At 36.4% G+C, this 121896-nt stretch overlaps 3 protein-coding genes across 3 annotated transcripts; all 3 read right to left on the minus strand.

Annotated features, from left to right (window-relative positions):
- Positions 1–29468: 29468 nt before the first annotated feature.
- Positions 29469–38091, minus strand: si:dkey-1j5.4 (insulin-like growth factor-binding protein complex acid labile subunit). The gene is made up of 4 exons (XM_058756199.1): positions 36750–38091; positions 34358–34545; positions 31336–32034; positions 29469–30248 (listed from the first exon to the last, which is right to left on the minus strand). Exons 2-4 carry the CDS (start codon positions 34539–34541, stop codon positions 30058–30060), a joined length of 1074 nt encoding a protein of 357 aa, XP_058612182.1. The 5' UTR covers positions 34542–34545; positions 36750–38091; the 3' UTR covers positions 29469–30057.
- A 3446-nt stretch (positions 38092–41537) lies between these two features.
- On the minus strand, positions 41538–51652 carry lbr (lamin B receptor). Its single transcript, XM_058756641.1, has 14 exons — positions 50912–51652; positions 48268–48442; positions 47774–47959; positions 47197–47283; positions 46373–46559; positions 45912–46108; positions 44615–44669; positions 44263–44457; positions 43877–43980; positions 43551–43676; positions 43291–43459; positions 43123–43203; positions 42892–43014; positions 41538–42792 (listed from the first exon to the last, which is right to left on the minus strand). The coding sequence occupies exons 2-14, from the start codon at positions 48430–48432 to the stop codon at positions 42632–42634; spliced, it is 1836 nt and encodes a 611-aa protein (XP_058612624.1). The 5' UTR covers positions 48433–48442; positions 50912–51652; the 3' UTR covers positions 41538–42631.
- Positions 51653–52359: 707 nt separating this feature from the next.
- enah (ENAH actin regulator) lies at positions 52360–120097 on the minus strand. The gene is given in 15 exon segments (XM_058756473.1): positions 52360–54815; positions 55597–55654; positions 56401–56485; positions 58951–59017; positions 59423–59474; positions 59619–59667; positions 59835–59971; positions 60507–60838; positions 62374–62874; positions 62877–63104; positions 67049–67419; positions 80518–80590; positions 97819–97996; positions 105765–105930; positions 119753–120097. Coding segments are annotated over 15 exon segments (2424 nt in total). The 5' UTR covers positions 119842–120097; the 3' UTR covers positions 52360–54777.
- Between the last annotated feature and the right edge of the window lie 1799 nt (positions 120098–121896).

Below are 121896 nucleotides of genomic sequence, written 5' to 3' on the forward strand. Positions count from 1 at the left end.
CACAAGGAGTGAACTGAAGCTGGAGTCAGTGCATCAAGAGTCACCACACTCAGACGTCTTCAGGAAAAGGGCTACCAAGCCACTTCTGAAGCAGAGACAACGACAGAAGCATCTTACCTGGGCTGTGGAGAAAAAGAACTGGACTGTTCCTCAGTGGTCCAAAGTCCTCTTTTCAGATGAAAGTAAATTTTGCATTTCATTTGGAAATCAAGGTCCCAGAGTCTGGAGGAAGAGTGGAGAGGCACAGAATCCATGTTGCTTGAAGTCCGGTGTGAAGTTTCCACAGTCAGTGATGATTTGGGCTGCCATGTCATCTGCTGGTGTTGGTCCACTGTGTTTTCTGAAGTCCACAGTCAACACAGCCATCTACCAGGAAATTTTAGAGCTTGCTGACAAGCTTTATGGAGATGCTGATTTCATTTTCCAGCAGGACTTGGCACCTGCCCACACTGCCAAAGGTACCAAAAGCTGGTTCAATGACCATGGTGTTGGTGTGCTTACTGGCCAGCAAACTCGCCTGACCTGAACCCCATAGAGAATCTATGGGGTATTGTCAAGAGGAAGATGAGAGACACCAGACCCAACAATGCAGATGACCTGAAGGTCGCTATCAAAGCAACCTGGGCTTCCATACCACCTCAACAGTGTCACAAACTGATCACCTCCATGCCACGCCGAATTGAGGCAGTAATTAAAGCAAAAGGAACCCCTATCAAGTATTGAGTACATATACAGTAAATGAACATACTTTCCAGAAGGCCAACAATTCACTAAAAATGTTTTTTTATTGGTCTTATGAAGTATTTTAATTTGTTGAGATAGTGTATTGGTTGGTTTTTGTTAAATATGAGCCAAAATCAATACAATTAAAAGAACCAAAGACTTAAACTACTTCAGTCTGTGTGCATTTAATTTATTTAATACACGAGTTTCACAATTTGAGTTAAATTACTGAAATAAATGAACTTTTCCATGACATTCTAATTTATTGAGATGCACCTGTAAATTAAAGATATATTTCAATATCTTTAATTTATTCATTTCTAATTTCAGTTTTAGAAAAACAAGTTTAAGTTTTTCATCTAATATTTATATTTTATTTTAGCATTATTTTAATTAAGGAAAGTGACAATAACAACACTGTATTAAACCAAATTCCAAACCAAGTGGATTCTTGGATTAGATTTTTAACCCAATACCTGTTTTTTAATCTTCATTTCTTCTTCGATTTTAACCAAATCACCAATTAATCTGCCTTTTAAACTCAGTATCTAATATTTTCCCTCCATTTCATCCAAGCACCAGGCTGAGCATCTGCCGTTCAATCCTGTATTGAAGCTTAGACGCTTTTTCAAATACTCTAATGATGGTCCCCTACTGCTCTGTCCCCACCGCCAAACAAAAAGCACTCATTCCCTAGAACAGTACAATAATACTTTGTGGATCCCTGGTATGTATATATGGCTTTTAAAAACTTGCACCATGTCAGTGACAGTAGTCAACCTCATTACCAGATAAACACACACACATATACACACAAGGGGGTGGTATCATGCCGGGGAAATGACCTTATTACTGCCTTAAAGCCTTAACCCAGGCTGCTTCTAAATATTCATGTACTCGCCAGGGAATAGGGCAACAGTTCCCAACATGACATGCTGATGAATGTAGGCACACTGAAAGGGCCATGGACAACATACTGTATGTCTGAGGCACAAAAATTTCACTTTACTGTATAAATAATATGCTATTGATGCATTTTGAGCTGCATGTCTAATGGGCCAGAGTGTAATATTGCCTTGGGAAAGAATTAATGTGCTTGCCAACTGACACAATCCTCTGGTCAGGGTGAGAATTAGATTACTGAGGATCTCAAACTAATCTTGTCTTCAAACAATGCAGTATATTCAAAACTTTTGTCAGAGGCATTATGTCAGTAATGACTTTGGCTAAGGAAGAAATGACCTTTTTATGTATTTATTTGCCAATATTATTCATCACATTGAATAGGCTTTAGTTAAAGCATCATGCAGTCAAGCTCAAGTATAATAATTCCAGTAAAGCTCATTGTTACCATACATTTTTGCTGTAGGTTTTGCATTAAATGACATTGCTGATCTTAACTGTCACTTTAAGAGCTATGAGCTCTTGCTAGGTTATCGTATATTCCTGCCGCTTTTATGTTAGCATTCACTAAACATGAAATAAAATCATAATGAGCTGTCTCTCTGGGCCTCATTTCAAAAATGCAACATGTACCATTTGTTGTTTGCACATTATTTATTCAATACCGCGAAACATAATTGTGAAAGAAAGCAAAAGAAAATGCTCTGTTTCAAAACCTAGATGTTGCCATAAAAAGTGGTCTAAACAGGAGACTCAACTCACAGTTTAGTTCAGTGTTAGCACATTGTTAATCTAACAGTATGATTCTTGAATGAGTATAAAAGCAATACTTTTTAATGCACTCTAAGACTGCTTTCTCCATGGAGGATACATGTGATTTATCCAAAATGAGGCAGCATAATTACTGAATAATTTGTCTACCTTTAGAACTTCTTTGTGTTAAGAACATGCGTATGATGCAAATTAACGTCTCAGAACATGAGCAGAATGTAGGTGACAATGAGAAAGCAATTTTCATATAGTGAATCCTCACATACTGTGCTCAAGATGCTTTCAGCAACTAACCATTTTAATTAGTGCTGGATGTGGCATCTGCAGTCTCATACTGATCTCCTCAGGCTGTGCATGAAGATCAATCTGAGCACTCCTCATGTCTGTTGCTCCTAGCCATGCAACAGCAAATAAGACCCTACTCTATTCTAGCATTATTCATCAAAGTAGAATATCATAAAGATGCCTCTCTCAATAAAACACATATACAAAAATTTTAAGATCTGCAGCTTTAGCTTTTGCATGTAAATCATAGTGCATGCTGTTCTCATTATTTTAAAGATTTATTGAGAAATTTAGCTTTTTGCTTGTTTCTCACAATCAACCTTTATCTTCAAATACAACTTTTCACGTTTATATTTTTCATAAAACATATTTACTGTTATCATGTAAAGAAAGAATAAAAATCATGGTTGCAAACCAGCATTACAATACTGGGATTGGATAGCTTATCAATGGTAAAACCCAATTCTGGAGCTAGCTTGTTTCACATAATTCTACGCGTATTAGAACTCAACAAGCCACAAAGCTTGCTGGGAAACTGGCAACATATCACAGTCTTAAATTTAAAGGTTCCAAAAAGGGTTTTTCACAGTGATTCAATGGAAGAACCATTTTGGATTCCCCAAAGAACCTTTCAGTGAACAGTTCTTAAAAGAACATTATTTTTCTTATACAGTGAAAAACATTTTTCCACAATAAAGAATCTTTTGTGCAATGGAAAGATTCCATGGATGGTAAGGTTCTACATGGAACCATAGATTCCAATAAAGAACCTTTCAGAACGTTTAGAGTGTACAGTACAAAGTAAGGCCTGAAGCTCTGTACCCTCAGGAGGTCAAACTAAATAATCTACAAGCCATTTTATTTTCTATTCAGTTTATATGAGGTTTGCAAATTTTTGCAACCCTGCAAACAACTTTATATGTCTAAAACCCAGATTTGTGTGATTTTGTTGCTCTTGCATCTTACTGTCTATATTATGTCATTATTGTATGATTATTGGATACAGTCAATACAGTCAAGATCTCTGAATTAGTAGATGCCCAAATGTGCCTTTTTTCACAAAATGTGAGTGCACTGATTCTCTAATACTTCAGTAACCGGATGTTTCTACAGTGGACTAGTGCTTTTTTTGGCTCCTCTATTGCAGTGGATTTTCGCAAACAATACACGATATGTCTGTGTGTAGGTTTTACCGCAGATTTAAAGCCAGCTTATTGAGGGAACAGTATAAATAGATGGCCTTCTTGTTGCAGGACTTAAATGAGCAACCTCTAATCCAATTTTGTCATTAATAACACAAGCTTTTATTATTTCCACATATTAATTATACTTAGTGCTGTGCTTTAGGCAATTATCACTGGTATTTGGAAATGATCATTTTCTTTGCTTCTTTTGTTTATCGTCGATGTCTTGCATCCCAATACGCACAAACACTAGTGCCCGTCAGGAAGGGAGCTGCAAATAGTTTTCCCTCAAGCATGACACATCCATCTGACATCCAATTTTGAGTGTATAAAAAGTGTTTGATTTTTGGATCATATGCATTGTTTGATGTTTATACCATCCCCCCACCATACACCCTTCAGAGCCTGCCCCAATTTCCAGACTAGCTTTAAATAAGACAAATGCAGTGACATTGCGGTGTCTGCTGATTGAGAGGGATGGGCCAATAAATATGTATCATGTTCTGAGGGTATGTCATGCGCTTATGTGTTTGGACAAAGGGATACAATTTGATGTGAGCAGTCAAGTGTATTGAATCCACAGGATATATTTTTGTTGTAATGACTGGGCCTAGTGAAGCAGAAAGCCAATGTTCTCCCAGGGCAGATAACAGAGCATTCAAATAACCCAGAGCACATGTATAGGTGCATCATGAGGCAAGACTTTGAGAAACATCTATTTAAAGGAATACAACTGTAATGATGGTATTTGAGGATAAGCTATCTGCTTACAATTTGTCATATAAAAAAAAAAAAAAACTGAGACAAGGTTAAAAAGATTTTGGCATTTAGATTAGTAGTTGTAGCTGTAGTGGTAACACTTTATTTTAGGGTCTCTTAACTAGTTGCTTATTAGCATGCATATTACTAGAATATTAGCCATGTATTAGTACTAATTAAGCACATATTAAGGCCTTATTCTACATGACCTTATTCTTCATCCCTAATCCTACCCAATACCTAAACTTAACAACTACCTTACTTACTATTAATATGCAGAAAATTAGGAATTTATTGAGGTAAAAGTCGTAGTTAATAGTGAATATGTGTTCCCTATTCTAAAGTGTTACCGTTGTAGTTGTAGTAATAGTAGTATTTGCAAAATAAATTTGTTTAGAAATTTTAATAACAATGTTATTGTTGTTTCTTTTGCTAATAATAATGATAATAATAATAATGATAATAACAACAACAACAAAATATATTAATAGGAATTAAAATTTCTAAACACGTTTGTTTTATTTTACAAATAATAATAAGTATTATTAGTATTGCCATTAATAATAATAATATTAATAAATAATAATAATAGTAGCAACAACAACGCTTTTACACATTTATTTAATTATTATTATTATTAAATAATCTCATTTATATAAATATTGTTATAATTATTTATTTATTAAATAATTTAATAGATAATAATTGTTATAAAAATATGGTAATTGTTAAAATAGGAATAAGAATAATTGATTTAAAAAAGCATCCATTGTATTTATTCCATTTTTCATTTGGCATGATTCAGATTTGTTGTGTGATTCCTTCACTGTGCCAGATGGAATAGTCCAGTCAGATCATCTTAGTTATTTGACCCACAGCAAAATCAACCTGATCACATCTACGAATTGGTTGGTGGACAGGAAGCGGGTGGAATGACTCTAGCTGTTTCCCCGATGGATCAGAAACCGTCATCTATTGATTCATCCCTCTGTTCTCAGGTCTGATTGATCACTGGCGAAATGTTCAAGTGAGCTTTCTCTGCACTCCCATTCACATTGACTGTGTAGGAGGTTTGCTGTTGTTTAATAGGGATCTCATGGGAAAGGAGGATAACATTGGACAAGGGCTTATGTGATTCCAGTTCTACTTACTGTCCATCCAGTCAGCAAAACGTCTATTGAACTTCTGAGGAATAAATAAAGTGTTTTCTGTGATGTGCTTGCCTCTCACGCAATGACACGAGCTTTATTCCTTTAAGGACACAACTGAGAAAACTGAAAGAGTAAATTCGGAAGGACAAAATCAGTCCAAAATGCATTCATGTACATTAAAAAAAAAAAAATGAAAATAATATACAATATGGGTACTTTTCACGTAATGTTATTACATTACCTTATTTATCACAATCTGTTGTTGAAAAAAAACCCTGCAAGTTATTGCAGAGAAACACTTTATAACAAACAATAAAAAAAGATCGGATGTGAGAATTTTTATCAAACATTTACATCACAAAATTCAGTTTTTTCAGATTCATGTAGCTAATGGTAATGAACTTTGTTAAAAGATTATGAAGTGCCAAATTAGACAAATTTATGCATTTGCTTAAATGTTATGATATATTTACTTAATGATACTTAAAAAAAAAAAAAAGTATTTTGACAAATTTTGCTACATCATCATGTCCCCGTATCTAGACAATATAAAAATAAAAACATATCAAACACCTTTTAACTTTTCTTTTTATACCAAATGATGTGGCCCCATCAAAATTTAGATTCAGTAAAATACTAAACAAGATTACCTTATTAAGCAAGGATGCATTAAACTGATCAAAAGTAAAGATTTTTATCATGTTGATTTCTATTTCAAATAAATGCTGTGCTTTTGAATTTCAACAAAGAATCCTGAAAATTTTGTTTCTACAAAAATATTAAGCAGCACAACTGTTCAACAATAATAAGAAAAAATCAGCATATTAGAGTGATTTTAAAACATTAACAGAAAAACTAATAATATTTCATAATATTACTGTTTTTACTGTATTTTGATCAAATAAATGGAGCTTTGGTAAAGATAAAGGTTTTTTTGTTTTGAGTAGTGAGACTAGAAAAAAAATGAAATTTTCTTTAAGCGGGGCATTAAATCCCATTGTATCCTACTGCGATTTCCACCACACTTCAAATGTAGCATAGCATTTGGACGGACAGTAAGTATATTATTATTCACCCCATGTCTATATCTAGCTTATCTAAAACCTCTCTGTCTCATCTGGTTACTCTAATAGTCCTCCACAGCATTTCACAATGCACTTCACAACACTCAGCCTCTCTTTTCCCAGTCAACTACACCTACTCTTTGAAAATTCTGCGATACAGATCCCAGTTAAATGAAAAGTTTGATCACAGCCATCATGTCATTATCCGTGGAATCGAGAGTGGCATAAGGCCGGGTACGGCAGCTTTAAAGTCAGACGGCAAGCCACTCTGCATACAATTTCCTCCACGAGTCCCCAGAGGCGGAGCAGTGGTAATGGAGAGCAGGAGCAGACTGTCATTATCTCCCACTGTGACGCTCCATCTCATTGTGGAGCAACAGCACATTAGTAGACTGACTAACTACGTGTGGAATAGGGGCAGTGTGGAGCTTGGTCGAGGATAAAGGACAAACATATGCTGCGGGCATCATTTCGGTGGTGCTAATCAGCTTTTAATGGAGTCACAAAGCATTAAGACTCCCTATATCGTTTTACAAAGAGTCAAGTTGTTATTCATTGCTTTGTATTGTTCGCTCCTGGAATGGCTGTATGTAGTGCTAATAAATCTTGTATAAATATAAGGTTGGCTGTAACGAAATGTTTAACTCGCTACCTAACTCGTAAACTATTAAACAAAGGGCAATTGAATTACAGCACGTAAACAAATGCATTCATGTTATGCAACAGAACGCATGCTGCATGTTAAATAGTTTTAACTCTTTCATAATTTGACACTTTTTTGGAAGGAATAGTTCACTCAAATGAAAGTTTCCTTACATTTACTCACCCTCAGGCCATCCAAGATGTAGATGAGTTTGTTTCTTCATCAGAACAAATTTGGAGACATGTAGCATTGCATTATTTGCTCACTGATGGATCCACTGCAGTGAATGGGTGCCGTCAGAATAAGAGTCCAAACAGCTGATAAAAACATCACAATAATCCACAAGTAATCCACACATCCCCTGTCCATCGTTTAACATCTTGTGAAGCAGAAAGTTGTGTGATTGAATTAATCAAATTCATCAAGACGTTTTTAACTTGAAATCATTGCTTCCAACTAAAACACAAGTCATATGAGACTTCTCCCGCTTGCATTGTGATCTGTAAACCCTCCTTCGAGTTATAAATCCCTCCATGGAATATTTAATTCCCATTTGGTGGCCTTCATTGTCCAAAATTGTGCAAAAACATGGTGGGACAAGGTTTTCACACTGTAGCTGTCATTGTAAGACAGTGAGCAACTCCCTTTGTTTGTCCGAGGGAGCAACAGTAACTAAGGGGGGTGGGGCTTACCGATAGGTCAATTGATTAATTGATACAATTAAATTAATGCACATTTAATCAGTTTAATATGGAGAGGCACTGAAATGTAGACCTTCGTTTATGTGTTTTTGACCTACACTGTACACGACGCGAGAACAGTGCGCTGTTTAGGTTGTACGTTAGCATGGACTCACTAACTTTAACGTTAGCTAGTTTTAGCCAGAGATACCTTGCTAAAGCACAAGATAACATTAACGTTCTGCTTGAGCAGATGAAAATTGTAAATTAATGTGTATGTCAACCAGAAAATGAACGTTTTTGTCTTCATTTGTATTGGGGTGAATACTTAGGGACATTTTGCTCTGTTTTGTTTGGATTCAGGAAATGTAATAAAATAAATTATATCGCCCATCCTCTCAGGATACCTGGAATCCTTGTTACAAGTACCCCAGGGACATAGTTTTTCCATTTTTGAAGCATAAACCCCATAAAACCGATGCGAGCTTCGGATCTTCCAATGTTTCTCTATGGCCCTGAAACCTAAAGATGTCCGAGTACCGCTCCCCGTGCAACTGATACTCGACTGCCATTGGCTAATCTGCGTTCGAGGGGAGGGGCTTACCGATAGGTCAATTGTGTTTGTCAGTGCAGTGCTGCTTTGTGTACAGCCATTACCGGGGAAACAGCTATTTTAAACGCTCCAAAAGTGGCACCTAGTGGCAAAGAATGAATTTGCATTTTCATTCAGACCAACGCGAAAATCAACTTTTCCCGGGTCTATGAGCGCAACATGTGGGCTTGCAATATGCTAATGTTTCATGTTGACATCAACATGAAAGACTTGGGATTCCCTTTAAAAACGACTCAATGATTCAGAGTCGACTCTTTCTTTTGAGAGACAATGACTTTATACACGGTGCACTTTCAGATTTAAAACTTTGCAGGATGTTTTCATTCACTTACAGCTGTGTTACACACTGCATGAATGGTAATTTTCAAAAATCCATAATAGGGGCACTGTGTTTAATCCTTTCAAAATATATCAATCTGATAGAAGTAGCATGAGGTTATGTTTTGTTGCAGCTGCTGTTTAGTATGTACTCTCTATGTCAAGCATCAGTGGGTGTTAGATTAGACTTGCGGCTGTGTTCATGTGCATGTCCTGTAGGCAGGACTGACTTATGGTCAACAGCAGGACAGGATCTGCGATGGTGACAGCTAAGGTTAATAAACAAGGCACAGATCTTTGCTCCAGGGTAGTGAACGAATAAAAACCCTTGACCTTTGCATGGCCAGCAATCAAAAGAAATACATAAATGCTGCCTGATATCTAAAGAACGGGTCTTCAACCTTGATACAGAGATGAAGAAAGGACTCCCTGCCATATATTGTATAAAATTGAGTGTTTCCTTCAAAACACAACGGTGTCATAGCCCACATTTCATTGCTTTGCTTTAGAAAATCAGAAATAGAAGAAGTAGGCTTTTTCTGTGTAATTGTTGTACCTGGCGGAGCAAAGAGCTGCTGGCCTTTTATCCGCTAGTTCTTTTAGAAGTGAAGCCCCAGCTAGGAAAAATCTGCAGGGGGTGTCCATATGCTTTATTATGCTCTGTAATGGCTGAAACCCCACCTGTTTCCTCGATACACGCTCTGTTGGGAGCTCTCTTTTCAAAAACTTCAGTTCCAACTTACTGCTTTGCAACAGCAAGTATTAATTGAAAGGATGATGTAATGCTTTGAAACACACACACACAAAAAAAAACAGATTGTTTGAAGATTAAACTAGGTCACAAAACTTTTACAGAATGTCTTGTTTTTAAGAATTAGGCCTAAATGTTTTGCGGCACTTTTTCCCTAGAATTCTAAATTACTGTATGCCTGTTAACTTGTAGAGGAGACTGGGGCTAGTTGTCACTTTTTTTTCTTTTCTTTTTTTTAACCAGGATTCTCATGGTAAGTTTGAAAGTCAATATAACCAGTATTATTTTTGCAACATTTAAAAAAAAAAAATTTTCATTGTCGGCGGCAATAAACTTGTGATATGTCGCAGAGCGAGTAGACATATGGTGCAATTGCGCTTCAGGTGTCCCGAGTTCGAATCCCGCCTCATGGACTTCCTGTCATATCTCAACTGTCCTATCAAGAAAAAAAACAGAATGCAAAAGCCCATTTTCATTTTAGTTAAAGTTTTAGTAATTTGTTAGTGTGTCTGTCATTTTCTATGTCTACACAAAATGAGAAATGTTTCTTTGGCAACGACCTGAAATAAAATAAATAAATTTGAGGGTCTTTTTATATTTAATTTTATTTAAAGTAGCAAATATATATATATAAAACACTGGATTTTACTACAACAATTTTATATATTACATTTTTTTGGCAAAATTTTACAACACAATATTTTATAAAACAATATTTTTACAAACATTTAAAAAAAGGGTCTGAACTGTGTTTAAAACAAATCTAGAAAACCACTGTTAAAGAAAACAATAATTTATAAGATTGGATTTCCACTAAAAAATAACTGGTGCTGAGATATAATGCATGTGACAACAAGCCCAACTAGTCACATTTCATTCTAAGAGAGACAAATATGATCAAAGACAGTTATTCATTTAATGCACCTCTGCTCTGGCTAGTGAAAAGTGAAATCTTGAAGCTGAGGTTTGACGAAGAATTTTATTAATCAAAATATAAATGATTCAAGAATAATCAATGTGAATATAGCCATTTATGTAGCAAATTATTCTACTATTATAGTCATGTGTAAGTTGCCTGCGTGTATAGAAATCTGTATGAGAAGTGCAGACATTGGGTGAAGCTGCTTGTCATGTTTTTCCTTTAGGCAAAACATATGATGGGCCCTTACTGTCACGGAATATAAAATGAAGGCCTCCTGACTGCATCGTGATCTCAACAAATATGTATACAATGTATTGAACACGCCTAGAGAAAACTGTATAAAAGAGGTTTTAGAAAGAGATTCTGTAGAATTCACTGCAGTGTCTTCTCGGCTTCATTGTCTAAAATAAAGCCTATCTTCTGGCATCAAAAGCCCAAGACTTCAAGAGTGATTCTTCATAGAAAAAGCAGAAACCACCACAAATCGGCGCCCAACGTGGGGCTGGAAAGGAGCAACAGGGTGGACGACCACTATGGGTGGACTTTGACGAGCAGCACAAACAGTGCAGCGTACTGCTTTTTTACTGTGTTGAGGAAGTGAATCAGTGAAAGAGCGAGTAGAACTGACAGGTCACTCAGGAAGAGTGTAGTGTAGTCTGTTTTAATGTCTGTGTCTGTGTGAATGACTATGGTTGTATGAGAAAATAAATAAATTCCGTATCAGGTGGGCAGGAGCTGCGCACCCCTCCTGGACCGTCACTTAAGTGTGACCTGGCAGAGGCAGACTCAGCTCGTGCCGCACCTGAGAGGGATGAATGAATGCATGAGCCCTATAAATAAGGGGACAAAGGATGAGTGTATGAGCCCTGTGAATGAAGGGACTAGAAGGAGTGAATGTGTTTAAAAAATTGTTTCAATAAATACTGGATCAAGATATTGGATTTTTCGTACACATTTGACTGCATATATTGTGTTACTTAGGGAGAGAATATTTAGTAAGTTTAGGAGTCTAATGTAGTTCAGATAGTAGAGTATAATTTGGGTATATGGACTAATTTAAATAATTGTATTAATAAAAATATAATTTTTATTGCTGACAAAATAACTTTTAACAATAAAAAAGAAGGAAAAATCAATCCGAATTATTTTTAGCATTTTTTGGATACTGAGTGTTCATAAAATAAAATAAATTTTAGAATATAAATTTACACTAGTACAGGAATTGTACACATGCATATAGTATAATAAATATTAGGCTTAAAAGTGCATGTTACAGAAGAAAATAGGATAAATTGATAAAATAATTACATTAAATTGGGGAGAATATATTATTTGGACAATAATAATAATAATAATAATAATAAATAAATTGTAAGTTAAATTGTGGTTTAAAAAATATATATATACATGTATATTCAGCTTTAAAAATAGGATTGTCATATTATGGGAAAAATTATGGCAGCCACTCCGGTGTAAATGTTAGGATTAAAATATCCATTATGTAAAGAACTGATAGACAAGCTCTCAAACAAATGGCAGCAGAGAATTAAAAATATGATGACAAAATGGCCAAAGGAAGGGACATTTGATGTAGCACTGTGTGAGGAAATGGAAACTCTGAAAAAAAATCATAAAACTAAAGGCAACATTAAAAAGAGAGAAAACAGAGAAGCAAAAAGAGAAAAAGAGAAAGAAGTGCTAGCCTTGTTCAAAAAGGAAGGAGAAGACTCATTGAAAAGTATAAAACAGGCAAGAAAAATATTAAAAGAGGCAGACAAAGAGACAAAGAAAAAAAGAAGAGTTGTTTTCTAAACCACCCCCATATCTGCCCCCAGAAGGACAGTTCCCAATACTTAAGGGTACTGAAGAAGTGTCTGGACAAAAGCAAATGGAAGGACAAATAGAGTTGGAAGAAAAACAAAAAGAACCAGAAGTAAGACCAAAGGGGCGACAAAATAAAAAGAGTGAGGCATATTTACCTTTAGATTGTTATAAACAGGCACGCATAGCATTAGAAATGATGAAAGCAAATTATGAAGGAAAAACAGGAAATGAGGAGAGAAGATCAGAGATTGAAGCACAAGCAGAGGCTATGGAAGCAGAAATAGGAAGGAAAATTAAAGAAACAGAAAAATTAATTGAAGATGCCAATAAAATGGTGAAAGATTGAAGTAAACTATTAGAAAGTAGAGAGGAAGTGAGTGAAGGGGAGGAGTCATCATTTGATAAAGGAACATGGGAACAAGGAAGAGAAAAAGGAAGACTTAGACTACGGGCTGCACAACTCCCAGTTTTGATTAAGGGGGCACAGGGACAGTATGTCCTCTGGGCCACACAGGACCTTGAGGGGCTGGTCACTCGCCTCCCAGACATCCATGAGGGGGCTGGGGAGTGGATTAAGGTGTTCGAAGAAGAAACTATGGGCAAACTTTTAGCTGTGGGTGACATTAAAGCACTGCTGGCAAAAACTATAGGAGGAGCAAAGATGGAGGAAATTCTTCAAGCATCCAATCTGGAAAGAGCTGTGGACTCTCACTACATGGATGAAACTGTGTTCAATGCATTCCGTCCAGCAGTGTGGCAGGTAATGCGTGCTGAGTACCTGATCAGACTAGACCCAAAGTCATTAAAGGGAGAACAGCTGGGGGAAACAGAAAATCCAACCACATATGTCCAGAAACAGCTGAAAAGATGGAAAAAAGAAACGGAAGGAAATCCAGAAGGAGACCCATTAATGGCAATATTGTTTAGAAATGCTGTGATTGATGCCATGCCACAAGCTGTAAAGAGCAGGCTGGAGGACATGGTCGGCTTAAACTCTAAAACACACAAAGATTTCTGTGACCATGTGTCTCATGCAGTGGAGCAATACAGAAAAAATGAACAGAAGCTAAAGAGCCAAGAGAAAGAGCTACAAAGAAAATTAACTCAATTACAACTTGAAGAGCTGACAAAAAAGAACAAGAAAAAGATTCAAGCTCCAATAAAGAAAGAAGAATTAGAACAAATGACATTGATGTCCCCAGTAAATGCTCCTCCATCAGTTATTCAGCCAAGCCCACCTGCAGCAGTCCCTCCAAATGCACAGCAGATCCCTGTACCCATCATTAATGTCTATACTCAACAACCAGGGCCAATGGGATGGAAAAGAAAACCAGTACGAAGAGGACAGAGCGGAAGAGGCAAGCCTTATACTGGTTCTCCAGGAGTGTGCTGGGGATGTGGACAACTCAGACATAACAAAATTGACTGTCCCACCAGTCCATGGCAACAGCCACCTCGGGGTGGAAGGGGGGAGAGTTGGCAGCAGCCCACCAGAGGTCCATTACAAGGCCCAGTAAACCCTTGGGGAGGTCCAAATCAAGGATATTAGGGGTGCCCAGAGAATCCTACATGGGAGAGTCAGCCTTCAATTTTAACAACTAAAGCTGCTCAAGAACCTATTTTGCAAATTGAAATAGAGGGAAAGACCACACCAGTGATGGTAGACACAGGAGCTGTTTATACTTGTGTAAATTCAAATTATGCCTCACATCTCCCCTTGTCTGGAAAATTTGCAAAGACAATAGGATTCTCGGGACAAATGCAGCTAATTCCAATGACAGCTCCAGTGTGTCTACAAACAAAAAATAAAAGTGTAACAATGACTCCTGTTAATTTGTTAGGGAGAGATGCATTATGTAAATTGGGGCTACAAATTTGGTGTTCTCCTGAAGGAGTATATATAGACACAATAGGAATAGAAACTAAGATTATGGTTGTAGAGCCAAAAGCAGATGTTTACTGGATAGGACAGATAGAACCAGATGTGAGACAGACAATTAATAAATGGGGAAAGTTTATTGAGGCACAGATTCCAGAAGCACAGTTACCAAAATCAGAATTTCATTGTACAGTGATATATGATCCCTAAAGAGAAAAGAAATGGCAGGAAGAAACTAAAGGACAAAAAAATGAAATAATTTCACAGCACATTATAATAGGTAAACAGGGAACAGCTCTGGGTATACCTAAATGTGAATTTGTGAAAAAATGGTTCAATGTAACAGATTCTGTGCCACGTGTCTTTATATGTAGGAAAAAATTGGGAAGCAAAAGATCTAGGACCAATGATGAAAAAGGCAGAACAAAGCAAATGGGAACCAACAGAACATCCGTTGATTTTTCATTCAGCTGAAAATAATTACATCAAAATTTTATGTGCAACAAGTTTGATGGGAATTCCTCAGGAAGTAGTTATCAGTCAAAAGAAACTGACGCATATGACTACAACATCCGAATTGATAGACACTACTGACACTGAACTATTGAAGGAAGTAGAGCGTCAGGTACCAACTGAACTATGGTCTCAACATGACTCAGATGTAGGAATGATAAAATCAGCAAACTCAGTGAGAGTACAACTTAAGCCAGATGCACGTCTGCCCAGAAAATCACAATACCCTTTACGTCCTGACGCTGAAGCAGGTATAAAAAACACAATTGAAGGTTTACTGCAGGCAGGAGTATTAATAGTAACAACTAGTTATTGTAACACTCCAATTATGCCTGTGATCAAAGCAGACAAAAACAGATGGCGTCTTGTGCATGACTTACGAACAATCAATGATATAGTAGAGGATTTGCCAGCTAAGGTACCAAACCCGCACACGCTACTGACGAATGTCCCTCCTGATGCCAAATACTTTACAGTAATTGATCTTTGTTCGGCCTACTTCAGTGTTCCACTAGCAGAGGAGAGTAGATATTTATTTGCATTTACATATGCAGGTAAACAGTATACCTACACCAGCCTCAAGGGTTTAGCACAAAATTAGCACAAGGAGGTCATAAAGTATCCAAAACCAAAATACAGTATTGCCAGCCTCAAGTTGAATACTTAGGACAATTGATTGCATTTGGCACACGAGCTATAGCTCCAGCTCATTTGGAAGGCATAAGTAAAACACCATTGCCTCAAACAGTAGGACAAATGATGACTTTTCTAGGGATGACTGGCTTTAGTGCCGACTGGATAGAAAACTATGTAGTAAAAACAGTTCCACTGAGAGAAATCATGAAACAAGCAGGACTGCAACATTTAAGTAATCCATTAAAATGTAACACAGATGCATTACTAGCATTTGAGACTTTAAAAAAAGAACTACAACAGGCCCCTGCCTTGGGAAATCCTGAATACTCTAAACAATTTCATCTGTATGTCGCAAATAGGGCTGATGGTTATGCATCAGCTGTATTGATGCGAGAAACTTGAAGTGGTAGGAAAAAACAGCCTATTGCTTACTACAGTACAAAATTGGACAATGTAGCTCAGGGTTACCCACCATGTTACCAACAAGGCCTTGCAACAATATATTATGCATATGAGAAAGCATCCACAATAACCATGGGGTACCCAGTAACTATTTATACTCATCACAAAATTGTAAAGTTAATAGAACAAGGGAAATTTGTTCTGACTCAAGCCCGAATTCTAGCTTATTCATTACTACTTACATATCCAGATGTTACTATTAAGCGATGTCATACAGTTAATCCAGATGAATTCATTCCTTTGGCCTTTGAAGAAAAACCCCATGATTGTGTGACTGATTCATTGACATTTACTAGATTACGGCCAGATCTTGAGTCTACACCAATCCCTGAGGCAGAAGTCACTTACTTCATAGATGGTTCTAGCTTTAGAGATCATGTAGGAAATCATACAGGATATTCAGTAGTGAAGAAGGACAACAAAGAATTTGTGCCTGTGATATCACAACATTGTGTACAGCCTTGCTCTGCTCAATTAGCAGAATTAAAAACTCTCACAGCTGCATGTCAATTGGCAAAAGGACAGACAGCCAATATTTTCACTGATTCAGCATATGCTCATGGTGAATGCCGTTTATTTGGAGCAGTATGGAAACAAAGAGGATTAAAAAAAAGTGACGGAACACCCATACAACATGCTGAACAAATAGGTCAATTAATTTCTGCTATGATGCTACGAAAAAGACTAGCGATAATCAGGTGTCAGGCTCATAAAAAAGGAAATGATTTTGTCATTAAGGGGAACAATGCAGCAGATTTAGAAGCTAAAAAAGCCTCAGGGTGTCAGGTAGCAGTATTAGCACCTGTAGTACTTATAGAAACTCAACCCCAATTGGACGATATTATTCTAATTCACCCTATGTCTGCACTTCTCATACAGATTTCTAAACACGCAGGCAACTTACACATGATTATAATAGTAGAATAAGTTGCTACATAAATGGCTATATTCACATTGATTATACTTGAATCATTTATATTTTGATTAATAAAACTCTTCGTCATTCCCCCCTTTGAGACTTACTAAGTCTCATCTTTACTCATCTTCACCCAGAGTGCAGTTTCATAATTCAGTCTCATCAGTTATCGCTACCTAGTGACTAAATTAAGTCACACAGTTTTATTACCAATGACCAGATTATGCAACAGCACTTTGGCGGAGCAACAGGACTAAACCTGTATTGTAATGACCAAATTGAAAAACTTAAGGATTGAACTTAAAACTAACGCTGGGACAGATAATAAAATGTGGGATTGGTTTGATCTAAAGTTAGGAGCATGGGGAGCATGGTTAATTAAATTAGGAATGTTTTTAGGAGTTGCAGTAGTAATAGGAGGATTACTGTTTTGCTGTGTATTTCCTATACTGAGGTCACTAGTTGTCAAAGCCACAGCTAAGCAAATGGAAATACTAAGATGTCAAGATGATGAGAAATTGAATTTGAAGAGTAACCAAAATGTACATTATCAGGACTGGCCTTATGCACCCAACTGGAAGTCACAAACACTAACAAATGATGAAGACTCTAGTACCTCAACTGAGGACGAAGAAGAAGTATAAGTGCTAGCCTAACCTCTGTCCAAGGGTGGCCCTCTATGATGCGCAAAGTGTCTGGGCTGAAGATCAACTATGCTATTTTTTGTGATGTTACATTTTTTATGTTTTGATGTTTACTTCTATTGTATTCTACATAACTGTGACAACCACAGGCAAGCGCTGAACCAATTGCACGCTCATGCTTATAACATTGTTTTATCTTAAATAAGGGGTTACGGAGATGGGATCTTTTACTCCTTCCTAGTCAAGTGTGGGGGAAGAGGTTTAGTCCTGTTGCTCCGCCAAAGTGCTGTTGCATAATCTGGTCATTGGTGATAAAACTGTGCGACTTAATTGATGAGACTGAATTATGAAACTGCACTCTGGGTAAAGATGAGTAAAGGTGAGACTTAGTAAGTCTCAAAGGGGGGAATGACGAAGAGTTTTATTAATCAAAATATAAATGATTCAAGTATAATAAACGTGAATATAGCCATTTATGTAGCAACTTATTCTACTATTATAATCTACTATTATAAACTATTGCCTGCATGTATAGAAATCTGTATGAGAAGTGCAGACATTGGGTGAAGCTGCTTGTCATGTTTTTCCTTTAGGCAAAACATATGATGGGAACATAAAATTAAGGCCTCCTGACTGCTTCGTGATCTCATAACAAATATGTATACAATGTATTGAACACGCCTTGAGAAAACACTGTATAAAAGAGGTTTTAGAAAGAGATTCTGGAGAATTCACTGCAGTGTCTTCTCGGCTTCATTGTCTCTGAGAAATAAAGCCTATCTTCTGGCATCAAAACCCCAAGACTTCAAAAGTGATTCCTCATAGAAAAAGCAGAAGGTTGAAGCTGTTATTCCTATGGTCTTTTAAAACCAGAGCACTGGTCTTAATTTAAAAAGATCACATGATGTTGTTACTTCCCTAAAACAAAATGCAGAACAATTCAAGTGCGAATTTATTCAGTTATATTTCTTCCATCATATCACATTCATTTGATTTTATGATAGCCTTATCAATAGCCTTACCTTTATTTTATGAGAGTCTTACAAATAAGGTGACTCCTGTTATACATTTTTCAACTCACATGACTTGTGTTTTTAAAGGTTTGACATTTGGTTTGTGTATGGATAAAATAACATGCAGAACTGCCAGTGGATGTGATGGCAAGGGTTAATGTTAAGCCTCATGTGTATAATAAAGTGTATCTGAAGGAGCATGAAAACTCTGTGAAGCAGAGCAAAATAAACTCAAGGCTCTCTCATGCGTATAGTGCGTCACACATGACTAAAAACAGCACACAATTAAAGTTCTGGGTAATTCACATCGATCCATGAATCATGGAAGTGCTGTCATATCAACAGCTACAGATAATACAACGCAAGTAGTGCAATGAAGAATGAATAGCATTCATTCTTAATCATAAATCATTATTTATTATTATTGAAGTGCATATACTTGATTTATTTCAACGTGGGAGGGATAATGAAACATTTCGTTGAAAATATCAAATGTCACAATGTTACTTTCTTTCTAAATAAACCATTTGGGAAACCTGTCTATTTGGTTTTGGTGAGACTAACGATGCAGAAATGACACACTTCACCTTTAAAGATCATTATGTTCTTGGTGAGAATACAATGAGGATGTTTCTTACAGGAAAGTAAAACAACTGACAGAACGAGTATAGAAAGATAATCCCTTCAATGTCCTGCGTTTTGATGATAAAAGAATTTTCACTCAATCCCTCCAGGAAGCGTTTAATCCCAAAGAAAACTCCCTGGCCAAAAAAAGCGGAGTGCATGGCATGCATGATCTCAAGCACCTGGAATCACAGCAGCCTGCTGATGTGGGAAGATTTAGAAATGCCTGCTCAGGCTTCCATTAAAAATAAAGCTCAAATCTTTCAAACACAGATACAGATTTTAACAGAATTTATTTTAACCCAAATTTTCCTTTTTCTTTTGTTGGTGGCTCAGATAAATATTTGATCAACTTAGCATGACAAAAAAAAAAAAAAACTGTGCTCAGTATCCTACTATAGTGGGATCATTTGGAGTCCATTGTGGTGGTGGTACGTTTATGTTTCACAATCCCTAATTTGCAATTAAAATCTTTAACACAAATAAAGATACCTTAATGCTGGAGTGACTATGACAAAAGACAGATGAACAAAGCATGCAATTTTTCTATCTGAAAAAATATTACAGACTTTTGTTCAACACTGTTACTTACCAAATAAATAACTACATGGACATAAAATAATAATTTAAGTTTATTTTATCATTTTGCCTGTATAATATCATCCACAACAATGAGCTTAGCCCTATAAAGCCTACTATTTCATATTTGATACTCAAATTTAAAGACTCCAAAATATCAATGTTTTGGAAACTTGTTGTACACTATCTACTTCATGCCTTCTGTCATCTGGTTGAAAGTATACACTTTTTTTTAGCAAGTAAAAGGCCTTTTAGAATAATTCTAAAAACATCCCCATTCAGGTCATGGTATAAAAATCTAATTATTTTTATAAAGTAAATGTAAGAATACATTCATCATTGTATTGCATTGCATTACAATAAAAAACTCCCAAAATAGAAAACTTAAAACTAATGTTTTAAATATCATCTTACTGAGACATATTATTAGGAGATATAGAGTGGCATGATATTTAAATGCATTTTATGTAAGCAGTCTGCTGTACTGTTATAAAATATCATTGATTCACATTAGAGATTCTCCTATATCATATGTGCCATAAAAGTCTTTATGTAATGATACTCAAGAAAAAAACACATATGAAAACCTTTTTCTATATATATATTTTATCTAAAGGATCAATAAATTTTTTTTTTTTTTAAAAGAGTTTGACTATTATTTCATGTAAGTCTTTGCAGCGCTAGAAAGGACGAACACTGCAACAACATTACAATAATATTATATAAGACAGACTACTGAAGTCCTCTTAAGTCATTTTCAATCAATCATTTCAAACTGAGGTGCAAGATGGCAATATACTTTGATTAATCAGCATTTCATGCAATTAATTTGATCAATATTTGAATAGACTGACTGCCCTAGTTTGAACTTCTGTGGTAATAAAAGTAAAGCCTTTAACAAACATGGGTTAAAGAACCCCTTCAAATCAGCCCCGTATTGCACACGCTGAGCCATGCAGGCCATTTAACTGATAGTGCAGATTCTGTCAAAAGGGACTTATGATAGGATTAGGATACTGCACACCGTTTTTAGTTATCACCAGTATGGTCCCAGTGTGACTTTACCTCCTCACTAATTAGCTTCCAGTGAGTTATGATAATAGGTAGCTAATTAACCAACTTAATGAAGCTCTTCCTAGACCTTGGTGAGTTTATAGCGCTTGCACAGATGCAACACTTCCCTTTTCAACTGCAGCGGAACATTTAAGCAGCCTGATAACCACTGGGATTTTACAGAGATCCACTTCAAAGAGTTGATGACCTTTCTCAGATGATCCGTACAGCGTTAGTGTCTCTGCGATGCTGTTTAGTACAGAAGTTGCACATGCAACAATGATCTGAGCAGTTCAGTCCAATGTATTAGTAATTTTAATATACTTTTCTGAATGTGTAATGTTTACCTGAATTTTAATTGAAATTATTTTTAGTTCCAGCAAAACATACAAAGTTATTGTATGTGGCATTCATTAGTTATGTATATATGAGGTCAGAGGGTCTAATCTTAATTTATTCAAGAAGTCTATTTTTTGCTATAACACTACTGTCTGCATATTGTATAATGGGATAATTTATTTTTATAATAAAAGAGGTCAAGTTAGTTCATCTTGCTGAGGGAATTAAGAGAATGTAAATGGGGTTATTTCAGCTTCCTTAAAATTAATTAAAATCTAACACACTTCATTAGTTTGGTTTTGGATTAGTTTAAAACTAGATTATTATATTATATTATATTATATTATATTATATTATATTATATTATATTATATTATATTATATATTATATTATATTATATTATATTATATTATATTATATTATATTATATTATATTATATTATATTATATTATATTATATTATATTATATTATATTAATTATATTATATTAATTATATTATATTAATTATATTATATTATATTATATTATATTATATTATATTATATTATATTATATTATATTATATTATATTATATTATTTGTAATATAAGTAAACTACAAAATAAAAAAAATAAAAAACAATATATTAAAAATAGAATATATTTAATTTATAATAAACGTATCATTTTATTTATTTATTTTTTTTTTTAAGTCCATCTGTATGTACTGCTAATTATGATATATCAGCCACGGCATATAGAGAGACAACAACAGTCATTAATATTCATTGCTGGTGTTCAATAACAGATCCTGAGAAATGTTCTTCAGTAATGTTACTCTATAAGCACTCCGCTACCTTTGCCCGACTAACTACTGTAGTGGAGATTGTTACATTTGGGAAAGTGCACCATTACCCTGTAATGAGAGGAGCTGTCATAAAAAATTACATCTAAATTTTATTACAACCTACAATGCGCTCTCTGCCTCTTGTCAGAGCATGCTTTAAACTCCCATGAATCGGAATAATGCACGCCCACTTTTATGATTCATATCATTCATCTTACAGAGGAGCCGTCTCGAAAGATACAGGCAGTTATGGAACTAATTCAGGACTCGAAGGATGAGGGAATTTTCTGGGACTGAACTCTAGTAGAAAGGGTGAGGAAGAGAAGAGGTGTTGAAGGATTAATTAGGCTTTGGTGCACTTGGTGAGAATGAGGCTCTGTGGCCCAGTTGGAGAGTAATGATATGTGCTCGTGCTGGTCAAGGATTACAGACTGTGTCTCTGATGCAATCTCATCCACCCCGTCCACAGTGACTTATCAATGCCCCAACAACACCAAAACACTTCCACTAAGTTCCTGTGCACTGCCTCCTCCAAAGAATTTGGGACTGTGAACTGCGTATTTTCACCAGCTCTGAGTTTTTTTTTCTTTCACAGTGAGGGGCTGTTTTGATAAAGACTGCCAGTTCAACTATTTGTGCACACAATTCAGTCTTACTGACATACCGAGGGGATTTGAGTCTGCGTTTCCTTGTAAATAAAATCTGAAGTCTACAATCTGGACACGCAGCAGGAGGCAGTGTGACTGAGACTTTGAAAGGTCTTTCTGACACTGTGAAAATGTGCAAATCAGATTCTCAAACTCTGTCATACTTTCAGAAGTCGCACTGAGCTTTAGCTCACAACTAAGTTACAATGTGAAAGCAATATTACACAGGAAAGACTGTTTTTGTGCTGAATATTCTTTGACTGTAGACATAAGGCCTGAAATAAAACAGTTTAATAAAAAAAGACAGATTTTCATGAAATAATATGCTAAGTAGTTGAATTAAATATAGATTTGACAAGAGATCTTAAAGGAATAGATCACCCAAAAATGAAAAGTTGCTGAAAATGTATTCTGGTCAACCAAGTACCATCATCACTTGCTCACCAATGGATCCTCTGCAGTGAATGGGTGCCGTCAGAATGAGAGTCCAAAGAGTTGATAAAAACATCACCGTAATCCACAAGTAATCCACACGACTCCAGTCCATCAATGTTTTGTGAAGCAAAAAGCAGTGTGTTTGTTAGAAAGAAATTCATCTTTAAACCAGTTTAACTTTAAACCATCATCTCTGGCCAAAATAAAAGTCCATAATCCTTAATAATGCTTACTCCATTGAAACAGCCCATCCCCTTAGTTCAAAATTTTTGTTCAGAACCGTTTTGGACTGTTTTCACTTGTAAACGCTGCTTGATGTGTGCATATTTCACCCGTGATTCAGATGAGATGACTTTTTCATTGGAAAAATAAATTTTAAGGATAGAGGACTCCAGTGGTTCAGAGCTAAAACATTGTAATGATATATTTGTTAACAAACACTCAGCTTTTCACTTTACAAGATGTTGACTGATGGACTGGAGGCATGTGGATTACTTGTGGATTGTTGGGATGCTTTTATCAGATGTTTGAACTCTTATTCTGACGGCACCCATTCATTGCAGAGGATCCATTGGTGAGCATGTGATGTAATGCTACATTTCACCAAATCTGTTCTGATGAACAAACAAATTCATCTACTTCTTAGATGTACTAAAGGTTAAATTTTCAGCAAATGTTCATTTTTGGGCAACTGCTATTGAAAAGTATGTTTGAATGCCGGAGGGTGAGAGAGTACAAGAGCATATTCTGTTGAAACAACAAAAAATCCTCAATTAATCGCATTATGCTGGAGAGAGTGCAAATCCCAAAGTGTCCAATGGAGCAGAATAACCAGCACAGCTGTCATAAAGTATGCTGACAAGTGTCATTGGGGAATAGACAGTTTGCAAAAAGTATGCAGGAGCTATAGTGTTATGTAATACTCAGCAACTCCCCCCCCCCCCACCATCATATTGTCAAAACCAACAATCAGCATAAAAAATATATATATATATATATATATATATATATATATATGAAGCAAGACGGCAGAAAAATTACATGATAAAATACTGTCAGACTTGTGTTTTGAAGTAATATCATTTACATATAATTTATAGTAAAACAAAAAGCAAAAGGCCATTCTAATAACTCCCTGTATGACACATCACATAAAGGCCTAATTATATTGATTTAAATTGATTTGTTTCTTGTATATTATGTATTATTTATTACTAAAATAATACATAATCAATAAAACCATTCTTATGTTATATTTACATAATATCTTATTCTGAAACCAAAATCCTAATTATCCATTTGTTATATGCACCTTCGTGCTGCCACACAGAGTTTAAATCTATGCACTGTGTATATGTACAAGGAGACTTTGGCTTATGTGGTGTGTGGGGTTTATTGATGTTGCCTCAGTCGATGGAGAGCGTTTGAGAATGGGTCTCTGTAATCCTCATATACAATTCAAAAAGAGCATATTTAAACCTGCACAACCCCCCTACAGCAGCTGCCTCCACGGTCGAGGGAGAGAGATAGAGAAGAGCTGGAGGTAGAAAGTAGATGACGGAGGAAAGACAGGATGACAATTAATATAAGGAGACATTTTCCAATCAGTTTATGCCCCTGTGTGAAATTAAATTTCTGTTTGTGTGCACGCTTTCATTGCCTGTGACTGACAGCCCTGAAAGCACCTGTGAGGGGAACGAGTTTTGAAGGAGTGAGGGGGTGCACACAAATCTTCTTACGCTTGAAATGTAAACACACCTGCCACCTTGCATATAACAGCAGTGCAACATTAGCAACCATATCTCTGTTTCACCAGATACACTTCATCTCACAGTTTTTATAGAACAGAAGACTGCTTTTTGTATAATTGCATGCAGCACCCAGCAACAAATTAATTTCTTAATCAGTATTTTTGTCTTATCTTCAGTGAAAATATCTAAACATCCTTAAAACAAAATCAATTTAGTTGCGTAAGATATTATGATTTGTTTCCAGAGATTTTTTTTTTTTTTTTGACCCCTCCTTTGCAAGGAGACTTTCTCTTTCCTAACTCTGATAATAAGGCCCTAACACAGGCAGTCGCATGAAACAGAGCAGGAAGACTCCTTAGAGAAAGCCAGATGGGTCTCATCTGAGCGGAGAAGATACAAGTCAGGCTTTCAGACAGACATGGGAGTAAACTTTCACTGTCATAGTGAATTCATAAGACTAACCTGAGCAGAGAACAGTTGTCAAAAGTAAATACTAAATGTGTAAACACTAATATTTGAACGAAAATATTAATTTGCCAAAAAAGACTATATAGCTGGTGACAGATTCGTTTAGGTGCAGAGCTGTTGTGTTCTTATAACAAGCTGTGCTGTTTGTTATGACATCCAAAGGGACATCCGATTGCCACAGACAGTCCCAAAAGAGTATCTGAAATATTTATTACGAGTCTCAATGTTGCATCTCCAACAAACACGACAATCTCTGACAATCTCTCTGCTAAGACTTCCCCAATAGAATAAATCCACACTCATTTAAGCACACAGAAAATGTTTAATTTAACTACACTTTTATGGGTTCATCTGAAATGTCCCTCACAGTTTGTAACAAACTGTAAAGACCAATGAGCAGCATATTAATAAACATATCATTTAAGTCATTTGGTACACAGAATCTTTAGGACAACCAGTCAATCTAATGCTAATTCAGGCTAAACCAAGAGCCAAAAAAAAATGTTCAGACCACCTGACAACCACACAGTTTCTAGTTTCAGCAAGACTTGGATAAAATTAACATAACACCTCTATCATATAACATATGCCAAGCTTCGAAGTTGAAAACAGATAAGAAAGTTCTGCTAAAGCCGTCAGGGCCTGTTAGAGAGCCAGTATTTTATGTAACAGCAGTCTAAGGCTTAAGTCAATGAGTCATGATGCAAGTCAAGTGCCTCCATTTAATATAGTCGCTCTTAACCCTGAACTGCTCCTTCAAAGAGACATCAGCCATCAGAATGTCAAACGGAGGAATATCTGGCAACACTGGTCTGTATGACAACATGAGCACCACTGCATTCATTTAGAGACATTACTATGAAACCCAACTATTGATTTTGATCAAATATGACAGTTTTGTCTTGAAATGTTACTTTTTTTATTAAAAGGGTTCATTTTTAGTCTAAGTGCCTGAACAATTTATTCCACTATGTGAACATGCTTAAACTTCACATTTAAACTTGAGCTACAGAGTGACTTACAATACAGCAAAAAGAAAAGTCTGTTGCCTCTAGTCAGTGGGAGTTTTTTTTTTTTTTTTTTTTACACAAGGCATATCATTAGTATATTTTTCTGCAAGCAGTCGATCCAGAGGAATGCTGCTGTTGTATTTTACTGTGCTGTAATCATCACAACCCATGAAAGACTTCCCTGCACCTACACAAATCCCTTAATGTTTTTTCCTCAATGAACAGTGTTCATGATGAATGCAAAAGTTGTTTCCCAAGATGCTTATTTTAAACTTTATAATCAAAAAACATGACTTTTGAGAATTGCATTAACATAAACACTATGCTTTAAAATAATGTCTCATTTGATGAGCATTTATTCACTACATTGCTTAGTCTTAAAATGATAGGCCTAGTTCACCCAAAATAAAATAAAAACTCACCCTCATGTCATTTCAAATCTACATGATATTCTCTCTATTATGGAACAAAAATAGATATTTTGAAGAATGTTGGTAGGTGCCCATTGACTTCTTGAAAATATCTTCTTACAGAGCAAAGTTAGTTAGCAACCTACAACATGAGGGTGAGAAAATGATGACAGATTTATTTTTTTTTGGTGAAATATTTATTTAAAAGATTCAAGCTTGATGAGATAAGGAAAAACGAACACATGCTTCCTCCTTAGTTTTGTAGGATGTACTGCTCTCCATGTGGCCTGAAAATAGTCGACTGGTGTGGGTGAAAATTATGACTATCTGCAAAACAGCAGCTCTATCATTAACCTGTCAAAGTCATTGTGGTCAGAGTTCTGTGAAGCATCGCCATTCAAATGCAGAAACTATCACGCTGTCATTATACTGTGCTCCCAACTTTTGGAGGTCGTTCGTGATATGATATCAGATGTGAGGATTTTCTAGGCCCTGCAGGGAAGTTCATCAGATTTCAGCTGGTGGATGGGTCTATCACGAAACTCTTCTGGGCTGGTGCACCGAAGCCTTTGCAGAGGAGAGTGATTAGTCCTCGTCTGGGCTACGTAATGTACCAGAGAGTTGATGCTACAGTCACATTTCCATGGGTTGTCGTGCAGAAACACCTCTTTTAAACCTGAATCAATCAGAGATGTGATTAACATGTTACACTTAACAGATAAGAATAAAGAATTATTTATATTTATGTTAAAACAACACTCCATACTAAATTTGAAATAATGTTAATCATGTTGCTGTATTTACAATACAAATTTCATTAGTGAGCTATTTTATTGCTATAGTTTGTCTGGAAGCAGATATTATATTTCTATATATTCTACATCATTTTACATCAGTTTTATACTTTTCAATGTCAAGGCAAGTATAGATTTTTACCACGATGAAACACAGACGGAAAGAAAATGAAATCTTTTTTTTTTTTTTGGAAATTATCAATTAAGAGAATACGCCTTTACTAATGGCTGTAGATGTAGACAAAGTGACAGGACTCAATTAGATACTCTATTGGCAGTTAGAGCTCCTGCTGAACCTACCGGGAGGAAAACTATCTCTGCATATGGTTTCATTAATCATTAAGTCATTATGTTTAACTGTTAGATAGACATCACTCTTAAAGACATCTAACAACCCGAGTGGAGTTTGGCAAACAGCAGTTAATGGACTAAGATCCTGACGAAAAAGATTCTCTGGTCTGATGAAATAAACGTTAAACGGCAAGCAGTGTGACTAAAATGGCTCAACTCCTGGCTAATACCATACCTACAGTGAAACATGGTGATAGCAGCTTCATGCTGTGGGGATGTTTCACTTAGAAAATAAGCCTCAAGATTACAGATCACAGTCCATTTTGGCAACTTAAACAGAAAAAGCAGCAAGTGTAGCGTTTCATTCTTAAAAGGCTGTACTTTTGAAATAGCATGCTTCTAATTAAGAGCTGAAATTAGTTTCTTAATCATATTCAAATATTAAAAAGGTTAAACACCAAAGAACACTGCTGTCCATTCATTCGGGTTTAGTAAAGCATGAACAGCCCCGCGTTTTGAGCATATATACATTTTGGTAGTATATTAGGAAAGGATAGATCCATCTTTTCTTTTAAGGGTTAAAAAATCCTATAACATCCATGGAATATGATGAATTTGGATGGTTTGTAAATCTTATATTACTATCATCTCGATGTATAATCTCAGTGCATTGCCACAATGCAGAGTCAATTTACAAACGACATCAATAGTACAAAACTCTGCACTAAAACAGCAAGCACAAACAATTTATCTCCTTCATCCATGGAATTCCTACTAATGTAGTGAAGGGGGGCGGGGGGGATCTCTAGCTGATTAATGTAAGCTGCTGTAAAGCTGTTTATTTGGTGCCAGAATTGTGCCAATTTGTCATTGTAAATCTACTAATGAGAGTGAGGCGGTCGGAGGACGCTGAGTCGGTAACAGCTGGTTGAGGAGGTGATGCAGTGAGGGGTAAGGCATCCGCAGGAGCTCCCTGATATAAGCCACGGTCGCCATGGCAACGCTGGGGGAAATTAGGTGTTAAAGGAGTATCTTGTTATGCACAAAAGCACAATGCACCAGTAATTTGGTTTTACTTTGAAAGTTACAGTAGATATCCACAATCATCTGAGTGTGAAAACATTGCATGCTTGATTGTTTTTATAGTATGTCATGATATATCAGACACAATATTATACTATAAAAAACATTGTAGCTTGTATGTGTGTGTGTGTGTGTGTGTGTATATATAAAATGTGTGACAGTGTGCGATTTAAATATTCAATTTAATATTTAATGTTTTTTAACTTTTAAATTTACTATGAATGCATGCTGTCCCACCAGTTAGATTTACTGTAATATCAGTTAACCGTAAAATACCAAAGCATAAGTTTTAGCAGCCTGCTTTAATAACACCTTCTTCCCAGCATCTGTATGTGGGACTGCAGCTTCAGCGCCCTGGGTGGAATTTAGAGACAGAATGATGATTTCAAAGGAAGCTTATTCAGCTGTAACAATCCGATGAGGAATTCGGTCTCAGGTGCTGGTGGAAGTTTGCAGTCGGTCTCTGAGCAGAGGGGATTTTCTAACCTCTTTTTATTTCCTTTAAGCTTCACTGCATCTAACAAAAAAATCATTAGCAGTTGCGAAATGTGTTGATTGTGTATATACTGTATACATCAAATAGATAAATGATTTTAAGAATGGGTTTAATGACATTATAACTGCTGTATGATATAGTATTTTTTTATTTACTCACCTACTAACATTATATTTTGACAGCATATTCTACGTAGATGCTGAAGGACCATAAAAAACACTTTGGATAAATAATACATAATATATTAGGATATTTTAACAGGATATTTTGTAATATTAAGTTGTGAAAACATATTATTATTATTAATACATAAGAAAATAGGCATTTCATTTGTATAAAGAAAAACGAACGCATGCTTCCTCCTTAGTTTTGTAGGATGTACTGCTCTCCATGTGGCCTGAAAATAGTCGACTGGTGTGGGTGAAAATTATGACTATCTACAAAACAGCAGCTCTATCATTAACCTGTCAAAGTCATTGTGGTCAGAGTTCTGTGAAGCATCGCCATTCAAATGCAGAAACTATCACGCTGTTATTATACTGTGCTCCCAACTTTTGGAGGTCGTTCGTGATATGATATCAGATGTGAGGATTTTCTAGGCCCTACAGGGAAGTTCATCAGATTTCAGCTGGTGGATGGGTCTATCACGAAACTCTTCTGGGCTGGTGCACCGAAGCCTTTGCAGAGGAGAGTGATTAGTCCTCGTCTGGGCTACGTAATGTACCAGAGAGTTGATGCTACAGTCACATTTCCATGGGTTGTCGTGCAGAAACACCTCTTTTAAACCTGAATCAATCAGAGATGTGATTAACATGTTACACTTAACAGATAAGAATAAAGAATTATTTATATTTATGTTTTCTACCACAAAATAGTGTTACATCCTCTTTTCTGCTAGCAATTATGCTAATTAGATCATCTAGATTTTTCCATTTATTTTTAGCTTTGATATATTTAGAGTTGCATTTTTAAGATAAAATGATAAAAATGTTCCATTACATTGCACTCCATCTAGCTCAAAATGACTGAAAATGTTTACTACGGAAGGCCAAAAATCAAACTTGATTTTTCCATTTATTTTTAGCTTTGATATATTTAGAGTTGCATTTTTAAGATAAAATTTTATAAATGTTCAACTACAGCTCAAAATTACTATGGAAGGCCAGAAATGAAACATGTTTGAGGGTCATGGGCCAAAAGTAAATGTCACTTTATATCCAGCTATATTATTATTATTTTTTAAATCAACTTTACATTTCAATTTCAAAAATGTTAAAATAAAAATGGTAACTAAAAAAGAAGATATTCATGTATGTGTTTTTCTTCTTTTTCCTATTTGTTTTTGTGATACAACAGTGAGGGCCAAATCTCTGGTCTAGCTGAACGCATAAGCATGTCTTATGTAAACAGCCCCTAAGAAATGAGTCTGATCGGGGTCGGAGGAATCTGAAACTAGCCTAACAATTTGTGGTTGTCTTAAGCCGGGCGCACTGATTTTTAATAGTTCTTTACGATTGTTGCTTGTCAAACTGTACGAACATGATGATCATGTCACACTGTGGGATCTCAGTTGTCATTAATGTCAGACTGTACGACAGTCAAGACGCGTTAAAAACACTGTCAGAATTTCGTTGCAAGTAAAATCTGATCGCAACGGCCATTAATAGGCTGTCAGTGTACATGTCAAACCAACGGTCAAAGACTACAGAATTTAACCTAGGATTATAAGAATCTTTCAGAATTTTCAAAATTTTTCTCAGACGAACAAATCATGGCCAAAATCGCACAGCGTGAGCTGGGCTTTAGAGCTGATAGCCAACTAGTCATTAATGCAACCCACACTCTAGTCATTTTTAAAAGTCCTACTTCTTACCTTGCATGTTGGCTAACATGTTTCCGTCAATGGCATGAAGCCGATTCCCACTTAAGCCCACGTGAGTAAGTTTAGGTGTGTGGCGGAACACGTCAGCTGGCAAACTCTCAATTTCATTCTTTCTCACATAGAGCTCCTGTAGATTGGAAAGACCTTCTAGCGTGGCCGCGTTAAGTGTGGAGAGAAAATTGTTGTCTAGCACCAGCATCTCAAGACCAATCAGGGGCGCAAAGGTCCCAGCTTGGATACTCTTCAGCTTGTTGTTGTCCAAATTAAGAAAAAGCAGCTCGTCAAGTCCGACAAAGGCTTTGGGTGAGATGCTTTGGATGTGGTTCAAGGCTAGATCCAGGACTTTGAGGGCAATCAGAGGCTTGAATGTATTTGGTGGGAGAGCAGTGAGGGTGTTCAGGGGCAGATCCAGCTCTGAGAGGTTCCTCATGCCAATGAACATGTTAGGTTTCAGACTAGCTATCTGATTCTGGCCCAGCATGAGAAAGCGTAGGTTTAGGAGATCTTTGAAGCCCTTCACTGGGAGTTTGGACATTCGGTTTCCTTGCAGATTCAGAAGCATCAGTCGCTGGGCACCAGCAAATGCTTGAGGGTGTATTGATTTGATTGAGTTTCGCTCTAAGTTTATGCTCTCGATTTTAGGCACGGAGCTCAGGATGTTGGCTGGGAGGTCCTGCAATACATTTTCACCTTGAAAATAAACAAAAGGAAGGGAAAGAGGTGGGCTTAATAAGTGGTGCTGAAGTAAACATCACTATGCTCATAGTTCACCCCAAAAAAACCCTGAAAATTCTGTCATTAATTACTCACCCTCATGTCGTTCCAAACCCGTAATCTTGAGAACGCAATTTTTGATGAAATCCGAGAGCTTTCTGATCCTGCATAGACAGGAATGCAACTGAAATGTTCCCAGGCCCAGAAATGTAGTAAGGACATCGATAAAACAGTCCATGTGACATCAGTGGTTCAACCGCAATTTTGCAAAGAAAACAAAAATAACAACTTTATTTAACAATTATTCTCCCCCGAGTTACCATCTTCTGCCATTTTGGAGAGTACCCAACACATGTTCTCCTTCAGCAGCACCATGCGCATGCGTTGTTTACATCCAGAGGAAAGCACATGCATGCGTCGTGATACTCTAAATAATGGCGGAATATGGTTATTAGTTAATGGTTATTTTTATTTTCTTTGCGCACAAAAAGTATTCTCGTAAAATTGAAGTTGAGCCACTGATGTCACATGGACTGTTTTACTGATGTCCTTACTACATCTCTGGGTCTGGGAACATTTCAGTTGTGTTGCTGTCTATGCAGGGTAAGAAAGCTCTCCGATTTCATCAAAAATATCTGTGTTCCAAAGATGAACGAAGGTCTTATGTGTTTGGAACGACATGAGGGTGAGTAATTAATGACAGAATTTTCATTTTGGGGTGAACTATCCCTTTAAGGTAAGGAATTTAAACATACAATAGTTTTGAGTTCCGGGAGTAAAAATCACATTCATTTTATCCATGGAGGAATTGGTTTTTAATTAATAACTTAAAGGAGAAACCTGAGGGAAAAATACTTCTGGAACAAATGGAGCTGAAAAAGTGGACAGGCACCATTGCACTCTATACAGTCTCAAATTCTGCAGCTAATTTACATAGATTTTGAATGATGAACCAGAGCTTTAGTTAGAGACCAGAATATCATAGAGACATAAGGGTATGTTGAGGCAGTTTTGAGGCAAGCACCTAGCAGCCACCCAAAATACCCTAGCAAGTCCCTAGCAACCACACAAATCACCCTAGTAACGCTCTAATATCCATTTCAAATATCTTAGCAATGGCCTTACAACCGTTCATAACATCCTAGTATTATTGTGGTAACTATCATCTACATCTTCTTCAGAAGATTAAAATATTCAATTAAAAGAATAGCACTCTTTTAATTTGTCCATGCTTCATTATAATAGTACACAAATTACTACACAAGTTTTAACTAAAGCGAGAGGTTTGGGTATGAGCACTGGGTCAGGAATAATAACTAATGGACTAACAGTGTAACCATAGTAACCGTCAAATTACCATAATTACAGTAATAATTCTAACTAATGTAAAACATTAATATATGAATACTGAATTTCCTTTAAGTGCACGTTGCTTCAGTGTACTTTCAAATTTGTCATTGTTATTTTCTGATCACAATATAAGATGTTTGTCTGTTGTTTCCTGTCTTTATGACCCGAAAAGTAAAAAAAAAAACAATATACACTGAACAGTCCGGCTAACCACAGTAGGCTGGTGCAGGTTTAAGCTTTTTTTTATATAAATTTTTTATATCATGTTCTTAAATAATAATAATATATATACATTATGTTTTTTAAATGTACACTACTGTTTAAAGTTTTGAAGTTGGGAAAATACTTTCAATGTTTTTGGAAAACACTTGGGGTCTCTTATTCACGCCAAGACCGCATTTATTTATAAAACAATAATGTTGTGAAATATGAATACATTTTAATAAAAAAATTGTTTTCTATTTAATATATTTCAAAATCTAATTTATTTTTGTGACATCAAAGCTGAATATTCAGCAGCCATTGCTACTAACTTTAGTGTCACACGATCCTTCAGAAATCATTATAATATGCTCATTTAGTGCTCAAGAAACATTTCTTATTATTATCAATGTTGGAAATTGTTGTGCTGGTTAATATGTTTGTGGAAACTGTGATACATTTCATTTCAAGATTCTTTGATAAATAGAAAGATCAAAAATTAAACATTTACTGTCACTTTTGATCAATGTAATGCAGCCTTGATAAATAAAAGTATTAATTTCTTTCAAAAGAAAAAAAAAGGTACATTTTTGTTCGAGTATGCAGTGTAATATGGCTACATGAAGATCCATGATGTATGAAATGTTTAATTTATTATATATTTTCTTGTTCCTTTATATTTTGTCATAGGGTTACCACTATCACTAAGAACATTTCCTCAAAAAACAAGACTGCAGTCTCTGCTCACCCATTTTAAGGATCCAAGTGTCCAGAGGGAGTTTGGGTGGGATGCTCTCAAGTCCCTTCTTCTGACAATTGACTTCAGTCTTTTCCATACTGGATTTCTGGCTGCATTTACAAGCATCGGGGCAGTTTTCAATGGCCTCCGCAACCCACATCCACAGCACGGCTAACCCTGCAACCAGCTTCATATCCCTGAAAACACACAGAGCCAGTGATTTAATTATGCCATAATCCTACTGAAAAGAGCATTAGGAGTATTACTGCAAAAAGAAACCCGCATATCGCCTCAAAACGAACATAATGTTTGTATTAGATGCAAATTACTCATGCAGACTTACCTTGTGACCAGATGCTTAATAGGACTTCAGCGTCTAAATACAAAGCTGCTGTTTCACGCAAAGCTAGCAGTCTGTCTGTGCTCGGACTGAAATGAGCCGAAATGTTTGCCCCTCTAGTAAAAAAGTGCAAGGTCTGTAAAAACTCCCAGCACAGCAAGTTGGTGAGAAAAATGACATGCACAGATCATGACAGGTTCCCTGCCAAATGAACTCCCGTGTCCCTAGAGAGAAATGTGCGGGCATGTGTTTTTGCGTGGGTGTGTGAATTCACAGGGCACATTATGCACGGCTTTGATTGTTTAACTTGGCACAGGTACGGTCTGGTTGATAGCAGATTGATGTCACTGTTATATCAGTCAGCACACATGATAATAGGGCGGGTGGGTGAGGACTAGTGATCGGTGGAGGCTCCACAACCGCTCTGCCCTCTGAGAGCCTGCTGAGCTGATAAGGACAAGGACCTCATACATCTTCCCCCTTGGGCTTTTCTTGGCATTGTCCGCCAGGATTAACAGTAAGAGCGAGTCACAGTTTCTCAGTTTCTCGCTAGCATCATCAGTGTCACTCTCATTTTACGCTTTGAAAGAGGAGGGCTGGCTGCAGGAAACGCACAGACCTCTAGAGATGTTATTATGGCTGCGTCTTTAAGTTTGACGTGTCTGTTCACCGAGATGATTTTATTGCGCGATAAAGACGAAATCTCTTTCAAGGCCCGCCAACAGCAACACAATATGCAAGCCATCTGGAGCAGCATAATTATAATTTCTCCATGCTCAAAGCTGAGAAAAAGCGATGCACCGCCTCTCGCCACCCAAAAAGAGGAGCAGTCAGAGCTGATAAAAACCGTCTGTGTGATTCTGATTAATAGCAATGTGTTAATGCTGCATCTGTTCTTTAACCATTATTAATTTCTGTATCAAGTAAACAAACAAAAACAGCTAGATAAATCAAAGTTTGAAGTGCATTTCATGCTTGCTTTCAGTGGGTTTGTGAAACAGTTATACATGCACACTACTTTCAACATCAGTGAACTCCCTCCCACCACCAATCAGATGGATGTGTTGCTATAAAATTAAACTGCATCTTGCATGCATTTCTCAGAGCACTACAGCTTCGCTCTTATGCTCTGTCAGCGATGCCAAAGAGTACCAAAGCTGGATAAATTCCTATAATTTCCAGTGCTGTAATAAATTTCAAATGGACTCTGTCAACAGCGGCATGCTGCAGTCAAGAACACAAAGATTGAAGACAAAACCACATATTACTAGAGGTCACATACTCTCAGATTTATGTCCACCTTCAATGCTTGGGTTCTATTAAAAATGCCCATCTTGCTCTGTTTGAGAGGAAACAATGGGTAACCTTTTATATCAGTCCCTGGCGAGTTATGATAAATGCACTTGGCTTGGAGTGTGTAGCCTCTCCATATGCAAATATGAAACACAATTGAGCAAATATTTGACTCGATTTCACATGAAACATCATTTGACTTCAATCGAATGGGTTTTCATACAGTCACCGAAATTATGTCTTTAAAACAATTGTTCAAATTTGCTAAACTCTTGCGAAATTGTCACGGGAAAGAAGAAAAGCCTAGTTTAAAAGTTAGAAGCACTTCACACAGATCCAGGCTAACAGATGTTGTCTCTAATAAAGCACAATTTAGCATGACACTAAAACCAATTAGCTTTCTAATGCACACATTCATGGGTACTTCATTTGTTGCGCACTGGCCAAGGAATGAAATGGTTTCATGCATCAGTCACTTTGTCATTTCCCTTGATGAGGGAAGTGATACTCCGACACCAGATCCTTCACCCCAGGAGCCCAAAATAAACATCCTTATGCCAGCTGACCTATCACAGAGCAAGCCCTACATCAATTGTGCATCACATTGCTGACATCTAGTGCTAGACTGTAGCTAATGCATAAGAATCAACACTGATGAGCCTATAAGCGCCTGTTCCTATACTCATCCATCACGCATCCGCGAGACTACAGTATGGGGACAGACCCTAAATAAAGGAATACAAGTGTGACAAATTAATGTTTACTCACCCTTTTCCTCCGTGGAACACAAAGGGAGGATTTCTGAAGAATGTGTGCTTCTGTCATTCATAGTGACCACGGATGTCAAGCTTCAAAAAACGATACAAAAAAAAAAAAAAAAGATTGCTGTAGCCTACTAGCAACCGACTGGCAACAATGGATTATGTGGCCTAACTAGAGCTGGGAATCGATTCTAAAAAGAATCGATTCCGAGGCGTTGGGAATCGAGAGTCGATTCCAAAGGTTGGAATCGATCCCATCAAGAGGAATCGACTCCTCATTCAGAGCTTTTTTCAGTTCAACAAATAAGTTTATCTATGGGTGCCTCTCAAATGGAAGGCTGCATCCTACACACATTTAAATTCACGAAAATACTGAAAGAAAACTGAAAGAAAACGAGTCGGTACTGAGATCAGAATTTGAGGATGCAGCCTTCCGTTTGAGAAGCACCATCTCCCTCATGCTTATATATAAAATATCTATTTCATTTTTATATTTACCCTTCGCCTCATGCTCGCTAAAAGTGATTAAGTCTGATTCGTTTCCACGAAAAGTTTCTTTCGGATAGTTTTAATGAACCAGTTAAAAAAATAATAATTATTATTCAGGGGCTATTTTACGGTGGAACTGGCTTATGTCCACAATTTACAGCGCTGCACGACAGAATAGATCATGACGTGATTGAGGATCTTATTTCCATCTAAAATACTATTTATTTCTATCAGCCAATGATTATTCTAAAAGAAAACGTCTCGAGCAGATCAGTGGCCGAGCATCTGATTGACAGATAAACCACGAGCTCTATCAGTGTTATTGTTAATGTTCTGGTTATTATGTTTCAATGTACAGTTTGTTAATTTTATACAAAGCATAGAGTCAAAGTAAACTTCATCATTCAGCTGAACTATGCACATTTATTTTAGACACTTCATGTCTTGTTCAATTCATGCGATAACATGGCCTTGCTGAGCAGTGAGCTATGACTAATTTCACGGGCAAAAGCAGACAAAATTACAATTTAAAAATCAATCATATAGCTATAGAAATGTATTGTCATTTTTTACAAATAAAGCTTCATATTATGAGAAGGATACTTTTTACGACCTTTATATCCTGCAGTCATGGCGAGATTATAAGGTTCCTTCGATCTAAAAAAAAAAAAAAACAAGAATAGAAAAAGAATCGAAAACAACAGAGGACTCGATTCCAAAAATTTCGGAATCTTACAGCCCTAGGCCTAACTAAACTTCGACATTTCCCGCCCAAATTTACTGTTTCAATATGAGGCTATGTCAGAAATTAAAGAAAAGTGCGCGTAATCCGAATATTCTTAAACTTGGGTCGCGGGAACATAAATGGTTAAACATGGGAAATATAAAAAAAAAAAAAAAATACAAGCGCTGACATTCATTTAACACGTTCGCTGAACTTGAATTTACATATTTCTCGCATGACATTGTTGTCATGCTCTGCTCTTGCTGCACACAAAAACGCACCTGTATAGACACAAAACATGTATAGTCTGATTCACGAACAAATGACTCTTGTGAATCGGCTAATTAAAATGAATCGTTTAAAAATCACCAAATTTGAATCAGTCTTACGAATCATCCACTGAATGAACTAACCAATCTGTCAGAGTGGCTACTGAATCAACAAGTGATTCACTTAAGTAACGTCCTTTTAACAGCCACCAAGTCTGTCAATGAAATTAGTATGCCCCAAATGTAGAAATATGGAAAAGAATGTACAAAGGAATGACATTTTTTTCTTCATTAAAATGTTTTTGATTGGTCGCAAAGTAGTTGGAAAAGTTTGGGAACCCCTGCTCTAATTAACCAATTGCATGCCATCTTTGAAATGTTCAGTCAATAAATAACTAACACTGCAATATTACTAGATGACAACAACACTATACATTGCCAAGTGTAGTATATCACTCATGGTTTGCCTAACTACAACGTGCCATCAATGAATAGTTATCATGGGGCTTTCTAATGCTGAATGTCCACCTTCATTCATTCTTAAGAAAAGATTGGCTTTGTTGGGCTCTAGTCTATACCTGCAAAGCCATCAGTTGTTCAAAAGCACTTATTTCCTGCTCAGTCTGTGTGCTTTGTTGATATGACAACCTTCAGAGCTGAGAAACAGCTGCTGTACTGAACAGACTGCGTAAAACGCTTTAAAAATATATGTTTTATTCCTAGATTGAAACACTGTTCATGTTAACAGCTATTTAGTCAGTATACACACACACATCTGTATATTAAAAATCCACAGATTCAACATAATTACTTGCATAGATGAGAAAGTACTGATTCTTTCTCAAGATGACACTATACACATCTCCCTGATGGGTCACTAAGTTTTTACCATTCTGTTAGCAAATATGTTAGCTCTTATTTGAATTACAAGCCATATTAGCATACCATCATAACAATTCAGTCCCTAGAGAAATTAAATTGTAACATAAAGAATCCATTTAAGGGAGATAATTGAAAGCATGTTAATAATAGTATTAAGTACTGAAAATGTGGGGTCAATATGTAAATGAGTTGTTTATGTTAGTATCTACATAAAAGTTTGGCATAAGAATGAAGGTTTGCTTCTCAGATGTACAGGTGCTGGTCATATAATTAGAATATCATCAAAAAGTTTATTTATTTCACTAATTCCATTCAAAAAGTGAAACTTGTATATTATATTATATTATATTCATTCATTACACACAGACTGATATATTTCAAATGTTTATTTCTTTTAATTTTGATGATTAGAGCTTACAGCTCATGAAAGTCATAAATCAGTATCTCAAAATATTAGAATATTACTTAAGACCAATACAAAGAAAGGATTTTTAGAAATCTTGGCCAACTGAAAAGTATGAAAATGAAAAGTATGAGCATGTACAGCACTCAATACTTAGTTGGGGCTCCTTTTGCCTGAATTACTGCAGCAATGCGGCGTGGCATGGAGTCGATCAGTCTGTGGCACTGCTCAGGTGTTATGAGAGCCCAGGTTGCTCTGATAGTGGCCTTCAGGTCATCTGCATTGTTGGGTCTGGTGTCTCTCATCTTCCTCTTGACAATAAACCACAGATTCTCTATGGGGCTCAGGTCAGGCGAGTTTGCTGGCCAATCAAGCACAGTAACACTATGGTCATTGAACCAGCTTTTGGTACCTTTGGCAGTGTGGGCAGGTGCCAAGTCCTGCTGGAAAATGAAATCAGCATCTCCATAAAGCTTGTCAACAGAAGGAAGCATGAAGTGCTCTAAAATTTCCTGGTAGATGGCTGCGTTGACTGTGGACTTCAGAAAACACAGTGGACCAACACCAGCAGATGACATGGCAGCCCAAATCATCACAGACTGTGGAAACTTCACACTGGACTTCAAGCAACATGGATTCTGTGCCTCTCCACTCTTCCTCCAGACTCTGGGACCTTGATTTCCAAATGAAATGTAAAATTTACTTTCATCTGAAAAGAGGACTTTGGACCACTGAGCAACAGTCCAGTTTTTTTTCTCCACAGCCCAGTTAAGATGCTTCTGACGTTGTCTCTGGTTCAGAAGTGGAAGGAAGGAAGGAAGGAATGAAGCATTTATATAGCGCTTTTATTGTGTATTGCTATACACCCAAAGCGCTTTACAATCATGTGGGGGCTCTCCTCAACCACCACCAGTGTGCAGCATCCACTTGGATGATGCGACGGCAGCCACAGGACAACGGCGCCAGTGCGCTCACTACACACCAGCTACAGGTGGATAGGAGAGAGCGATAGAGCCAATCAAGTGGATGGGGATTCCAAGAAGTGGCTTGGTAGCCCTTTTCCTGAAGACGTCTGAGCGTGGTGACTCTTGATGCACTGACTCCAGCTTCAGTTCTCTCCTTGTGAAGCTCTCCCAAGTGTTTGAATCGGCTTTGCTTGACTGTATTCTCAAGCTTGCGGTCATCCCTGTTGCTTGTGCACCTTTTCCTACCCAAATTCTTCCTTCCAGTCAACTTTGCATTTAATATGCTTTGATACAGCACTCTGTAAACAGCCACACCTTTCAGTAATGACCTTCTGTGACTTACCCTCTTTGTGGAGGGTGTCAATGTTCGTCTACTGGATCATTGCCAAGTCAGCAGTCTTCCCCATTATTGTGGTTTCAAAGAACAAGAGATACCCAGAATTTATACTGTAGGGATGGTCATTTATTCAAACTCAAATGTAAATATTCTAATATTTTGAGATACTGATTTTTGACTTTCATGAGCTGTAAGCTCTAATCATCAAAATTAAAAGAAATAAACATTTGAAATATATCAGTCTGTGTGTAATGAATGAATATAATATACAAGTTTCACTTTTTGAATGGAATTAGTGAAATAAATCAGCTTTTTGATGATATTCTAATTATATGACCAGCACCTGTACAGGTCTATTAGGAGACTTGTGACTTAGACTCCTGTGTTACTAACTTTGTTTACCTGTTATATAATATTACATCCACTACATCCAGGCAGAATATGAATTTTTAAATCTTTACAAATAGGGAAGAGAAATGGAACATTTAATATATTTTGCGACAACATTAATCAGTTAGTAATCACCTGATCATAATAAGTGGAATTATTGACAGGGGAAAAAAAGGATAATGTAAATTGGATTTTTTTTAAAAAGAGGATGGCATCTACAGTAGGAATTTAGGCTCAACAGTCAAAATGAATGAACTATTAAATATCTTCAAAAACGTAACGTATAAAGGTATGCATTCTGAAAATTTCATTTTGTGGCAACACATGTGGCAGACGGTTTGTCTAGAGTGGTTTAATTAATAATGCATATTTAAAAATGGCGTTTGTACAGAAATTGCTTGCCAGATAACAAAATTTAACAAAACTGAACACTCTAAAATTTAACCAGATAAATAACATTGTACAATGCTTTTCACTGCGATAAAGTAAAAGCTCATCTTAGCTATAAACACTTATTTCAAACTTTCATTAGGACAAATGTTATGCCCACAAGTGGTATACTTGCATAAAAGATAAGTTAAGAAAAGCTTTACATTACATATTCACAGTTTAGCATTGACATTTTAAATTAAAACCTTAATGAAAATGTAAAGAAGTGACGCTACCTTGTACAAGATTGAAGTTCATAGCTCAAAGTTATTGTTCACAGCACACAATTATGATTTTGCAAAAGATACTGAGACACTTCACATAAGTGCCTGAAATCCACAGTTTCCAAAAACTGACTAAAAACAAAACTCATTTTTACATTGTTTTCAACTGGAAAAATCTGAGGTAGCAAAGCCAAATTTTGTGAACTTTGGATAAAAGAAAGTTGTTTAACATAGTGCATAATGCCTAAAATACAAACCAAACCTAACATTTTTTCTATTAAATATGTACAGAAATTAAGAAAATATAGTTTTGTTGTTTTTCCACAAATTGCCGGTCCTGAGAAAGAACATTACATCTTTTCTTACTATACATATTGAAAACAAATCCCATCATACACAATATACAAAAGCATTACACAAACTGTCATTACAAAAGCCAACGGTAAATAGCCAAGCAGATACTTTAAATGTGTATATGTGTACATAAAATGAGATTTAAAGTTACGGATTATGCAAAACAATCTTGTGAGTAAAAAACATCTGTACAACAATATACATCTTTAAGAGATCGAAAATGGGGCAATGTCCACAATCCATAAACGTTTTGTGACAAAGCAGAAAATTTGGTTTTAATGTGATGCTCAATTACAAAAAAGTCAAAGATTTAAAAAAGATGCCAAGCTGCTAACAATTCATTCCCATGTCTGATTTTCAATGTCATCCTGAGGAAAGTTTTATTTGCCCCGAGTGTCCATAACAGATTGAGTCTGTGAGTCCTCAGTATATTCCTGGGAAAATGCGGTACGGGACAGCTTTGCAGTACTCATCCCATGCAGAGCCGTACTTTCTCCTGCACTGGCGCTCGTCCCGTGCGTTACGGTGCACCAGCAGAGTGATCAAGTAGATCAGGTAAAAGTACGGGATCAAATGGTTGAATCCTACAGGAAAGATCAGGAAAAAAGAGCAGGACTGAGTCAAGCCAGACTAAATTGACAGCTTCACTTCATCAGAAAGGTGAACTGAAGTCAAACGCTTACCGCACGGCAGAGACCAGGCCAACCCCATGACGATGTCACCCAGGTAATTAGGATGACGGACCCACCCCCAGAGACCAGACACAATAAGACTCTTTCCAGTTGCAGTAGGAATGGTTTTCAGATCTGATAAGATAAGATAAAAAAAAAAAAAAAAAAAAAAACACTGTTTAAACCAAACTATTTTAACATTTTATGTTTGTTCTTTTGGTTAATCTGTTTTAAAACACTTACGAGATAATGCCGGGTCAGAAGGGTTTTTCCTGAAGGCGAACTTCTGAGAATTGGCTTTCCGGAAAATATAGTATCCAACTCCTGTTAGAGAAGTTAAAACTTATATCAGCATCTTTCTAGTGTAGCGAATGAAGAATTGATTAAAAAACACAAACAGCAAAAACTGACCATTCATAGTGATGAGAGTAATGATCCAGAATACGGAGAGTTCATTGGGATGGCTGACTAGATAGTAGGCTTGACAGGTGAATGTGAAGGGAACAAAAGCCAGATCTCCAAATGTCAACATAAATCCGAAGCCATCGTACACTATATCCATCATGGTCAGAAGTTTCTCCTGAAATACAAAGTGATTTGATTACAATCAGTTCATGGTTTCCAGACCGCATTAAGAAATAATTGTTTGATTTGTAAAACACTTGTTGTACCTCGTGCCAAAAGCCATCAACGACCCACAGGAGCTGGAAGATGTTGACCAGGAGCATCGCTGGAGAGGGATTCTCTAGATTCTGGTTCTTCATTTCAGCTTGCAACATCGCAAAGTTAATCAATACCTGTGGAAACAAGCAATGATTAAGTTTCTTCAATTGGTAAAAAAGAATACAATATAGCACACTATATTAAACAGTTAACATGTTTGAAGAAGTGAAATTTGAGTGTTACTGATTTCATCCTGCAAATGGCAACATTCTGACCACAGGAGGGAGTGATTACAACATCAGTCTAACCAAACTAAAACAATAAAAATACTCACCCAACCCATCAGGCCTGGGCGCATTTCACAGAAGAACTTGATATCAAAGTTCTTGATGCGGGGATTTAACTCTCTGCCCATGAAGAAGTCGTAGATAAAGTAGCCTAGAGGAATAAATGAACAAGAATAATCTTTTAAATATATTAACTATACTTAACATAAATGGAATTTCTCCCTTGCAATCTCTATAAATCGGTCTTAGCGGAACGCTTATTTAGTAAACAACTGTGACTGGTCTAACTAGCACTGAGAACATTTGTTTGGATGATCATTTAAACCTAAATAATGGTGATTAGAAACTTTAAAAGGCATTGAAGTGAAAATACCCAGAGCTAAAATAGGAGAAGACAAGTCAATGCAGCCTGATTTTAAACTAAACATCTTACCAGAGTTGCCTCCAGGAGCGAGCTCATCTTTAGACGCCCAGCGGGAGCGGATGAAAAGGTAGATGCTGAGAAGAGTGACGATGAGCAGGGCTGAGGTGTAGAACTGCAGGAAGTGAGCATGGATGTAGCTGAGATCCACCTCCTGATGCAAGGCAACACCTACTGCCACAGCCGTGAGGAGAAGTGCATAGAAACCTGATGCAGAACACATCTGAGATCACTCACAACTATCTGAGCGGTAAAGTTTGAAAAACCAAATGTAAATATGCCTCATTTTAAGTTTGTTAAATGGTAGTCTTTTAGAGTGACATTAGACATGATAATATAAAATGTATCAACAATGAAGACTAACCATTAATCCTGTATTTCAAAGTTTTCCCATTCTTGAGAGGCATTCCTTCAGTGAGCTGTAGGGTGGAGAGATGGAGAGAGATGAATGATTTACATGTGACTGATTTATTAACTAAAACTAATCATTTTGGTAACTCAAATAAACTAAAAATACAATTTTAGATGAAAAAGTTTACTTAGAAAGGTAGAAATTAATTAAACACAAAGTATTAACTAAATTAATATTAAGTACTAATTATATTATACTTACTATACTATGGCATTATTATTATTATTATACTCATTAAGTACTAAAGTTACTAAAACTGAAATAAAAGATAAATTAAAGCTAAACAGATATCAAAACCTAAAATGGCAAAAACACAGAACAAAAGTGAAAAATGAAGTAAAAATATGACAACAAAAACTAATTCAAAATATTAATAAATACTATAATGTATATAATTTACTAACATAACACCAGTGGGTCAAACAGTATAGTTCTGGAATGTTTGATAAAAACAAGTTTAACATATTAATTTTTGCATTTTGCAGCATAGGATTTTCATAATATTTTAACTAAAATCTTACATTATGATATATTACAGTGATTCTCAAATATTTGGAATATTACATAACCATTTAGTAACGTCTGTTGTTCTAGTGACCCTAATACTTTCTAAATAAAAGGGACACAATCCAAAGTAATATTCATGAACAAATAAGTCTGGCAAAGAGCCGTTTCATGTTATGCAACACGAGTTAAAAACAAACAGCAGTAATACATTAAAATATGACTGGATAAGCCACATATAAAACTGTTGTAATAGTTATAAGTCTATAATAATGCATCAAGTATACAAACTACATAGTTATAGTGTGATTAGACTGGATGAGAGTGGATGTAAAGCATCAAACTAAATCATTCTGCTTGGGGTCACATATTTTGCAGTAGATAAAATCTAAAATAAACCAGCTCTATCATAAACAAGTCCACAAACATACTCAATATTAAATGATCGCTTGGCAATCAGCTCCTTTATATTTCTGAAAAACCCAGAATCATCTTCAAATAATCTGTTTAAACTCATGGAAAAGCACTGCAATTTTCAGATTCTATCTTAATTACCCTTAAGAGGCTGGAAAATGAAACCAGATGTTTTCCAGCGAGGCTCTCTATCTGCATGACACCAATAGTGACTAATCTAATGTAGCCTGCTTTACTACAGCTAACAGGCAAAGCAGAAACGAGAGCCATGGAGTTATGTGGTCATGTGCCTAATCCTAGGTCACGGGGAGTCATGTGAATGTGACAGTACCTTTCCGACAGGGAGCAGTGAGAGAACGGCCTGGAAGAGAAGCCAGAGCAGGACGATGCCAAAGACCTGAGAGTCCCAGAGAGACTGAAGGGCAGGGAGCTCAAGAGGAAAGCTCTGGAGACTGGCATCCTTCTGTCCACAGAGAATGAGCAATGCCAACACTGCCACCGGCAACAGAAACATCAGGAAGAACACACCTGAAAGACAAGAGGGAATGGAAGCATTTAATTATCATAGCCTATGATTTATTTTAAATATCCTGGGGAAAAAAAGCTATTTACATTTAAATGCACAATATTCTGATAATAATTAATTATTAATATTTCCCCGCTTGCTTTGCTGTAGACTTAAAAGTCACCATATTCTAGCTTTTTGTTTGTCAATATGCTCATTTTGCATCAGGTTTGTGCTGTGGATGTCTACACAGTCCAAAACCACATTAAATTGCTGAGAAGACTCACCAACTCTTCCTCCGAACTCCAGATCAGTCATCTTGATGGCACTGGCAGCAGGTGGTTTCGTTTGCGATAATGTCTCCGTCTCTGTCTTTTGCTCCAACTCTACTGTCTTGCCATCCCCCTGGTCCTTCCTGCGCCGTAGATTGTAGCGCCCACCTGCCTGGTTCTCTGATTCCATCTCGGTCTTCACCTGTTAGAACATTACAATGAGAGAGCATACGAAATATGAATACTTTATTCATAAAAATAAGATATTTTTTAAAGACATCAATACTTTCATTCAACACTGATGCATAAAATTTGACAGTAAAGACTATTTCAAACAAAATCACAACTGTTTTCAACATTCAAAACAATAAGAAATGTTTCTTGAACAACAAGTTACTTTAAATTTTAATGATATTTTACTGCATTTTTGTGGTGAGCATAAAAGACTTCTTTCAAAAACATTGAGCAAAAAAGTTACAGTAACAATCAATCTCACCATCAGTCCAAGTCAAGAAAAGAAACATTAGGATTACACAGTCATACTAGTGTAAAGCTAAAGCCGTCTGATCATGCTTTGTAAAGCCCATTCAATTGTCTCAGGAGCAAAAACATGCTGAAAAATGTGAGGGTATGATTAAACAGAGCCCACAGTCAGCTTTAGCTTTGTGTGCACAACTAAATGGGCTCCTGTCAAACATGAGAGGCACAACATGCATGCATCATGACATTCCAGCCTTAACTACAGCAGTTTCTAACATCTGACAGGAAACATGAAGGAGGTTCTATTGTTGCTAGTGATCAGGACATTAATGAAATGTGAATCCATGATGTATTCATACCTCGGTGATTGTGGAATCTGCATTAGCTGTATTGTTTTCCTCTTTCTTCTCATGTTTGCTGTTGCTATTGTTCTCGTGTGTCACTGGCTGAAACAGATGGCAGTCAAGGACACGTAAAGTAAACCCATGAGGAGAGACAAATGAGTTAACAGCATTAAAATGCTTGAGTTAACTGCTTTAAATTAGATTAAACTCCTTTATTTGTAAACAACAAATAAGAATTCCATCGCAGGAATAAAATGTATTTCAAAATATATTAAAACAGAAAAAAAAAGTTTCATTTAAAAGTTGTTTTAAATTGTAGTAATATTTCATAATTTTACAGTTTTACTGTATTTCTAATCATATAAATGCAGCCTTGGTGAGCATGAGTCTTCTTTTAAAAAGTTCTAAAAATCTTACCAAAATTCTTGGCAAATCTTAATATGAAAGGACTAATGTTTTTTTGATCCTATATTAATGGCCTTGACATCCTGAACATGGTAAATATCAGACAGAGCATGAAAGGGAGGAGGAGAGAAGGAAAGAAAGAAAGAGAGTTTGTGTTTGTTTTGTCCTAGCAAACAAGTCTTCTTACCACAGGGGTCAGTCGGATCTCCAGTACTTCTTTGAGTTTTTCCTTGCGCACATCTGTGGTGCGAGAGGAAGATCGGCGGGACGTCCTAGCTGGAGAACGGGAACGACTGCGACGCGGGCGTCCCGGTGAGCGAGAGCGGGATCTGGACCGAGAGCGTGCAACGCCCTGCTTAAATATTGTCAGGCTCTGCAATGAAGAAAACAACATCCACAGCGCAAGTTAATCTAATGTTTCCTTATTGTACCATAATGTCAGTTAATTAAACTGGATTTAAAACCTAGAAATTAAGCTTTAGGATTTTAAAACATTTGAAGAAATACTATGACATAAACTAATAAAAAAATATTCTGCACAGTTTCTAGGTCACTAATCAATCAAATAAGTAAATTTGTGTCACTGATCATGAAAACAACTCATTTGTAGACAGTCAGACGCTCATTTGCTTCCAGTGAAACACAAGATGCTCTTTGAATCATTCTCAAATTCATTCATACCGTGATGTCAGATTCCTTCAGCTCCAGTTCAGTACCATCTTTGTAGATGACAGTGTAGAGCCGAGTCTTGCTGTCATAACTCAGCACCTTGACCTCATAATAAAGGTTACTGCCAGGCCAGCGGCCCATTACAGTATCTCCAATCTGAAACCTTGTAGTCGGCATCCTCGTTTACCTACAAAACGATTAACACAAGATAATGGATCTCTGAATCCCAACCAATTCAAAATGTTTTTTCCCCACTAGAAGTACAATGACATAATTCAAATATAGCCAGTTTTATTGCCTTTCCTGTTTAACTATCCACTAAACAAACTAACAGTGCAACAGCAGCAACTCTGTTACTGATAGTATCTAGGCACGCAGCCTCTAAAGATGAAGTCAAGTGTGTAATCTCTGTGCCAATAGCATCACCAAACTGATTTTACAACTGGTTCGAACCCTCAGACAGGTTTTACAAAAACCAAAAATTTTACACACAGTTCACCTTTATAAACTTAATGCACAAGAGCATTTGCATGTCCCTTCAAAACAAACCAGTAATCTATCTTTACATCTTTACTAAGATCTCAAACAAGTTCAATGGTAAAACCATAAGGGAAACACCAGAGTGGCTGCACATGGCCTGATGACAATGAAGTGATGATGTCAGCTGCCGTCTCAGAAGTGCTGATGGGTCTGAATTACGCACCCTCACTGTACGCTCTGCACCAGCACTATTGTTGAGCTCTCAATGGCCTTTATGAGGGCCTTTATGTACTATCACACAGATATCAACAACTTCTGACCAATGAGATGACTTTTACTATCCACATTACAGACCAAAAATAAAAAATAAAAAATTTTTGTTTATAAATTCACACTTAACTACTTAACTGGTTCTCATTTTTGGATCTACACCATCTGGTGCATCTTGACAGAATATTGCCCTAAAATAACATGATTACACTATGTGATTGAAAGTAAAAAATAATAAATAAAATGATTAAAATACATTTTTGAATAATTACTCACATTATTTACAGACATTCATTCTCAAAATAACAAATAAAATAGAATTTAAGCGGAATAACCCAAAAACAAGACACTAAATAAATCATAAAAATATGCTTGCAACCATTTAGACTGCAAGTTTTACTATAAATATAATGATTAAATATTATAATAATATATTCAAAATGCAGAATATGTTTTTTTAATTGTTGCAGTCTAACAATTACTGGGTTATAGTGTCAAAAAAAAAAAAAAAAGTTTAATAATACTTACAAAGAAATTCTGTTGTAAAGACCAAACACCAGTTTCGGCACTTGAAACAAGCTAAAAGTTCTGCTCACACATCTAGAAGCACTTTATAAGCAGACACTCTCCATTACAGGAAACACCCAAGCATTCATATTGAAACCATATGTAAAGTACTGATCATAAAAACATAAGCCATCTACCCTAAAACCATCTAATCCAATGAAACACATTCCAGACATTCCTGAACCAGATCACAGACACACACCCAACACTGAGATGAAGTCCAGCACTGCAGAAATCCCATGTGCTTCCAGAGAGTTGAAGTAATAACTACAGAGCAAAAGATTTAAACTGAGTGAATGTGAGTGGGCGGAGTCTGCTGCTTTTGTTATCCAAATGAGGGGGAAGCACGATGACACGCGCGCTTTACTATCACTACCAACATCGATTCAAAATAAAACTTACTACAGCAAATCTGACTTTAACTTACTTTTTAAATCAACAGTAACGTTACTGCCAACAATGACCAAATTTGGGATTTTTCCATTTTACATTATGAAACCAACGAAGTAGAATGCATTACCTATGGCGGAGTGAATATAAATTCTGGATTATTTATTAGAAATATTGTAAATGAAATAGTTCTTGTCTCATTGTTCTTTCATGTGATGCAAAGGCACCCAGAGCAGATTCACGTGCTGCTCCTTTAACACAGCAAAAGAATGACAGAGGAATGGAGGGAAAACGTCATGTATTCAAACCATTGTCAGTCCGCATGCGAGAGAGGCTCATAAACAGCAACATTAAACTAGTCTTAATAAACAACGGACACAATAAATCAACGGTTACAATGAACGAACAGTGTATTACACACAAACGTACTGCCAAAACACAGTCAAATTACCATTAACGTTAAACGTGACTATTTTGCGCAAGAGTGGAAAGAGTCACTTGCACTTTCGTGCTCATACAGAATAATAAAACTGAAAGGTCCGATATAAATGATCATTTTTACTACTCCAAAATGAAAAAACGAATGAAGAAGTCGTGAGGAAAAACAGTCGAGCTGTGTTAGAAGAGAATAAATGCGCGCCGTGCCCAAGTTTCCTGTGCAACGAACCAACCGGCTGGAAATCGGGTTATTAAGTCAAATACCAAACCAGCGACAAATAGTGGTACTATTTACATAAATAAAAAGTTTAAAATAGTATATTACATGCAGAGAGAGCTAGTGTCCGTTAATAGCAATGCATTATGTTTAGCTAAGTTACTTCAAAAAAGCAGAGCTGTGGGCGGACAGCTCTGGTCTAGTTCTGTACCGTTAGCTACGCAGTCAACAATATACACATTCCCATACAAAAACAAAAAAAACATGCAAAGTGAATTGATTAAGATTTCTTACCTTCAGTCGATCTTAATATCCTAAAAATCTCTAAATCTTATCCACGGAACTTCATAAAATAAAGAATATTGTTTTAAAACACTGTCCCCCGCTCTGAATTCGTTCCTCCCTCTGTGACCGCTCAACCTACCAGCGTCCTTGAGGGCGGGAAGCTCTCTGATTGGCTGGGATGGCACGTTTTAAAATTTTTGAATTTTCTGATTGGACGTCGGTGGGGTTTACGTGAGCGTTGATTGGAGGCGAGGCATTTGAGCTCGAGGGGATCGGGTTTTACAAAATGGAGTCCTGTCCTGGCGAGACAGTTGATGATGAGTGAGAGATATGATGTACAGCCGTCGTCAGACGTTGTACTTGTAAACGCGAAAAGTTTATTAAAAAATGCTTATTATAGTTGGTTAGTAATGGATCGAGGCATAGATAGAAATGGTCAATAATATTTAATAAACCGGAAAAGACGCTAATAACTTGAGATTTGTTTTTTAGAAGTGTGCATAATCCTTTTAAAATACATAAACTAATCACTAAAAACCGATTACGGTTCACAAATATACTTTTTCTGACTTGAAATGTTTAAAGGTATTTCTACATAAAACAGACGAACATTTTTATTTTAAAATACTTAATGTAAATACAGCAAACAGTTCCTCTGAATGAAAATTGACGCCACATGAAATTATGATATGTATAGAGCAAATCTACATTTAGTGAACATTTTAATCTTGTGAACCCCATTGTAGAGAAAGCACAGTGTTAAGAGTTAAAACAGATTTCTGCGGTATAATTACCATAAATTGTGTGGATTAGATTATTTTTATTACAATTAGATTTGTTGTTTAGAAATCCTATTTTTAAATATTAGTTATATAATTACCAAACTTTTACAATACAAAAAAGGTCAACATTTGTAGTCTTATTGACCAATCAAACTTTTTCATCACAAACCAGCTTTTCTTTGGTTACACTGAAGAGTAGGCGCACAGCAGATGTAGTCATACTCAGTTTCCTTTTTTGCAAAGTTGCATTGCTGCATTTGACCTCAGCTGAACGGTAGCAATGCTTAATCCCGGAGGTGTCATGAACTGTGCACCTCGATGCTTGAACTGCTCATACTGTAGTAGATTGTTGAAGAGCAGTATAGTGTTCAGCAGCTGTGTGTATAATGCTCTTATTTAGTTTCAGTCCTGCCTCCTTCCTGTTTGCCACAGCTGAACCGTACAGCAGCAAACTGAAAAGTAGCAGCATTTGCTACTGAGGAGGAATGATGTCATGTTGAACAAGGTGTAAATTAGTACATTCCAAAGTTACAAAGTGGACAATTTATACTACATTTGATTCAGGTTTTAGCAGATAATCTAAATGCATTAATATGTGAACTGTCAAATGATCTGTTTCACAAGTCATTTCCACATTTAAATTCAGAAATAAATGCAAACAGCAATGTATTGCAATTTTTATTTAATTTGCTCAAACAAAACAATGTTAGCATGTAAGAAACGTCTAATTAACATGAAAACAGTATGGTACAACATGAACGATAAAATAGAAAGATAAGGAAACTGAAAATTGCATTACAAGGACATTCAGTTGAATCTAACCAGCAAAGTCTGCTCATAATCGAGTCTCCATGTGCTGACAACTCCATCAACCTTTTGCTAATATTGTTCAACTGATTTCCACAAGGACAAAGATCAGTTTCTCAGATCCCACCAGCATACATGGTCTTAACCATAACACAAACCACACTGTAATGCAACAGAAAAATGACACTGAGAGAAGAATGTGAATGCATGTTTGATTTTAAACAAAGATCGTAAAAGTGTCCTTTGCAACTCACTGAAGCAAAATGCAAAACAAATGAATAAAGTTATGGCAGGCCCTAAATTAATACTCTCTATATATACGCTTTAAAATTTTTGACATATCAAATGCAACTTCCGAACAAGGCACAAACCATGAAGATCACAAACAGGTTTATCCAGGAATGAATCAACCCCGATCAAAACATTTCACCTGCTTAACCTAAAGACCAATTTGTTGTCAAAACAAAGGTGGATCAGGAGATTGTGACGTTCTAGAGATTACGGTTTAGCTTTGGTGATAGTGCCGATCACAAAGTGACAGGCGTCTTGTCAGCAATAGAATCATTTGAACTTCTACGGGTTTTTAAAGTGCAATCAATGCTGTAAACACTCTATACAAACTTTCTGATTCCTTGAGAGATTATTTCGAGTGATGGTTTTGAAGTGAAAAGAAATGACAAGTGAGCATGGTGGGGGGTGTAATTGGATAACCGAGGAAAAATCCGATCGGAGAGAACGTCACAAATTCATGTTCTCAGTTATCTCCTCAAAATTCGCACAGCCTATAATCACACTTCATATGGTCTTAAAAAGCATACTTCCCAATAAAGTTCCCTAACGAAAGCATGTTGGAAGATAAAGCCCCTCTGAAAAACACAGCCGAGTGCCATCCAGTGCGCAGAAAGAGGTTTAACCATAAATGACTGAAAAAGAAAAAAATTAGATACTCCAGAATCGTTTAGTTGGTAAGTAGCCATACATGATCTTTCGCATCCCAAAATAAAGTAAAATGAGTAAGATGTCAAACCCCTGCAAATTTATTATGGCTATAAAGAGGTGTCCGTTGCGAACTGCATTTTGAGAATGCATATGGACAACGTCATTCATCCACAGTTTGAGGGCAGAGTGGACGATTAAAGAAAAAAGTGGAGAGAGAGAGAGACCAAAAAAAAAAAAAAAAACAATTGCAACAATGCTACACTTATTGCTTATGAACTGAAAACTAAAGTATTTTTCGTGGCAACCATTTTTCCCGTACCAATCGTAAGAAGACATGCACTGAAATCGAAAGAAATACGAAAAGAGCCTACGGTGAATAAAAAGTTCATAGTATTTCTGGTTAGCACTATCTACAGATACGGTCTGAGCTGACGTTGACGTCAACCTTAACTTCGATTGGCTGAGAGGATTTTGGTAGAGAGCTACAATGATGTACAGTAGAAAGGCATTGTCCTTCGTGATCTTTCCGAACACTTAGCGAACACACAAGACGAAGGTATACAGATAACAGTGGCTCATTAGAGACAGCCTGTCGAGCATTCACGTTTGAAAAGAGAAGAATAATGAAAACCGACCAAAAGAGCAAGTAAGCTACCTGATGTGGTCATGGCGTACATTAGAACAGGTTGACTGAATGACTTGCAGGTATAATGTTTATTTTGTCATCATTTTAATGTACATATTCTGGTTAAAATAGTAGGAAGACAAGCTTTAGAGTCCTGCAGCAAGAGACCATACTCATTTGGTTGGCCAGATTTCAAGGTTTTGCTCTATACAAGGCCAACTTCGTTAACGTTACTTCACCACCACCTTTTAAATTCATAAACAAAGCCTGCCCTTTGCTAAACGATGTGCCGTAGAATGAATGTCATCTGCTTGATTTACAATTTCACTCTTCGATGGTTAATACAGTATGTAATTCAGTAATAGTTTGTCTTTTTCCATCATTTTCTTTCCACAGTAAGTGTCATCCATTGCATACTGACAGTCACTTCCTTAAGACTGCGTCCTGACCCCCTTCAAGACGGGGCTTTTGGTGTATGGCGTCGCTTTGAGGCATCTGGTTATCCTCTCGCCGTTACGCCTCCCGTGCCCCCACGCTCAAAACTTGTATCTGTCCCGGCATCGTACTCAACATATCCTCCGAATTATCATGGTTATTGTGATCACCACTGGTTAAAACTGTAATTTTCCATTTTCATTGCTTTTGAGAAAGTGTCTTAAACTGAAGCTGACCTCTGAAGTGACAGATTGTGGTTAAAAAAAATACAGGTGCATCTCATTCTCCTATGCAGAGTTTGACTTGCCCAACTCCTCCCTGATTGCTGAAAATACAAAAACGACAAAGGAATTAGAGACAGTCCAGGTCCGACTGCTAGTTTAGTTCTATTTTACATTAACAGTCAAAGGTTTAGACACCTACTCAGCCATTATTATGATTTAAAATATGTTAGAGTCATAGTGAAGTCATTAAAACTATAAATGAACACAAAAGGTGATATGGGAATCATGCAAAAACGAATAAATCTTATTTTAAATGGTCAAAGATTAGCCACCCTTTATGCTGGACATGTATTTGTAATTAAAAGTTTGCAAAGACTATTTTATTTGTAAAAAAAACAAACTAATAATCGAAAACATGTACAGTATAAATTAAAAGTACAGTTTTTAAATAATAATTATTATTATACATTATTATTATTATTATTAGCTACACCTTGTAGGCTACTTTTCACCATCCATTACATCTCAATTATTTTTACTTTTACAAAAAATTTGTAAAAACTTTTTTTTTTTTGAATGAATGAATAAATAAATATCATTGCCAACATAATCACATTGGAAATTAGGGAAATAAGTTATTTTTCAAATATATTATTAATTATAAAATAATATCATTATAGTATTATTAATTAATAAATAATAATAATATTAAATATTATCATACATCAATAGTTTAGAAAAAAAGTTTAAGATCATAAGAAACTAATTCAGTCAAATGTATCCAAACTCTTGACTGTTAGTGTCAAGTATTTTCATATTTCTAATGTATTAAAAAGCTAAATGTGCATCATATATAGTGGCAATACAACACAATAATGTTACCATCAATAAGTTCTTCTTTCAGCTTCGATAGTTCCTTCCTCATCTCCTCTAGAATGTCCTAAAAAGCAAAGCAACACATTTGTAATTAGAATAGAATATTATTTCTAATACTCTACAAATCAAAAGGAATCAAGCAACTTATAAGTGCATGTCACTGAACTGTTTTCTTGTCAGTAAGATTGCAAATTCGATGATAATATATACACTAGAGAAGAAAAATGAGCAACCATGATACTGTGGCAAGTAGAAAAAACCTATACTATGAGTTTTTAATATAAGCTGTTATATCAAATGCACTTAAATGACAAGAGGACTAGATGAGTAGGTGTATGTTACAACATCAATACTCAGTCACTTTAAATTACAGCTGCTGTAAGTAATTCTTCACTAAAACATTCTCTGGGCAAAGCTAGATTGAAGCAGACAGAGCTGATCGCCTTGAGTAACAGTAACTGTGTCCTCTGATAAGTAAGACTCCCTCATATGCCTTTCATATCTAACATGCTCATTCATACAGATGGGAGGTATTGCCTTTGTAGAGAGGAGTATAATTGTACACACCCACAAAAGCACAACTGTGCAGTCAACCAGTATTTCTCCCTTGTTTTTTAGGAAGTGCTGTAATACCAAACACATTTTTCAAATGTGGAAAAAGAAAGAACCCCCAAAAAAACCAAGAAATTGTACCACTAGCTTTGGCAAGACTTTGCTAACATATTGAGGAAGTGTACAGCCCCTTTTATCAAACCCTTAAGGGCTAAAAGGTTAAATGAGTTTCAGTTCTTCTCAAATTTTGAGAAGTACCTGTTTCAATCTGTCGTAGTCAAGAGCTTCTGTTGGCACCCCATTGGCACTTATGGATCCGGTAGGAGTTGGTGTAGACCTTGGTCTAAGGAGAAAAGAAATGGTGTGAAGCAAAGCAACTTTAGTCACAGAAGTCGTCAGTGTGCAGTCAAGATGCAAGGCAGAAGTTTAGTGACACACTTTAACAGTCATTTCAAATCTACACTGTTCAATCACAATTGTGATTCAAAGAATAAACACAGCATTGACATGGGATAAATTCAAGACGCCAGGAAAATGCAAGGTATTTCAGATCTCAGGTATTTGAAACCGTTGTACTGCAAAGGAAATACACACATCCAGATATATATGCATAACTGGGTGACATGAAAATGAGCACCATGGGAATTGTATTTCCTTGAGAGGAAAACCAACACATTTGGCCCAAAACCAACACATTTGTAAAGTCAGCCTCAAATAGGAAACATTTCAAAGCACAGCAAACCAAAAAAAAAACACAGCTTGAGACACCATCCACACTTCAAAACACACAATGCAGCTGCCGTATCATTCTCATGCTTGTCTGTAGGATACTATTGCCAACACAATAATCACCATAGGGTGGAACATGGGAAGTGAGGGAAATGACGCTTTATCTATCCCATCGGGAAAGAAATTAATGCTGAACAGTGGGTTGCCTTGTGCAGAAAGGAAGTAGAAGTTAAGCGGATAAGAACATTATGACACAGCTTACAGAGAGAAACAAATTACAGAGCAAGAGTTGTGTGTGAGATACAAGTCATTGTATCAAAGCTTTCTGCATTCAGAGTGAGAGGATAACTTCCTTTCTTGGCAGGATAAACTAAATTAAATGCACATTTGTAGGGGAGGGGGGAAGCGTGTTATCTTTGGAGCCAGGTGGAGGAATTGGCAAGAGTGGACAAATGCTCCAGCTTTCTGATACTGCATGACCTCTGACGACATCTAGTACTGCAGAATTGATCAGGACGCTCTAACAATTGTTTAATCCTTCATTCCATTTCTCAATAAGAAGAAAATTTCAAATGTGCTTCTCTGTAACTATGGGCACTTTATGTAATGGGGTGATTGACTTATTAAAATAAACAGATTTACTTGTTTTCACATGAAGGTTATATTTAAACTGACCTGGAAATGCATTTCCATGCTTTTTTATTGCTTAGTTTATTACTTTTCAAATGCCTTATATGTATATATTGTTTTACTTTCATCCAAGACCAAGACTTTCATTTTTTAATTATGAAAATCCATCATGTATTATTACATTAAGAACTGTGTTAATCTATACAAGTGAAATGATTATAAACATTTGTAACATTTATTATTTTTATAATTTACATATATTTAACATTAACATTCAAAAGTTTGGGTTGGCACATTTTTTTTTTTTTTTAAATGTTTAAAAAAAAAATCCTATGCTCATCAAGGCTGCATTTATTTGATCAAAAATACACTAAAAATAGATTTTATTTTTTTATATAATTTAACATGTAATTTATAGTTATATATATAGAATTTTCACCAGTCTTCAGTGTCACATAGAACTTCAGAAATCATTCAAACACATATTCTTATTATTATCAATGCTGAAAACAATTGTTGTTTAATTTCGTTGTGGAAACTAACCATGTAAAAGTCTTACATACTGTCACTTAATCATTTTAAAGGCATCCTTGCAACCCAAACTTTTGAACCGTATTGTACACAAATTACCACTGTCTCTCAGATTATATTATATTAATCTTTATTATAACAAGCAGCAACAATTGTGAAAAACAAAGCATTTTATTCATGCCATTTCATGGTGATTATATTGTTGGCAACAGCAGAATATTTAGAAGAAGAAAAAAAGAAGAAGAACCGTAGACAATCACTGCAGCAACCCTCATCCTATTTAGAGAGCACTCTCAGCAAACAAGGTCTAGACAGAGTTCTCAAACTAGCCTCTTATACCTGTTTAAGGAATCATAGTACTTGTCAGTACCCATCTGATTTCTCCATGGTGCATCCCGTCTGTGAGAGTAGAGAGACTAACCAGGTCAGAGGTCAACAGCGTGGATCTTAACTATAGTAATCTTCTAAATGCACTGATTCCAGGTAAAAGGATAAATATTTCTATTTCAGTGTAGCCCTGCTGAAATGTGCTTCGACTATTTGTATAACTGTATATGCAAATGCCTGAAAGAAGGGCATATACTAAGCAAAAAGAATAAGCAAGTCCTTCAAAAAATGCTGAACGGCTCTGGTACACACTGATCTGATGAGAAGCAACAGCACTGTGCTTTAGTGATGTCAAGCATGGGACCCGACTGCCTGCATTCTGACATGCGATTGTGAGGGGCCCCCGGCCGCAAGCATGTGATGCAAAGTAGTCGAAGCAACAATAATTCAAATTAGCTTTGAGAAAACGGGACCTGCTGAAGACTTAGATCCCAAAAGCAGGACATTTTCTTCAAAAGGCATAATGAAGTGGTGGAGGTATAATGCACACACTGATTCAGCTCATCAAAACAATGACAAGCAAATGATTACCTTCCAATGACTGGTGATTTGCTACCATTCATGGTGTTTGTCCTCTCCCAAGGCTTTCTGGGCATATCTGTGAAAAAAAAGCAACAAATGTTCATTTTTATTTGTCTTATTTCACATAAAAGCTATGGTATTGCTTTGAAGCCCAGACTGAACACTAAACAACAAAATGAAATGTTTTAAAAAAAATCATACATGGAATTTATTTAATAAAAATAAGTATTACATGAACTCCACAGGCTCAAAAACACGCTAATTTATTGAAATTACACTGATTGTACAGGAAAAGAGGAGTTGTCAAATGTTGCATTAGTATTAGCCACATAAGTGAACAACAAAAAAAAAGGTATGGGAAACATTTTCACCTCCATTTTTAAATGTTACCCCATTCATTTGACTAACCTAATGATACTTATGGAGCATTATTATGTGGCTAGCTGCATTTTATCATTTGTTTTTAGCACTCCCCACTTACCTGGTGTGCTACAGGCTGACACTTTTGGAGTTATGGTAGCCTCAATGTCATCCTGATAGAAAAATAAAAAGATAATCAATCTGAAAATCAGTCACATAAAGGGTATGATCATATCAATAAGTTACATTAAGTGTAGTCTATATGTACCGATTTAATCAAAGACTGCATACAGATGAAAGAAACACTATTAACTCACAGCTTTCTGCTCAGGCTCTGGTGATGATCCCTTCTCAGCAATTCTTCTCCTGTATCAAAACAATGGTACTTTCTTAAATTTCATTACATTACTGGATATGATACAACATTCTGATAATCTCAAAAACAGAAATTTTCATTAGTAAATTAGGTTTAGGCCCTGCTTCTAACACTGCAACCATTCTGGCATTACAGACAGATAAAGCACACAGTTCACCTCCTGGCCAGCAGGGCGCTCATCTCCTCCATCAGACCTCCTCCTCCAGGTAAAGGACCATTTCCACGGGATGCCTCGGGCTTGGCACCACCTGAACTCACCGCTGATGCTGCGGCTGGAGCCAGGGGCTCATCGCTCTACAATAACACATAGGATTTGGTATTGAACATGTTTAGCATTTTGTAATATTTAGAAAAAAGAAAACATGTTGTTTCAGCTTTAGTGTGCAGTGCACAGTAAAATATGAACTATTCCTTTAAGAAACAATATTTGCCCTCTGGAATTTATTGACAGGGACTTTTTCGGTCAATTTTTTTAAGGCAATTTTTATAATTATTATATTATTAAATGTATCTGTACTGGCTTTCATCCAATACATAAAATGAAACCAATCACCTCAAGCAATTAGACTACTAGGTTGTTACCAATGCAGCATATTGCAACATGAGCAGCATGAGCAGATCTAAATTACATGCCATACATTAGTTTTGACATTTCATATTAATCGTGACAACCATAATAGATATAGTTTAATTATGCAGGGCCATTTTTGCCCCCTTATTTTGAGTTTGGAGGGGCATTTTTGCTGTTAATTTCCAACCCTTGTGTATGTTAAGATGCTTCAGGTGAAATTCAATGCAAATGAGAGCTATACAGTCCTTCAACTCTTACCCTTGGCACTTTCTTTAGCTTGGCTCCAGCAAGGGCAGCTGCGAGCCCAGACAGGCCCTTGTTCTCCTCTGTGGTGGGCGAGGGGGTGAACAGACCCGAGGGCAAAGGTGGGGCCGGGGGTGGAGGTGGTGCTGGCGGTGGAGCCTGGCCTGAGGGTGGAGGCGGTGGGCCGGGGGGAGGAGGAGGACCTGTTGGGGTAAGCATGGGGGGCAGAGGTGGTGGGGAGGAGGAGGGGACCAGGGGTGGCGGAGGTCCAGCAGTGGTGGGTGTCACAGTGGAGCTGGGAGGGAGAGGTGGTGGGGGTGGAGGGGTCGGTATCCCCTGTACTGAATCTGCAGTGATGAATAAAAAAAGATCATGAAAGTTATAGCTTCTTTATCACTTGCTGTGCTGAGCAGTTAAACTGTGATGTGTTCTGCATCCAGGACTCTTTTGCATTATGAAATTGATCATCACACTCAGAATGAGCTAAATGGATGTCGATATAATATAATATAATATAATATAATATATACACTAGAGTTCAAAAGTTTGTGGTTTTTATTTTGGTCTTTACTCTCATCTGTGTCAACTTTAATGCATGCTTGCTGAACAAAAAAATACAATCTTACTGACCCCAAACTTTTGAACAGTAGTGTAATGTAAATCCATCACTAATATTACTACTACTACTACTACTAATAATAATAATATTTAAAATAAATAACAACAAAGAACAATGACATACAAAGCTCATTCGTAATAGTGAACAAAGACAGATGACATTAAAACATGAAATGAACATACTGAACACTTGTCAAAAGCTGATGATCATTTATACCAACTTCCACAAGGAAGAAACTGATTTATCATAATAAGAAACAAATGTGTACATCAAGTTAACAAAATGCAGAGATGTAATTGTTTCATACCATTTAATCATTAAAATGTACCTTAAAGCTGATATTGCACCACTTTGTATTATGAGGTAAAAATCTTCATAATTACGTCTTATTTCATAAGAACGTATCAGCTTGACTATATTTAACATTTAGCTTTTTTTGGATATAAACAGCTGAAGTTTTTCCAAGTCTATATCAAGTTAATCATATTAGTGTGTAGAATTTAGCTCAGCGTCAAGCTGCATCACGCATATGAAGTGTAAAGCCTAAAACCTCTTCTATAAATAATTCAGAGGAAAAGTTGATCTTATTTCTTCATTGCTGTTGCCCTGACCTCATATGAAAAGCTCTGCTTACTGTATGCAGTATGCAACATAAAACCTAGTCAAGGACAAAAATGTAATCAAATTCATCTTCATTTTGCTTCTGTCTAAATTGAGGACAGATAAACTAATCTATCTTTTTAAAATAAGGATGTTTCATGAAACAAATGTGTGAATGTGAAGAATAACCAAAAAGGATGTCGGGCAGCCAGTTATAGATCATGTAAAGCTCACTGTTCAATGACAGTTCACTTGTACATGTTAACATCTAGAATTTCTTTACCATAAACCAAGAATCAGAATGAGATGGTTGTGATAAACTGCAGAAAAACACTGATGAGAACTAAAGCAATGATATAGCAGCTTGGCAATCAGTGAGACTCAAATCAAAGTTTCACGAGAGAGAGTGGAGATGTGTTTTCATGCCATGCCATTTCACACAGTTACAGGCCACACAAACTAGCATCCATCAAACCGGTGAACCAGTACAACCCAACAGACAGGACAAAACAGCAGAACATTCCTAAGGACTTTCATATTGAGCCAAAAAGCAATCGCCAATTGCAGCCAAAAAAAAGGCAACCCAGCTCAACATGGCAGGCCCCCTCCTTGAACCCCAAGTAGCGGGTTAGTGGAGGCTGAGCGACACAGAAGAGGCCTTACCCGGCTGGCTGGGGAAGTCAGCAGGCTGAGTGGGCGGCTCTGGAGCAGAGGAGCAGGAGTCTCCCAACCCAGAGTTTACAGAGTGCTCAGCAGAGGCAGGGAAGGCTGTGGAAGGAGAAGGGAGAACAGCAGGCTGGGGTGAGGGACAAGACACAAGGGGAGAGATGGGCAAGGTGGGCGAGGGGGAATACAGGGGTGGCGGTGGGGGTGGCGTCGGGGGCGAAGAGAACGGCTGACCTGAGACGGGTGACGACGTGTGGAAGTGAAGCGAGGTGGGCGGCCCGTTGGGCGCCGAGATGGGCGAGGGGGGTTTCTGGGAGAGCGGACTAGGGGCCGGGATCGCAATCATTGGGCGAGGACCCGTGGCCTTGCCCGGAGGGCTGCTGATCATGACCGGAGGTGAGGGCGGTAGGGGAGTGAAGTTGTTAGCAGTCCAGACTACGGATTTGGAGGCCGGAGCTGGAGGAGGAGCTGGGGCAGGGGGCGGCGGTGTGGGCGGGCGGGTTGTCTGCGAGGTACGGTGGCGTAATGAGGCAAGACTGGGTGGAAGGCGGAGCCAAGCGATGTGGCGAATCGGGAGGCAGAGTGGCGCAGGGGCGGGGTCGGAGGAGTGGCTGTGGAGGGCAATGGCGTTGGAGGTGGGTAGCTGGGTGTGGAAGGAGACACTGGTGTGGAGGAGGTGGTCTTGTTGTATTCGGGAGGTGGAGGAGTATAGAGGGTGCTTTCAAATGCTGCACACAACCGGAGGACAGGACGGGACGGGACGGGACGGGAGGAAGGAAGCGGCAACCGTGCAAAGGGAAAGAACACAAGACAAAGAGAGAAAGGGGGAAGGAGACAGAAGAGAGAAAGGGGGCAAATGAAGCAAGAAAACCAGCAGAGACCTACAAGTCCATCATATGTACTTATTTCTGTCTATGAACAGGGAACACACTGGAATTAGTACAATCGGTTAGCTGTTGACAACATCATGAACCGGAAAAGATGGATAAATTTCAACACATGTGGGAAGAATGTTACACAAACATCTAGTTTAGCATGTAGTACTTTCAGTAGAGCGCACCGAAGGGTTACTGTAAATCCTGGATGTACATGAGGTTAGTGTCTTAGCATCATCACGCACCTGCTACAGGCTAGTCATCCACTCTCGGCATGCCAAGAAAATGCTAATGAAAACCTGCACTTTTTTGCACTTTCTACAGTCAAATATCACATTAAGATATGAATCGGACATCGAATTTAATCCAGTAATCATACATTTCAGCTGAAACATCATTGGTGAGTCATCAGATGTCTACAAACTTGCACAAAAAGTACTGTATGTGCAATGTGGTTGGTAAGATTTTTTTTTAAATGTTTCTGAAATAAGTCTCTTATGCTGCATTTATTTAATAAAAAATACAGTAAAAACAATAGTCAGAAATATAATAACATTTTAAAATAACAATTTTCTATTTTAAATGCATTTTAAAACAACTTCAAACTCCAATCTAGGCTTTCTCAAGCCAACATAAAGCTAGTCTATAAACTTTACTAAAAGTAATTTATTCCCGTGATGATAAAGCTGAATTTTCAGTAATCATTACTTCAGTCTTCAGTGTCACATGATCTTTCAGAAATTATTCTAATATGCTGATTTGGTGCTCAAGAAACATTTCTATCCCTGGATTCTCTGATGAATAAAAGTTCAAAAGAACAGCATTTATTTGAATAAGTTTTTTGTTTTTGTGACATTTGCGACATTTACCGTTACATATATATATATATAAAATGTAAACATCATATAATATAATATATAATATAATGTAAACAATGTAAACGTCATATAATATATAATATAATATAATATATAATATAATGTAAACAACTTTTCAACAGTAGTGTACATAAAACAATTATAGAACTATACAGATTTTATTGAAGGCCAGGCTTAAAGTGACAGGGGCCTTGTCTCAAGGCAATACATTTTGCAACCTATTTAAGGGTGTTTATATATGAAATGCATGTAAATTCATGTTTTGGTTTATGGTGAGACTGCACTGTAAGAGTCACTGCCTGCCATATGTTGGCCAAATCTTTCTGCTCTAGTGATTCTCATAAGCAGCCTGCAGACACAGCTGCCCTCCTGCTGCGTGAAGCCCACCACGCCCCCCTGAGCACACTTCAAAATACACGTCAACACACAAGCAAACACAAATTATCATGCCCTACATTCAGGTCATCTTCTTATTAACACTTTCTTATTATTCACGCTGGCTTCATGACTTAAGTACCACTGATTTCTGTTTATTCCTTGTTTTAAATTATAATGTAACCTATCTGTACCTTGCTTCTTCCATTTCATTTTCCTCCTCTTCCTTTCCACACTATTAGCTTTGGCAAGCAGACCACATGACCCGTGATGTAGCGCAGTATGTTCACCAAAGTGACTTAATGAAATTCTTCCACTCCTAAAGCACAGGCGGTCACATGGCAAGACCTATCGGCTGTGCTCCAGAGAGACTAATCCAAATTTATTAGATCAACTTGTGATCCCCATATAATGTTTTAAATACTAATGAGTTTATTTATTTAGCATGAACATTATTGGATATATTACTCTGAAGTGAAAAAGTGAATGGTTAGCTGATAGTTGTGGCTATAAATATCCATTTACACCAAAACCAAGTGTCTGTATTTCTACTAGTGCTCCAACTAATGATACAGATTTTGTTATACTTATTTGCCAAAACCTCAGGGTATTTTTTTTCTTAGCAAAAAGCAGAATTCTCCAAGACATGACTCAGAAAAGTCACTGAGCCAAGACAAGACCCACTAAAAATACAACTGTCATGCAGACATCTTTCCAGACGGAGAACTCAATCCGGTGTCAATTCAACACTCAGAATAAAACATTAAGAGCACCAGCCAGTCAGTACTGCAGTGAGAAATGCATCAACTGCAGACTAACTGTACAATGTTTTGTCTAAGCAGAATGTACATTTTTTTTTAAAAATGACACAGAAGCATTTATGTCAAAAATTTGTGATCAGGAAACGTTATTCTTGCCTTTCTTGAGAGCATTTGAAAGTATGTAAAAAACATCACTGTTCTAATCTAATATAAGGTGGAAAGACGGTCATGATTTACAATTCACTGCCAGTGAATAGAGCTTCAGTTTTCTGTAAAATGATGTCTCCTTCCCAAATCTGACTGCCAATATATTAATGTTGTGTTAGTAATTTAGATTCAACATTCCTGAGCAATCGATGCTGCATTTAAGGGGTTTCTGACATCCCTGCTGTGGAACAAAGTATTACATCACTACCAAATAACACAGATTATTTGATACAATGATCACACATGAACTATACTAAACTGCCCAAATGTTTAACACTTGAAATGACAATTGTGCCTATCAAAGCCTGAGGCCTGACCCCTCTCACATTATCTGTGGAATAAACATCCCCTCCCCCATCTTTAGAAGAATCTTTTATTTTTGGCACATGATTCTGAGTAATGTATGCAATCTGTATTTATGAAAATGGACCTTGTTTAGTTTCTTACTGAAGGTTCCTGGTCTTATTGTGAACAATGTCTTATTTAATGTCAATCTAACCCTGATGGCCAAAAAAAAAACAACATGCCCAACATTTTTTTCTTACTCAGTACTGAGGCTCTCTCAGAAATTTCTCAAATTACAAAACAGCTGCTAAAGATCCATAGCCTTTTTCGCCTGTCACCTATGAGTTTTGGCAGGTTACCCATAATCCTAGAGGGAAACGTGGTTAGTGTGTGCAGCTCTCCCTGAGTTTCATCATCTTTCAAGCTGTTGATTCAGACTCTTCCAACATACTGACAGATGGACACGTCAGGAGAAGATCACCTATTGATATATTAAGATGCGAGGAGGTGCTGACCCTTCCTTCATATAAACAATAGCTTTACACAGATCTAGAGGCCAAATACATACTAAAAATATATATTACAGCAAGAACAACGAAAGGAAATGCCTGAACCAGAGATGCACAACAGAGGATATCAGTGGATTTTATTCATTTAAAATTTTAATTGAATTTTTATTAGTGATGTCCAATATAAGTGACTTATGGTCAACTTGTTTCCGCCAATTTTCAGGTGTTAAATTATGCCTCAATTCATTGTTTTAAAGGGACAACTCTAAATTACAAAAGATTTAACCCTTTAAAAGCTGTTTCTTGAATACTGCTTTCTTATAATAGAGATCCTGCTTTTTTTATTCAAACAAACTCCAAATGAACAGCTATCCAGAACACTGATTTAACATCCACAAGAACAGCACTGACTTTTTGAGTTATTTTTAGACAAAATAGTACAGATTTTTAATCTTTTGTTTATCGGTTATCAGCCATGTCATGGAAATCAGCAATAATTGCAATATTGGTGCATCCCCGGTCCGAGCGCGTTAAGGAAAAATAGTTTTAAATGAAATTCAAAGAGCATAATAACTGCAACACTAAGAAATTATTTCTAACAGATAATAACAGCATTTCACAGGCATTTACATGCTAAGCATAGCATACAACAGAAGAAAAGCCACTTGTATTGTTAGTTTGTGTTAAAACCTCAATCAGTTTTTGACTCCAGCCCGTCTTGTCTACATCTTATCTGTCAGTCCTATCTATGAAAAGATGTTGGAGAAAATTAAGATGCTCACCGGCGTTGGAGATGCGTCTCCCTCTCTCCCAGTCCATCTGCTCTCTGTCCAGCTGCTCTTGTTGCTCCCTTTCTTGCTTCTCTCTCTCGGCACGCTCTCTCTCCATCAGCTCCCGCTCGGCGCGCTCCCGTTCCTGGCGTTCTCGTTCCAGCTGCTCCTGCTCTTGACGCTCACGCTCCAGGCGCTCCAGACGTTCCTGCTCGGCACGTTCCCTCTCCAGTCGCTCTCGGTCCTGACGCTCCCGCTCCTGACGTTCCCTTTCGGTGCGTTCCCGTTCAAGCATCTCTCGTTCCTGGCGTTCTCGTTCTAGCCGCTCTCGCTCCAGTCGTTCCATCTCTTGCTCCTTCTGACGCTGGAGCTCTTGCACTTGCCTGAGGACACATGAGAGTAGAAGGGAATGCCTGAGTGCACAGTGAACCTACAACTTTTTATTTACCAGGTTAGATCAAAATCAAGTTTGCCACACCACCCCAGTATCAGATTCTGATTTGGTTTCAGTAGTTTTGGTACAATGCACTCTACCATTCAAAAGTTTGGATCAGTAAGTTTGCTTTGCGTTTGGACTTTCCATTCATCTAAGAATCCCGAATCAAATGTATCACTGTTTCCAAAAAAAGCAGCATAACTGTTTTTAAAATTGATAATAATAAGAAATATTTCTTTAGATCATGTGACACTGAAGACTGGAGTAATGGCTGCTGAAAATTCAACTATGACCACAGGAATAAATTACATTTTAAGATATATTTTTAAAAAACAGTGTGTTTAAATTGTAATGATCACAATATTACTGTTTTTAAAACAGTAAAAAATAACAAAAAAAAAAAAAGTTAACTAACAAAAAACATGATTTTTGAGAGTTATCCGTTTTGGCAAATAAACTCTTCATATATACACACACACTACTTATACTATATATATATATATATATATAAAATGCTACCACTGTTGTAAGAATTTTTTTTTTTCTTAGTCTCTGCCCATTAAAATAAACAGGCTGTTTGTGGAATTAACAAGATGGCCTTAGGGACATATTCGGTAAGAAAAGCTTTTATAGATGACCAATAAAAATGACTTGCTTTCTTCCAGATAAAGAGACAGATGATCACTAAATTACAATCAGTGCAGTACATCATATCACACACTAGAGGGCAGCACACTCAAATGGGTAACAAGAGGTGTGAGAAGTGCCAACTTCAGCATCCAGACCAGCTCGCCTGCAGATGTTCTGCTAAGTAAGGGTTTATAAAAGATATGCTTGTCAGTCCTCTTGTGCTTAATCAGCATCCAGCACATCCTCATGCCCAGAATTCCAGTGTGTAATTACATTAGAGAGCCAGAGACATTTAGACTGTGGACAGCGGGAACAGTAAACGAAGAAAAATGGGCTGTTTGCAGCTCTGGCGCTGAAGCAGGACAGATGGACCTAACTCGAAGAAGAGGGGCTGAACAAATTGGAGAGCATTCATGAATGAAAACAAATGAAATGCAAAGAGCCTAACAATATGAAGAGTCATCATGTAAGGTTCATCTTCCAAAGCTGTCCATAACATGTTGTCTTTTCGCAACATTTGACTTCAAAGAAACATAAAAATAAAATAAAAATTAATTACCAAACATGCTATAACAAATAAAAATTTATAAAATAAATTAGTGCTGTCAAACTATTTAAGTTTTTGTTTATGCAATGTGTGCGCGTGTACTGTGTATATTTATTATGTATATATAAATGCGCACACACATACAGTAGGCCTATATATTTTGAAAATATTTACATGTATATATTTATATTATATATAAATATTTTTAATACACAAATATAACGTTTTCTTAAATATATACCTGCATGTGTGTGTATTTATATATACATAGTAAACATAGTACACACATATACATTATGTAAACAACAAAAACATTTAAATTGGATGCAATTAATAGTTAGACAGCACTAAAATAAATATATAAGTTTTTATATAAATAAATGTATAACATTTAATATTAACCTGGGATATATTATATTTACAGGGGCATCTCAAATTAGAATGCCGTGAAAAAGTTATTTTTCTCTTATAAGTTATTTCAAAAAGTGAAACTTTCATATATTTTAGATTCATTGCATGTAAAGTAAAACATTTCAAAAGTTATTTTTGTTTTAATTTTAATGATTAGAGATTACAGCTCATGAAAGTCAAAAATCAGTATCTCAAAATATTAGAATATTTACATTTGAGTTTCAATTAATGACAATCCCTACAATATAAATTCCAGGTATCTCTTTTTCTTTGAAACCACAATAATGGGGAAGACTGCTGACTTGGCAATGATCCAGAAGACGATCATTGATGCCCTCCACAAAGAGGGTAATTTCACAGAGGGTCATTACTGAAAGGTGTGGCTGTTTACAGAGTGCTGTATCAAAGCATATTAAATGCAAAGTTGACTGGAAGGAAGAATTCGGGTAGGAAAAGGTGCACAAGCAACAGTGATGACTGCAAGCTTGAGAATACTGTCAAGCAAAGCCAATTCAAACACTTGGGAGAGCTTCACAAGGAGTGGACTGAAGCTGGAGTCAGTGCATCAAGAGTCACCACGCTCAGACGTCTTCAGGAAAAGGGATACCAAGCCACTTCTGAACCACAGACAACGTCAGAAGCGTCTTCCCTGGACTGTGGAGAAAAAGAACTGGACTGTTGCTCAGTGGTCCAAAGTCCTCTTTTCAGATGAAAGTAAATTTTGAAATTTGGATTAATTTGGAAATCAAGGTCCCAGAGTCTGAAGGAAGAGTGGAGAGGCACAGAATCCATGTTGCTTGAAGTCCAATGTGAAGTTTCCACAGTCAGTGATGATTTGGGCTGACATGTCATCTGCTGGTGTTGGTCCACTGTGCTTTCTGTCAAAAGTCCACAGTCAACGCAGCCATCTACCAGGAAATTTTAGAGCACTTCATGCTTCCTTCTGCTGACAAGCTTTATGGAGATGCTGATTTCATTTTCCAGCAGGACTTGGCACCTGCCCACACTGCCAAAGGTACCAAAAGCTGGTTCAATGACCATGGTGTTACTGTGCCTGACTGGCCAGCAAACTCGCCTGACCTGAACTCCACAGACAATCTATGGGGTATTGTCAAGAGGAAGATGAGAGACACCAGACCCAACAATGCAGATGAGTTGAAGGCCACTGTCAAAAAAACCTGGGCTTCCATACCACCTCAGCAGTGCCACAAACTGATCACCTCCATGCCACGCTGAATTGAGGCAGTAATTAAAGCAAAAGGAGCCCCTACCAAGTATTGAGTACATATACAGTAAATGAACATACTTTCCAGAAGGCCAACAATTCACTAAAAATGATTTTTTTTTATTGGTCTTATGAAGTATTCTAATTTGTTGAGATAGTGAATTGGTGGGTTTTTGTTAAATGTGAGCCTAAATCATCACAATTAAAAGAACTACTTCAGTCTGTGTGCAATGAAATTATTTAATACACGAGTTTCACAATTTGAGTTGAATTACTGAAATAAATGAACTTTTCCAAGACATTCTAATTTATTGAGATGCACCTGTATATTTATATATTTTTAAAATTATTTTGGGGGTAACTATTGGGAAAAGCTGTGGAAACGCGAGTAGACGATGAGACATTTTAGGAGGCAAACTATTCTTTTAAGACACCCACTTTAACTTTTTGTTAATTTATATAACTGTTGAGGTTTAATAGTTTAAACTGTCTCTCACTGCGTTTGTGAAAAGAGACCGCTGTCATGGGAAACTGGACAGATGATAAATAAGACACATCAGACTCTCGTCATCTGGGTTTGCATTAAAACAGGTGATCTTACTCTTTCCATCCGGCTAATAATCTCCCACACGTCTTTTTGTATGAATGGGTGTACATGATGTCATTTCCTGGGACCTTGCCAGACACACCTTCCACTCAGCATGACAGTCATCATCATGACAAATACTAGCTTAGATGCAGTAACATCATGCCTCCACATGTTTCCAAAGAAGAGAAGATGGGAAACCACACCTCAACCTAAGACCCCTTTAGAAGAGCAAGTTTACGCCTAGGGCTCCAACGGATGCAGTCACACCTGAATCGATACAGTCACTCCTGCCATCAAAATTGACTTCAAATCTCAGACCAAAGCTACAAAGCAAGACATTATCACAACTGCAGGGCCATTCACATTTATATCAAAATACCAAATGTTCTACTTTTCAGTTACAGGATTAGTTCTCTTCCTGAATCCAAATTTCCTGATAATGTACTCAACCCAATGTCATCCAAGATGTTCATGTCTTTCTTTCTTCAGTCAAAAAGAAATTGAGGTTTTTTTGAGGAAAACATTCCATTATTCTTCTCTATATAGTGGACTTCAGTGGGACCTAACAGGTTCAAGGTCCAAATTGTGACTTCACGCATTACAACGTTAGTTTTTTGTCTGTGTACTTCTATTCAAAATGGTAGGGTAGGAGAAACACTAATTTTCTCCAACTTCAAAATTGTCAGACATGAGACATCATTGTTTTACCCTTTTTTGTAAAGGGCGTTTAACTTTCTTTGCATGTTTGCTTTGTAAACACTGGGTCGGTACTTCTGCCTTTCCAACATGACTGCATAATGGTTAAAAAGTATTTTTTCTCTCGATCGTTTCGCTAGATAAGACCCTTATTCCTCGACTGGGATCGTGTAGAGCCCTTTGAAGCAGCATTGAAACTACAGTTTGGACCTTCAATCCGTTGGGTCCCATTGAAGTCCACTATATGGAGAAAAATCCTGGAATAAAAACCTTAATTTCTTTTCGACTGAAGAAAAGACATGAACATCTTGGATGACATGGGGGTGAGTAAATTATCAAGAAATATTTATTCTGGAAGTGAACTAATCCTTTAATATAATTCAGCATTTGCATATGTACAGTTGATTAAATGCTGAACGATAACTGCATTACAAACCCCTCCTACTCTAGCAACTCTTGCCTTCTGTCTTATCAGACTGTTTTCTAATGAATGTCTACTAAAGTCTTGTACCTTTAGATAGTTTTAAATAGAATTTTACACAAGATATCCAAAAATGTAGTAACACCGTCTAGGCACTTAAAATAGTGACACAATGTACTTTACCCTATTTTCTTTAAATAAATGTTGAGAAGTGCAGGCCGTGGGTTAAACTATGTGTCAGTCTTCATTCTCAAATGAATGTGTAACATCAGTAAGAACACATACATTTGCTCCAAGGTAAATTAATATAAATGTAATGACTCATAATGATTCAGGTCACAGTAGAGGTGACAGCTAAAGAACTCAGAGTATCAGTGTTGAATAGCTTGTAACAGTTCTGTTCATTTCCACTAATGTTATCATTGAAATCTTTTTCAAATGAGGCTTTTCTCTTTAGTTGACTTTTGACCATCGATTCTGATGGTGTGTTCAAATATCTTATTTATGAACTGAATGCACATGAACACCACTATTTTCTTTACTTAACTTTCTTTAAGCTCAGAGTTTCCAAGTTGGGGGCATGTTAGTATGAAAATATGGTGGATGCAATGGATGTACAGTAGCATTCACTTTTTTTGTCATTTAACTAGGTAAGGTATGGCTTCAAAGGATCGATTCTTGAACATCTAAAACAGACACAACAAATGCAGCTGGGTTAATTCGAGGGGAATAAAACTATATAGAGCTAACAGTGAATCCACAAGGGCCACTATATGTAGATCTTCCAAAAGGAGCTTCCATATGCTTGGTCTACTGCCCGAGTTCTCTATATCTGCTTAATTTAGTTGCCTTGTTTCAGAGTTGTTCTTGTACCTGGGTTCCCAGAGGATTGTATTCTGAGCCACTCCATTATGAAATGCTGTTGAGGCGTGGATTTCTGAAAGCATGTCCCACTTCCCCCAAAATCCCTGCTGAGCCTGAGCCATGCTCTCAGAGATGTAATTAAAGAGCAGAGGAAGCCTCATTCATGTCTGTGATAATATACTACCCCAAAAGACCTTGACAGCCATACCGGAGCCATCAATAAGTCATCCCTGGATAGGGTTTAAGAACAAGCCCCCTATAGAGACGAACGTTGACCGAACGCTTAGAAATAGGGTCAAATGGATATGTGATATTAGAGGCCTATATTTAATTTCCATGACACAAACGGGGTAGGCGAGGTTAACTTTTCATGATGCAACTGCCATGCAATCCCAGTGATCCTACAGGGGTGGAGAGGTCATAATATCATCAAGGGCTTCTTGTTTTCGGAAGCTGCTAAAATAAACTTCGAACAAACATTACTTTAAACCAAACTGGCATTTGACCAACAGGAAGAAGGATTTATGGGATCAAATGTGTGCGCTCCTTGTTTCTTAAATAAGAACGACACCCCAGACCTGTTTGCAAGTGCAGTTCACACCGTTTCGGTTGAGAGCTTTATTTGTGCGTAATCCTATCGGACACGTATGCATTCCCTGGCATAGGAGATCACAACATTCTGAAATAACAAGCCACAAACTCTTAAAATTAGAAGCGGGCCCTGCTCTCTCAGGCGAGAGACTGGAAGGGGCCAAAATCTGGGGTTAAGGGGTTCAGCAACCCGGGCTGCTACACCAAGGGCTTACTTTAGGCCTTTTTCAGTCTACATTTTCAAGTACCACCTCTTTCTGATCATGTCAGAAAAGCAAGCACCCTAGTTCTTCAACATTCCAGTGAATTTATATAATAACCCCTTTCAGCAAAACTCATGGCCACTTAAGGGTACAGTTTTGTTCCACTGCAATGACATACTAAAGAATGACAGGGATTGTTCTCATATTTTGGAGCAGACCCAGAGTTACTTGTCAAAGGGTCATCCAGTATACTTTCAAGAAGTTAAACCTGCCCACAGAGTGAGAAAGTCAAGAAGTCCCTTAAAAAAATTATTTTAAAACAATGATCAAATAGCAGGCAACTGACCAAAACCTCTCTCAATTTGGAATCTGCACTAGTTTATGGCAGCTCTACTGCAGTTTAGAGTATTCTTCATATAGGAAAAACTACACGCAATGCAAAATTTGCTTACTTGCCACCCCCCCTCCCTCAAACACTCGCTTCTCGAGCATGGAAGAAGGACTTAAAAGATGGGAAACATGCAGCAGATCCATTTATTGGCATCTCAGTTCCTGACATCAGTTACCAAGGAAACAGTAGCTAAGGGAGTGTAGGCGGCTCACAGCCTGATTCAGAATGTCTTCCAACAACTTACTACAACAGATTCCAAAGGCAGTATGACTTCATTAGGTTTTAAAACAGGAGTACTACAATAAAAAATACAGGATAAGCAAACAAAAAAAAAAAAAAAAAAAAAATCTGTATTGCATAGAAAAATAAATACATTGTTAAGTCGTCACATTACCCTAGTATAAAATACCCTATTTGTTGAATATTTTGTCTAATTTTCCAGTTTAAAAATTAAAGTAAAATAAATTTACAGTTATCTTACCTGTCTTCAGAGAATGTATCTTTAATATAAGTGTTTTGTCTTATTGCACTAGCAGATTTTTTCACCAATTTTGAGCGTCTACCTTTTTCCTAATGAGCCTGCTGCATTTTAAATTATGTGAAGCACTTCCGGTTTGGGGAAGTTCTCCTCAAAAAGACTGCAAAAAAATCATTTCAAATCATAGGACTGTGCTACAAATAATCCTTATCCATCGTTTTAACCGAATGGGCTGTAAATTTTCATTCATTTCCTATTTTCAGAAGTTAGGAGAATAACATTACGTTTAGTTTTTAATGTGACTTGATATACCAACAATATCTACAGAATATCTCTTTTCAGCTTGCTGCATTATTTTCCTCTTGATTATTTTCATGTTTCCTTTGTATTCCGCTGTAAGTAAATGAAAAGAGACCACACATACTGTGCATTTGTGGTCTGCTCTCCCAAGTTAATTTACGACATAAACCAATAATTATCTGGAATGCACTAAGAATCTTTCATTTTTCTCCCCAAATCTTCATGTCTCTTTCCAGGTTTGTTTTCACACGGATGCTGTAAAACGTAATTGTTACGAAATATAGACATGGGGTGTAGGAAAAATGTGGATAAAGTGAGAAAAAAATTAAAAATAAAAACTTAGTGAAACAAGATACATTTATTTTCATTATACACGTACAACACTTAATATTTAACAACTTTAAGTAAATGCAACTTGTTTTAATTAAACACTCATTAAGTAGTAATGTATGTGAAGTTATGTATATAATTTCTTACTTGAAGACCCCAAAATGGTGTATGAAGATTAGTGGTATAAAAGAAAATCAAAGTAGTCCAAAATATCACTACCAATATTTGAAAAAATTGCTTGAAAATCTAAAAAATAATTGTGCACAGAAAACAGCCAACATTGACTAAACAATGACAGACCATTGTGTGCAAGAGAGCAGAATGAGCACCATATTGAAGTCTTTTTGGCAAGACCAACTCCCCCCTCTCCTGGAAAGGCTCTGCAATTTGGTTAACATTGGCTGTGTCCAAGCTAAGCCATATGGTGTCTTTTTCAAGGCTTCCTCCAAAATTTCAACAAATTTGGGCGCAGCTCACTGATTCCCCCTTACACAGAAGGAAGAACATCTTTGAACAGAGAGGGCGGTACAGCACATCCCGAAGGAGCTCAGAAAGCAGGATGTGATTCATAAAGAGATGACAGACATCCGGATGAGGCTGCCGAGCAATCCGATGCATTATTGTGCTGAAGTGTGAAGAAGTGGCTATGATTATGACAATCAGCTTTAAATGATGCTATCAGTCTGCTAATGAGGTGGTGGCTCTTTTCTCGCCCTGCTAGCAGGATATGGTTGGGGAAAATGTTCTTTTGTGTCTCCACCTGACAGATGTGCTGAAAGCCGGCAGAGCAGCAAACCTGTATCAGCGTCCCGCTGACTATTTTTATCCTCCCATTATGCCACTTCATGTCTTTTTAATCAAATACTAATACGGGATATTTTTGGCTCACAGATCACGAGTCGACCCACATGTCACTGCGGTCCTGCTGAAGTTGAAAAGGCCTGTATAAAAACATGAAAGCTAAAAACTACAGTCTATATTTTTATACATGTAATCCCCTGGAAACTGTATAATCCGTGATGTTCTGGTGATGGGAGACATGGCCAAATATTTATTTTTCCCAGCAGGAAAGTAATACAAATATAGCATGTCTAAGTACAGCGGATGGCATGCATTTCAGACCTAAAGGGGTATAAATGCACCACAAGATCATTTTTGAGGTCGCTCGAGAGCTTTTTGTCATTTCATCGTGAGGTTTACAGAAATGCTCGAGTCTCTAATTCAAAGCATGCGTGTACTAAAACTCTCCACAAAATTAAAAGACAAAAAGAACAATTCCCAAAAAACTGCTCTGGGAAGAAACATTCTGGGCCTCAAACATAGTGGTTGTTTTGCACAAACAAACAAAAATTTTCTTCAAGTCTCTATTTTGAATTAAAACTGCACTTTTCAGTCATTTCTTCAATGTAATTGTTACTACAATATTATGCAACACCAATTTCTTCAAAATCATGTGTCATTTTAAGGTGATCTGCACTGGTCAAACTACTTGCTATTAAGATAAATAGCATTTTGTGTTCAAAATAAAAGTCGTGTTACACATATAAAGTTCTTTTCAAGGTAACCGTTCAATCGGTGCATTATAAAAATAACAAAAATTCCTAGTAGCACCTTCTATGCAAGCGTGTGACCTTTATTTTAGAGTGACCTCAGAAATCCTTTGACACGCCACCAGAGTCCTGTGGCCTGTCTGACAGCACTACTAATTTGTCTTCTGACAGTATGCAGATGCCCTGATGGCTGTTTATAAATGGTCTGTGAGTAACCTGCCTCTCATTCCTTTCCTCTGCTCTCCTTCACAGCAGCATTGTATCAGGTTTGCATCACGAGATGACATCAGACACCAAGCATGCACCCAGTTCCATTGACTGCAATAGCTAAATATGGCTGTGGGCCGGCATGCCGCGGCCGGCCGGGTGGGCGGCAGCAGGCCAACTCTATTACACGCACTCAGAGACATTCTTTCAGAGAATGTGAGCCCTTTACTTTCTGGCAGATCTTCCACAGAAAGGGGAAAATATCCTTATAAGGAACATTTCCACTATATGTACACTACAGCACCTGACTGATGAACACAAGATGTTAGAGCGTATGAATGACTGTTTCAACTTCCTTAAAGGGATAGTTCACCCCAAAATGATTATTGCTAACCATCATGTTTCTTTTGAGTGAGTCAAAAACAGTGTGCAACCAGTGCTTTCCGATTCCTAAATTTAATGACTTTTATGAGTTGGTAATTTAATAAGTTCAAAAAGACAAGTTACTGATTGTAAATCAGGACAGTTTGAAATACTGCCCCAAATTATTCACAGAAATAATGGTAGCACTTTATTTTATAGTCCTGTTACTCATATACTTGTTATATTAATTATAACAGTGGTTCTCAAAGTGTGGTACGAGGAACACTAGTGGTGCTAAATTAAATATAAATTAAATGTTAAAACACAATACATTTTAATTTAATCATTATTTAAGTTATTTATTTAGCTGTATGCAAGCACAGTGCAGTGTTAATGTTCAAATTTGTATTTACAATGTTAAAGTGGCTGACAACAATAAATATTCTTATTAGGAATAAAACTGCCACGTTTTTTAACTGTGAAGAGCTGTAGCTGAATAGTTAGGCCTACAAACGCCACTGTATTTTAATGTTGGTCATTATGGTGGTACTTGGAGAGCCAAATATTTTCTGAGGTAGTACTTGGTAAAAAATGTTTGAGAACCACTGAATTATAATAACTAGGTACTTACCCTGAACCTACCCTAAACCTAACCCAAGTAGTTAACTTATATATTATCCAGTACTTCCTTAAGTACACTGTAAGCACAGGTAAGTGCACATACTGTAAAATAAAAAAGTGTAACTGAAATAACTAAGAGTCTCTTATATATGCAAGCAAAATCGAATCTTAATTGAACAGCGTTGTAAATCAAAAAAAAAAAAAAACGCACCATAAAAGTAGCCATGCATTGCTATCATACAATTCCTTGAACAATGGAAATTTCAAAGAGGTGGATGGTAGTGTTATATATAACAAAAATATTAAAAATGATAATTTATTGAAATTAGGTTGAAAAAATATATAAAGCTAAATCAAAATATTAATAATAAAAAAAATGACAAGCACATACAATTACTACAGTTTAAACTAAATTTAAAACAGAAACTGAAAAATAGCTAATAAGCTAATTTAACATTAAAAATATATAATTTTAAACATATAATAAAACTGGATGGGTCCCATCATTTATTTTTGCAGTTTATTTAATATCTTATTTTAATCTGACCCAACACTAAAACACTAAAATACAAAACGGACAAAATTACTTCTCAGAACATTATTTGTGTAAAAATAGCCAGTTTTGAAGAGAAGGCCAGAGCTATTAAGCCCTCCACAGCATTTAACTATGCAAGAAAAAACACTGTCTGTCCCATACTATTTTAATAAATCCCAAACACTGCCTTGATGTAACATACACATGATTATAAATCAGTATTGTGTCTGCACCCTCTTCAGGTGCTTCACTATGCCGTGGAGCATATCTGTCTGGAGTGAAAAATCCAGCCAAACAATGTTTGCTATGCAGGACGTGCAGCATTGTCCAACGCCGTCCTCGCCTGGCTCACAGCATGCAGGGAATACACCAATGGTTAATGTTTAACAGGCTGCAGGGGCTCTGCAGATAAAGCCTGTGAAGATTTGACATTTCTTCTGTAGCAGAGAAGTAGGACATGACCACTGCTGAGTCACCATCAAAAGACTGAGATCATATTCAGTATTCGACAGAGCATCCCAGACTCCCTTGGGTTCGTCTCATGGAATGATACATCACTGATGGAGAAACACTCACATAGCAGATCTGTAGAAGATCTTTCTCTACTCTCCGTCGAGGCGAAGGCTAATAACTTTCATTAAGTCATTAACGACAACAATTTTAAAACAGACACTTCTTACATTATAAATGTCTCAACTCTTACTGTGAATGATTTGTCACGTACGTTAATCTAAAGAAATAATTGCGCAGAAGGATTTTCATACTCTTTGTAGTGATTTTTCAGCTGATGTAACCACAAAAAAAAAAAATCAAGAGTACTTCTGAGTTAAAAAAAAGGGTTAAATTACAAAAAAAAAAATCAATCTATCTCTCTGCATATCTATATCTCTACATATCTATATATAAATTAAATTCTATATACTTTTTCTAAAATTTATATATACATTTTTCAGAAAATTATTATTTTATTTTTTTTATAAAATGTTTTTGTAAAATGCCATGCCTAACAACAGGACTTAAAATGACTATATTCACAATATAGCACCGACTCTTGGTAACATTTTAAGCCTTACTGCAATGAAAACCAATAGAGATGCAATAGTTGCATCAATGTCATTCTATTATTAAAGCAAAAAGTAGAAAGAAAACTCTGACAAGCAAGCAGTGAGCTTTGAGCATGTATATTCCAGTCAAGCAGCCTCAACCTTGACTGCTGCTTCCTTTGGGAACTCATTGCAGAAAAGCTTTTCATTAACAAGACCAGGGTGAGTAACAGCCTCCAACATCCTTTGAAGTCCACAGAAATCTTGATAAAACACGCTCATGAAAAAGCAAATTCAGGGCTTCAAAGTGGTGATTTAACTGAACTTAGTCCAACAGACATTAACATTACATTGCTGCACTATCTGCGTTTGATTCTACAGTATGAGAGTTCACCTGGTTCATGTTCTCACCATCACACATGCAGATGTCAACTCGTAATCTATGAGTGCACGTGTTCTTCCATGGGGTGGAAGGTGTTTTGTGGATGTCATTTATCCACTAATACTAATTTTACACTAGGGCTGCAAAACGATTAATTGCGATGAATCAATTCAAAATAAAAGTTTATGTTTACATACTATATTTGTGTGTACTGTGTATATTTATTATGTATAAATGAATACACATTTAAAAAAAAAAAAAAGTATTTATTTGTATGTAAGCACTTTATATACTTTATACATAAATCTAACCTATTTTTCCTTAATTATACATGTATGTGTGTATTTATATATACATAAATATACACAGTACACACACACATAGTATGTAAACAAACTTATTTTGAATTGATTAATTGTGATTAATCGATTTGCAGCCCTATTTTACACCTAAAGAATGAATTTTGAGTAAATATCAGAGTTCTGTTGGTATTTGGGGAAAACAAATAAGCACCCATGAAACAAATAAATAACTTACCACACCTTTAAATGATGAATAAGCATCAGAACCCGGAGGCTTTTTGTTGGCTAGCTGATTCAAGCTACTATGCACATCAACCCCTATTTGTACGGTTTATTGCAGTCAGTGACTATAACTTTGGTTTTTACCTTCTTTGCACCTCCAGCTCCTCTGGTGATGGGCCATTCTGCACCTGAGGGGTCTGTCTTGGCATCGGGGGGCCTGTGGGGAAAAAAAGAGAAAAATCTGGAATGAGCATCAGTTTGAAACTTGGAAAGAACTTTGAAATCTGATCAATAATGTAAAGTACACTGGACAAGCCCCAAAAGAGTAACAGAAGATCAGGTTTTAGAAAGAGAGAAACATGGGCCGCTGGCTGCAAGACACATCGATCAGGTGCGTTGGACAGCAAGAGTTAATTAGGACATTATATATCAGGGAAAGGGGAAAAGATTATCTGTTAAAGGATCCGCCAGCAGCAGTTCAAATCACTGTGCATAAAAATAAGAAGTGCTAAGCACCAAAACTGTCAGTGCCAGGGTGAATTACTTCACATGTCACTTTACCTAAACAAATGTAACATAGCATTTTTGAATGAAGAACAGAACTTTGTTAGAAATGGAAGCGTACGCAGAACTGTAACAAACATTATTATAAACTAAAATAAAATTAAAATATACATTGAAGGAAGGAAGGCTGGCTGATGACCTCATGCTGAAAATATATCATGCAGATGGAAACCCAAGCCTTGATAGGGTCTTATTTTACAGCATAGTTTGACTATAGAGGCTTTGCTGATTTTGCCAGGCTGAATTTGAGAGAAGAGGAAGGTTGAGGTCTGAATGAAAGCTTAGCACGAACACAGGACAAGTATCTGCCGTGACACGCTTGACTAATCGATCAATACAGCATTGTGCAGGTGAGAGAGGTCTGTTTACAGAGTCTGGAGGTAAGGCCCTCTCTGTAGCTCATTACCAGACTACATATGCCCTCTGCCATTTCCTGTTTGTTTGCTACACACAGCAGGGCACTGCAAAAACAAGAGCTTTTTTATCCTTACACCTGTTTCTTTCCTGCAGTTTCATCATTTTAGTGGGGGAAGGTAGTCTAAATAGCAACATATAGACAAACTATTGACAACACAGCAAAAGGTTTGGTCCACATTGCTGATTTGAGACCATCTGGCCAACATTTGAATGGATTTCTCTAAAATGGATTATTCCAAAATAATAAAATCTACGAATGCTAAAATAACAAAACGTAACATTTCACATAACATAAAAAAAAAAAAACATTATTAAAATATATATATATATATATTTTTTAAACAAAATATAAAACAAGATAAAGCCTAAAACAAAACAATATAAAACCTCAAGAACAAAACATATAACATAACATTTAACATACATTATACATCATAAAAAAAATCATAAACAACATAAAACAACATTTTCACAAAAAAAAAAAAAAAAAAAGTAAAAAAATAACCAAAAATATAACACAAAACCTAAAAAAAACAACAACAAAAAAAACAGCAATTAACAAAACATAATACAAAACATGTTTCACACAACATAAAAAATAAAACAACATTTAACAAAACATGACTTACAAAACATAAAACAACATCTGTCCTGGGATAATAAGTAGCATCTTTTTTGCATCACCATGAAAGTTGCAGCAAAGTAGATCATGGCATGCAATGCGCACCAAGTAGCAAAGCTAAACTCAACTTTAACCAGAAACAAATGGCTTGCAGAACACATTAATTGGATTAAACAAGTCTGAATGCAGAATTCACCCTACAGCACAAGACTCCATGAAAAAATATGACATTAGAGCTGAGCCATCTGGACAAGCCAAGCAGTAATCAACTCATCTGTCAAATCTAATCTAACATTACAGTTCTGTGCCCCCTTTAAGAAAACCAACCATTTGTGATTGTCTATGTTTGTGTAACCCACTGTACAAATTCTCTACTCAAAGGACTTTAACACATAAAACATACCTACGCTAGCCTTAATGTGTATGTAAAAGGCCCTGTTATACAAGAAGGCACCCTCAGTTTCTCTTCCACCTTGAACAGAAACATTACTTTTAAAATGTGATGAGCTAATCTCAAATTATCAAAGCTATTCGGATGATATCTAATTGAGTCAGCAGATATAGTCTCTCCAGAGACCAAGGTCAAGTTATACAAATATTAACTTGATTTGTTTTCATGGCCACATTATAGAGATTTTTGAGTGCAATGACTGCAATCTGAAACTCTGACACAAAGGCAAGTATACTTGGCCCATTTAACCTCGGCCAATCTGAACAGCACTTTAAAGGCTGGCTCTGGTCCAAAAGCACTCTGTGTCAGCTTTAATATGGACTGATCCTCCTTCAAGCCAGTTTGGTAATGTACTGCCATTAGATCACAAACAGATAGCAAAACCTACAAATGGACTTCTTACTCTACTAGCACAAATAAAATAATAAAATAAAATAAAATAAAATAAAATAAAATAAAATAAAATAAAATAAATAAAATAAAATAAAATAAAATAAAATAAAATAAAATAAAATAAAATAAAATAAAATAAAATAAATAAAATAAAATAAAATAAAATAAAATAAAATAAAATAAAATAAAATAAAATATAAAACATGGTGCATCATTAGAAGCATAATTAAATTTGCATCTTATAAATAATTAAAAATGATAAAAATACCAGTGCATTATTATATGCATAATTTGTTTCTGTGTACTTGCACCAAATTAGCTTGCTCACTTCACACAAAAATTAACAATTATTCAAACAACACAATAAAATAACAGAAAATAATATAATAAAACAACAAAACAAAACAAAATTAAATTAAATTAAATATCAGCTCTGTTTAAGTTTCTACTTATTAATGGATTGTTTACGGACCAACAGAAAGCTAGAGTCAGAATAGCACCTACATGAGAGAAGGGAACCACCGAGCCTCTTCTGACAGCAGATGTATTGTAGAAGTCCATCCTGGTCTTTAGGTACACTTGTAACAAGTGCACTAGAGCCATTCGCATCAGCTCCTAAACTGCCATCAATGACTCCATGAGATCTCAAAGAGAGCAGCATGTTGTTCTGGCTTTTCTCAAGCAAACACTGCTGTGGTAAAAAAAAAAAAGACTGGACCAATAGGCTGGCAGTCAGACGTTAGACACTCTGCCACAACGTTCGCTGAGCAGGATGTGGTCCACTTATTGCACTTTCCGGACCTGATCAATTATTCATGCCTGGATGGGCGAAGGGTAAAGCAGTCAATGTTACAACCACATCACAACTATTACGATCAGGTGGGTGGAGGAAAACAGGGGGTTTAACTATTTAGAGGCAAGGACAACAAGATACGGATGAGACTCTAAAATCTGGAGATCTACTACAAAGGGCAATTTATATTTATATATATGCTTCAGAAAAATGAGGGGGAAAAAAACTATTTTCCACAGGAAGGATCAAGGAAGTTTCTCTAAGCACTGACAGAGAGAAACAAAGCTTGTCTTGGCTGCAGGACCAAGTAATGGGCTTGAAATCAAGTTATCGGTTGATGTCACCAACAACTAATAGCCGTGAATACACCGGACAGCTTTAATTTCAGAGTTGAAACATCTTTTATGCCATCAAAATTCACACCATACTTTAGGACCATAATAAGAGCACAATGAGCTCAAGGGACGAAAAAGAAATTCTGTTTCCTTCTGAAACTTTGTGCAGTTTACCAGTACTTACTATATGTACATACCACATAAACATAATACTACTGTAAATGTGACTATATATTAATACATAAAACAATACTGGATCTCATTTCATTTCCCCCCCCCCCCTTATTTTCTAACTCAAAATATTTGAAATGGTATGCCAAGAAATGTTTGGTTATCACTGTTTGTTTGTTTATTTTATTTTACTTCTGTGGAACAACAATATATATTTTTAAGATTTTGGTCGATACAATGAAAGTCAATGGGCGCAAAACTGGCTTGACATTTACTGTATGGACCCAAAAAAAAAAAAAAAATCTAAATCTAAATATTCTTAGAGATATCATCTTCTGTTCTACAGAAGAAATAAAGTCATATACTGTAGATTTGGAATGACACGTGTGAATCTTTTTAACAAATAGCCACATAAAACATCCACATTAATCCATAAATGCTCTAATCAGGTGCAACATGGTAAGTAACAAACACAAATTAGGTGATCAACAAATGTCCCATCATGGTCATGGTTGATCTGGAACAACTAATTTATTAGCAATAGTGGAGTAACTCATTTACATTAAAGTGACTGTTCAAATTCTTAAACCTACATATATGAGCAATAGTAATTGGGATGCTTCTCTTCGCAAGCACCATTAATAATGCCCAAAGGCTTGCCAATCAGTCCAAGACTGAAACACCACCTGTTCTTGAAAGACCATTTTTTCTCCTCTGTGTTTTACAACAACATTTGGGAAAAACAAACATAATTTGACACAGAGCCTCATTACCACACCCTGATGCTGTCACCTTGTAAATGCAACACACAAATCCCCTTATCACTCATATGCGTCGCACAACACGGGCCCAAGCCCTCCAATTAATTCCACAGTTGTGGTTCCAGAAATGGGAAAATTACAGGTCAAGTGCTGCATAATTTGAAGATGAGGAAGCAAATGATTTGTCCTCTAGCTCTAAACAGATTCTGATTGGATTCTGAGCAAGTCTGTGAAGCGGTTAAATGGGATGTTATTAAAGCAAGATTATGCGAGTCAAAAGAAATGTCGCGTGTCAATGTATACAGGATTTCTGTCTCGGTGGTAGAAAGGTGAACGAGTCAAAGGAGACTCTTGGTCTGTTTTAGCAGGCATCCTAGGATTAGGATATAATGAAAATTGTTAGTATCACTGCTTTGACGATTCTCGTTATTTAGGGCTCAAAGACAGAGACAGATAATCTGGCAAGAAATGGGACTGGGACCTAAAAATAGTAGAAGTTACCAGGTTCTACTTACTATAACTTGCTCAGAACAGTTTGTCCATCTAGTTACACATTCTGGTGTGTCCACACAGATTTGATAACCTCCAATGTAAAAAAAAAATAATAATCTAATAAAAAAGTAAAAAGTAAAATAAAAAATAAAATGAATTAAAAAAAATCTTCTATTCTAATAATAAAATAAAAAAAATAAAAATAAAAATAGTAACTAGGAATACTACTGGCCCTATAGTTCAACTGCCTCATGTACGAGGTGTTGATGTTTTCAGTGTTCGGCATTACCCCAGAGATACTAAATAGCATCACCTGATCCCACTTCAGCCCTGAGGTGGGTAAACAACTGCAGTGGTAGGAATGAGCTGCAAAACCATTGGGGGGGAGGCTTTTTTGATGCAATGTTACCTAATAAAAGAAGTTCTGCTTGGAAACAGTTCTGCCATTTGTAGTCCAAATGAAAGAAAATCCGACCACTGAACATGTGCAGGGTGTAAACAATCATTTTTAGCACTTCTGAAATAAGCTGGCAAGACTGCTTTTATCTAAAGACATCCTGTCGAACTGTAGTCCATACAATGTGTTATCTTTTGTTGAGATAATGGATGTCTTTAGAAGCTATTGTCAAACTAGATTCATTGCATTGTGTAGACCAGGGGTGCCCAACCCTGTTCCTGGAGATCTACCTTCCTGCAGAGTTTAGCTCTAACCCTGATCAAACACAACTGAACCAACTAATTAGGATCTGAAGGACCACTTGATAATTACAGACAGGTGTGTTTGATCAGGGATGGAACTGAACTCTGCAGGAAGGTAGATCTCCAGGAACAGGGTTGGGCACCCCTGGTGTAGACCATCACAAAGACGTCACTTACGTTTCTGACAGAAAGCTGAAATGACATTGGGAAACCGTATTATCTTGGAAAGGCAAATCAAATGGAGAAAGAAAGAAAAAAAATAACCTACAGGATAAGCAAGATTGAGAATGTGAGAATGGCTGCAAAATGAGTGAAAAGACTGACTCAGCACACAGAGCTAAAACAAGCACACATTTCACTGAGAAAAAGAGAGCAGCTCTTGGATCGTTATGGACAATCTGTTTGAGACATTTAATGACTTCTCATGATAAACTTGGCATGGCTGTGCGGTTAGAACCCAGGAAAGGAATGTGGAGTGGTGACTTTTGAAGTGATTAGATTGGACAAAATCTATCAGCTCTCACAATTAACCTACCTTGACCAGTATTTTGGTTTGACATTTAACATTCAAATCTAGAACTGAGTTTCTGTCATACTTGGTTTGATGAAACTTACAAACTGACATGTGCGCAAATCTGAAGCAATGATGTGCTAAAAAAAAAGGAACTGATTGTTTTCAATAGGTTTCTAGAAAAAAAACAAAAAAAACAGCTTGATTGTTAAATTTTTCCCAATGATCACACGTGCAACTAAATTGAAAAATCATTATAAGAATAAACAAACAGATTGTGCTAATACTATATACTGTATACTGAATAATACAAGTCAAGTCTTTACTTCCTGTCACAGGCAGCCAAAACCTTTAACAATAAACAAGACTGAAATAGACGGCGACTCTTAGTTTAATAATGTTTAATAATAAGTTTAATGACGACATTGGGGTATATTGTGATTCCTGCTTTTCCATGCCCAAATGTATGACCTCTTAATATGATAATTAATACGTTTGTTATACCAAGATATTTTTGACTTTTTATGACCTTAGATATCAAAAAAACACTTTTTAATTTTTTTTATTCATGTGCTGCTAAATACATTTTGCAGTTCACACACATCATTTTAAGTTGCAAATATGAGCGAGACACTCACACTGTGAAGCCCTGTAATCCTGCCACCAAACTAATTCTATTGGCTGAGCCGCTGCTGTTTTGACTGGCTGCTTGATTTTCAAACAATTTTTTTTTTTTTTACTTGTTTTGGTAGTAAATCTGTTATTATCTATGGCGCACTTAAAATGGAGCACAATGCCTTTAAATTGTGTAACAAATCTTCATGGTAAACAAACATCGTATCACATGCTTTCATTTCATTGGTGCTCAGACAGATGATGCTTTTTTTTTCCTAGGACAGGATCTGATAACCAGGCTTAAGCATATCAAATACTGATCCAAATTTTTAGAAAGGTCAGATTTTAAAAAGGTTGTTACAGCTTAATATTCTGTCGGCTATATTCTGCTTTATTCATAGCCATTTTACTACACACCACAAGCACATCACAGCTTATTTGGACCCAGCAGTGACCATTTAGTCCTGGAAATAGAGATGTACCATCCCAAAGTACCTGATTGCCCCTGCTGAGAGTCCCTCATGGTTAAAGTCCCAGCCCTCCCCATCAAACTCACTCCTCAAGATGATCTCAGTGCGGCTGATCTTCTGCGGGAAGCGGTACACTCTGGGGGCTGGCATGATGGATAGGTGCCTGCAGGCCTGCCTTTTTGCTCTGACGCTCTGAACCCGGACCAAGTCCCACTGGGAGAGTTGAGGTAGAGATATTGAGCTCTACTCTTGTATACCTGAGTCAGATTCCCATTCAAAAAAAAAAAAAAAAAAAAGAGAAAAACTGAAGAATGAAACTGCATAACTAAGAACAGAACTCAAAACTAAACTAATTCCACAGCAACAAAGCCAACCTGAGTCCTGGAAGATCCCAAGAAGTGACAAGCCAAGCTCTGCAACTACTTAGAAAGCTGGAGAGGAGAAACCTTCTGCAATGAGGACTATTAAGAGTCTGGGGCAAGAGAATGATCTCATCAATAAAAAGTGTTCTGGGCTGGCAACGTCATCTCTCCCACCTTGGCTATTGGAGCAATTTGGTGGTCATGTGGTGTCACTAGTCAGAAAACAAACACATACCAGGCACTGGTTCAAGCCCACCCCTTTCAAACCATATTTAGGCTCCACGTCCAGAAAAACAAACTCTTTTTGGCTCAGGAATGTTCTGTCCTTCTATTTCCTCTCAGAGGTACCATGTCTCAAAAGACAAACACCTGTCCTGCCAAACTGTGAAGTCTCAAAGCAGGGTGACTTTCATTTAGACCTCTAGACACAGACGCAGCAGGCTCCTGGGGGTCTACGGTTGGATGGGGTGAAAAGCCTACTTTGTTCTGACATGGATGAGCTCATGCAATCCCAAATATTTCACAACTGTCAACAGGTCGTCACAAGACAGTATTTATACACTGAAAGGTGCATGGCGCAAAAACCTTAACTCATGACCTTCTTGCATGTTGCAGATGTTATACGGAAGCTAGTGACAGATACCTAAAATTAGAGCACCATTTTAACGTAATATGATCAGTCTAATTAGTTATAACAGTTGCCAGGTAAAGTTTCTGAAAGTCCAAAAAATATAAAAGTATACAAGGTTGTTTTTCTGTGTTACTATTTTTCTTACTAGACTGCTAGTCCACCCTTCCATCTAAGAAAGTGATGAAATGAAGGTCAGGGCACATTAGCCATGTGACAGCTAAGGTATCCGGACTGCTAAAGATCAGATTTTTTCCCATTTTAGGCAAAAGGATGTGGAAGACTCTGGGAGGGAAGAGGGGATTTGGGGCTTAAGAATCTGCACAGAAAAATAAAAAAATAAAATAAAGCATATTTTATCTTGTATTATAACGTATATTAAGTACTTTTGTCATTAAGTACATATCTAAACAATTAAAACTGATAAATACACATTAAAAGCAAAGCTGAGTAACAAAGTTTCACTGAAATTGATCTAGAATAAGTATTTAATCTTGTGACTGGCAGATTTTAAAATAAAAAAAGAACACGCACTTCTATTCAAAGATATCCTCTGAAAACAAGCCTTTTAATACTATTAATTATGCATATCACACCGTTTCACTCATCAAGCAAATTCATCTTGTTTTTATATCTTGTTTGCATATGGAAAAAGAGAAAATACTCAATAGATAGTCAATATAAAATGTTGAATTGTGCATACTCATTTCAACCTGTTTTTACATTTAGATTACCTCTTCCATCAACTAACACAAGGCTAAGGTTAATCTTTAAAATGCCAGTAATACTGTTAAATGCCCCCCTTTAGTCAAACAAGACGAACAGTCATAACATGAACATAATTAGCAACCAAAGTATTATTATCTGTGCATCTCAATTGTGAAAGAAAATTCCAATAACAGTCTACATTGTCAAGGTGATTATTTAGGTAGAAGACAAGGTATTTTTCCCCACTGAGATTTCACGGCGTGAGAAATCACACGGCTTCAGCTAAGCCAGGGTATTGGAGGAGCTTAACCAACAGCAACTAAATTACCCAACTGCTGCTGTCCCATCAGCACTACAACAAACTTCACATCCTAGTCCTAAACCACAAACACCTGGCTGTCTGTGCCAGTGAGCAATCACGCTTTTGTTCACACATTCCTAGCGGTCACGTCAAGGTGGGAGATAAACAAAAAAACAAAAGCGAGGAAAGAGTAAAGTTTACACTAATTAAACTCCAATTACCCGTGGGAAAGATAAAAGGTCACATTTCTCATGTAAACTCCACAGGCGGATTGTCTGGTTTGGACGGTTTGATTTCTCAATGACAAACATGTTCATACATTACCTCACCAATACATCAATCAGCACATCAATCACGCCTCCATGTATATATAGTCCATGTTGCCAAGAGCTCTAGCGGTGTCTGCCTTGCAACAGAGATCCTCAGTCATGCTGGCAACAGTATTTATATAAAAACTCCCCAAATCTCACACAGTCCATGGCTCCAGTGTCAGGGTAACATCACCCTGGCATGTGACTCTGTTGCACATTACACTCGACTAAAATTAGCAGACACATTCTAGGGGTTTGTAAAAAAGAACTTTTGATTCCCTGACTCCTCAGCAAACTCTCACATGTCACTTTGGGGGCCGGATGACACATGCAGCACATAAAACTAAACAAAATATATACATGAATGTCTTCAAAGGGGATCGCCATTAGCTAAACTTGCTTTTACAACAGGATGACGCACAAAAATAATGCACAAAAGGGTCACAAACATTCCTATCAGGCCATGTAAACATACTACTCGATGTGATGCTCCAAAAATACAAACACAGCAACTAAGAGTCTTAAAAAAAGAGATGACTACATTGTTATTCCACCTGAGTCTGTGTTTAGACACAGGGTAGAAGACAGAGGATCACATTCTGGGATTAAGGCATGTGGTATTTGATGGGTATTAGCCCACCTGAGGTCATGAATATGCTAAGAAAACACCTGGTGACATGAATTAGTAACAAGTCTGCCTAGCAACACTGAAATTCACTGTACAATCAACAGGGGGCGTATTTTACTTTTATGATTTTATTTTATTTTTTTCAAATGTTAATATGCCAAGAGTTAATAAATAATGCCAAAGAGCCAAGAGCTAAATTGTTTAAAACAAACCAATTGTTGTTATTTTTGCCCACCAGTGCTTTAATTTTCTAAATTGCTTGGCTGATGGTTTTTAAGAGTTATGCAAATAAATGTGAGTGAAAAACAGTCAAGAAGGATTGTAAGGTCAAAAATGCATAAATACTATTATTGGACAAATGTGAATGAATCTCAATGCCCTTAAACATGCACCAAAGGTTAATTGCATCTTGACTTCAGAGCTTCAGTAAAGGAGCTAATACAAGCACACGCTGCAAATAAGTTCACTTAGAGATCTGGACGCAGACTGCAGTTGGTTAGATGGCTCTAATAGAACTCATTTAGCTCTACCGCAGCTGTACACAGCTTAATATTGACAATGTGAATTAAGGGAGAGCCAATTACACTTTCCTGCTTTGGCTCAGTCACATGGGATCCTACTGCTGGCTGGTTAGTGCAGTTTAACACACTCCCCAAAATCACTGTCTCCATGCCAGGAGCCTACAGGCATTAGGAAATTCAGCAGAGATAGCGTAGCACACACACACCAGTGCCGGTGAGTAACGCTACTAACGTAACCAGTATTTGTCACATTACACAGTAGCTCAGTACATTCCACAATGTATCCTTTTCTATCCGTTTTTTCTAAAATGACAGCTTTTTCTAAAAGAACTGTTTACCTCGTCTCATTTCACACTTTTAACCCTGGCAAACATTTCTGATAATCAAACATGCTATCCGAAAATTACACCTTGCTTGTTTGTTTAAATGAAGTAGTAAATAAATGTAAAATAAATAAATGTACATACATATACTGCCCTACAAAAGGCAAAAGACCTTAACTTGCTAGAGTGTGAAACTGAGAAAAATTACTTTAAAGTTTCTTACTTGTCCAGCCAAATTAATTATAGGTAGGACACTGGAAATTTGGCAATTAGATGTTTTAGCAATGAAAATGATCTACATTAAAAAATTGTGAGCTCAAATTTTTACCCCTATTTTTAAGTTAGTTAATGTACTCTGCCTTTGTATTGTCTGCAAAAAGTGACAAGGCAAAAGACAGTAACTTCCACTATCAATATTTGGTTGCTGATCACAATTTACAAAATTGTTATAGTAACACCTGTATAAAATCGAGTGATCATGGGCTATTTCATATAGGCTACTGCATATAGTAATGTGACTGTATTTTTATTATTATTATTATTACTTTGACCGTAACAAGCTAAATAAAACATGTGAGTGGATACCGTTTTCCAACCAATTTATTTGCTACGCTCAGTAATGTAAAAGAATGCTAGACCTAGCATAATTGCTTTTATATTGACTTGAATGAAGATAGCTTAACCTAAAAGAACGACTATATAATAATGCTCAGAAATGTGTGTGGATTAAACGTCTCCGACGATGTTCAGTGCCATGGATTGATTTTATCGGGTTACAAGAAAAGGTAGGATATGGTTTTAATTGCGAACTGTTAGGCTACTGATTTTATGATTGATCATGTTACATGCTACGGCATTCAAGTACACACGCATCCAACTAGAAGTGACAGCCTGGTGAATAATCTGCATTATAAAAAGGAAAAAAAATAAAAAATATTCACAATTATGTATTGCTGCCAAGGTTTCTAGTCTTTACAGTGCTATGTTATGGAGCTGTTTGGTAGATCGCGATCTATCCAATTCGTTTGTCTACACAACGTAATTAAAATGTGGCAGACTTTAATATACAGTAAAAAACAAAAGAGGCAGAATACCGTATAACTCCACGCCGGCACCATAACTTCATGGTGACGCGCAGTTAAACAAAGGCAGAATGCCATAACTCAATTTAAGCATTCCATACAAAGTGAAAGAGCCATGACTGGTGTTATACGGTGTTCTGTCTTGGTTTCTCCGGGGCTTTTCGAAGTTACGGTTGAGACGACCCATTATTTTCTCGGAAAAACAACGAAAATTGACTCAAGATACTTATGTACATGATAAAGGATGTCTTGCATGTCCCAAAAATATCAATAACTAATTTTCGATAAAAATCAAAAGTTACGGTCTTTTGCCTTTGCACGGCAGTATACATATATGTAAATGTACATACATACATACACATACATACATATGTGTGTAACTAAGTATGTATCAGTTTAAATATTGGGGGTCAGTCTTTAAATAACATTTATAATGTTACAAAATATATCTATTATTTCAAATAAATTCTGTTCTTTTGAACTTCATATTCAAAGAATCCATGTCAGGCCCTATGAAATGTTTAGTTTCCATTATTTTATTTACTATGGTTTCATTAAATGTTAATAATCAAAAGCATCTCCAATTAATTGATTTTATACATATAAAAAAAATTATTTTATTTATTTTATTGCCGGTGTATTTGTCTTACATAAATGTAGTACTAAATTAGTGTAACTAACTACTGCTCAAAAGTGTAGCTTGACTGTAGTTGAACTACCTTAAATTATGAATAGCCACTGTCCCCAACACTGGCACAAAGTAGCGAAAATGTAAACCTAGTCTCTAATGAGGGAGAAAGTGGACAAATAAGGAAGGAAGAGAGGACCAAAGGGATCAGATGTGAGAAGAAAGCTGCAAGGCAGATGAGAAGGAGAAGTGAAAATCCCAAAGGCAAAACTCCTTCGTTGAAGACGGGATGAGCAGACATTTCTCTATGTTCCCCAATCCCCACAGCTACTGTCTATGGGGTCTGAGAGTGAGACTAAAATGAAAATCTCACAGTAAACAGCATTTTACATCATTCATTCAATGCTTTTTCGATTGCAACAGTCAGAGGACTTGGACTGCAAGGCTATCCGCACATCAGCAAAGTATGCATAATTAACATTGCTTTGCATAATTAACTGCCGTGCTATCAGGTAATTAATAGACAGTAATAAGGCCACAGAGTCTGAAGCTTCCTGTGGTGATAACATGAGCCCAGAGCTGAGACTAGATAACTTTCCATAGCTAGATTAGCGAGACAAAGAACTGAAGGTCACGGAAAATGGCAACAGTCGCCATTTCTGCATTGCTTGAATAAATATTATTTCACAAAATGCCTTTTCTTCCTTCTCAGACACAAAAAGAGAACTGAACTGTGGAAAATACAGCAAGCTCTAATAGTGGTACTTTTTGCACAAACAAAAAAATTACTGGGGTGGTAAAATTTGAGGATGGACAATGTGTTCACTTTATATGGAGCCCCTTAAGGGACATGGTGGTGGAAAAAGAAAAAGAGAAGAAAATATTTTTTCCTTTCTCTTGCAAATTCTGTTGAGTTTGGACAAACACTTCCCATTTACTTTACAGCTTGTAGTGGTTCATACAGCTACATACGTTCACAATGTAGCAGTTCATAGAGGTTTATTTTGAACTTGGACTCAAGTATAAAGAAATAAAGTCAGTGCTTGTAGTTCAAGGCATGGTTTTGGGACATTCTAAATGCTTAATGCGGATTAATGTAATAAAACAGTGACAGCGAAAACAGGCCCAAATTTGGTATTAATAAATACCAGAGGTCGACGGATTCATAGTTTTTGCCGATTAATCGGCACTGATAGTTGATTGCCACAACTATCGGTTATCGCAAAAATCCATGCCGATAGTTTTCCGGTTTGCAACCATTGCTGGAGTGGCTGAGAATGGTCTGCTGTCATTATACAGTACGAGAGCGGCCTCTAGAGGCAGAAATCACTGACAGCACGTGTTGTTTATTTTGACACGTGACACTGCGCGATGCAAACTTCCAACGTGCATTTAAATGCAGCCGACAGAAAATTCTGCTGTGGAACAGAGCGCCATTCACATAGTTTTCCATTAAATAACATTATATTTGTCCCAAATCATTTTTAATTTACATAATGACTTCACCCTAGGCTATGTATTGTGCATTTTTCAGCAAAACGTTTGTCTTTCTGTGGCTCTAATAAAGTCTGTATGCTTCATATCGAGAGCTGTAATAGATCGCGATTTCTCTTTCCGCTTGCTCTGTTTTTTTAAATACCGAACTTCAAACTCATTTATGCCACATTGTTCATTCTTGAAGCAAACTTATGTCCGTTTGGGGATTAAATAAATTGTTTTAGACCGCCACTTGAATTGAACGCAATGGTGTGTTTGTGTGTGTGTGTGTGTGTGTGTGTGTGAGAGTGATACCTCTGAGTTCTCCTAGACGCAGCGCTGCGCTTTTGCCCAGTGTGACTAAATGTTTTTTATTAGATAATTATCAGGTGTTAAAAAATAGAAGCATATAAAGTGTGTGAGTACACATACAATATCCATATGTATGTAATTTTAATGCTATGGCTTTGTATAGATATTTAAAGATGGCCATCTTTAAGCATGATTGTTGAAATTAAATGGTAATACTTAACAATAAGAGTCCATTCGTAGCATTAATGAAAACTGTAGAAGTATTGTTCCTTGTTAGAGTGTGTTCATTTCAACATTCACTATTAGCAACTAATAGGCTACATTTTTAAAATTTTTAAAGTTTCTTCTTTTAACATTAGCAAACTATGAAATAACTTTAATGATCAATATAGTAAATAATATTAATATTTTTATTCATTTACAATGTATGGTTCAGTACGGTTACTGTTTTTTTTTTTAAATAGTAAAGCGCTAGCTTTCTTTCAGTATCCATTTTGAAAACTATCGGTATCGGCCAGTGTGGTCCAACCTAGCTATCGGTAAAATCCTTATCGGTCGACCTCTAATAAATGCTATTAATACTAATAACTATTTTAATATTAAGAACCTTATTAATAATATTACTATTAATAAAGAAGAATTGTCAAAGGTTTTGTGAGAGAAAGCAAAAAATCCACCATGTCCCTTTAGGGGCTCTGTACCTTTAACTGCAAAAAATAAATAAAATAAAAGGTTCCAGGAGTAAAATGGCATGAATCAAATGAATCTTTTTCTTCATCCGAACAAACTCAGTGAAATGAATTGTTAACAGTGTTAACCTCAACTTTATCTTCATTAACGGAAATAAAGCTGAAAAAAAATTAAATATACGTTACACATGAAAAAATAGAAATGCTGCCTTAGCCAATAACTGCAATAAGTTGAAGTACTAAAATAAAAAAAACAGCAATAAAAAAAACAATAAATAAAAAAGAAATAAACAAAAACATTAATAAAACTAAAATGAAATCAAAATTATCACCACTCAGAATTCAGTCATAGTCTCACAAACCCTTCCAAAAAATCAAACTGTGACATTCATATTTATTCTATACATCACTAAAACACCATTTTCCTATAATAAAAGCCTGACTGAATAGAATCCAACTTGCTGCAATAGATACAAACAATCCTTTCAAAAGCTTCCTTGCCTCAAACACACAGTGTGGGGTTAACAGAATGACCTTACTATTGTGATACACAGTAGAAAAGAGAACAGCTCAATATGCAACCGTTCAGGACTCACGGATCAGCCATATCTCAAAGAGACAAGCAAAGTCCGGTCCACAAAACAAAGCATCATCTGTTTCTAATAGGGAAAACAACCTCAGCAATGAACTGCCCTGACAAGCTGAGAACACTGAGCTCAGTGTGGGGAATGACCCCCCGCTGTGACAGTGCCAGGGTCTCAGACAGCAGAGGAAAAAAGGCCTAAAAAGCGACACGTGTATGTTCACACGCACACGTAACCATTGCAGACAAATGGATTTCATGCAGACTGTTATACACAAGCCGAGGCACCTCCTCCTAAACCCAATCAGAGGTAACCCAGACTCTCACTCTCATAAACATGCATACCAAACAAAACCCCTGTGAGCGGACCCTGTTTGCTAAATTACAATTAATTGAGCACAATAGGCTGAGTCTGGCTCCAAATGTGACCTCACTAACTGGGAAGAGAACAGAACACAATTACGTTCTGCAGAGCTCACTAGCACTAAACAAAAACAGTGAAAGACCATTTACTAATTAGACTGTTTTTAACAGATTTAAATAATGTCTAACATGGAATAAAAGCAAGTGCAGCATCAGCGATCTTACAGTAAAGCAACAAACCATGTCCGTTACAGTGTTCTTACCAGGGACATGGGCTGACGTTACTGTGGTACAAAATCACTGATGCACATCCTGGAACTTTTCAAATGGTGGTAATTTTAATATGATAACTAATCATTTTGAAATAACAGTAGTGACAAAACTACTATAATAACAATAAAATAATAGTAATAATAATAAACTACAACATTCCTAGAAACTATTAAAATGGTTAAACAATAATAGCATTTCTTTTTTAATTAATACATTATTTATTTGAACATGATTCAACCAAGAATCATTATAATGACAACAATAATACTTTGTTATTATTATTATTGTTGTTATTTATTAGTGCTGTCAAGCGATTAATTGTGATTAATAAAAGTTTTTATTTACATACTATATCTGTGTGTACTGTGTATATTTATTATGTATATATAAACACACCCATACAGTATATATTTTTAAATATTTACATGAATTTACATGTATATATTTATATTCATATAGTTTATATTATATATAAATATATTTAATATAAACGTAACATTTTTCTTAAATATACACATGTATGGGTGTGTATTTATATAGACATAATAGATATACACAGTACAAAAACATATACTATGTAAATAAAACTTATTTTGGATGCGATTAATCGTGATTAATCGTTTGACAGAACTATCATTTATGTATCTGTTTAATCATTTTAATGGTTTAGAAATGTGGCACTTATTTTTTTTATTTAACTCATACTTTTAATTTTAATAAACTTTTATTTTACAGCATTGAATATGATTCACCCTAACATCTCTAAAACTGTAATTATTCATTTTTTAATGCACTGTAAAGGAGGATGATTCTGCAGAATTTCCTAAAGTACTTCCAAAATGATTCTTCAGAAGAATCCTGAGTCTCACTATTGGAATGCTACATAAAAGTGCGGTAGAACCCAGTTCACACAATTCACACGTCATTAAGATTCACACGCTGGTGTGAAAACAGCATTCTCACCTGCATCCTGAGAGTTCAGCACCTCCAGGGCATGCATCATGGCACTGGCAAATACATTGGCATCCTCTTTGCTGCCAAAGTTAAGGCCGTACACCTGCCGTGCATCTCGCCACTGGTGAAATGTTTGTGTGGCCTGGTTGTATTTCAGCCCCTTGGGAATGGCACAGTTTATTACCACCTGTTGACAGAAGAGAACAGCATATATTCAAATCAATGCTTGAAAATCAGAAGACTGTAAAGCACTACATACTGTATCCTCAAACAACATAAGTGTTGTAAGTAGTCTATAAAACTCCACATGGTCTCAGGGGAACAATGTGACATTGCATACAAATTGCTGCAGCTTTCATGTGAAGCGTTAAAACAAATGTTTTTAAGCATATTAAAACCTCATCTGTACTGAAGAAAATAAAACCCATGTTTAGTATGGGCAACATATTCTGTTTTTGCATATGCATAGCCACTTTTTTCCTCATGAGATCGAACTGATAAAACTCAAGGTTTCAAAAGTTTAGAGTAAAAATTTCTGACTAAACCACCTCTCTACACAAAGGAGAAACATCTGCATTACTAAAAGATGACAGATAATGCTGCATTTCAGAGACAAAGACTTGCTCCCTAAAAGATTCACAAGGACGAACAAGAAATAAAAAATAAAAAAAAAGGCTGCTTGCAGCACCTCTATTCTCGTAGATAACAAAATAGTAAATGCATTTCTTCAGAACTTGCACGAAGGTTACTGAGGCCATCCTGGCACCAGACAGGTGTTACAGCAATAATACTACTTGGTTAATAGTGTAAATCGCATATGGGTGGGAGATAGGCCCCTACTTAAACATCAAACACTTGACTGGCTCCCTAAACTCTCCCAACAACATGTCCTCAACAGGGTGAATCTTTCTTGAGCTTCTGTGGTAACTGGCTGTTTTCCCAGTCATTTCAATTTTTCATCCTTTGACATCAACATAATTATCATGAGAAGTGCAACTAATTAGCGAGCTTTATAAAAAGGAACTGTGAACTATAAGCCATCCTGTCACAATTCACAAGTGAAGAAAACTTCTCAGTTTTCTCAACACATTAATGGAATTGAGCAGCAAGAATTAAGACTGGGGCATGGTCCTATATAAGCAACTTTTCTGGGCAACTTTTCTATTGTTTTAGCCCTGCAAGCCTTTAAGTGGTAGTTACTTCTACTAAATATAGCATTTGTGTGTGTGTATGCCAGTGAATCCCTTTGCAGTGAATGGGTGCCATCAGAATGAGAATCCAAACAGTTGATAAAAACATCACTAATAACCCACACAACTCCAGTCAAACAAGTAGCATCTTGTGAAGTGAAAAAATTGCATGTTTGTAATAAACAAATCCACCGATAAAGACATTTTTAACTAAAAACCATTGCTTCTGGCTGAAATACAAGTCCTCTATTTCTATAATATTGCAACTCTCATTCTGACAGCACCCATTCACTGCAGAGCAGGGGGGTCACCAAACTATATCCCCACTCCAACCATTTACACAGACAATATACAAGCAATCATTACTGGCTCATCTTACTATAGTGTGTTGTTATTGTAAATGTGTGTCTAATAAATGACTAGGCTAGTTACTGGCACACTTGCGAGTATAGATCTAAAGACATTAGTCAGTTATATATAGATGCCAAGGCTAAACATAAAAGGTTTGTTGACATTTTTTGTGCAGCACTTCGGTGCTTTACTCATTTCAGTCACTAAACCATCACTATTGGCTCATAAATAGAAGCCAGTAAGTTTCCTGAAGTAATCTGATATTCTCTATCCTTGGATATCACTGTGATGATTGCGCCATTCATGAATTATTAAAGTAACTAGGACTAAAATGGCCTAGGTACTCTCAGAAGCAGAAATAGGCTTTCCACAAAACACTGAATAACCATAAAAAAGCAATGAGTCATGTACAGTGTCACCACCCCCTCAGCATTTCTGCCATTTGTGTAGCAGGGCGCAACAACCACGGTCAGTGCTGAATAAAGGTTACCTTTAAGTGCACATTACCTTGCACTTCACTAAAAGTGTAGAAACATGTCCTCACCTAAACAATGGAAGAGAAAAAGGTTTCTTTAACGGTTCATTTCTTCACAGGAAATGAACAGATAAAGAAAGAACCAGGCCAGACACTAATTAAATACATATGCAATATACAGCCTGAAGTGAATTACGTGACGTGAAACATTCTAAATTTAGCACACAAAAGTGAGTTTCTGTGCTTCTGAACAGAAAAGCAAAAACTCTTTCCAAAAAGTTATCTTAAACATGCGTCATCTGCCATTGGTTGAATAAACAGATAACTCTTCTTAAAACTCACATCACTGGTTGGACCTTGGTTGCTATGCCAAGCTGTTCGAGATGCAAAATCAGAGCAATGTTTAAGGATTAGTTCACCCAAAAACAAACATTTTCTGAAAATTTACTCACCCTCACACCATCCAAGATGTAGATGAGTCTGTTCTTTAAAACAGATTAGGAGAAATTTGACTTTACATCACTTGTTCACCAAAGGATCATCTGCAGTGAATGGGTGCCGTTAGAATGAGAGTCATTAGTTGCAATATTAAAAGCAATATTATGGATAGAGTACTTGTATTTCAGTCTCTTCACAAGATAATAATTGATGGACTGGATTCATGTGGATTACTGTAATGTTTTTATAAGCTGTTTGGACTCTCATTCTGACGGCACCCATTCACTGCACAGGATCCATTGGTGAGCAAATGATGTAAAGTCAAATTCCTTCAAATCTGTTCTGATGAAGAAATAAATTAATCTACATCTTCGATCGCCTGAGGGAGAGTACATTTTCAGCAACATTATATTTTTGGGTGAACTATTCCTTTAAACACAGTAAACTCTGGGAATCAACCTAAAAAAAACACTTCTAACCTACAAAATTACAATTCTCCTTAGAGACTTGTTGGGACAGAAGAACGTGTTTAAAAAACACATTTTAACTTTACTGAATTGATGACTAATGGCCTTAGAAACAGCATTTTCATGTAAAAGTGTCCCAAATAAAAAGAAACCGCTACAAGTGCTGGACACTCTAAAAAGATGCTTCAACTCAGTAACAATACAGCTGAACACAGACAAACACTAACACGGCCCTCATTGAGTAACCTTCACAAAGAGATTGATTGGCTGCCTATTAACATGGATATAACGGACTTGGTTATATCAGGATAAAGCATACAAATAAGTCCTTGATGATGTCAGGAAATATAAAGCAGACTTTGCAAAGGACGGGGCAGCAGCAACTATACTGAGCAGGAAAATGAAAGCATAATCAAAATGATAAAACGGATCCAATTAATAGTTTCATAAGCATCCAAACACATTTCAAATACAAAGAGGTTGTTTTTGATGCACAGAACCTTGACATATTATGGACATCGGAAAAACAGAAAAAATAATTATCACTTTAAAGGAATATACTGTAAATAATACAAGTTAAGCTCTATTGACCACATCTGTGGTATGCTCGTTTGTAAAAACAAGTGAAAAAACAAAATGCATGATCAACAGAAGTCTATATTTTCAAACTATTAAACAAACAGTCTAGTTCCTTGTTTATTCTGTATTTTAAGTTTTTACTGCACCTGATTGGAAATATAAAGCATGAGACTGCAGTCTATGAGGTTTTCATTTCTTTTACTTTATATCTAACTTACTAAATGAACCAAATCATCAGTCAGAAGCTTATGGAAGGGTCATATTTAGTAGTTCACTGCATATAAAACTTCCTAAATTGTACGTACTGAAATATAAACAAGCAAATAAAACTGGGTCTGATTTTGATTCAAGAGTCATTTAAAAATAAAAAATTACAATGTTACAAAGTTTTTGATCTTAAATCAAAATCACACATTAATATGCCTCTCATGGAAAAGTTATTTTATCCATTCCACCAGACGGTATTCGTAATGTGAACAAAGAGATAATAAATACTTTTAATTACTTTGATAAATTAATTGTTGGCATACATAAAATGTTAGAGGACAACAAAAAAAATGCATTACAAGCAATATTCAACATTAAAAGGAGGTTCCTGTTTTAAAGTTTAGGGGCAGTTAATGAAGTCTCTCCCAACACGTACGGGAGTTCACAAAATACACATAAAACGAGGAAAGGCTAAAAGGTTGCTGAAGCAGCACATACTTCTCATGTGTGCATGCACATTTTGCAGACGTTTTAGCAACCTCATGAGCTTTTAAATACATCAATAAAAAGTAAAAAGTACAGCCATTTTTTGTTAGGGCAGAATTTTTTACTGCCACATGTTTCCTGAACACAAACATGGCAATTTTATTTAAGATATGTTAATAGCATTCAAATGCGACCAGGGTTGCAATTAATCTCAGCAAATGGCACTTCCTAAACACAAAACGTACTTGAACAGCACATAAATCATGATATTTTAAGAAATTTGCTACCCTTTCCACTTCATGCAGTACATGCAGCTAGACAGTTCACACTTAATTCAGTATTATTAATACGGCATCAGAAAGATGCAGCAAGCACATAAGTAGGGAGGGAAAGTCATTTGTTTATTTGGTTAAGAACAATTTTTCTTCTGAAATAAATGGGATTTTTTTTATGTTTTGATGGCCTGTTTTCAGCACTAAATTTCATTTTGACCCATAAATCTTTAGATATTCAGTCTCAGGTCAAGAAATAGATTGGGTTCTTGATCTATTAATAGCTACAAAAATAAGAGGCATTTTCTGCAATTCAAATCACTTGTTAAGAGCAAGTTACTCTGACGGAGTAAAACATTGTTCAGTGAATACAGCCTTTTTCTTATCAGAACAGTTCACTAAAAATTTAAAGTGCCCCTATTATGCCATTTTTAAGGTTGCTAATATTGTTTTATGGGTCTCCTAAAACAGGTTTACATGTACGCAAGGTCAAAAAACACTTTAGTTTTCTCAAAAAAATATATTTAATTTGACCTCATTTCTAAATGATTCGTAAACGACTCGTGCGAAGCAGTTCAAAGAATCAATCTCTCTAAACCCCTCCTTTCCGTGAGCCCTCACCGCTGTGATTGGTCAGATGGTGCAGTCCTTTGTGATTAGTCTATCGCGTACAGCGCGTGTCGGAAACGAAACGCCCATTGCCATAACGGACTGACGGAATGACAGCCCTGGAGACTTGTCAATACTCAGAAAAGATAGTATTCATTGTACCTTACCAATTCGAGCCGGAGTCTGATGATGAAACGGTTGAAGTGGCTGATCGACAAGAGACTGATTTGCAAGCACGACTGGAGCAGGACGTTTCTCATTGGTAAGTGTCAAGTGTTAACATGTTTGTGGTAATTATAAGGTGTGATAGCAAGTTGTTCGCGACGCAGAACGTGGGTGGACATTATGCAAATGTGTTACTTCGTGACGTACAGCCGTAACAGAATAAGATTCGAATTCCTGACGACTCGTTTAGGCGATTGCGAGTCGACTTTTTTTTTTTTTGATAGAAAATAACTTTATTTATCGTGCACTGTCGGCTTCAGAACTTTGCAGATAGTTTATGTTCACATACAGCTACATGACACTGCATGAAAGGTAATATTCGAAATGGCATAATAGGGGCACTTTAAACCTCATTTACTCACCCTCATTTCTTTCACAAAGTGAGAAAAGGACAATTAAAAAAAAAAATTACAACAAAAAGCCCAAAGCATCATAAAAATCATAAAAAAACAGTCCATATGACTTGTGCACTATATTTCAGGTCTCCTGAAGTCATATGATGGCTTTGTCTGAGCAACAGACAGATTAATATAGGGCATGAATCGTATGGACCACTTACATTTTGAACACAAGCCTCATTCACGTTCATCATGACGAAAAAAAGTAGTCTGTACATTCTTTATAATTCCTCCTTTTGTTTCACAAAACAAAGAAAATCACACTGCTCAAGACAATTTTTATTTTTGTCTGAACTATTCCTTGAAACCCCACAATGAACCACTAAAAGGAAAGATGAACAGCATTTTCCAAAATGTAGCCAAGCATAACATTCTTGTAATCACAACAAGAACAGGAGCATTTCTCATGAGATGTTATTCTGTTTAAAGCACGCTGTGCTGATCTGTGAGCTACTCGAACCTCCCGTGTTCTGTGTCATGGGTCATCAAAGCACTGCAGTGAAACCAGACCCCTCTCTGCAGGAGAGGCCAATAAGGCCAAGCAGACAGCCTCTCAGTTAAACCCACTGGATTGTGGACTGCCTTAACGACACACAATATCTGACTCGATTCTAAAAGACGTTACGTCTAGCAGCACCATTTATCTGTGACAATATTCACAATAAAATTACAGCATCACATACCTTACTGCAGATAAAATTAAAAGTTAAAATGAAGGCCCAATTAATTTGCTATTTTAAAATTGTGAAAGTCCACATTAAAAAGCAGTAAATATGCCACAATGCATTCTAAAAGCCTAAAAGTGATTTAAAATGTTGACAAAAAATGTTTAATCAAATTATTTAGTATAAATTAAATTTACAAACAAGTAAATATTTTAAAAGTAGGCTACATTCACACTGTCAGTTTTTGAGATTGACAACCGCATTTTCTTTACAGGTGTGAGTCTCGAAATGTCTTGTTCACACAGCAGCTTGTGTTTAGAATACTGTCTGTATGAACGTGCAACGGAAGTCAAGCCCGTATTCCTTACAAGTAACCATAGCGACAGTGAACAAAGTAAAATCAAAGATGGCGACGTCCATAAAACTGAAAGTTTTATCACTTCCTGACACAACAAGAATCGACCCACGAGTTCTTTCGTCAAATCTTCATTAACCGACAGAAGCTTTTAAATTTGGGTGGAGAGCGGAGTATTTAAGTCGCGTGCAAAACACAAAACTGACGGGATCTAAAACTTTCAGATGACACGCAGCTCATTTCTCCGTCACTGTAAGTTACTGAAAACACGAAACACTCGGTAGATGCACGTTTGTATGGCAGAGCGGCTCTCTCTCGCGCTGTATGACCTGACAGACAACTAGTTGTCCAGTCCTGTTCCGTTCACACAGCGCGTGTGTTCCAAGAATGCGGTTGTGAGACCTGAAAATTTACAGGTGTGAGTTCGGTTACAGAATGCGGTTGTCACGCCCGTAAATAACCGTACAGTGTGTGAACGTAACCGTATTAAGGACTCAAACACAGGCTTGACAACCGTATTCTGCTGCTGTGTAAACGTGGCCGTAATACACTCTAAAAACAAATGTTTTGGTTTAAAAAATGTGACAGTTTGCGTCAGTCTTTTTTTGAGTTATGACGGTTTGTAATAAAATTAAAATAATTGATTACTCAACAATTACTCAGTCATTACTCAAATAAATAAAAAAAGTTATTCCAACTAATGTCAACACAATTGTGTGGTGGCCCTGGAAAAAAAAAAAAAAACTAATCTTATCTACTTCATTTCAAATAATCAGCCAGCACAGCATATGCAAAAATGTAAACTATTAAGCATGTAAATTTAATGAAGTAAGATATTACTTGTCAACAGCATTAGCACAGTCATTCCTCATACGGTCAATGTAGTTTAACAACTACAAGTTAGTACAGATTTTTCTTCTTTTAAATCAATTAACATAATACTGTGTGTAATTTAAACACATTTCTGAATTAATGTAGTGATCAATATCACTATATCAACAGAACTTATCAAAATAACATTTGCAACTTTCTAAAGTAAATATTTAACTTGGAACCACGTATATGAATTGTGGTAATGGGTAACCTAGATGTGTTTTTTGGTGTGTAAAGCTAAGGGTAAATATTGACCTCTTTTCCTGTGACAAGTATGGAAAATTGAGTAGAGAATTTCTTTGTCAATCCATCAAGCTAATTAATAGTTTCCAACTCACTGACACCACAGCTCCCCTTTCTCTTACCTGGTGGTCCTGAATTTTACGGCCCACTACTCTGAAGGCGTTGTTGCCAGTGTGGTGATAGATGTGGACTCGACTAAATCCTGTGGATCCACCAGCCGGAACCCACTTCTTATTGGCGTCGTCATATACCATGACAGCAGCCCGCGCCTGACAGATACTCTGCTCACTGAAAAGACAGACAGACAGACATGCATTAATGGATAAAGGAAAACAGATTTGCCTTGAATAATCTTCAATGGCTAAAACACTCATTCAATAAAACTCACAAAATTAAATAATGCAATTTAAAAAAAAAAAGTTTTTCTATTTCCTCCTCCTTGTGTCTGGTCTAAAATGGCAATAAATATGGGAATCAATGCATTAAATTCATTGAGAAGACATTTTATGTTAATTGCAGTAGTTAACCGTTCTTCCAAATCACAGACAGCTTTAAACCATAGAGAAGTAACCATCCGTCATACAATCCTGCATTGGCACTCAAGTACAGTACACCTTTATAGGTCACGCTTTCATTAAGCCTGTGTTTACACCCATCAAATGTAAACACTGGAAATCATTTTCCCCGTCTCTCCACTCACTTTGCACTATACAGCAACTATAACACTAAATTATTTACAATGACTTCCAACCTCCCACTGCGTTAATAGAATAGGAAGAGAGCCACTGAAAGGTGCAAACATATTCTTCCCTTGTCACGTGATCACATGGAAGCAACACTTAACGCAGGTGGAAAAAGGCAAGAGCGAGAAAACGAGAAAGAGGGGGAAAAAGTGCCCGGTCCTTGTGAAAAAAATACTTCTGGTTGTGCTCCTTTAGAAATCTCCCTCCTTTAGAAACTTTGACAATGTTTTGGCCATATTTCATTCAATAAATCTGTTCTAGTTGTAATGAATCTGTGCCACTTCTATATTTTGCGAAAAAGAAAACAAGACAAAGAAATGAAAACTAGAATTTGTCATAGTTTACGACCAGCTGTGTTTTGTCGGGTGTTTGGCTTCTTTGCACCAAGTAGTTTCTGGTCTTTTTGTTTGAAACACTGTAAAACTAGCGTAAAACTACTACTTGATTTACACTAAAATAAATTCTCACATAAAATTATGTCACTAAATATTCCCATACAAAATAATAATCATGATCAAGCAATCCAGAATATACAGACTGTCCAGTGTTTTGTTTTGCTTTTCCCTGAAATCAGTCTGAGGGCTGAGATGAGATCCTGGGATCATCCCCCCAGCAGATAAGGGCTAATCTAACAGGATTGTCTGCTGAGACCAATCCCTGCACTTTAATTAAGGAACAGGCATGCAGGAGTGTGCCGAGAGGGCTCTCCAGTGCTCTAAGTCATATTACAGTGTAATTGATGACAGACAGTCAGAGAGCTAATGGCTTACACAGGACAACTGGCCAAGGGGAGAGAGCCTTGGCACATCCCAAAAACAAAAAAAACTCTTTCAACAAATCTATGACTCAAACATAAAACATTTACATCCCCAAACAGTTCTTGCAAAGAAACAAAAGTATACACCAACCTCAATCCCATTTCATTTTTTTAATTAAATTTAACTATAAATGTTTTAATTTTAAACAATTAATGAACCAATCAAAACAAATATACTAAAATAATTAACTCGGACTGAAGGTATTTGCTGATCTCGTGATTTCACCCACAACTTGCTACTTGTAAATTCAAACTGACACTTCAGCAGGCCTGGAGAACTGAAGATTTCAGTCTCACAGTCTGACTACAGACAGTCGTTGTTCTGATTTGGCAATAAAACATCTTACTAACCTTCAAAAAACATAATATCTCCTCAGTTTCATTTCAGAGGTGCAAATAAATTCAAAAGGACAGAGGGAGACCAGCACAAGAGGTTCTGAAAGAAAAACTTCACTTGATGGAATAATGCACATACCCAAATTATGACAACTATGCAATTGCATTTTCTCATTAATCGTAGGATTAATAAGCCATTTAGGGAATTTGTCAAAATAAAAAGCTCAGCTGGGCTGGAATTGGATGCAAATAAAAAAGCAGTTTAACATAAGCTAAACTACTGGTGCATGTGTAATTATCGATTACGTCAAGTACAAAATATTTCATCTTTTTCCAAACCTTACATTTGTCTATAAAGCTGACATGAACAATGGTAATAATTAATTATATTAATACTAATAGGCAAACAATTGTCTGAATCACTGTTGCACATCAAGTGTTTGACATTTGGATCAAAGATGAACTGAAAAACGGTTTGGTTAATGCTTAAAGGAATTAATTTGACTGTAAACAAGCATTATGACAAAGCATGAGCAAAAACCCTCTGATATAAAAAAAAAAAAACATCCAAAAGCACAGCAGCAATGCAATCAGGAAACATTTTAATTCCCTCATCGCTTTAACATCTCAGTAGCTAAAAAATACGATATCAGAGAGCTTCGTGCTGAGGCTGCAGTGACGCGGGAGCAAGCGCTGCCTGCAAAATGCTCTGGGGAAGAGCATGGTAAACCAAGATCTGATTATGCAACCCAGCGCCCACAACATCAGGAGAAATAATCATCAACCTTCAACACCGCTCAAAGTAACGTCCTCGATGACAGCTCCATTGTCTCTGGCCATGTAACGCACTCATTCACAAATAAACTACACAAGTTAAGATGAAGGGATGCTTGTTGTCGCATGTGTGATAATGGCATTGCATCTATAAACAAGGACACAGATTCTGCATGCTGACAGTGATGCTGCCAAAATAAATTATGCAATATTGTGAATATCAATTTTAATGCGGTTTTTATTCAGTCACCAGACTAGTTTTACAAACCTTCATTGTCTCAATTCAAACTATCTAATTAAACCAACTGTGACTCAACCACAGCTTACACTGGCACTCAGAAATGTTTACAGAAACATTTTTATGCATTAAAATCGTATAGTACAAATTAATCTAGTTGTTTAATCTATATATTGTTGCTGCATACTAATTAAAGACCTAAATAAATAAATAAATAAATAAATATATATATATAGTGTATTAATTTAATTAAAAATTTTGGAAAGTATGACTTTGGCAATAATTGGTATTCGGTTAAAATTTCGTAAAAACTAATTTTAAAATAAAATTATACATTTAGGCAAATTCAAATTATTCAATAACATTCTATATAATTCACGAGTAGCAGTAGGCTATTTGTGAATTATACATGGATCTTGATATTTGTGTTGGTGCATGATGAACTAGCCCTGAAGGTTTGACATGAATCATGCATGTCACAAAGGCCAACTCCGACAAGCTCACACTTTAACACTTAGTTTGTTTACACAGCTCAAATTGTCTAACACTATAACTCAACAAGCTGCCATCTCTAAGCCACATCACAAATCCACGGAGACTCCAGCAAACAAGAAATCAAACCTCCTACAAGTCAAATGGACTCATTGGCCTCAGGTCCAGAGATCTACCGCAATCCTGCTCAGAAGCCAAGGGATTTGAGGTGTTGTTGAGATCTTGCACAAAGAATATCAAAAGAATGAAAAACAGACAAAAAGTGAGAAAGTCACAGTCATAGTTACCACTTTAATATGACAGAATCAAAATATAACCCAACAGAGAAAACCACAATGTGTTTCACACAATGAAGGAAAACTGATACAGATCTTGAAGGACAAAGCATCATAGAACATGCTGTAAATCTTCAAGGTTGAATTGCAGGGAAATGTGCCCTCTAAACTTACATAGACAATGCTGCAAACGAAACAGAAGCCCGCAAACAAGGGATACAATTTAGTCTTCTTTGAAACCATGTTTGCCAGGGTAGTGAAGAGCACAGTCATTTGGGTCAGTGAGTCAATTCAGTGAGAAACAAAGGTATTTTCATGGAGAGCAATGTGGTGTTTCTAAGTGAGTGAGTAGAAATGCAATGTCCCAGGCCCTGTGACCAAAGAAGCCCATTAAATACCCTCTATGATATAAACTACTCACTGGACCTGGGCAAGTAGTCAGATTCACAAACAAAGAATTCTTATGAAATGATTCTTTTAGTGAATCAAAAAAACGAGCACAAAATTTATGCAAATTCTCCAAACAGAAATCCAAAAATTCCTGGATGATCTCTTACTCCCGCTGAGATTCTGAAGTGTCCATTCAATGGACACTTTACTATCCCATGAAGCTACAGGAGAGGAGTTGAGAATGACAGTGAAGTGACAGAAATGATGCTGGTAGGTCACATGACAATGACAACGTGGCAGATATAGTACATCCAAAAAGACAAGATTGGATTTGAATCAGACTGAAATAAAGCAGCATCAAATCCAATGTAAACTGGAATGGAACCAAATCAAGAGTTTGCAAGTCAGAGTTTAATAAAAGTGTGAAATCTGTATAGATACCCATCCTTATCTGTTGTTGGTCGGTTAAACAGATACTCCCACTTTAAACACATGCCTTTGGTTGGGCCAATATAAGTTGAAGAACACTTACTTGTATTTACCTCTGCTTATTAAAGCAGAGATATGAGAAAGCACTTCAACAATGAAACAAAAAAAAATAATAACAGCAAAATGAATCAAATAATCAATGGCAACAAAGTATAAAAACTCAATGTCTCCACTTGAGCGATTCTACAAATCCCTAAGAGGGCCACAGACTCCTAAAATAACACTTCTGCTGTGCTTTACCTACTCAACTAGCCACAGGTGCGTGAGAAAGAGCAGACAGGAGCTATTTTAAACCATACTCCTGTAACAGAGACGGCTCAGGCTGAGAGCTGACTGCTCACAGGGAGCTCGAGGGTCCACGGCATGGTGTAGGCGTTGCAGGGAGCTGGAAATAGGTTCAGACTCCCACTGTGAGAAGCATACCGTCTTCACAGCCACAAGGTGAAATCAGCATACAGTGACAAATAACTGAAACCCTGATCACCGTCTACAAAATGAGATCATGATGAACCTGACAAGGTGTGACCAAAATGCATACATATAAGTTACAAATAACTACATTAGCATTCAAAACATCGGGGTGAGTAAGATTTAATTGTTTTTGATGCTTATAATGCTTATATGCGTACACTGCTGCATTTATTTGATGAAAAATATAATAAAATCGGTAATACTTGTGAAATATTATTGCCATTTAAAATATTGTAAAAAGGTAATTTATTCCAGGGATAGCAATGCTGAATTTTCAGCAGCCATTACTCTAGTTTTCTGTCACATGATTCTTCATGAAATCATTCTAATATGCTGATTTGGTGCTCAAGAAATTATCATTATCAATGTTGAAAATAGTTGTGCAGCTTAATATTTTGTGGAAAGTGATATTTTTTCCAGAATCTTTAATGAACAGAAACATTTATTTGAAATGCATTTATTTTTGTATCCATGAAAAAGTCTTCATGGTCACTTTTGATCAATTTAATAGAGGAAAAAAGTATAATTTCTCTATATTTTTTAAAAATAATATTAACAACAACAAACTTTTGAACAACACTGTATATACCTGTAGTTCTAGATCTGAGATTTAAAAGGAATAGTACAATCAAAAATAAATCAATTTTCTTACCCTCATGTTGTTTCCAACCCCATTATGCTTTAAGCTTTTTTCCAAGCTCCAAAAAAGACAAAATAATTAAATAAAGCCACCAAAAACTCTGTATAACTTCTGAGGCCTTATGACAGCTTTGTATAAGGACATTATTTCAAGGCATTATTCATTAATATTCACACTGAATATTCTTCAAAACAACGAAATAAATGACAAATTTTTAGTTTACAACTGAACCAGATTCCTTTAATTAGAAGAATGAACAAAAACTTGAGGAGTAGTCAGGCCAACCGAAGAATTCACTCTTCCTGTATGACTATATAGGAGGCGTTTGGAAGGGGAGGATGTCGAACTCATTATATGAAGCAGCATGTCAACTGATTCAGCACTTGTATCTGTTTTCCTGTGCATTTCATTTCCTCCATTTTGAGGAGGATATTTCATTATGTATTCCAGAGAACTGTCCGTGATACAATCTTCATGCCAATTCAAAAGATTTCAGACTCCGTAGTGATCACGCACTAGTGTCAAGAGAGACATCCTCATAAGTCACAATCCCTCGTTTGTGGGGGGTTTTTTTTTTGCTCTCTTTTGGTCTTTTTTTAGACTGAGGAATTAAAGCCATCACCTTAGCAACACTGTGTACGTGGGTGGGTTTTATGTGTAGCTCCTACATAATACTGGGAAAAAAGATTCTGTATGAGAAAAAAAAAAAAAAAAAAGAGCCATTCAGGCTTCTTTCGCTTGCCTTTTGTTTTGCTCTAGAACACAAGCTCCGAGCGCATGATCAGCGCTAAATAGACAGTAAACTGGTCTATCCCGAGACTATCCCAAAAATACTAAATGGATGTTAATACTCTCAACCCGGCGTTCACCGTTCACCTTGGCATCCTTACTATGATCCTTTCCAGCTAACGACAGCAACTGCTTCCTTCCACAGTTGAGATGGAGAGTCCCTGAGCTGCCAACACCTCACCTCCTCCACAAAAACGGCAAAAACTGGCTTAAAAATACACTCCACTCACAAACCATGAGTCACGCAGAACACCCGTTTCGGTGGATGCCAGTGCAGATTCATTCATGCCATGCTTTGCAGGACAATGGGAGACATCATCACTGTATAAACAGCTCTGGTGACATCCTCTGCATGGGCAGCTATTTGTGAGAAGAGTCTGCTTTTAAGCCACTGGCAAGGGGACAAGAACACACTTAAAAAGGACGGAAACCGATGCAAGCAGACAGTACTAATACCGTTTTAATTCACAGATTTTTGAGTATGGAAACAAAATGAGCAATACGAAAGCTGAGCAATAAAAGTCAGCACCAGCAGACACAAGAATGTGCCAAATATTTATTAAATATAGAAAAACGTATTCATTTTTAGTAAACTAATTGAGACGACCAATTAAAACTGTATTTTTGTCTAGACGTCACAGTATTTTTTATTTGTATTACATTATTTACTCTGATAAAACACCACATATATTAATTTACTTAAAACAATGTAATTTTATATATATATATATATATATATATATATATATATATATATATATATATATATATATATATATATATATATATATATATATATATATATATATATATATATATATATATATATACACACAATTTTATTAATAATCTATATGAAGTGATGATTTTAATTTATGTATTTGTATATAATTTATACATAACCTACAATTTATATAAAATTATATTTCATTAAATAATTATATTTAATTAAATATAAAATATTATTAAATAATATTTTATTATATTTTATAGTGCAAATGTGAAACTTAAAATTATATATAATAATTTAAATGACCATTAATAAATTCAAATATTTTGAAAAAAAATGCTATAAGTGTGTGTATGCATGTATGTGTGTGCATGTTTATGTGGTTTACGGGGACACAAATTTGTATAATAACATGGGTATGACGGAGGTATTACAATTTGAAGGTGGTTTATGAGGACACTGCCTATGTCCCCGTAAATCAAAAGGCTTAAAAAACATACTAAATGGCGGGGGTTTTTTTATCTAAAAATGCAGACAGTCTCCTGTAAGGGGTAGGTTTAGGTGTAGGGTTGGTGTAGGACAACAGCACATACAGTTCGTACAGTATAAAAACTATTACGCCTATGGAGAGTCCCCGTAAACCACATAAACCAACATGTGTGTGTGTACATACATGTATGTATGTATGTATGTATGTATGTATGTATGTGTGTATATATATATAGTGGTGGGCATAGATTAATTTTTTTAATCTAGATTAATCTCACTGTAATCTTGGAATTAATCTAGATTAAAATGGCTCATTTGAATTCTGCCAAGTAGATCAGAATAAGTTCACTACTAGTAGTAAACAACTAGCAGTCATCAAGAATTTAATATTGATAATAACATTGAAGACATTGTATGATTATTCCTTAAAGATACGTTCTGCCCAATGTCTTCAAGTGAAACCGAACCTTTATTTTGACGGGTTGCCGTGAGGATAGTTTTTCTCAAATGAAACGCTCGAATGCTCATGAAGTGACTCTCAGAACAGTTCTGGAGATGTTGTTCATGTATTTATGTCCTCATTTAGTGAGACGACAGACGTTAATATCGCCGCAAGCGTCACGCGGGCTTCTGTATGAGTAGTGAACAAACCCATGCGTCTGCGCCATACATTAACACAGAGACACACAGAAGTCATATTTAGATAGACGTTTTGTGGCTTAATATTTACAAATAGGAGTGGGAGTGTGCTCACTTGTGTGTGCGCCACGTGTGTATGTGTGTGTGTGCGCGAACCGGGCAGAACTCCGCTGTGCGCGATACAGAGAGCGCGACCATGTAACGAGAGACAGAAATGACTTGCCGATTTCCATTGGGAAGCTTCTTAAAAATACATTTTCCTGAAGCAAACCCGGCGGCTTCATAGCTGCATCCATGTTAGCACGCATACACACAGGTTCAAGACCTGCTCGCCCCTACAGTGCAATTCGCAAGGTATACATCCACGCTAAAATATCAAGGTGAAAGTCATCATAGCTTGCGTAGTATAGACCCAGCTCCCAACCCAACTTTGAGAATAGATTAACGGCGATATTTTTTTTATTGCCCGATAAGAGTGTCACGTTAACGGCCCACCACTAATATATATATATATATAATTTTAAATATTTAATTTATAATAATATAAAATGTATATTGTAAGCCTATATAATGTTTCCGAGAAACATTTAATTAAATAAAACATTTGTGCTGAGAATATAGTGATCATCTCTAATTGGAAATGTTGCTAGGTTATATGCGGTCTTATTTCTGAGTGAATTATGACCTTTCCTCCCCTCTAAGACACACTGAGAAAACCACAAAGCAATTAAATACAATTAAAAAGGTATACACAGACCTTGTCATCGTGGGAAATTAGTGTTTTGAATGCTTAAGACAGAGAATGTTGAACTGAGGTTGTAATACTTTAGAAAGCAAAACACTTCAGAGAAAGCTGTTCTATCCGATTTACAACATACCAATATCTATTGTAGCACAAATTTATGCCTTTTTCCTTCAGGCATCCTTGTTTGACTGGCCACTAAAAAACATCAGCAAAATACTGCTATCCTAAATCCATTTTCACTTTGACAGCTGCCATCTGTCATCTTTATCTAAGCAGTGTGTCGGGTATAATCCACACAGTTTGACATGTAGGACATTCAAGATGTTCATGGTTGTATAGTAAAGCCAGATGGATAGCTTTACGAAGTCTAAGAAATATTAGTTTCCTCTTTTTAATCATAAGGAATTTTTTACTCTAACTAGGTTTCCATCTACAATTTGAACTCAAGCTGACAATAATTAAGGTGACCTTTAAGAGCATCATGGAAACCACAAGTTCAACCACACAAAACCCCTATTTCATCGAATCACTGAATAGTTTAAAGTTAAACCAAGCTAACATTGCCCTCTGAAACCATATGTGACCCTGGACCACAAAACCAGTCTTAAGTCGCTGGGGTATATTTGTAGCAATAGCCAAAAATACATTGTATGGGTCAAAATGATAGATTTTTCTTTTATGCCAAAAATCATTAGGATATTAAGCAAAGATCATGTTTCATTAATATATTTTGTAAATTTCCTACCGTAAATCAAACCATAATTTTTGATTAGTAATATGCATTGCTAAGAACTTCAGTTGGACATCTTTAAATGTGATTTTCTCAATATTTAGATTTTTTTTTTTTGCACTCTCAGATTCCAGATTTTCAAATAGATGCATTTCGGCCAAATAATGCCCTATCTTAACAAACCATAGGGTAAACGTACCTATTAAGCTCACCAAAATCTACATTGAGACATTTTTAGCGCACAAGATATTGGTTTCAGTACAAAAAGTTGTGTTAAAATAAAATATTAATCTCTCACATATTTTATTTTAAATGACAAAAGCATTTCAATTAAGATATACATCATTAAATTCAAAAAGGGTACATCCCCTGTTCCCAATAAGCTCACATCATGTTTTATTAAAAAATCATGTTTATTTTAAGGAAATAAATTAGGAATTAAGGTACAAAGTCAAGTCAATCACAAATAAAACAGAAAACTAAAATCAAGCAACAAGGCATTCAATTTGATCAATAATATATTCATAATGAAGTTCCATTTTAGCACATTGCAACATCTATAGTCTACGTTCAGCTAAGTAACACAAATTCAAAAATCAAATAAAACATTTCATTCATGGGGATGAACACAGAAACTAGCCTCATTATGAAGCCTCTTTTTAAATGGATGTCAATTTATCTATAGTCTCTTATGGCTGGAATACACTACACGATTTTTGCCCTGATTTTCCACAGATTTACAGTCTGGAGAAGTTGATGCTAGTTGCCAAAGATCAGAGCCAGTCTGTAGATTTGAGTTGACAGAATCCATAGAAAATGTATTAACTTAACTTAAAGTGACAACCATCAGTTAATATTTAAAGTCTGTTTATGCAGTATTTACAGAGACGTTCAGTGTGGAAGAGCTTAAAGAGATCACACTGAGCTTAATTGGAGCAGCAACAGTTTTTAATAAATTTCATGTAATATTTATTAAAATGACAGGATTTTTGCTAAATAAATAGTCTAGGTCATGTATTAAGTTCGTACATATTTTAATATGAACAAATATTATTAACAATATCTATGAAATTATACTTTTTCTTGTTGATGTCACACTGAAACTGTGTGATTTTCATACACCTTACAATAATATGAAATCTTTAAAAATTACAGCACTGTAAAACGACAGACCAGCAATAAACTGTCAATTTATAATATTATGGATGTAAAAGTACAAGCCAGTAATGCCTGTGAAGTAATATATTAGCGTAGCACACAATCTTATACAGCTAATCAGCTAACTGTGTTCTGCAGCATCGGCGCTATGTTGCTAAAACTATCTTTTGGATCTAATGTAATTATTTCCCACATCCAAGTTCCAGGTTATAATATGCAAAAGTCTGAACTTTAATCTCTTAATTTTACAATAAGTAGTGAAACTTACCCAAAATAAAGGCTTAAACATCTAAAAATACACATTTAAGGGGCTCCTCTTTTGGTGAAAGTTTTTAGACAGCTTTCAAAATGGCCGCCAGACAGTGTAAACACATGGAGACTCATATCTCAGTGTGCAATGATCTGATTGACTTGAAATTACAGGAGGTATATAGTAACAAACACATCAATTGGTTAAGACATTAAGTAGGAAAATAAATGATTTTTTCTTTGTATAATCTGATCTCAAACATAGAAGTGTGCTTAATGGGTACGTGAGCTTAATAGGTACATTTACCCTACATCAATGAAAAGCTTTCAAATGTATAAATCTCAAAATTCTCAAAAAAAAACTGACCCTTATGACTGGTTTTGTGGTCCAGGGTCACATATTCCAACTTTTGTAGATACAAATAGAAAATGTTTATTTTTCGTAAAAATGCATTGGTAGCCTATATAATAATAGTAAAACATTTTATTTAAATAAATATGTATAGGGCTGGGTGATAATTCGATAACGATAATTATCACTATATAATCTTGTTTAGTTCGATAAATGTTCGATATAATGTTTATGCGACAAAAGCAGAACGAAGCAGCGCAACTCATTTGAAATCGCGCCACACGGAGCGTTTATCCGCTTGGATCACAGTTCAAACTTAAGCGCGGCGCGAGCTCACTAGAGCAGATGCGTTTACTCAGTCACCCGAGCATTAAGCAGCACTGTGTGAAACGCTTGAATTCAGCGATGAACACAAATGACTCGGTGATTTAAACTAGTTTAAAGCCAAACAGGAGAAAAACTGTGTGCAACGAGACAGTCAGAAGGCTTTTCAATCTACACATCGCCATCATTTACTATGGATTTAATGTAGTAACACTCACTGCACCATGGTATTGTGGCAGAAATATGGGATATTCACACTGAATTTTATTACGGGAGTAATAATTATAGTACGTATTTGTGATTAAGCTATAGCATGCGTGCATTTATACTGAATGTTTTTAGACTACTGTTTTTCATACAAATAGGGTACCTAAAAACCATAGTTATATTTTTACCATGGTATTGAGGTGCTATATGTTTGGTTTTAACTTTTTCGTGATTTAAATGTATGCTACTATGGGAAACCAATGCTTAAGTTAATTAAAAAAAAATAATAATAAAAAAACACAAATTTAACCACAAAAAACTGAGGTTGCTACAATTTTTACAGATGCTACTGATTTTGATCATGAACAAAAATTTACCCTGCATCCTAACTCAAGCTACTATCTAATGTGCATTTCTAAGAGACAAAAGAGTGATATTATTATTATTATCATTATTATCATCATCATCATCATCACGCAACCTAAACCTGTTTCTTGATTTGAAACAATAGGCCTATCACTCATTAGAACATGCAGAAACTAAAATACATTTTTCTATTTAGATATTTATTTTGTTAAGGGAAATGAATGGGCTGGTTTCTACAACTTGCACTTTGGAGCAAAAATATGGCTATAAACTTGAAAGAAATAAAGATTTGACATTTATCGTGATAATTATCAATATCGACTGATATGAAAAAAATATTGTGATCATTTTTTTGACTATATCGCCCAGCCATAAATATGCATATGTAATATTTTTGTTTGCATTTACAGTGTTGCCAATGCAAAAATTAGCATTCACTGTTATTTAATATTTACATGCAAGTTTTTATGAGTTGGGAATGCTAGTTGAGTTAACACTTTTTCTTTGGCAACACTCCACTTTAAAACAGAAAAAAGATGTGTGTATATAAAGTGTACATATTTAAGAAATGTATTTAAATTAAAATGTTATAGTAGTCATTATTATTACTACTAATAGTAATAATAAAATATATATATATATATATATAGTATCAATATCTAAAAATACATAAAATATATGTGCACATACACATGTTTTTGTTTGCATTTAAAGTGGAGTGACTGTTTCCAAAACGTTAACCAAAAATAAAAATCTTAAGAATGAGCAGTCCCAACTCATAAAACAGGTCCAGCATGACAGGTTTTACTCAGCACAGTATTGCAAAACATCAACATCAGCTGAACAAAGAATTTCAAAGAATCTTCTCATTCCAGTAAGAACTACCACCAACACCTCACCATCAGAATGACCCGAGGCTCTCTGAAAACCAGGTTTGTACTGTGTTTATATACACAAGGAAATTCACTTTTAACAAAGTAGCAGGTGAGAGTTGACAGCAACCTGTTTTGCCTCCACTGAGCTGCTATTCACACCCAAGGAACACAGTGACTTCTCACACCAAACCTTTAGCATGCATGGAGGTTCCCCTTACGAACATCATAAGTGATACTTATTAGACACGACAGCGAGTGGCAGCATGGTTTATAAAAGCACCCCATTCATTGCAGCTAAACGGGGAAACACCTTCCCTCCCAAGACTTTCAAGCACTTATTGGAAGTGAGAAACCCAATTTAAATTGGTTGAGAACCCTTATCAGTAAAATGAGGACAAAAATGAACTTTGATACGGTCTGTAGGGCAATATTTGTGCGTTGGGATAAACTAGCCATCAATGTTTGATGAGTGAATTTGCAGTGCACAAATGTTGGTAGCCTGCCACTGGTTTTATAGGCCAATTTGTGCATCTCCTATCCATTCCACAGGGAGCTATTAGAGCAAATGAAACTAATCTTACTGAAAACATTTTCCAGCACACTTCCTAAAGCGGCTCACATCCTCCATAATTACAATAGAGCATTGCTTTATTAAACCCATAATCCCAGACAGCCAACGAAACCGACGTGAACCTAAACAATGCATTTCAACGATGTCTTTGAGCTACATCAAGGATGCAACAGTTGCTCGTATCAGGAAAACAAACCCACGAAGCCCGTGTGTGTACGTACCGGTGGACTTCCATTTTCGAAGACTGGGCGCATCTTTCATTCGGTATGAAGCCGGACACCTTGCATTGTGCTGCAGACTGGACCTGCATGGCTTCCCCCGGCTCCGACGCTGCGGATTCGATCCCGATCACACTCGCCTATTCATCGCGTTCCCCCTATTCTGAATGCATCGGTGATTCATTATTTAGAGACGGGCTCAAGTCAGCGGTGCTTCTCCATGCTGCTCGCGTACACAATCCCGCTTTTCACAGTGCTGGACGGTAACCTGGCAACAGGCATTTGAGCGCTCACAGTTGTTAAAGGAGATCACGTTTGGGAAGATGAAATTGCTACGCTGTGTTAATACTGCTCAACTGAGCAGGCTTTTTCCCGCCCTGCCTCTCTCTCTTTCTCTCCCTCGCTCTGGTCTTTCCTACCCCCACCCCTCCTCTCTTTATTGTGTGCTGCTCCGTTTCAGTAGTGATTTATCTTTGCTGGCTAAGCTTTGTTTTGAAGCAGCATGTGCATGCAGGCATCTGTGCAGAATGAGGTAAACATTATTTAAAATGCATGATATATAGAACGCTAAATATTTAATGATTGAGAGGTAGCCTTGAGGTAATCGAAAAGGAGAAAACTCTTATTTTTGGCCTTGTGTGACCTCTCAGGTCACAAACATACTTTAAGTACTTACGTAAAATGTGAGCACTTAAACGGCAACAAACCGCAGTACTGAAGGGGGCGCTAGAGTTACAGTATCGTTAAAACAGATGTGTTAGAATTAAAGCAAGTTACAATATTGACTTTGTTATATATTTGATTAGCTAACATTATTTTCAAACTACCTAGGGCTGAACAAAATGGCTCAAAAAAAAAAAAAAATTTAATAATCACTACTAAAATCACAATATTTTCCATACCAGGAAATGAATTCCACATTGTTAGACCTCAAGAATAATTTAATAAACTCCACGAAGCGATTTGTAATTGAAGACGTGATGAAATCGGTTTTGTTTTTTTCTGAATTCTGTTTTCCATTTTATTTATTGTTTTTTTACTTTAAATGTATTATTATTATTATTATTATTATAATGAGATTTATACTTCACTATACAATATTAATACAGTTCTATCAATTTTAAATGGATAGTTCACCCAAAAATGAAAATTTTGTCATTAATTAAAATCACCCTCATGTTATTCCAAACCTGTAAGACCTTCGTTCATCTTCGGAACACAAATTAAGATATTTTTGATGAAATCTGAGAGCTCTCTGACCCTCCATAGACAGCAAGGGTACTACCAAGGTCAAGGCACAGAAAGGTAGTAATAAAATAAAATAGTAAAATGGTGTGATGTCAGTGGTTCAACCGTAATTTTAGGAAGCTACGAGGATACTTTTGTGTGCAAATAAAACAAAAATAACAACTTTCTTAACTTTATATATTGCTGTCTATGCAGGCTCAGGAAGCTCTCTGATTTCATAAAAAATCTTACAGGTTTGGAACGACATGAGGGTGAGCAATTAATGAGAGAATTTTCGTTTTTGGGTGAACTATCTCCAAGTTAAACCAAACTTTTTTGTCATTAAGGTATTAGAGTTTGACAACAGTTTTAGCCGAGTTTTTAGAGACTTGCACGATCTAGATGTAGAACAAATATCAAAAATTACTCAAAAGTTTATCATCGATCATTTATTTTTTCAATACATATTGATTTTTCATCCAGTACTAGCTCTGCCATTACAATAGTTGACCTACAAGAGGAAACTGAAATATAGTATGAAATATAGCGCACCTCATCGGATACCTTTTAAGACAACACACAAAACAATGTTTGTGTAGCTAGAAACATCTGCATTCACATACTTGCGTTAGACCCTGTTTCCGGGCCACTCGACAGTATTGTTACTAATAAAGTACCATGGTATCAAACATTTACAGTGGTACAATATCATCTCTTTAAATTCAAACAATTTTGTTAGGTTGTGAACCTTCAAAAACTAGGGAACGATTTGACCAGAACATTGAATTCAGCTTCGTCTAAACTGCTCGAGGCCATAAAATGAGCAATCAATCTGCACAAAATTGCTGTGTGCTACCCCATTCTCAAATGGGAAAAGCTCAACACTAGACTTATAACAGCACCACTGAGCTGAACAGAGC

This window comes from Onychostoma macrolepis, chromosome 20, assembly GCF_012432095.1.
Source record: "Onychostoma macrolepis isolate SWU-2019 chromosome 20, ASM1243209v1, whole genome shotgun sequence".
NCBI classification, from domain to species: domain Eukaryota; kingdom Metazoa; phylum Chordata; class Actinopteri; order Cypriniformes; family Cyprinidae; genus Onychostoma; species Onychostoma macrolepis.

Excerpts from the sequence above, each read along its gene's own strand:
- si:dkey-1j5.4 (XM_058756199.1), bottom strand. The coding sequence starts at position 34,541 with ATGAAGCTGGTTGCAGGGTTAGCCGTGCTGTGGATGTGGGTTGCGGAG. Across the intron at positions 32,035-34,357 it reads CACTTGGATCCTTAAAATGG|GTGAAAATGTATTGCAGGAC; the intron begins GTGAGCAGAGAC and ends TTTATTTTCAAG. Across the intron at positions 30,249-31,335 it reads CATGTTAGCCAACATGCAAG|GTTTAAAAGAGGTGTTTCTG; the intron begins GTAAGAAGTAGG and ends TGATTGATTCAG.
- lbr (XM_058756641.1), bottom strand. The coding sequence starts at position 48,432 with ATGCCGACTACAAGGTTTCAGATTGGAGATACTGTAATGGGCCGCTGG. Across the intron at positions 46,109-46,372 it reads GGAGTTCGGAGGAAGAGTTG|GTGTGTTCTTCCTGATGTTT; the intron begins GTGAGTCTTCTC and ends CTTGTCTTTCAG. Across the intron at positions 44,458-44,614 it reads TTTGAAATACAGGATTAATG|GTTTCTATGCACTTCTCCTC; the intron begins GTTAGTCTTCAT and ends GTTCTGCATCAG.